The sequence below is a fragment of the Camellia sinensis genome, chromosome 10, assembly GCF_055761805.1.
Source record: "Camellia sinensis isolate YWXY chromosome 10, ASM5576180v1, whole genome shotgun sequence".
NCBI lineage: Eukaryota > Viridiplantae > Streptophyta > Magnoliopsida > Ericales > Theaceae > Camellia > Camellia sinensis.
Genome location: NC_138970.1, coordinates 94,209,688 through 94,353,866, shown reverse-complemented (window position 1 = coordinate 94,353,866; position 144,179 = coordinate 94,209,688). Strand labels below are relative to the sequence as shown.

The 144,179-nt window shown below is 38.4% G+C and overlaps 1 protein-coding gene across 2 annotated transcripts; it reads right to left on the bottom strand.

The window, feature by feature from the left end:
• Window positions 1-50,896: 50,896 nt before the first annotated feature.
• LOC114278508 (pleiotropic drug resistance protein 2) lies at window positions 50,897-74,022 on the bottom strand. Of its 2 annotated transcripts, XM_028220579.2 has the most exons (22): window positions 73,820-74,022; window positions 73,061-73,646; window positions 72,788-72,908; window positions 72,644-72,694; window positions 58,413-58,501; window positions 57,883-57,967; window positions 57,510-57,800; window positions 57,301-57,391; window positions 55,996-56,896; window positions 55,666-55,826; window positions 55,372-55,475; window positions 55,068-55,233; window positions 54,866-54,952; window positions 54,376-54,524; window positions 53,603-53,935; window positions 53,210-53,500; window positions 53,030-53,113; window positions 52,691-52,824; window positions 52,366-52,593; window positions 51,858-52,029; window positions 51,468-51,722; window positions 50,897-51,275 (listed from the first exon to the last, which is right to left on the bottom strand). In XM_028220579.2, the coding sequence occupies exons 2-22, from the start codon at window positions 73,471-73,473 to the stop codon at window positions 51,006-51,008; spliced, it is 4,476 nt and encodes a 1,491-aa protein (XP_028076380.2). In that variant the 5' UTR covers window positions 73,474-73,646; window positions 73,820-74,022; the 3' UTR covers window positions 50,897-51,005. The 2 variants fall into 2 exon arrangements, with proteins under 2 accessions (XP_028076380.2, XP_028076381.2); XM_028220580.2 differs by lacking the exon at window positions 72,644-72,694 and having other exon boundaries at window positions 73,820-74,004.
• Between the last annotated feature and the right edge of the window lie 70,157 nt (window positions 74,023-144,179).

Here is a 144,179-nt window from a genome sequence, read left to right as displayed (position 1 = left end):
AAGAAATATTTTGTAACCTCTTAGAAATATTTCTCAACCTTAATTTTTATTTTAATGGAGTTTTGCATGGTGTATCAGTGAGTGCATCAGTGAAGAAGAAAAGGAAGAAAAAGGTTGAAGATGATGTGAGACCCCTAACTTTTGTAAATCCTAATAAGTCCTTGATTTTTTAGATTTTATAATAAAGCCCTTAGTTCCATATTTATTCGCAAAATTAACCCTAGAACAGAAAACGCATCGCAAACAAACCCACACAAACCCCAATTAACCCCGATAGCTTAGTAACCAATTTTGACACCCTAATATTAACTATAAGGCCCTAGAACTTGGTAATTTTATTCTAGACCCTCACTTTTGAATTCTTTCAATAAAGATCCTTGATTTCCTATTTGATTTCAATTTTAACCCCAGAGTCAAAAACATGCGTCAACCGAGAACCTGCAAGCCTTGATCAATCTCGAGAACTTAGCAATCATTTCCAATATCCTAATAATAAATAAATAACCCCCTAATTATAAATCTACTATTTAAAACCCTAGATTTTCGATTCTCATTACGATTTGCTGTTTAATCCGAAATAAAGGAACTTTAATCGAATTGAATTCTCAAATCCTAATTTAATTAAATACTGCACTTAAATAAATGTTCTAATTCATAAATTATGACCTTAGTCCTCATATTTTTTTAATCACAAATTAACCTCAAGTTAGTAACCATTATATATATATATATACATATACATATACATACTTGTACTAATTTTCAAATTAAAGTTGCACATGAGGGATCTTTTGTACACAAAATGATTAAGAAAATCCCCCCTAAATCTATATGATGGCCGGCCATCTCCCTAGGATACACTATATGTTTTGCTTGGTACAAAAATCCTTTAAATCTTGAAATAATTATGAACCTAGGTACAATATAGATTTGCTATTTATATACACATGTGTACTTGTAACTAGAAATAATTAATTAGTCCTAAACCTAACCAAATCATAATTAAAGATAAAATCATGGTCCTAATCATTCCTCATTCCATTACATTCAAACTAAATTAAGGTACTATTCAACTGAGTTGAAACCAATGGTGAAATAGTCTTTTTACCATTTTTTTTTCTCTATAAGTATACCATCTCTCCTTATTTGTTGGATACACAAATACACTCACACCCTACCCCATGGCTGAGAGAGGAAAAAAAAATAGAGGAAGAGAGAGCTTGGTGGTGAAGAAAAAAAAATGAGAAAGAAGAATTGCGTAAACATCTTATCTAGGCAGCAAGTAAGCCACATTACCACCCTTCCTTCTACTTCCTTTTTCAAATGTTCTTAGAGGTTCTAAATATTATTTTCAGAGGTATTACAATGGTGTTCTTGTGTTGAAAATGAAAAGAATTGAGCCTTGTTCCACCCTTTCTTGTGTTTTCTCTTAATTGGTACAAAACTATCTTTTTCTACACCAATCTCTCATAATTTCCAAAGGCACACCTTCAATCCAAATTTCTAAGTTTAATATGTTTTCATCACAATAAAAGTGAAAAATTATTCATGGTTATCCTTTTTTCATACTTTTCTCTTATTTCAAGCTTTGTGCTTAAAGAATTGGTTTTTCAGCGCACTTGTGAAAATTCTAGAAAAATACAAACAAATCTCCTTAGCCTTGTTTTTATGTAAAATCCTTCCTTTAAGTGTAGCTTTTATGTAAAGAAAATTTTATCAAAAAAGAGTGAGCAATTTGAGAAAACTTGATTTTTGTAACAGTCGATGAATCTGGACAGTGTTGGTGTATTTCTTAAATAACTAAAAATCTAGGAAAGCTATGAAACTTCTAAAAGATATTATGAAAACTAGATAAAATCCTATACAAGCAAATGGAAGGCCAATTTAGGAAAAATCTAAAAGTGTCTCTTAAATTGCAAACTTTAAAGTGCACCAAAGCTGGAAATTTACCTTGTTGATGAACATATGTTCCTGAATTCATGGAAATGCTTATTATTACTTGTTCATGACTTGGTATGATATTTTCATGTATTGTAGTTATGTTTCTTACCATAGTTCTTTAATGATGCTCATATTTATGTGGATATTATTGCCTTGATAAGTTGTTCTAACTTTAATTTAAGACATCTAACTCAACAAAAAACTTAATTGGAGTGGTATTGGATTTTCGATCACTTGAATAATGAAAAAATGATAATGTGTTAAGAATGGATTGATATGATGTGTTCCCTAATTGAAGATTAAGTCTTGAGGAAGTGGTTTTCACATTAACCCTAGGATGGAACGAACATATTTGGACTCTTTGTGATGGCTTGATTTTGTGAGATAAGGTTGGGTCTAGATGGGACATTCAGGACGATAAAACCTTTTTTGAAAGGATAAGTTTGGTTTCAGAATGATAAAACTTTTTTTCTTTCCACTGCCCCTTTTGAGGTCCACCGATGGCACTGCGTTGCAAGCATCCGTGGTAGGTTCTGCAAAATAGCAAAAGAGGGAGTTCCGAATAGTCCGGTGCCCAATTCTTGTAGTTAGGAGGATAAGATCTCTTTAGAGGATTTCTAGATTATTAACATATAACATTTTTTATTGAATTGAATATCATGTTTCATTACTTGCTTGTTGTATTTACAATTGTGTATTGAATTGGGAAAAAGGAACAGCTTGTGCATTTACTAGGCATTCAAAGATCATGGCGTTTGATGCCAGGTATTGAAGACTATTGGACTAGTCAGAGGCAAAGCTAAAGCATTTGAGAACGTACGATTACCCTAGGAGAATTATAAACTAGTTTTGTAAACGCGTTTTGAGATTGTAAGTGATAAATCCCTTATTGTATTTACGACATGATTTTGTAATTATTATATATCTAACCATATCTTTTATATTACCTATTTCTTACTTTCTCATCAACTCATGTAGTCCTTGTGACAATACCTTATTAAGATCTGTCAAAAGGGTAATTTTGTTATCTAACATGATTGGACTTCAAAGGGAGGCTATATTGACTCCTCAGACCTTTCTAGGATCTTAATTGGTTATTAATCAAACAGCTCATTAGTTATGTTTCCTATTCTTGTAATCGTAGATAAACCATGTATTTATTTGTTAATATATTCCTTGATGTTCTCAATTTTTAGGGCATCACATATGAGGTGTTGGTGTAAACAAAAATTTTGTAACCCTTAAAATAAAGTGGAAAGTGGCGTATATGTAGACTTTTGAGGCAAGGAAAAGATTTGAGAAACTTGCAGAGGAAGCTCAAAGGCAAAATATCTAAGATATTTGTGTAAAATTTGGAGAAAATCCCAAATTTCCCAAAACTGCTCTGTTTCCCAAACAAATCATCCGGCCAGACAAAAAATCATTAAGCCAAACAAAAAAGTGTCTGGCCAAACAAAAAATCGTTTGGCCAGACAACTTTTCAAACGAGAAAACATGGTTTTTTCAGAAAATTCCCATTCTTTCCACTCATTTCCACTTTGTCTTTGCTCAATTTACTAAAAAATATATATATAACTTGAATTTTAAAAGTGCAAGCCTCAGAACTTTGTAGAAATGTATGGATCCCCATGAAAAAAACATTTTGAAATAGATTTAAAAAGATTCTAAAATAGTTTGGCCAAAACAGGTTTAAGGTTGGGATTAAAGTTTGAAATCGACTCTCTTGTTGAGGAATTCGTAAGATAGCACATTCCAACTTTCATCATTAGGTGTTTCGAAAAGAGTGCCTAAATCTTGGGGCCGGTCAAAATGGGGTGTCTAGAACTAGCCTACCGGTAAGCGATAGTTTCTCAAAGAGATATTTGATGGGATCTAATCTCGAAACTAGAATTACTGAGTGTGCTATCAGGTAGTGCCTCAACTTCCTAGTGGCCCAAACCAAAGCTAGGCAAGCCTTTTCTAAGGGGGTGTAGCGGGTCTTGTATTCCAACATCTTCTTGTTCAAGTAGTAGATGGTCTTTTCCACCCTTTCCTCCAACTCTTGTGCTAGCATGCACCCCATTGTAGATTTGGTCACTGATAAGTACATGATCAGCAGTTTCCCCAGCTCAAGTATTGATAACACAACATGGATTCTAAAGATATTGCTTGACTTGCTCGAATGCAAACTGAAATCGATCATCTTATCAGAACTTCTTTCCTTTCTTCAACAAGCCAAATAGTGGTTTACAAGTCAACGTTAATTTTGAGATAAATCATCTTATAAATTGCACCTTTCCTAGAAAACCTTGAACCTTCTTTCAGAAATCCCAACATCTTGCCTGCAGTTACCCCAAAAGTATATTTCTACGGATTCATTCTCAGCTTGTACTCCCTGATCCTTTCAAAGAACCTTTTCAGTGGCATAGCAACCTTCTCACTCTTTGGACTGACAATCATGTCATCCACATATACCTCAACCTCTTTGTGGATCATGTCATGCAGTATTATGGTTGCTGCTCTCTAATATGTAGCCCTAGCATTCTTCAACTCAAACGTCATAACCCTATAGCAATAGGTCCTCTACTATGTTGTAAATGTAGTCCTCTCCCTGTCCTCAAGCGCCGTGAAGATTTGGTTATACCCAGAGAAACCATTCATAAATGATAGTAAGGCATGCCCTATAGTGAAGTTCACCAATTTGTCAATGTGTGGCAATGGAAAGTCATCCTTAGGACTAGCCTTGTTCAAATCCTGAAAGTCGGCACAAACTCTGATTCTGTCATCTTTCTTCAGAACCAAAACAATGTTGGCCAACCAAGTTAGATACTCTAATACCATAAAAAAAAAACCCTGCATTGATTTGCTTAGTAACATTCTCCTTGATTTTCAGTGCCTAGTTTGGACGGATTCTGTAGAGTTCATGTTTGACAGGTCGGGCCTCAAGATCAAGAGGAATCCTATGCTGCACAATTTCAAGATCGATTCCAAGCATGTCTTCGTAGGACCATGCAAAAATATCTTTGAAATATTTTATTAAAGCAACTAATTACTTGTGTTCCTCCGAAGACAACATGAAACCAATCTAGACCAAGTGAGGATCCTTCTCAATACCTACATTAATTGAAACAATCGCATAAAGCAAAGGCTTCGCACGCCTTTCTTCCTCTTAGTTAATCAAGTTTTTCAAAACCAAAGGAATTTTTTCCTCTTCGTTTTTATCAAAATTTTGCAAATCCTGGTTAGTGTTGTAACACTTTGTACTTCTTAAACTCATGGAATTGCTTTTGACATTGTTATTATTGTACTTGGAGCCTCTTTGGTTGATGTTAGAGTATTGATTGGGGTGATATCACAAGGGTAAAGTAAGATTGGACCAAAAACATTAATTCAGATAATTGTCCCATGAGTAGTCTTCACTCATTTGTCCTTTTCTCTTTCCACACTTTGAATTTGGATATGAGGCTAGAACCATTGGAAAACTTGTTTCCGGCGCTTCGATTTGGACACAAGAACGACCTAAAATGGAGTTCAGACCAGAGAGTTATGCCCATTTGAAATTTAAGTATTTGCGCTGGAAGCAAGTTCGCTCGAGCGCAGGAAGTTGCGTTCGAGCGGTCTGCATGAATTTTAGAGATTCTGAGAGCTTCTTCTCTATGCTCAAGCCAAGCTTTGTTCGCTCAAGTGGTCAGGTCGATATTAGGCACTATAAAGTGGGTTTTTGGCCCAAATTCTTCATTCTTTCTTCCTCGCTTCTCCTTCTCTCTTCCATACCGAAACCCTAGCCCTCAAAACCTTGATTTCATCCATTTTTCACCAACAATCGACCATGGATCTTTGCAATAAAGATGATGAACAAGTGAAGATCAACATTTTTAACTGATTGGATTTTGGATTTTTGAAGTAATCCTCTTTAGTTAGCTTCTCTACCCTCATTTTGGAGGTAGGATTACTTTTAACTTGGTATCTCTTTACTTTGAGGATGTTTATTGGTATTATTGTGACATTGGTTTCATAATTGATGTTTGAGTTTACAAAGAAGTGGGTTTTGATTTCAAAAAAATGGAATTTCTCATATGTTTCTCAAAATTTATATTAATGTTTATGGATTATTAAAACTTTAGTTGAAAAATAACAATTTACATTATGGAGGGGCAAAAGCCCCAAATTTGATGAAAACCCTAATTCTTGAAATTAAATAATGATGTAGTTAAATGGAATTAACTTTCAATTCTTTAAATTTATAATTGAATTATGAGAATGTGATGTCTTCTTTTTACTTGAGATTCATGAAATTGAAAGCTTTGGAAGCTTTTCTTTGGAAATATGAAGATTATATCTCCATAATAGTTCAATTATTTGAATGATGATATTTACCTTTGTTCTCATGGATGTATACATTCTTGAAATTTGTGAAAATCTTGGGAAGGTTGTTTTAGGGGGTAGTAAATAGCATGGGAGTCGGGGTAGGAGTCAGTTTTTTTTAAAAGAGTTATGTGTTATGTTGGTACCTGTGCGGGGAGTCATTGTGCCCAATTACCCTATCTTGAGCTTATCGCCGGACGAATGTGGGGAAATATTTTTGGGTGTCCACTGGTCCTACCGTAATGTAGTCGGTAAAAGTGAAAAAACGGATGATTTTGGGTGCCCACGTCCTGCCGTATTATAGTCGGTAAATGTGGGGATTGTATTAAATGTTTTTGGATGCCTACGTCTTGTTGTATAATAGTCAATAAATGGGGGGTGGTTTTGAATGAAAGTAACTTGTGTATATGATTTGGGACTCCCTTTAGGGACTTCATGGTGTATTTACCCCCCAGTGTTAAAATGTGATTTTCATGGAAGTTATAAAATCTATGTTTTGTTGCTTAAACTCTTCACATAAGTTGAACAAGAAAATATTTTGGTTGTGGTAATGCCATATGGGTTTTCAAATAATGAGATACTTTGTTAAAAGTATTTCTAATGGGCATCTAGCTCACTCATATCTAACAATTTCAGGAATTGTGATATGTAATCACCCCTATACGAAGGTGGTTGACTTCTTTGTTTTGTTGGAGTATGAAGGCTCACAGAAGTATCATGTGGACGCTTCGAGCATATGTGGTTTGGGACTGTGTGTCCATTTTGTTGTAACAAGGCCTTGCCTTGATGTTTGTATGCCAATAAGGCATTGCTATTATTATTCTCTAGTTTTGTGAATTACATGAACGTTATTATTATTAAGACAAGAATATGAAAATTGTAATATTTTATATGTTGTTCAATGGAAAGGATGACTTTTGAGATTGACGTTATTGTTTGGGTTGGAAATATTTCGAATTAAATGGATTATGAGAATGTTTTAATTTAATGAATTTGGGGGCGTTACAGATTAGTATCAGAGCTAACCAGGTTTGAATACCTTGGGCTCATGGAAAGTGACGTTTGTCACAATAGGTTTACTAGGCAAAAATGGGGCGCTTATTTGCTTTTCATGCTTTGTGTGTTTATGTGGCTATGTGGGTATGGGGTTAAGCTTCTAGGATACAAATTGTGCCTATTGCATTCATCGAAATCCTTTTAGAAAGGCACTTAATCAATTTTTTCCCGCTTGGAGGTCCTTGAGCGTCATGGGGCTAGTTGGTATATTAGGAGAGTAACTCGTATGTGCTCTATGTGACTATGTGCTTACTTGGTTTGCCTTATGTGATGTAGATACATGTATAGGTGTGTGTTTAACTTGTGGGCGACGTATGGAAACTTGTGCGGAGTATTAAATTGTGAGTTAATTTTGTTTCAACCTTGAGGATGTTCCTCCCTAGGAGAATGTGTAGGATAGGCAACTGGGGCCTGACAAATGGGTCAAGATAATTTAGAATTTACATTAGATCGTAAACTAAATGGTTTTGTAGAATTATCTGTGTACTTGTGATCTTTAAATGGTGGAAACTATGATGTACAGTAAATGATTTGCCATTACGGGGAGTAGCTATTTTTGAGGTCATACATCAAATTGTGGAAGTGAGTTATATAAAGGATTTTGGAGGTAGAGCGAGTTAGAAATTGGACTAGTTCAGTAGTACAGTGTTGAGGCTTCAATAATAAGTAGAGTGACCTATAGTAAAATGTCTTAGAGTAATATTGTCAGAATAAGTAAAGTTAGTTCTAAATTTTTATGGGATGGACTAAGTTAATTGTGGTTGGATTGCTCTAATAGTTGAACTGACTATTTATGAGGATTGTATGGGTCTTAGGCTAATTATCTTGGTGTGTATTTTGAAATATGTGTGGTCTTAACATGAAAGAAATTGTAAGAACATTGTAAAAGGAAATATTTTGAAGTGCAAATTTTCTTAGAATGGCTAAAGATACTTATAGTCAGGTTGATTCACTTACTTGATCGACCACTTGTGAGGTTAATGTTGGGCCTTATTTCAATTATTTTGGTACGTATTTGGGGAATAAACGTGGTCTTCTCATGTTAGAAATTGTACAGTGTAGTTAAGGATGTGTATCTTAGAGAGTTTGTTTTATTCCGAATTTTGATGTAAATCCTAAGTGAACAAACTAGGTAAGGAATTTTGGAATAGATTGGGATGAGACCAAATTTGATTGGGATTATGACATTTGATGGAATTTCTAGTAGTGAAAATGGTGGCTTGTGAGTAGACATTTTGGGATGTGTAGCCGAGTTTTGAATGTTTTCAAGTTTAGTGGAGTCAATTCTCTCAGAGTTGGTCGTTGATGTACTCAAGTGCAATGTACAAATGTTTGGGGATATGATGTGATTGGTGTCCTAGGAATTGTATTAGCAAACAAATGTCTTTAGAGAAATTTTTGAAATGATCTTGTGAGAATATTGTGATTTTACAGAGATTATGATTAGATGCCTTGAGATGGTTGACATGACTGTGATTTGAGTATTTTTATGAAAATTTATGCTTGATCCACTATGACAGATTAATGTTAATTTTTGTAGTTACCCTTAGCTATATGTCCAAAAAAAAATTATGTAAATCGGTAACACCCTTGATTGTGTTGGGTTAAGTTTGATGTGTGTTATGATGGTGCGGTTTAGAGAACTAAAATAGAGATTTATTTTGTATCCCTCGTCCTTTAGCTATAAAAATTTGTTTGTATCCTTGATGTGAAATTTGTGAGTTCCTTGTTAGTTCTTAGTTACCCTACAAGGGTGGTGAAAATTTTACCATTAGTGTGGTTAATTTTACCCTACAATGATGATTCCTTATTTCAATCTTATTCCATTATGTTTTGTGGTGAAATTATTTTGGTTGAACTTATTTGACAGACACCATGTCGGGAAATAAATTGATGCAGAGTAACTTTGTTATTTGGTTAGTCATGGAGATTGTTTTGGAATGACCATTGTTGGCAGAGAAAATTTCTTAAAGTGAATAAGTGGTGTTATAGCTTGTCATTATATCTTTAGAGTTTGAGTAAGAGGAAGCTGACTAGAGACTCCGAAAGAAATCTCAAGGTAACTACAACTATGAGCATTTGTCGGTAAACATTGCGTCTCGAGTTGTGTAGACTTTTGTGGTGGGTTTGATATGGTAGTTGGTGTCGTTGTTTTGTGACTTGAGCAATTGTGACAATTATATTTTATTTTCATTTTGAAAAGTTGTGGTGAATTTGAGTTAAATTATTTTTCAAGGGTGGAGCAGCTTTAGTAGTGATTGGATTAAAGTACTAATAATATGATTTTGTTGGAATGCAGTAATAAAGGCATAGTATTATTTTGGTAAAAGATGTAAATTGAATTTCACTCGGAGAGATTTGACTGTTATATGAGATTAGTTTATTTATTAACGATGTGAATGTTTGCCATTGAGTAAGTTCATGTTATAGAAGGTATTAAATTCAGGTTGATTTTGTGGGACATCCTAATCTTAGTATGGTATGGAGTTGTGTTACAACTTTAGAGTTAGTATCATGGTTTTGATTCTAAGGAATGTTAGTGTGTTGTGCGAATATGGGTGGATGATGCAAGTGTAGAAGGTTTTCTTACGTTGTGTGTTAGTTATTGTTGTGGCATCAGGAGAGGTTGACTAGGAGTCATCGCAGAACTTGTCTTAAGTCTAGAAATGAGGCTTGCGAGTGAGAATTACGTGCTTGGTATGTGTGTGTGTGTCACTCACGATAGCGATAAATCATACTAACTGCTTGGTAATTGTTTCTAGTTGGTCGCTTGTGATTCTTAAAACGAGGTAGTTGCGAGAGAATATTTTTGCAAGTTTGGAAATTGTAATGGTAGTTGTGGAGGAATGTGACTTCCCAAGTTATTGAGGAAAACTTGCCCGTCGGTTTTCTTTCATCTTATTGTTATTATTTTGAATTGTTGTTGCTTGTATGATTGTGATAGGGTTGTGACATCGCGGTGGTGGCGATGGAATCCTTGGTTGGGTGATGTTTGGCAGTCACCAGTTGAAATATGTTTGAAAAAAGAGTTGAGAACGGAGTTCTCCCACTGAGCATGACTGTAGACGCGCCCCCGAACACCCCGGGAGGGTGAGGTCCCGTTCTGTTCATTTTGGGGTCACTACAGCTCGGACTCTCGAATCGTCACGGTTCTTAATCTTGAACCAAAGAGTCCAAATCCGGCAAATCGTTTTGAGAAACAGATTTTTTGAAAAGAAGTGCCAAACATGGACTGCTTTGCCAGATACAGAGTTGCGACCTAAATATTTTTTAATGGGGAAATTTAGGAAACCCTGACTCAGTGCCGAAGGCCACAAGTCCGTCATCACCGGAGTTGTCTCGGCTCGGGAGCTAGGGTACGATTGGGGAAGGTCAGCTATGAGCATCCCCTCTCGCCCGATCCGAAGATCGGCCTCTACTAACCGTGATATCCGTTTTTGAAAACGTTATGTGTTCTTATTCCGGTTATTAGCCTAGAATTACTATGTTATGCGCACAGCAAACAAGTATAGACTAGATTGCCTAATTTGGAAACAAGCATTGCATATCCGTTTGTTTTGAAAAGCGCTTTGGAATTTGCTACTCGCAAGTAGGCTAAAAACGAATTTCAACGAGTTTTTTCAACTCAAACAATCCAACCTTCACCCACAGGCATTCAAACAATTTATCTCACATAAGCATCTAGCCACATGGTAAGCATGCTGTCATGGCAACATTCGCACGCATGCAACATGCTAAAGCGAAAATACTTACATCGTACTCCGTGCCAAAACAGTAAACTAGTTAGCAAACATGCGTGATTCTAGTTCATGTCAAATTGACTAATGCAACACATACAGGATGCAATTAGATAGGCTCGGCTAATCCTAAACATGGCATGTGAAATGCGATCGATTGATGCACGTATTCAATTTGGAATTGAAATACAAATACAGTTAGCGTGATGTACCGAGCCTGATGCATGCAATACAAATGCATGAATGCACGCATGCATAGCATAAGGTATGCTAAACTGAACATGTCCTATTACTAACCATCAAAGCAGGTAAGTAAAAGGGAAGAAAGAAGTGGGGATTGGAAGACATACACGCCACTCACACACACTTATTACAGATTTGCCCTCGCTCGGAGGGACCAAATAAATAATACAAATTAATTAACTACGCAAGCTAATTAAATATTACAAATTGCCTAATCAGCTAAGCAAATTAACTAATCTAGGGAAAATAGATAAACCGCCCCGGGAGAAGAGCTCGATGCAATGCATGCTCGATCCTGCTCGGAAATGCACCGCCATGCATAGGCTGCCTCTGTTTTCCTTCCTTTACTCCTCTGGAGGCTGCCAAAACCTCAGGATTGCTTCTCTGGATACTGGGAGACATCACCGGCTGAATAGGATTATCACCGGCAGTGTCATGTGGCCACCGGCCATTGGTGAGGCTATCGGCAGAGAGAGGATTGCCGGTCGGCACTTGGCACTGCCGGTCGGCAGAGTGTTCCTGCAGAATCTGCAATTGACAGCAACAGAGGGCAAGGCAGAGCATGGCAGTACAATTCAAGGCATATATGCACCAATCATGTCCCCTATCATGTTTGTGACTCAAAAGGACATGTGTCTCGATTCTCGGACCACCAATCACGCATTTCCATGCATGATGGCCCAAAGAATCAAGTGTGCAACTTTCATGTCAAATGAAATGCAAACCAAACAAACGAACCAAGGCCCAATTCCTATCACCAAGTCAAGGAACAAGGCATGCATGCAAGATGCAATGCAACCTAGACATACAAGCTAAGGATGCAACATGGCATGGCAAGACACTTATGCAAGCATACAAGCAAACATGAGGCAATGCAAATGGATGAAAAGATGGACTTATACATGATTTAGGCAACTCTAAATAGGCCCAAAACAGTGGCCAAAGTAACCAAAATAAAGGACCAAAACACATACACACATGCACATGCTAAAGGGCCAACACTTAGGCACAAGTGAGGCAACTCTCAAGCACATTTGAATGAGGCAATCATGGACATATGGCATGCAAGGTAAGCATTGAAAACCATGTTAGGATGGTGTCAAACCAAGCAAACAAAATAGACCAAGCATGCAATGAATGGCCCAAGTACTTGAAGCAAGTCAAAGGGGCTTGAACCATAGCTAAGCCAACCAAGCCTCACAAGGCTAAGAGGACTTAAAATAGATTCAAGGCAGACCTAGACCATGCAAAGGGGACTCTTAGATGGCATCTAAGTGGCTCAAATCCAAAATCATACGCAAATGCCAAAACAAGGAGCATGCTACACAAGCCTTCAAAGCATTAAAGATACACCCAAGGCAAGCATATAGGCATGCAAAGGGGACTGAAATGACATGGTGGATGGTTCCAAATCACTAAATCAATGCGAAAATGGCATGCTATACACTCAAATACTTAAGGCCAACAAGCCGGAATACAAGGGGCTATACTAAGCATGCCAAATCCGACCCAAACAACCATGGACAGACCTAAGACATGGCAAAATATGCACAAAACCTTCACAAGACTAAGCCTAAAACATGCTAGAGCAAAGGCTAACAACCTAAGGCATATTAAGGCAATAACAAGGCGTTACATGGTAGGTATGCTAAGCATGCATGGTGTACCAAAACCAACACACAACAAGGTTATATCATGGCATAATAAGCATGGAAAACAGCCAAGACATGATCAATACACGCTCTAATATGGTGCTCTCTCAAGAGGCCGAAAAGGGTCCCTTTCAAGGACAACAAGGGGAGGGGGTGGCCCTCCCCTTTTGGAGACTTCAAGGCACCATCTCTGCCACTGAAATCCCTCAAGATTTCAGTGGTGAAGAGGCCCAAACACCAAAGTCTCGAAACTCACTCAAAATGGCTCAAAATGGGGCCTTTCAAGGCCTAAGAGGGGTCAAACACCCTCAAACCACAAAACACTCTTAATAAACAATCAAGAGGGCTAAAAAATAGAACTTTTTTGTATTATACACTAAGCACAAAAATAGTTCTAAGATAGGTAGAAAAGCAATGTAAAAATGGGGAATAAAGGGACTAGTTTCTTACCCTTGAAGCCCCCTTCAACAATGGTGCTCCAACAGCCCTCCTTGGCTTGAATCCAACTCCAAAACACCAAAACCAGCCCCTTAGAACCTCAGGAGCCAAAGGAAGGTGAAACACTAGGTGTTTGTGTGCAATAGTATGGACTAAAACACCTAGAACACAAAGAGAGAAAAAGAGAGATAGGAGATATGTATGAACCCTAACCCTAAAACCAGAGCTTCTCTCTGTGTTTCTCTCCCCAAAAATGTCTAAAGTCTCTCAAGTGTCTAACCCTAAGCAAGGGAGAGAAGGGCTCCTCTTATAGAGCTTCTTGTCTTGTAAAGCTTACAAGACAAGCCTCTAAAGAGGGAGATCCCTCCATACACGTGTATGGAGGGGAGCCAAATGCAAGACAACTGTGATAAAATATCTGCAAAAGCAGATGCACAGTAGTCGGCCGGCCAAAGATGCCATTGTGGCAAAATTGAGTGCCGACCGGCAACAAATAGTGCCGACCGGCAATGTACATTGCCGATGAAAGCAAAAAGCAGCCGGTGGCCTCTGGCCATGGTCGGTGGTGTGTGGCGATGCCTCACAAGGCATTCCCTGCCCCTCCAAGGCAAAATGCAAGTGTTTGGTGCAAAACCAGACACTAAACAGTCGAATTCGGAGATCCCGAGGCAAGGCACGAAGCCGAGACCTCCGGAAACTCCAAACGAACACAAACATGGATGATCACCGAGTGTTCAAACGGTGACGTCCAAGTCTTGAGGACGGTCAAAAATGGGGTGTCTACAGTTGCCCCTCTTTGACAGAACTCGAAAGTTATAACAATGACGGGAGTGAATGTCAAAGCCCAGAGACGACCCATTTTTGACAAGGCCGAAGACTTAGACAAACATGCAAGACAAACAAGGTATGCGCCCGAAGGCAGGGGCGAAATGCAAGACAATGCACGAAGCCGAGCATAACTTATGATCATGCAAAGAAAGCTGTAATGAAGCATACATGCGACAACTTTAAGCTAACAAACACCAAACTACACTACAATGCAGAAAGGATGTAAGAGAATTATGCAATTCTCGATACTTCTCACTCGGAGGATACAATACCTGTGCGGCTCGTCTGGTTGCACCAGCCTCAAATGAACCGTACATACAATATCATGCCTGAAAAGAAAGCAAACTTAACAGGTACAATATTATTAGCAACATGCATGACAAAGCAAAAATGGATGCAAAATGATATACAATATATACAAAACAATGTATAAACAATTCAAATGAAGATGCAATGTAATTGAAACAATGCAAACTATATGCAAAACAATTGAATCATGACCCAATCACGAGTGGTTCGGAACCACACCTATGTCAAATAGATTGATGGAGGTAACAAGTCCGTCTACCATAGAACGGTCCACTGAACTATGAGTAATGTAGACGGACACAAAAACAAGTATTGGGGGGGGGATTGACATAAGTGGGGAAACGACCCGCTGGGGAAAGGACTACGATCCTAATGCTGGATGCAAAAATTACACTACAATGTAATATATATGGATATGCTAGGAAGATGGCAATGGATATGGCACGCAGGCCAAACCAAATCTCGCCTAGAAAAGGCATGTACGCATACAGGCCATGTTTAACATAGAACGGTCCACTGAACTATGCTTCGACACGAGAAGTATGGGCACATACCAGACCAAGCTCAACATGGAAAGGCGCAAGCCATAGATGGGAGGTGATGCAACGAATGCATGCGATCTACAATGCAATGGATATGGCACGCAGTCCAAACCAAATCTTGCCTAGGAAAGGCATGTACACAAACAAGCCATGTCTAACACAGAAAAGGTGCCGCAACCCTCAAACCAACATACCAACGTGGAATAGGCGCGCACACATGCAGAACTGTGCTTTAACGTGAAAAGTAAGGGCACATACCAGACCAAGCTCAACCTGGAAAGGCGCAAGCCATAGATGGAAGGTGATGCAATGAATGCATGCGATCTATAATGCAATATCTACAAATATGCAATGGAATGGAAATGGATACAATGGATAAGGCCTGCGGGCCAAACCAAATCTTGCCTAGGAAAGGCATGTACGCGTACAAGCTGTGTCTGACATAGAACGGTCCACTGAACTATGCTTTGACATGAAAAGATATGGGCACATACCAGACCAAGCTCGATCATGGAAAGGCGCAAGCCATAGGCGGAAGGTGATGCAATGAATGCATGCAAATAACAATGCAATATGCACTATGTTCCAATGATGCATGACAATGTAACTATTTACGATAATGCATGACAATGCGATTTTTTTTTTTGTTTTTGTTATGTTATGCAAATGATGTATAAAATGCATGTTGCATGGAACGCGCGACAACACGCGGCTTAAGATGACGCAACTTATCAACAGTCGTTCGGGCATGACAAACACCGAAGGACTTGCACCTTTAGAGGATTTTGGGTCTCCTAGGCCGTGCGTATTTAAGGTCTCGCCAGACCATAAAGTGCACAAGACAGTGCGATGTAGAGTAAATGCACAAAACAGTGCTCAAACAGATGCACAAAATAGTGCGATGCGGTAGACAACGCGAGTGCACAAGACAGTGCAATGGAATGCATGCGAAATGCAATGAGATGCGCAAAATAGCGCGATGGAATGCAATGCACAAAACAGTGTGATACGCTAAACAGCATGATCGATATGCAATGCACAAAACAGCGCGATGGATTTTTGAAATGCACAAAACAGCGCGATTGATTTGAAATGCACAAAACAGCGCGATTGATTTGAAATGCACAAAACAGTGCGATACAGATAAGGTACGCAAGATAGCGCGATGCAATGCACTAACAAGTGTAGAGAGGTGCGCGAAATAGCGCGAATGTAAACTGCACAAAACAGTGCGACGCGCAAAATAGCGCGAATGATAAACTGCACAAAACAGTGCGATGCGCAAAATAGCGCGAATGATAAACTGCACAAAACAGTGCGATGCACAAAAATAGCGCGAATGATAAACTGCACAAAACAGTGCGATGTGCAAAATAGCGCGAATGATAAACTGCACAAAACAGTGCAATGCGCAAAATAGCGCGAATGATAAACTGCACAAAATAGTGCGAGTGAATGCATGTTCTATGCAAATGAGGTGCGCATGCTAATGCAAATGACGACACACATGCCAACGAAAATGTGACATGCATGTCGATGAAGAAGATGGGGCACGCCTGCCAATGGAAATGAGACACGCATGCTAATGGAAATGATACAAATGAGACACGCATGCCCCACAGGATGCAAAATAATACAAATGAGACATGCGTGCCTCATAAAATGAAAAATGAAACAAATGTGACACGCATGCCACATGGAATGTAAAATGATGCGAACGGACTTAAATGCGTAACAACGCACGTGTTTCGAAATGCATGACAATGCATGGTAAGGGAATGCACGACAACGCGAACGATGCGCGAGGCGACGTATGCATTGAAATGCATGACAATGCTTGTAATAGAAATGCAATGACAATGCATGAGAGATGTGCATGACAATGCAAGGGGTGCGTGTTACAACGCATGTAGTATGCGCATAACAATGCAACTGTGAGGCGTATAATAGCGCGATGTAATGCACCGAAATAGTGCGATGAACGCGTGTAACGCACACGGGGTAATTTTTGGATCTTGTAAGAGGCAAAAAGGATACCAAAGGATACAACATTGTATGAGTTGGAGTGCTACGCACAGAAGACGCGGTCCGAGGTCAAAACGGAGGCCGGTCGAGCGTCGGAGATACACTTTCTTGCACTTTCTTGAGCTATGAAGACCAAAAACTTCTCATATGGCCTAAACAAGGTTGTGGGAACACCACCGGCCGTGAGGGGAAGCCACCGGCTATCCACCGGCTGAAAAATAATTCCATCGGCATAATATTCTGCCGGCCGGCACAAAATGTTGCCGACCGGCAAAAAGTTCCTGAGTCGGGGCAGATTCGACATTTCACCACGGGTGTTTTAAAATAGGGTTTCTAAACCCTATTTCCCACTTTCCCTTCCGCCGAAATTCTACACCCTCTCTCTCTAGAGTGTTTTCCTCTCCTCTTTTCTCCGTTTCTTCGCGTTCTACGCCTGTTTCGTCGTTGGATTCGCGATTTTCTTCGCGTTTCGGACATTTTCAACCGAACAAATCTTTGTTTCGATGCCTCATTTGCCGTTCCCACCTTCTCGAGGTTTGTTCCCCTCACTTTCCTCTTGATTTTCGTGCCCTTTTCACATCCCGGCCTTTTCGGCCATTTTCGACCTTCTCGGGGGTTGACTTTTCGGTTGACTTTCCATATTCTAGCCCGATTTTCCTTCCTTCGGCTATTTTCTCTTCATTCTTGACATGGCAGACGACATTCCACGCGGCGGGACTCCCCCGGATCACGAGATGGATCCCGGGATCGAGCTCCTACCTTTGAGCGAGCGCCCGTTCGACCCGGCGACCTACCGGCCGGCGATTCATGTTCTGCCCCCCGACGGACTGCGCCAGTTTCGGAGCTTCGAGAGGCATGTGCCACCCGAGCTATTACTGCGTGAGCCTACCTCCCACCTGTCCTTCGGTGCTTCCGAGGTAACTCTCTTTTCTCTGCTTTACTTTCTGCAATGTAGGGCACAAAAACTGTCATAGCTTATTTATGCTCTTTAACTGCTTTAGCTCAGATACCTTATATACTGTAGTTGATTGTAAACATACGTACAACTGATATCTGCTTGAGACTGACACATTCACACACACTGCACTAACCCTGAATCACTCAAACACACTGCACTCACTGTATTGCACTGCATACCCACTGGTACCCAGCATTTACTTGAGTCTGAAAATATGCACGTATGCTATACTGTACTGAACCACCCGAACACGCGGACGCATCACACGCTGTAGTTCACTGTAAGCACACCGGCACCCGATATTTGTTCAAATCTTTCAAACTTGCACACATGCTACATCTGCTCTGAACCACCCAAACACGCTGACGCATCACACGCTATAGTTCACTGTAAGCACACCGGCACCCGGTATTTGCTTGAATCTGTCAAACTTGCACACATGCTACATCTGCTTTGAACCACCCAAACACGCTGACGCATCACACGCTGTAGTTCACTGTAAGCACACCGGCACCCGGTATTTGCTTGAATCTGTCAAACTTGCACACATGCTACATCTGCTCTGAACCACCCAAACACGCTGACGCATCACACGCTGTAGTTCACTGTAAGCACACCAGCACCCGGTATTTGCTTGAATCTGTCAAACTTGCACACATGCTACATCTGTATGCTTCTTAGAACTGTATTTTGAATATTGCCTTGCGATTGTTGTTTTTGATTACAGGGAGATTCCCATACCATCCGCGGGTATGGGAACACCAGCGCTCGGGAGTGGTACGCCGAGCTTCCTGATGCGGTCCGTCGCATAGTGGACCAGGCGGGCTTCGGCGCTTTCTGCAGAGGACTCTCCAGGCTCACTACATGCAGACCTCTCCTCGCCGCTCTGGTGGAGAGGTGGTCGGACACCACCGATTCATTTCATTTCTCCACGGCAGGGGACATGACGATGACCCCTTACGATTTCTCGATGCTCACAGGCATCGGGGTAGGGGATGATCCGATCCCCTTTGATATCGACATGGACAAGTGGACTGCCGCTCAGGTCTATCTGCTGGGTGAGGCGCCACCTCTCGCTCGTCCAGGCTTTGTCCGATATTCCTGGTTCGAGGTGCAGTTCAAGGTCCAGCCCACCCTTGTTGATGCAGCCCCGATGACTCCGGAGGCCGTGGAGAGGTACGCACGCGGCTTCCTCATGTTCTTGTTCGGGACGACCATCTTCGCCGACCGGGCGAACACCGTGCCTCTCTGCCTACTCAGCGCACTGGTGGACGTCAGGGACATCTTGCATTACGACTGGGGTGGCGCCGCTCTGGCCACTCTCTATGGATATATGAGCTCAGCTTCCCGCGGCAGCGGACAGTTGCTCGGGGGCTATTGGCGTGTCTGGGAGGTATGTCTTCTTCCCTTTTTACATTTCTGCTTTCTGCTTTCTGTATTCTGTACACTGCACACTCTGTAGTCTGCTTCATACTTGTTGTATACTGTACACACGGCACACACATACTCTGTTTTACACTGACTGTACACTGCTCACACTGCACACCCTGCACAATACACTGCACAACACATGGCTCTGTCATTTCTGCTTTATTCTCTATATTCTGCTTTATCTGATAAATGCACTGGTATTTACCTTGCAGTTGTGGGTTTATGCCTACTTTCCTAGGCTCGCTCCCGTGCCGACGACGGAGACTCCTCTGGTCGTCCCTTTTTTGCGTCGCTTTGACGGGAGATGCACCCGGAGGCCACGAGAGACATTTGGCTTTTTCCGCCGCTACTTCGACACCATCACTCCTGCCGAGGTATGTTTTACTTGCAGTTCACTTAAGCTTCGTCTTTCCACTGCATATTTTAATAACAGTAGATAACAGACTGTATGTCATTTTCAGATCACTTGGCAGCCGTGGGCTCCGTTGCCGGCGACGATACGGGACCGGTTTGCCGGTGCTGAGGAGACCTCGCGTTTCCGGATCTTACTGGAGGGCCCGGTCTGTCGGGCTTGGTACCTGGATGAGCGTTTCCTACGCCAAACCCTAGGGTTACCGGAGCAGATAGTTCCGGTCCACCCTCCTGAGGACATGAGGGAGACCGAGAGGCTCACCACCGAGCAGATGGCCGATTATACTATCGGCTGGGAGGCGACCCGCTTCAGAGGCATCGGCGACTACAGAGAGTACGTACAGACGTACCTTATGCGGTCTCTGAGCGGCGGCCGTCGAGCGGAGAGAGCCAGGCCCGTGGCGCCAGCAGTTAGGGCAGGAGCGGGAGCTGGCGCAGGAGCATCGAGGAGGGCTCGGGTCCGTGGCAGGGGCGGAGTTCAGGGAGGATGGAGGACCGGTTGGCCTGTTCTGCACACTTCATTGACTTTTCGAGGGCAGGGTGGGGTGACCTATCAGATCCCCTTCGCCCCTCCGCCGGCTGATCACGAGTTTGTTGGTGTCCCCGACTTGCCTCCGGTATGTATTACTGCATTTTTGTATAGTCATTTCATTTCAGTTCATTTGATATCCCACAGAATATTGATGCATCTGATACTTTTGCAGGCTTCTTCTGAGTATACCCGGCAGTCATTGGAGATGAACGCCTCCATGATGGGGATGCTACAGAGGACCTTTGATCTCCTGGTCCTCTACAGCATTCCTGTATGTTCTTCTGATCACGGCCTCAAATCACTCACAAGCTGATTCATATAATTTGATGCATGGCACGACACCTGATACACTGATCTCACAGTATCTGATACACTGCATACACTGCATTCTGCACTGTACTTCGTACTGATAAACTGCTCACGGCATTCATACACTGTACTCTGTATTCTGCACTGATAAACTGTTCACGGCATTCACACACTGTACTCATACACTGCATTCTGCACTGTTAAACTGTCCACAACATTCACACACTGTACTCATACACTGCATTCTGCACTGATAAACTGTCCACAGTATACTGATGCATTTGCCTTTTATGTACTTTTTCAGCCTCCTTTCCAGATTCCTATGGCAGGAGGTGCTCCAGCTGGACCTTCCGTCCCCACCCGAGGGAGAGATGAGGAGGGCAGAGCATTCCCCCGCACCAAGGCGGGGCGCACTCATGTCAGGAGTAGCTCGCGAGCTCCAGTCCCTGATGATGACGACGATGAGGATGACGAGTCGGAGGCGGAGGCAGAGTCGGAGGCGGAGTCATCGGAGGAGGAGACCGGAGGCGGCACTAGCTCGGGCTCTGACGACGATGCTGATGATGCTCCTGGACCTTCGTCCAGGAAGAGGACTAGGGCAGACCGATAGCCCTCGGGGTGCTTGACATGGATACAGATTTTTGTTATTTTTCTTCTTTCTTGTACTTTTCTCTTTTGTTGGTAGTCAGGATGCTCTGTACTGCCGCAGGCTGATTTTTGTTTTCCAAAACTTGTGTATTTGAAAAAGATAGATAATGAACAAACTTTTTATCTTAAAAAGTGTTACATCCGTATATCTTTACATTTCATACTTTGCATCGCATCACACCATATTACACCTCAATGTAAATGAAATTGATTGGTTGTCTGAAAATTGAACACTTGCACTGTAATAATCAGATAACTAAACAGCCAACAGCAAAATAACCCAAGCAACCCACTGCCTGATTCTGGACTCACAGCCCTTACCCTGCTGGGGATTAATCTGCATACAGCCCGTAACACAGCATTTGGTTCATTCTGCACACGGCAAACTTTAAACAAACAGCCCAATCTGACAAGACGGCTTTCAAAGGTGAAAACTGCTAGGGTTAAAACATGCTCGGATGCCCCAACTTTTCTGGGTTCGATCCCCAGATGTAGAGAACGGCACAGCATTCTGAGCACAAACAATTTTTGAACTTAAATAAGGGTTTTCAACCGGGGTATCGAGCCTACAACTGAATACAGCAGAAAAGGGCTCAACAAAGGGGTACACAACCTAAAACACAACGAGACACGCTCGGGAGAAACCTAAAACAAAGGTTGAGGTAAATAAAACAAGAGACACGACACACAGACGCGTCAACAAAAACGGGGGACCTCAGATCACGAGGGGCCAGTTTCTCTGGGCATTGTTCCCCACCCTTTCTGATTTTGTGATTCTCACATCACTCGGCCCTTAGGCTTGGTTTTTCTCTCAAAACCCTTTGGCTCGCTTTTTCTCTCAACTTACACCTCTCTATTCTTTATTCTCTCATTTTTCGTCCCTCCCCAAGGTGATTAATGAATGAATAGGAAGTTGCGGGTTCATGCCCGATGCCGTTAGCTCACAGCTATTTCTTCTGGCGGGTAGAGTGCCCTCCTGGCAAGTACGTTGACGACTGGGGAAAGACAGAACACCTGACTCAACTGTGCCCTTAGTTCATCACTTTGACCATTTTTTCGTTTTGGTTTTCTACTAAAACAGTTTTGATCAAAATGAGAGTCGGATTAACGTACTTGTTCAATTTTTGATTTGAAAGCCATGCAAGTCAGGCTGCAAGCACTGAAAATTTTCCTTTTTGGGTCCAAGAAAATGGTCCAGTTTTGGAAAATGGAATAGTTTTCGAGAAAATAGTCAACCTTAGTAAAAACTATTTTGCAAACAGTCAATGCTCAATGAGCATGGAACTTACTCTTTGAGATGCGCGACCTCGGATCGGAGACAATGGAAAATTGCCCCTGGCTTAAAGGGGGTGGATGGCAACGGAAAGTTGCCACTGGTTTGAATGGCGGCTCGCGACGACTCGTGGCAACGGAAAGTTGCCCCTTGTTTGGATGGTGCCGCAGCAGTCCGCAGACAGTCTTCATTGATGCTGGTCGAACTCTTGGGCACAGAGATGACGAGGACGGTCATAACAAATATATGGACACAGTCGCCTTGGAGGGTGTTGGCGAGTAGACTTTGGGATGAAATCAAAACCATTGCATGGATCGAGATGCTATGAAAGCGTTGGGGGCTGGACTTCATGATGAAGTTGCCTACGTATCCCAAACATGGGAATCAAGCCTTACGTAGTTCCGGTTAAGGTACACTCGGGTATTTTAACCTTCACTTTTCAGGCTCTAACTTTTGCCAAGGTGCCCGATGCGGGTTTTCGACCTTGCGAGCTTCTTTTCATTTTTCTTTTGTTCATTTCTTTTTCTTTTCTTTTTCGCATTTTTTGTTTTTTTCTTTTCTTTTCTTTTCTTTTTTTTTTGTATTTTTTTCTTTTTTGTATTTTTCTCTTGCTCTAACTTTTGCCTAGGTCGCCCTTCCGGGTTTTCGGCCCAGCGAGCCTCTCAAAGGGTAAAAGTGTAACAAGTCCATGCCAAATGGTTTATGAAGTTAAAGCCTCTCTGTATCTAGGAGAACGGCTATTGCAATGATTTGTAGAAGAATCCATCCTGGTTGCTCCACAAGCTCCTTCCAGCGAGATCTAGTCCTTCTGATTCGGCTTTAGTGCCTCTTGCTCGAGGGCTGCTTCAGAACTGGCCATACAGACCTTGCATGACGTTTGACCGCCGAACTTGCTGAATGGGTTCAAGGTTCGAAATGGACGAGTTGAATCTTGAGGCTGAGAGCGATCCTAGGCTACACAATCTCAAGAGCGGTTTCACACAGGTTTCCACAGGGCCGCGTAAGATATTTTTTGAAAGTTTTTTAAGAAGGCGACGAATCGCTCATGCCGAAGATAGTGTGGAACCAATCTGGATCAAGCCAGGGTCCTTCCTAGTACTCACGCTGACAAGCATGGTTTCATTCATTAAGGGCTTAGCACGCCTCTCTTTCTCTCAAAATGATCAAAATTTTGCAAAACCCGAGGAATTCCTTCCTCTTCGTTTTTATCACCGCAGTGTTAAAAGGGGTTTTTAAAAAACTTAGGCTAATGCAATGAGTTCGGCGCACAGGAGAGCAGGCGAGATGTACTGTCAGCCCGTTCAAATCCTCTGGCACTTATACTGAAAGCAAGCACGAAAGTGAGATAGCAACAGCTTTTTCATTCAGATTTGTTCGTATAACTGGCCCCTCGGCAGAAACAGACTAAAAACAAAAACAGGTAATTACAAGACAAAACGGTGTTTGGGACAGCAACCCCAGAATCACCTGGTATTCTATACAAAGGGGACTGACTCGATACAACAAGACAGACCCTTAAGCAAAAAGACTGACTCAAAACAAAGAGACAGACTCAAAACAAAAGACTGACTCATACCCAAGCCAGAATTTACAAAACTCGATTTCACCGATGCTAAAAAATGCGTGCCAGACGCTACATCCAAAATATACCGAATGCCGCCCGCAGGTGGTTCACTTTACATACTTGCAGCATCTGTGTCCTCAAAATCCAATAACTGGGTGGTAACGGACTTGGCTGAGGTGGGCGGGAGGATAACCTCATTGTCAATCAAATCTTGCACCTCATGACAGAGGCGGAAACAATTGTCAGTAGGATGGCCTGTCTGCTGGTGGTACGCGCAGTACTGAGCAGCATCATGCGTGGCAGGGAGATTCTTCGGGAGTGGCCGAGGCTCCAAGGGTTTAAGATGTCCCCTCTCTGCAAGGATCTGAAGTGCCTTGGACAGAGGCATGTAGAGAGCATGAAAGGTCCTGCGCCGCCGGGGCAGGTACTTTGGAGTCTGAGCGCTCTTACTAGCCGCACAAGCGAAAGGGTCGGCAGGCGCCACCTTAGCTTTCTGATCTTTCCCGGGTGCAGGGGCGGGAATAGGAGGAGCTATTCTGGAATGACGGGGCCCATCCCGATTTTCCGACTGACTTGAACTACCCTCAGGTGGAGTGGGGAAAGCATCCTCCATAGTTTTTGCCACAACTGCGGATATCTGTTGCTTATTCATCCCCCCGGCTTTCAAAGCCTCGACTGCCCACAACAGCTGTTCAATAGGATCGGCATCTGCCTTCATTTTGTCTTTTCCTCTAGCCTCAGCCTGATCGAGGGTTTGGGTTGATGTTGATATGTCATTACCATAGCTGGAGGCCATCTCCGGTTGGCTAAGTTCAATCACAATTTGCCCCAACAACGGGGGCTCCTGGGGTACAAAACTCCCAGCATGTGGTGCGGCTAGAGGTGAAGCTGACATTTCGTAGGCGAGATCCGCCACAGACCTCTGGAGATCACCTATCATCCCCATTAGTTCAAAGGTGGTGGGCTCACGAGCCTGATACAACTGGGGGACCCAGACCGGGTGCACAACAGGCGACCTGGGTGGATGTGGCATATCAATGTTGGTCTCACTTTGCAGAGTGATCCCTTGATCTAATGCAATTGTCATAACCACGAACTCTTCTGAATTCTGCGTCATCATAAGTCCTGCCTCAGCAAGAGGGAGCACTAGCTATTCTGTACCAGCTGTTCGAACTGAAAGAGACAACAAACAGAATTTCAGCCCAAACAGATCAAACACGGTCATAGCCGAACAACTGCACTCTACTACTGATCACTGTTTCCCAGAAATCACTGTCCCCAAAAACTGAGCCTGATACCCGCAGATAACTGATTCTCAACAACAATGATACTGGTGCCCTCGGGCCTAATACTCAGTCTTGCAAACTGATATGTACGTTACTGTAGAGATACACTCTAAAAGCACATAGCAAGTAAAGAGAGCCAAAACACCCCTATGTTGGGGTAGGGTTTCTCTGTCCTATTTTGTCAGGAGCTAGGGTTCCACTATGCACGCAGCAGTTTTAAACAACCTATAAACGGGTGAGCAACCTATCCTAGTTTGGAATGGTCACTATGGATCCGAATATGCACTAGGTCGAATGGTCGAAAAGGGTGCCCCGGTAAAACCGGGGTTTGTGTTCCCATACTGTCAAAGCCCATAACCGGTCAGCCTTATGGTCATGCCTTGACAAGACAAGCCTCCGGCAAACCGTTCAGGAATGGCAGATGGCAAACACGGTGTCCTAGGCGCACCAATGCACATGCAATGCAAAGAGACACATAAATGAAATCAAAACAGGATATCACGAGTTCGAGTCAAGCCCTCTAAGTCCCCAGCAGAGACGCCAGAAACTGTAGACGCGCCCCCGAACGCCCCGGGAGGGTGAAGTCCTGTTCTGTTCATTTTGGGGTCACTACAGCTCGGACTCTCGAATCGTCACGGTTCTTAATCTTGAACCAAAGAGTCCAAATCCGGCAAATCGTTTTGAGAAACAGATTTTTTGAAAAGAAGTGCCAAACATGGACTGCTTTACCAGATACAGAGTCGCCACCTAAATATTTTTTAATGGGGAAATTTAGGAAACCCTGACTCAGTGCCGAAGGCCACATGTCCGTCATCACCGGAGTTGTCTCGGCTCGGGAGCTAGGGTACGATTGGGGAAGGTCAGCTATGAGCACCCCCTCTCGCCCGATCCGAAGATCGGCCTCTACTAACCGTGATATCCATTTTTGAAAACGTTATGTGTTCTTATTCCGGTTATTAGCCTAGAATTACTATGTTATGCGCACAGCAAACAAGTATAGACTAGATTGCCTAATTTGGAAACAAGCATTGCATATCCGTTTGTTTTGAAAAGCGCTTTGGAATTTGCTACTCGCAAGTAGGCTAAAAACGAATTTCAACGAGTTTTTTCAACTCAAACAATCCAACCTTCACCCACAGGCATTCAAACAATTTATCTCACATAAGCATCTAGCCACATGGTAAGCATGCTGTCATGGCAACATTCGCACGCATGCAACATGCTAAAGCGAAAATACTTACATCGTACTCCGTGCCAAAACAGTAAACTAGTTAGCAAACATGCGTGATTCTAGTTCATGTCAAATTGACTAATGCAACACATACAGGATGCAATTAGATAGGCTCGGCTAATCCTAAACATGGCATGTGAAATGCGATCGATTGATGCACGTATTCAATTTGGAATTGAAATACAAATACAGTTAGCGTGATGTACCGAGCCTGATGCATGCAATACAAATGCATGAATGCACGCATGCATAGCATAAGGTATGCTAAACTGAACATGTCCTATTACTAACCATCAAAGCAGGTAAGTAAAAGGGAAGAAAGAAGTGGGGATTGGAAGACATACACGCCACTCACACACACTTATTACAGATTTGCCCTCGCTCGGAGGGACCAAATAAATAATACAAATTAATTAACTACGCAAGCTAATTAAATATTACAAATTGCCTAATCAGCTAAGCAAATTAACTAATCTAGGGAAAATAGATAAACCGCCCCGGGAGAAGAGCTCGATGCAATGCATGCTCGATCCTGCTCGGAAATGCACCGCCATGCATAGGCTGCCTCTGTTTTCCTTCCTTTACTCCTCTGGAGGCTGCCAAAACCTCAGGATTGCTTCTCTGGATACTGGGAGACATCACCGGCTGAATAGGATTATCACCGGCAGTGTCATGTGGCCACCGGCCATTGGTGAGGCTATCGGCAGAGAGAGGATTGCCGGTCGGCACTTGGCACTGCCGGTCGACAGAGTGTTCCTGCAGAATCTGCAATTGACAGCAACAGAGGGCAAGGCAGAGCATGGCAGTACAATTCAAGGCATATATGCACCAATCATGTCCCCTATCATGTTTGTGACTCAAAAGGACATGTGTCTCGATTCTCGGACCACCAATCACGCATTTCCATGCATGATGGCCCAAAGAATCAAGTGTGCAACTTTCATGTCAAATGAAATGCAAACCAAACAAACGAACCAAGGCCCAATTCCTATCACCAAGTCAAGGAACAAGGCATGCATGCAAGATGCAATGCAACCTAGACATACAAGCTAAGGATGCAACATGGCATGGCAAGACACTTATGCAAGCATACAAGCAAACATGAGGCAATGCAAATGGATGAAAAGATGGACTTATACATGATTTAGGCAACTCTAAATAGGCCCAAAACAGTGGCCAAAGTAACCAAAATAAAGGACCAAAACACATACACACATGCACATGCTAAAGGGCCAACACTTAGGCACAAGTGAGGCAACTCTCAAGCACATTTGAATGAGGCAATCATGGACATATGGCATGCAAGGTAAGCATTGAAAACCATGTTAGGATGGTGTCAAACCAAGCAAACAAAATAGACCAAGCATGCAATGAATGGCCCAAGTACTTGAAGCAAGTCAAAGGGGCTTGAACCATAGCTAAGCCAACCAAGCCTCACAAGGCTAAGAGGACTTAAAATAGATTCAAGGCAGACCTAGACCATGCAAAGGGGACTCTTAGATGGCATCTAAGTGGCTCAAATCCAAAATCATACGCAAATGCCAAAACAAGGAGCATGCTACACAAGCCTTCAAAGCATTAAAGATACACCCAAGGCAAGCATATAGGCATGCAAAGGGGACTGAAATGACATGGTGGATGGTTCCAAATCACTAAATCAATGCGAAAATGGCATGCTATACACTCAAATACTTAAGGCCAACAAGCCGGAATACAAGGGGCTATACTAAGCATGCCAAATCCGACCCAAACAACCATGGACAGACCTAAGACATGGCAAAATATGCACAAAACCTTCACAAGACTAAGCCTAAAACATGCTAGAGCAAAGGCTAACAACCTAAGGCATATTAAGGCAATAACAAGGCGTTACATGGTAGGTATGCTAAGCATGCATGGTGTACCAAAACCAACACACAACAAGGTTATATCATGGCATAATAAGCATGGAAAACAGCCAAGACATGATCAATACACGCTCTAATATGGTGCTCTCTCAAGAGGCCGAAAAGGGTCCCTTTCAAGGACAACAAGGGGAGGGGGTGGCCCTCCCCTTTTGGAGACTTCAAGGCACCATCTCTGCCACTAAAATCCCTCAAGATTTCAGTGGTGAAGAGGCCCAAACACCAAAGTCTCGAAACTCACTCAAAATGGCTCAAAATGGGGCCTTTCAAGGCCTAAGAGGGGTCAAACACCCTCAAACCACAAAACACTCTTAATAAACAATCAAGAGGGCTAAAAAATAGAACTTTTTTGTATTATACACTAAGCACAAAAACAGTTCTAAGATAGGTAGAAAAGCAATGCAAAAATGGGGAATAAAGGGACTAGTTTCTTACCCTTGAAGCCCCCTTCAACAATGGTGCTCCAACAGCCCTCCTTGGCTTGAATCCAACTCCAAAACACCAAAACCAGCCCCTTAGAACCTCAGGAGCCAAAGGAAGGTGAAACACTAGGTGTTTGTGTGCAATAGTATGGACTAAAACACCTAGAACACAAAGAGAGAAAAAGAGAGATAGGAGATATGTTTGAACCCTAACCCTAAAACCAGAGCTTCTCTCTGTGTTTCTCTCCCCAAAAATGTCTAAAGTCTCTCAAGTGTCTAACCCTAAGCAAGGGAGAGAAGGGCTCCTCTTATAGAGCTTCTTGTCTTGTAAAGCTTACAAGACAAGCCTCTAAAGAGGGAGATCCCTCCATACACGTGTATGGAGGGGAGCCAAATGCAAGACAGCTGTGATAAAATATCTGCAAAAGCAGATGCACAGTAGTCGGCTGGCCAAAGATTCCATTGTGGCAAAATTGAGTGCCGACCGGCAACAAATAGTGCCGATCGGCAATGTACATTGCCGGTGGAAGCAAAAACCAGCCGGTGGTGTGTGGGGATGCCTCACAAGGCATTCCCTGCCCCTCCAAGGCAAAATGCAAGTGTTTGGTGCAAAACCAGACACTAAACGGTCGAATTCAGAGATCCCGAGGCAAGGCACAAAGCCGAGACCTCCGGGAACTCCAAACGAACACAAACATGGATGATCACCGAGTGTTCAAATGGTGACGTCCAAGTCTTGAGGACGGTCAAAAATGGGGTGTCTACAATGACCTTATTTTTGCTGAAATTGAGAATTTATCGTTATGGATGAACTTGTGAGTAAAGGAGAAATAGTCATAAAAAGGGTATATAGAGTTTTATGATGTGTATAATCCTTAACTACTTCAATGAAAATACATAAATAAATAAATTTCCTTTTCAAACTTTTCACTTTTACAATTCACTTGTACGTGTCTAAAACATATAGATATATATATATATATAAAGTCTTCTACTAAGAATAATCTCTTTTAATTTCAAAGGTCGGGAAATATTATTTTCAAGTGTTTTTGGTTCTTTAGTATTTCAAAAATGCAATTGAATAAATGTGTGGGCATGAAATACTAGCTGTGGTAAGAATGTAGTTCGTGGTACTTTGGTTTTATTAGGTTTTGTTTGTCGAAAGCCATGATTGGTGGATGGAACTCTTATTAGAATCTTTTTTTCTTATGAAAAGGGAATGAGGACTTGTGCAGTAGTGTGAGGTAATTGTTTGAAAATTTTGGTTGCCGAGCGATCGGTAGTTGTTTCTTGGGGTGTGAATGTGATGTGAAAACTATTTTTCCTAAAGTTCTATGTCATTAGACAACAAAGAGTCATTCTCTGAAAGTTGAGTCTGCTTAAAGCAGGAGCACTGTAGGGGATGTTAGTGATACTTTTACCCTTGACTTTTAGTTTCGTGGAATCAATGGGTTCTTGTGGCTTGTTAGAGGCATTCGTGACCATTTTGCTTAATCCTGCTAAATAAGGACCCGTATGTAATGGGAGTCACCTGTTTGGGCTGAAGGGGCCTTGGTATCCTTGTGGATAAATTAAAGGAACAACACACCGCTTGAGTGTTGTTATTCGTATCATATGGGGTGGTCTAAATGTAATGTGGAACTTTAAAATATGAGAGTTAACCTTAGATTTTGAACCAGATTCTACAGTGGTGATTGTAATTTTATTGGGAATTGTTCTACCTTTTATACTTTTGGGTTGCCTTATCTCATTTCATAGGACTTGTTTCTTGTTCATCACGCGAAATCTTTTACGTTGAGGGAATCTTTTAGGAACTTGCTGTTGAGTAGAAGACATTTGTGATTAGTTGGTGGGAGTGTTAGTTCCAATCTCTATTTTATTGAATTTACCTAAGCTTTAGATCTTGAACAGTCTAATTTCGGGGACGAAATTTCCTAAGGTGGGGAGATTGTAACACTTTGTACTTCTTAAACTCATGCGATTGCTTTTGACACTATTATTATTGTAGGTGGAGCCTCTTTGGTTGATGTTAGAGTATTGATTGGGCTGATATCACAAGGGTAAAGTAAGATTGGACCAAAAACATTGATTCGGATAATTGTCCAATGAGTAGTCTTCACTCCTTTGCCCTTTTATCTTTCCACACTTTGAATTTGGATGTGAGGATAGAACCATTGGAAAACTTGTTTCTGGGGCTTCGATTTGGACACAAGAACAACCTAAAACAGAGTTCGGACAAGTGAGTTATGCCCGTTTGAAATTTGAGTATTTGTGTTGGAAGCAAGTTCGCTCGAGCGCAGGACGTTGCACTCGAGTGGTCTACGCGAATTTCAGAGATTTTGGGAGCTTCTTTTCTACGCTAGAGCCAAGCTTTGTTCACTCAAGCGGTCAAGTTGATATTAGGCACTATAAACTAGGTTTTTGGCCCAAATTCTTCATTCTTTCTTCTTCTCTTCTCCCTCTCTCTTCCATACCCAAAACCCTAGCCCTCAAAACCTTGATTTCATTCATTTTTCACCAACAATCCACCATGGATCTTGCAATAAAGATGATGAACAAGTGAAGATCAACACTTTTAACTGATTGGATTTTGGATTTTTGAAGGAATCCTCTTGAGTTACCTTCTCTACTCTCATTTTGGAGGTAGGATTACTTTTAACTTGGCATCTCTTTACTTTGAGGATGTTTATTGGTATTATTGTGACACTGGTTTCATAATTGATGTTTGAGTTTACAAAGAAGTGGGTTTTGATTTCAAAAAAATGGAATTTCTCATATATTTCTCAAAATTTATATTAATATTTATGGACTATGAAAACTTTAGTTGAAAAATAGCATTTTACATTATGGAGGGCAAAAGCCCCAAATTTGAATAATGATGTAATTAAATGGAATTAACTTTCAATTCTTTAAATTTATGATTGAACTATGAGAATGAGATGTGTTTTTACTTGAGATTCATGAAATTGAAAGATTTTGAAGTTTTTCTTTGGAAATATGATTATGTCTCCGTAATAGTTTAATTATTTGAATGATGATATTTACTTTTGTTCTCACGGATGTATAAATTCTTGGAATTTGTGGAAATCTTGGAAAGGTTGTTTTAGGGGGTGGTAAATAGCTTGGGAGTCCGGGTAGGGAGGCGATTTTTTTTAAAAGAGTTATGTGCTGTGTTGGTACCTGTGCGGAGAGTCAAGGTGCCCAATTGCCCTGTCTTGAGCTTATCGCCGAACGAATGTGGGAATATATTTTTGGGTGTCTACTGGTCTTGCTGTATTGTAGTCGGTAAAAGTGAAAAAACAGATGATTTTGGGTGCCCACGTCCTGCCATATAATAGTCAGTAAATGTAGGGATTGTATTATATATTTTTGGATGCCCATGTCCTACTGCATAATAGTTGGTAAATGTGGGGGTGGTTTTAACAAAATTACCTTGTGTATGTGATTTGGGACTCTCTTTAGGGACTTAATGGTGTATTTACCCCTTGATGTTAAAATGTGATTTTCATGGAAGTCATAATATCTAAGTTTTGTTGCTTAAACTCTTCACATGAGTTGAACATGAAAATATTTTGGTTGTGATAATGTCATATGGGTTTTCAAATAATTAGATACTTTGTTAAAAGTATTTCTAATGGGCATCTAGCTCACTCATATCTAACAATTTTAGGAATTGTGATGTGCAATCACCCCTATGAGAAGGTAGTGGACTTCTTTGTTTTGTTTGACCACGAAGGCTCACGGATGTATCATGTGGATGCTTCGAGCATATGTGGTTTGGGACCGTGTGTCCATTTTATTGTAACAAGGCATTGCCTTGATGTTTGTACACCAATAAGGCATTGTTATTTTTATTCTCCAGTTTTGTCAATTACGTTAAAATTATTATTGTTAAGACAAAAATATGAAAATTGTAATATTTGATATGTTGTTCAATGAAAAGGAGGACCTTTGAGATTGATGTTATTGTTTAGGTTGGAAATATTTTTGATTAAATGGGTTATGAGAAATGTTTTTATTTAATGAATTTGGGGGTGTTACAATGCAATGAATCAACGACGGAGAGAAGTAAGTAGAATCTACAACATTTTCATTCAGTACGTCTGGCTCAACTGTTACAGTAGACTCAAAGGAAAATGAGAAAGATGGCCTAGATGTGAAAGTGGCATCCTAGTTACCACTTTTGAAAGCACCATACTCTAACTCACTTGACTAACTTGAGTTTGATTCCAACTCCACAGACTCAGTGGAATCAGACTCGAACTCATCATCTAATTCAGAACTTGCAATAAAACCCTTCACAAACTACTAAGTCAAGTACAGAGCATATGGTGTGTCTAAGATGAAATCGCTATAATCTACTGGCAGTCCATCCCCGATCACAGAAATGGTTATGCTATCCCCTAAATTCTCCAACTCAGTGCTGGCTCCAAAGTCTTCTAAAAAGTCAATCAGCGTTAGTTCTAAAGCTTCTTTTCCGCTATCGTCTGAACTGTTGTCTTTGCCTTGACTAATGTCGATGCTAGAATCGACATCACTTTCAGAAAGCTGGTGGCTGAAGAAAATCTCAAACTTGAGAAAGTGCTTCTTTGTCATATGATCAACCCAAGGCTCGGGAAAACCACAGAAATGGAAGTCATCTCCCTGTCTAACAAAACGCCCATTTAGAGTTTCCCGGATTGGCTTATGAACCAGCTCATATTGTCTTCCAGCCCTCTTTGCCTTGACCCTTTTCTCTTACTTTATCTTTTTCTTCTTCCAATGTTCCTCCATAGGTACATACTCTAGTCCAAACGCATGCGGATTATGGATCACTTCAATTGCTATAGCAATGCCTTTCCTGTCACTTCTTCCTAATCCCATTCTAGGAATGTGCCTCAATTTACTTATAAAGTAGATCAACTGGGTGCTTATAAACATCCCATCATCTTCAACAATGATCGTTTAAACTAGTTGAGCTTTTATTAGAGTGAACTATGAGAAAAAAACATCTTCTTCCCCATGGCTACTCTCTAGTATAGGTGCTGTGATTTTTTGGCGGAGGATGAATGGATGAATTCCCAAAAATAGTAGCAATCCCTCTCTTATACAGATACTTCACCAATTAATGCACTGTAGATGATACTGCGTTCATCTGATGCAACCACAGCCTTCTTAAAAGCAAGTTAAATGTTGCAGGAACGTCTATGACATGGAATTCAGTCTCATATTCAGATGGCCCCACCATTATCTATAATTCCCATGACCTCCCTACTACTGTTGTCATAAGCTCAGATCAATTAACTTGTGGGTGCAAAACTTGCTGGTTTCAGCCCTATCGCATAAGCAGTGCGTGAAAGGCATACATTGATAGTTGATCTGGTGTCTATCAAAACAATTGGAACCCACTTCTTTCTACATTCGAGTGATATATACAAAGGTTTATTATACCCTGATCCTTCTGGTGGTAACTTTTTATCTAAAAAGGACACTGCTGATACTGTATCCCTTGGTGTGATCAGCGATACAAGTTGATTTGGCGTAGTGTCAATTGATAACTTCGCCTTGCTCCAAGCTACTAGTATTGCTTGACAATGTTCTTGGGAAGCCATGAGAAGCCCCCAGATTGAGATGTATGCTTGAATATTTTTTAGTTGCTTTAACACCAAGTCTTCCCCTGCCTCTTTCTCATTCTTTCTCTCAACATCCTTATCCTTGCCCGAAGGCTCCCTTTAATCTAGGTGTGGGGGCTCAAAGTAATGCATGCTCCTAGTTAGGTGATCTATCTCCTCTGAATACCATGTGTCATCAAGAGCATTGTTCCCCTATCCTTCATCAGTATGAGCGAAATGCAGGTCATTATCCTCCCACCATTCACCCTCATTTATTGACAAACACTTAATGAGTTCAACTTGAATCATTACAATGATATGATCATCATTCTTTGGTAATAAGGTAACATTGATCGGATTTCAGAGGAGACCCCCTCTTCTGATATGTTTCCATGCTCAACCTATTCTCTATATGTCCTCATTTCTTTCCTGTTGGTATCGCTCTTTCGATCTCTTCTCCCTCAAATTTCTTTTCCTTGCTACTTTCTTCAATTTTGTTGCTCTCACCAATTTTCCTTTTCCCCTTAGCCTTTTTTGATTACTTGAGCCTTTTTCTTCACCTCTTCTTTATCCCCGTCTATTTCAAATTCCTCTTTACTACTCATCCACCCATGGTTGGGTTCCAGATTGCTTAGGTCCTACCATGTAATTCGCACATTCCCCAAATCTTTCTCCTCAAAGAAGTGGGGATTGTCCAGGTCGTCTTCCAAATCTACCAAATCATTAAAACCTTGTTCAGGTCCATCTTCTTTGATAACATTGATAATGAATGAATCATGCAACACAACATTTGGCTTTGGTTGAGTGACAAGCACAATGTATTTGCTTGGACCACACCCCTTCTTAGGTGACTTCCCTTTCTCTATCACCGGTACTTTGGATTCCTCTTTTTTGGGTTTTATCTTATCTTTCTCCATGATCAATTTATCTCCCACTTTTACCACTGCCTTTCCCTTCTTAGATTGTAGTACCACTACTACCATAGGGTTTTCAAGTTTTAGTTGGGGTTCAGATACATCTATCATGCATAAGCTAGTGCTTTTTGGAATAAACACCTCTGGCTTAGGTAGATAGGAGAGTGTGATATATATGCTGGGGTTAAAGGTAAATGGTAGTGTATGGATGAAGTTGAAAAGGGAAGGCGGTGGTACTCGATCATGGGATGGCAGCGGGTTGGTGATGACATTTGATTTTTGTGGTGAAGCTATAACCTTATTGTCAATAAGATCTTGAATCTCATGACGAAGGCGAATGCAATGACAAGTCTCATGACCATGCTGTTAGTAGAAGACAAAATACTTGGTAGGGTCATGTCTGGGTGGAAGAGGATCAAGAAGGGGTCGAGGGTCAAGGAGCTTAAGGTGTCCTTTATCTATCAGAACCTCCATGGCTTAGAATAGGGATAGGGTGAAAGTTTTGATTTTTGGGTCGGGTTGAATTGGTTACTTGCAAACTGATATTGGCAAAAGGGTCAACTGTTTTGGTGGAGGTGGTTGTGACAGCATTAATCTAAAGCATTGGAGCTGTGAAAAAATGTCTTCCCTATGGGCTCCTTTTCATCTACTATGATTCCTTGTTTTATAGCATAATCAATTTGGACCTCCATCTCGTGTGACTCTTTGAAAGTGAAGAATGAAAGGACTATCATTTCTACACATCTTTCCATACAAATTCCTCATAACCATACGGATCTGGTCCTTCTCAGGGGGCCTATTTGTCATCATGGTAGCCTTTACTCTCCATCTGGTTATCAACTCCACAAAAATTCCATTAGGCTCCTGGCGGCTGGCTTCTAACTCTTGGGTAGTTACCTCAATCTACATGTTGTAAGAGTACTAAGTGATGAATTTCTCAGCTAACTCCCCCCAACTCTACTTTACTGAATTATCCAGCTTAGCATACCAAATAATAGTATCACCTTATAGTATCCTCCCAAATAAAGAGAGCTTCTAGGCATGAGTTAAACCCATAGCTTTTAGGACATCCGAAAAGAGACGGATATGAACCATAGGGTCCCTAGGCCATCAAACCTATCTACGTATGGCATCTTGATCCTTTCCAGTAACCACAGTAGCCTCTGTATTTTCATCCTCAATGTCCGAAATAAAGTTGATGCCCTATGATTTCTTAAATAGCTTCTCCAGCTTAGCTATTTTCAGCAGAGCTGGGGTCAAACATAGTAAGATCAAAGGGGAAAAGTCTTTCGACGGGATATGCCGGAGCTTTAAAGGTTTGAGTCTAGACTGGCTCTTCTTGTTGGCTAGGACCCTGAAAGTTCTCGACAAGTGGAGCTGGATCCATAATTGGATGGTTGACCAGAAGCATATGAGTAGTTGACGCCCCAGACGGTTGTTGAAATCCAACAATAGTCTCATCCTAAATGGCAACTGTGTGGTTAAGAGCATCCACAGTCCACTGAAGAGTTGTGAGCATGTCCACTAAATCTGTTGGATTTTGGGTCATCATGGAATCTAATGAATTGGTAATTTGGGAGCTAGGTGGGTGTAGTCTGAGAGGTGATTGATGTAGACTTTAAACCTGTCGTACTTGTCTGACTTTCCTTCTTCTGACCTTGAACTAAATCTATAGTTTTATAGAGTCTACTAGCGCAAGTCCACAGAACTTGAGGGATATCAGATCTTTTTAAAGCTATGGTGATACAAGCTAGCAAAAGAAAAACAAAACAAAACAAAACCTTGATCAGACAGAATTTTGGCAGCACTTCGGTTCAATCTCAATACTTGTACAACTGATTACTGTTGAAAATCCCTATATTGCCCATTGAAAATACTGAACTTAGCCCCACAAAACTAATATACTTGAACTATTGATTTGAATTTGAAAAGCCCTGTATGTATCCAACAAATAGCACATAGCAGATAAAGCGAACAAACACCCTTATGGAGGGTCAGGGTTACCTTGTCCTAACTTTTGAATGATCTAGAGCTTCATTATTCAAATAAGCAATATCACAACATCCTAAAAATGGGGGAGCTTCCTATCCTAAGTTGGAAAGTCACTACAACTCAGTATATGCATTAGGTCAGATTGGTCAAAAAGGGTACCCTAGCAAGACACCTATATACCTACCCTACCCAACACCTATAAGTGAAGAGGGGATTAAGCAGTATGTTGGTAATCCAAATCCGAGGCTCGTATTCCCACCATGACTGAGCCTATATTTGGCAAGCTATCAAAGATATCATATGGCAAATTTAGTGACTTACGCACACCATGCATGTTAATGCAATGAACATATAGATGAAAATAAATCTCATATCATGAAATTCAATTCAAGTTCTCTCAGTCCCCAATAAAGTCACCAAAAACTGTAGATGTTCCGGGGATACCCAAGTGCACCCAACAATTCAGACTCTCGATTTTGATCTAGTCTCACTAGTGTAGTGTGAATTAGGAAAATGAGAGTCTAGATCTTACAAATTTTATAAAAAATCCATTTTATTGCAAAACATTTTCCAGAAATGGACTACATCACCAAATCTCAAAGTCGCCGCCTAATTTTTTGGGAAAACTAGGAAACTCGTGACCCATGCCAAAGGCCACTGTCTGTCATAACCAAATTGTCTCAATTCGGGAACTTATGTATGAAGGGGAAAAGTTATGAATTGAGCACCTCTGCTCACCCGATCAAATGATCAAACTCTATTAAATCATGAGATGAGTTTTATAGACAATATATGCTTATTTTCTAGTTATTTAATAATGCTAACATTACTCTGTGGAGCAAATAAGGATAGATCATGTCACTCATTTTAGTATGCTTTGATTTCATGCATTTTGAAAGACCTTTTAGACAAATGTACAACTCAAAGAAAACTGAGCTCACATGCATAACAATCAACATCATTCCAACTTTAAGCAACACAACCTTCATCCACTGGCAGTCATGGAGATATTGCAGATAAGCAAGTAACCACACAGTATAATGCCATACATAGTAAGAATGACATACAGAACTAGGATGCTAAAACTAGAAATGCTCACTTAGTACTCATTCATAATAAGTCAAAAGAATATGCTAGAAATATATGCATGATCCTATATGCAAATAGCTAATGCAACACATACACAAAAATGCAACTAAAAGATTTGGCTACTAACACATGTCATGTGAATGATCTCAATGCATGAGGTAGCACACAAAATTACTTTTTAAATGATAAATCCCACAGATGCAGAGGAGTCAAATCTCAATGCATGAAAAACGAATATGAAGCATGGATATGATAAATAAAACATGATGCAATACATAGGTATGGAAAGCATGTAAATAAAAAGGATAGAAAGAAATTGAGATTGGAAGTTATTACAACAATGAATGAATAAAAAGACGTGGGGTTGGAAATTATTACAACAATAAATTGAATAGAAAGACATAGGATTAGAAGTTATTACAACAATGAATCAATTCAGCCAAATAGAAGCTAAATCTAACAAATCATGAGAAAATAGAAAGCAAAGTTTAAATAACAGGCGCAAATGCCCATGAGATCACTCTCCAAAAATTGCCCTTTTCTACTCTGTTCTGCCTAGAAAAATCATTTGGCCGGCCAAATAAATGATCTAGCCAAATGAAAAAGCATGCTGATGACCGTATGGTTATCTGGTCGGCCGTACATAAAATCCAAAAGAATTCTGTTTTTGTGCAACAGAACCAAAACAGAACAAACAATACATTTTCCAAAGGATGTTCATCTTTGCTACCCCTTCCTATTACAAGGATGTTTCAAGAAAGAGGCAGAGACTCCTCACCCATTATTCAATAACACAAGAAGCTATGTACAACATGACATTTACAACAATTTATCAAATGAAAAGATGGATGAGTATAAAAATTGAGGTTAGAAGAAATCAAGCCCAAAAATAAATGGAAACCTATATTCATCTCTTTATGAATAAGGGTAATTTAATACCCAACTATGCTATCAATTCGAGAAGTAGATTGACACCATTTCTTGATGGAAGCCTTGCTTTGAAAGTAAAAGATTCATCAAAGGTTATTGAAGACTCCTCTTCCTACTTATGGAATAGGGATGTTACATCCTGTAGGCGTCCCCGAACGTCTCGGGAGGGAGAACCCCCGTTCTGTTCGCTTTGGGCTCACTACAGTTCGGACTCTCAAATTGTCGCGGTTCTTAATCTGAACCAAAGAGTCCAAATCCGGCAAATCATTTTGGAAAACAGATTTTTAAAAAAGAAGTGCCAAACATGGACTGCTTTGCCAGATACAGAGTCGCCACCTAAATATTTTATTTTGGGAAATTTAGGAAACCCTGACTCGGTGCCAAAGGCCACGCATCCGTCATCACCAAAGTTGCCTCGGCTCGGGAACTTGGGTACGATTGGGAAAGGTCAGCTATGAGCACCCCCGCTCGCCCGATCAAAGATCGGCCTCTACTAACCATGATATCTTATTTTGAAAGCATTATGTGTTCTTATTCCGGTTATTAGCCTAGAATTATTATGTTATGCACACAGCAAACAAGTATAGACCAAATCGCCTAAATTGGAACAAAACATCGCATGTTTGTTTTGAAAATGGTTTACTACTCGTAAGTAGGCTAAAATGCAGGTTTTGCCACCCTCAAGTGGGCTTTAGAAAAGATGGTTTTGCCACTATCAAGTGGGCTTAAAACTCACAGTGTTAATGCATTATTCCAATTTAGATAATTCAACCTCCACCCACAGGCATTCAAGCAGTTATATCGCATAAGCAAGTAGCCTCATGGTAAACATGCTGTCATGGCAACACTCACACGCATGCAAGGATGCTAAAACATAAATGCTTACCGAGTACTCCAAGCCAAAACAGAAACTAGTTAGTAATCATATGCATGATCCTAGTTCATGTTAAGATGACTAATGCAACACATGCAAGATGCAGCTACAATAGGCTCGGCTAATCTATGGATGGCATATGATGATGCTACAACTAGCACGTATTCAACTTGGAATTGAAATACAATGCAGTTAGTATGATGCGTCGAGCCCGGTGCGTGCAAGACAAATGTATAGATGCACGCATGCATAGCATAAGGTATGCTAATTTAAATATGACCTAATACTAATCATCAAAAGCAGGTAAGTAAAAGGGAGAAAGAAGTGGGGGTTGGAAAATATGCACACACGCACCCACACTTATTATAAATTTGTCCTCGCTCGGAGGGACCAAAAGAATAATACAATTAACTAACCTACAAGCTAATTAATTATTACAGACAAATTAAACTAGTTAAACTAGTTAAGAAAATTAACTAATCTAAGAAAGCAGTAAACAGCCTCGGGAAGAGGGCCCAATGCAATGCGTGTTCGGGTTTGCTCGGAAATCCAATGCCATGCACAAGTTTGCCTCTATTTTCCCTGCTCTGCTCCTCTGAAAATTGCACAAGTCCCAGGGAGCACTCTATGCACACTGTGGAACACCACCGGCTAAGACAGAACACCACCGGCCATGTTCGGATGGTCATCGACCATCTGTAAAGCCATCGGCCAACAATGGATGGCCGGTCGGCAGTATAGATGGCCGGCCGGCCAAAGCTTCCTGCAGAACCTGTTTTGACAGCAGCAGAGGGCAAAACATGGCATGGCAATGCATTTCAAGCAAATGTGTGCACCACCACATCCCTTATCATGTTTGTGACTCAAAGGCGTATGGTGCTCGATTCTCGGACCACCAATCACGCATTTTAATGCGTGATGGCCCAAAAGTCAAGTGTGCAACTTCAATATCAAATGAAATGCACACACAAAACACATCAAAGGCCCCAACCTCTATCATGCTTAATCAAGAGGCAAGGGATGCATGCACAATGCAATGCAACCTAAGCATACAAGCAAGGCTAATGCAACATGATTATGCAATGCATTTAATATGCAATAAGCACACAACCTAAACATGTAAACAAATATGGCATGCAACAACATGCGATGATGGACTTAAACTAACATGGATAGCTCACAAGCATGCCAAAATCAGTGGCCATAATGATGCAAGTGAGGCAACAAAATACTTGGAATGCATGCACAATGCATTAACCAAGCTTAAGGCACAAAAATGCAACTCTACCAAAGCATGGCAAGGAGGGAATATGGCATACAATGGTGCATGTTCCAAATGTGAAATGGCATGCCAAATGACTCCAAAATGACTCAAAAGCATGCAAACACTCATGTAACGCATTGTTAAGGACTCAAGCACTAAAGCTAGTGAAATGCAATACACTATAAACATGCAAAGCGATGCTCGAATGATGAAACCAGCCCTAAATAGTCCCTATGCAGCCCAAAATAATGCTAAAACATGCATGGAATGTAGCCAAAATAAGCTAGCATGCTTGGCCAAAACAACATGCAACATAGGCTAGTAAGCATGGTTTACACTACACCTATATGAAGCATGTAAGAGCTCATCAAACCAGCTAAAAACAGTAACATGGTATGTCAAATAAGCCCCAAAAACCCATGGAAACAAGGTCCATGCATGCAAGAAAGATGTGTTCCTTTGAAAGGCCAATAAGAGGGTTACTCTACACATGCAACAAGGACACTTAACATGGCAAAACCAGATCTGGAAATGACTTATGGGGGTCCTAAAACCCACCGAAAAATGCTGGAAATAAAGCTTGGAAGCTTGCAAATAGGAGCTCCTTTGTAAGGCCAAAAATGCAAGTAATCAAGACAATAAGGAGAGGGGATGGCCCTCTCCTTCTTAGGACCTCAAACTACCATCCTCACCACTGAAATCCCTCAAGATTTCAGTGGTGAGGAGGCCCAAACAAGGTGGTCCTGAAGCTCACTAAAAACACACAAAAATGAGGCCAAACAAGGCCTAAGAGGGGGTAAACGACCCCAAACACAAAAGTGACCTTAATGAAGTATCTTAAACAAAAAAAAACAGAACTTTTTTATGTTATACACGAAGCTCAAAATAGCAAGAAAGATAGGCTAAAAGTGTGTGCAAAAACAGGGAATAAAGAGGGAAAATGAGTTACCTTTGTAGCCAAAAGGGGACAGCAGCCTCTTGGTTCAAAAAAACAGTCCCTTAGCCTCTGAAAATGGCCTCCAAGCTCCTTAGGTTGATGATAGAGGTGTTAGGCCAAGAGTTGTAGTGTAAATGTGCAAGAACTAGACCCTTTTGAACCCTCTAACCCACACAAATGTAGAGAGAGAGGGAGATATAGAGAGGGAGTGATATATATCCTATATATCAGATTTTTCTAACCCTTTAAAGGGGAGGAGAGGCCCTCTTTTTATAGAGAAACCAAGGGGGCAAAGCTTCTCTTAGAAGCTTTGAGCAAAGAGGCCAAGTTTCTCTTAGAAGCTTGGAACAAAAGGGCCAAGCTTCTTGGAGAAGCTAGGCAAAGGGGTCAAGAGGTTCAAGCTTCTTCAAGAAGCTAAAAAAGGATCAAGCTTCTTGAAGAAGCTAAAAAAGGGTCAAATTTCTTGGAGAAGCTAAAAAGGGTCAAAAGGTTCAAGCTTCTTGGAGAAGCTAAAAAAGGGTCAAGCTTCTTGGCGAAGCTACAAAGGGTCAAAAGGTTCAAGCTTCTTGGAGAAGCTAAAAAACAAGAGTTCAAAAGGTTCAAGCTTCTTCAAGAAGCTAAAACAAGGGGTTCAAAAGGTTCAAACCCCCCCTCAAGAAAAGGTCTCGGCTAGAAAAAGTGGCTAATCGGCCAACAAAGTTGGCCGACCGACCACAAAATGTGCCGACCGACCATCAACAGTGCCAACCGGCCATCACCAGTGGCCGGTGGCAAGGAAACAAGGCTGGTGGCCTCAAGCCATGGCCGGTGAGGTGTGGGGATGGCCTACAAGCTATTTCCCACCCTCAGAAGCAAAACAATAAGTGTTTGATGTAAAATCAAACACAAAACAAACAAGTCGAGAGGTCTTGAGGCAAGGCGCGTAGCCGAAACCTCTGAGAACTCAAGACGAACACGAACAGGGATGATCATCGAGTGTTCAAATGATGACGTCCAAGTCTTGAGGACGGTCAAAAATGGGGTGTCTACACATCCCTTTCCATGCTCAAAATGGATTGAGATGAGAGTCTTCAACACTTTTGACCAAGAAGCTCTTACTTGGCTTCCAAGAAAATACAAGCAAGATGAAAGCTAACCACCTTCTCAATACCAAACCTCTAGAATTGTCCAACTAGCTCTACGCAACAATCACACCACTTATTAGAATTGAGTATAGATTGAAACATATGAACCACCATCTTTGAATGATGAGAGAAAGTGATGAGAAAGTGTATCGAAAAAGAAAAAAAAAATTGCGTTACATAATCAAACTTGTGGATGGGTGGCTAATTTCTAACTCCCTCCACATCTACAAGGTTCTAATTCTCACATCTACATACAACAATAATAAAATAAAAGGCTTGATAATGAAGAAAGAGGGAGAGCAAGTTAAAGAAAGTGCAAAATTTCACTTCTTGAAGAGATGATAAGCTTCCTTGTTGTCAAACTCTACCCTATCACCCTTAAAGTTCTTGATTGTGTCCTAGAATCCTCAACCAAGAGCTTCAATTCAAGGTTTGATTTTGTTAGATGTGTAAGCAAGAAGAATAGAGGTTGAAGGAGAAGTAGGAGTATATGGCTCTTCAACAAGTCTCTTGCCCTTGGAAAATATTGTAACCCTTGAAAATGAATTATATAGACTTTTGGATGAAAATTTATAAGATATTTATGTAGAAGTTGCAGAGAAAATCGAATTTTCCTAAAATGCTTTGTACCCGAACAATTAATTTGGTTGCACATTTATAAATTTGGCCAGCATCATTTTTTATCCAGCCATAAGATGTTATACGGCCAGTTAGAAAAAAATGTACCATTAGTACAATAGTGTAAGGCTAGCATAACTTGAAAGGGAAAACATGTATTTCTAGAGAATTGCACCCCCTTCATTCACTCTCACTCTATCTCTTGCTCGGACTATTAAAAAGACAATATTTGGAGTTTGAAAACGCAAGCTTTGGAACATTGTAGAAATGTTTGGAACTACGCAACCAAATTGTTTTGAAAAAGGGCTTTAAGAGTGTCAAAAATGGTTTAGCCAAAACGGGTATGCTACTTTGTCACTCCATCATCTTTATGCGTAACCCATATTTGTATTTGTTTTTGTTTCTCTTTTCTCTTTTCTTTGTTCTTTTTCATTCAATTCTTCATCTATATCTATCTTCTCTTCTTCATCTATCTGTTAAAAAATATATAAAATAGAAGTCACAATACAAAATTTCACCGTCATTGTGAAATTTCTTTGAAGGGAATTTCACTTGTCTAAAGCTTATACAATGTAAAGCATTGAGGGAAATTTTATTGGTGAAACTTATTTAGTTGAATTTCACTAAAATAGGCATTGAAATTTCTAATTGCATAGTGAAATTTGATTTTTTTAGACCTAATGAAATTTCACTATGTTTAAAGTTAGACAAGATTCATGACATTAAAGTTAGAGAAGATTTAGAGAAATTTCTCTATCTCACTGACTGAAGATAACCAATTCAGTAAAATTTTGACCATTCTTTTTTTCTTTGAAATTTCATATTCATCATGGATCTTGTTTGATAGATCTCGACAAGAGAATTCAAAAAATATAAATTTTACAGCAAATGAAGATCTTGATCAAAACATATCGAATTTTAGAGTTTTTGAAACCATTCCAATTTTGAAAACAACATGACTGCTGCATTTGTTATGTTTTTTCAATTGTCGAAATTCGATAAGGGTGTTTTCTTCCAAATAAAATAAAACATACTCTTGGAGGACTTTTACTAATAGGTAATACTTTTGTGTCCTTACACTAGTAAAGACTTATAATGGATTAGCTAAAAAAAATCCCCATTAAAATAGACATAAATCATAATTATATATTGAGATAACTTTTGAACATTTTTTATGGGTAATTGTATGGAGAAAAACTTACCATACTTGCGCAACAACATTGAAAAATCTTTGAACTCTCACCATTTGCCTTAAAACACACAAAGAAGGGAAAACTTTGCCTGGTGGTTGATTATCACAAATCAATCTTCCCATAAAGGTGTTAAAATTTGTGAAGCGGTTGAGTATGGACATCATATCCGCAACGACAATTGTGTAATTATAACTATTTCAACCACTAATTCTCAAATTAGATTGTTGATGGATTGTTTGATTGCTTGTGGTGACAAATAATAAAACCCTAATTAAATAAGCAAGCGAAATAGAATTAAATAATTGGAAATGGTAACTTAGGGATCCGAATCCACCACTAGTTTCGTACCCAAAATTCTCATCTTAGATTAAACAAATGATTGATTGGAACAAGCCAATTTCTCAACTACAAATTGGAAATTGGGAAAAACAAGTAAAGTTGTATTCGAAGCACAAGTATTACCCATCTTAACTAGCACAAATTGTTCACTCTAAACTAGGGTTCGTGGCATAATTCGTCTAGTAAGAGCCTATCTCAAGTTCCAAACACAACAACAATGAAAACTAGAGTAAAACATTTATTCGCAATCACAAACAATGAATGAAAAGAAAAGATAGAAACAAGTTTATTCAAAAACTGAAAAGTTTTACAAATGATTCTAATAAAAAATTACAATAAAAACTCTAACAATGAAAATATAATTACTTGGCTAGGGTTTCATGAAACCCTAGGTATGGTGTTTTGCCACCCATGGAGAGTGACAAATAAATAGAGAAGATAATGAACGCCATTTGTAGACACCTTATTTTGACCGACCCTAAAATGAGCGTTCTCCAAAAGCTCTCGATGATGAAAACAAGAATGTGTCGCTTTAATCCCTTCAAGAACAAGTTATGTGTAACGCCCCCAAAATACTGAACCTGACTCAACAGATAAAATTCACATTCATTAAATAATTCCAATGACGATATAAAGAATAAGTAGAAGCGATAGATAATCCCAACATTCATCCATCAACAATAATAAGTTGTCTCCATTCTTGTATTTCAAATCTATATTTCCATGATATAGTCACATGCATTGATAAATTCATAACGTTACAAGCTTGAATCTATAGCATGTAATTAGATGGTTCCAAAGATACATAACATCCAAATATATGCCCTATAAGCTTACACATTTCAAGGGCTTGCCTTATTAAAACAAAAGTGGGTTTCAACTGTAACAACCTTAAAATAATAGAACTCGATTTATCTAAATTAACTCATATTCATAGTCCAATTCTCATTATTACTATAACTAACATGCAGAAGCAATAGATGTTAATGATAATTCATTAATCAACATCAACACTAAATCTCCATATTTCATTCACGAGTTATATATGAGATTTACAAAAAAGGATCACATGCAGTTATACATTCATATTCCCTATGAATTGAATCTATAGCATGTGATTGCACAACTTAAAACAACATAAATAAAAGTTTTTGTCCTATTGGCTACAATTCCTTAAGAATTGAAGGATATTCCATATGCATCAACGATAGGGAGTTTGATGTATACCCAAACCTGTACCAAACCAGATATTAGTTCTGCAGTTAGAAAGATTCCGAACTAATTCTGGAGTGGAACATTGGAAAGCAATGAAGAAGGTTATGAGGTATCTTCATGGAACAAAGGATCATATGCTCACTTATAAGAGATCAAAACAATAGCAAGTGACTGGATACTTAGACTTAGATTTTGTTGGTTACCTTGATGTAGAAAATCTACATCAGGTTATGTTAGTGAAGGTTATCAATGGTGTAGTGCTTAGCATTGGTGTCATATAACTGCTATGACTCACATTGGTAATTTGACGTAATCACAATATTATAGTTTCTAATAAGTTTGAACTTATTGACTTTTTAAAAAAATCGTAATCACATGTCAAAGTTTTTAGTGTGAAATCCAACTGAGTCAAAAAAATTTATTTTTGAAAACCATGGTTGCATCATAATTGCCTTAAATAAGCCAAGTGGGAGAATGTTAGTTTTCTATTTTGGTGTGACCTACTAGCCTACATATCTTTTACATGTTTTCTTATATTTGGACTCCACAATTAGATAAAGCCAATATTGAGATAAAGTTCATAAATTCAAATTTTAAATTTGGGATAATTACTCTTATAAGATAAGAAGAAAATGTTGATGGGTAGGGATTTTTTTGATAGAGTTTATTTGATCATCCCTTCACCTCTATAAAAGGATGGGTGACTCCACTTATGCTTTTTTTGTTCCATCATTTAAAGTATTGTAGTCATCCTAGTTAAGAGAGAGAAAGAGAAGAAGGTGAGATAAAAAAAGTTCAACTAAAGGGGTATTTTCTCAACTTTTCTAATTCAATGGCCAACAAAAGCTACTTATTTTCTTTTTACAAGAAATAATTTTGATATTTATGCAGAAGTGATTCAATAATATGGATAAAATTTGAAGTGTTTTTCTTGAAGAATAGAGTGCTAATAGACCACCCAAAAGAAAACAAAAGTAGAAAACATTCCAAGCAAAATAATGAAGGTTGTTACTTGATTCTGGAAAAGACATTAGTGGGCTAAGATCAAATGGATGGGTGCTAATTCATCAGGATTGAAAAATGCAATGGCAAAGAAACATAACTTTTTTCAAGTTTCAACTTATTCATTTATATTTTCTAACCCCCACTTTTCCCAAATTCTCTGACCATTGATTGGCAGAAGAGCAATTGAATAATAACCCAACAATATGTGAAGCCAAACACCTCCTAAGTTAAACCCAATCTAAAATATATAAAACCCAACTCCAAACTTGCTTGTGGGTGTTCCCAAACACCACCCTTCAGCTCAAAACAAAAATAAGAAATGGACATTTTTTTTTTTTTTTCATTTTCTTTTCTCTCTCATTTTCCTTTACTTTCTTGATGGCTAAACACTCCACCATTGCTACCATCATCACCACCGCCGGCCATCTTACCTGGCCGAAAAAAGCTCTGGTTGGCCACTTTTTTTCTCTCTACGAAAATAGCACAAAACAGTTTCAACTCTAGATTTTTTTTTTTTTTTAATCTCTTCAAGAATCAAAGCTTGGGGTTCCTTTTCTTCAAGGATTAGAGGGTTTTAATTGTTAAGAATATCTCTCTAAAAGGTTTTAGTTTAATGTTTTACATTTTTAGAGTTAGAGATGGTGATTCCTAGATTTATGATGATTTAGTTTTAGTTATTGAGTTTTATACTTGGATTTAGTTTCAATGGATATTTATGCATGTAGAAAAATTATTAATTTGATAATTGATTTGGAGATTGAGATTTGGGTTATTCTAGGGTTTGAATGTGATGTGTAAATCAGGGATTTGGTGCTAAGAAATTTATATGTTGAAATTGATATGATAAATGGTGGATTGGGTATCTCTATGAACTATAAATGATTTTAGATGAATTTTATATATTATTGAAATGGTTTTACCAGTTGTTGGGTTTATGAAAATGTTGATTTTTGACCTTTGTGGTTTAATTGGTGGTGGCATCGTGCATATAAATTAATTGGATATTAAAATAATTGATAACTTAAAATATTTTAAGGTTGGGTGTTGTGAAATTTGGATAAATTATTGCTTGGGTGACTTAAGGAGTTTGGAGGAGTTCTTTAGCTTGTCTTTAGTGCTCATCCCATTACAAGTCTTGTTTAGGTTCAACTTTCTAGATGTTGCATTTTCTTGAAAGCATTTCCCTAATTTTAGTCTCTTTTACAAATTTTTAGGATTGGAGGAAGGCGTCCCTACTCCTCGTGAAAGTTAGTTCGCACTCCTCGTGAAAGTTAGTTCGCAGAGTTGTGATTTACACTTTTTGCTCTTTGAAGGCGAGTATATTTTACCATAGAAATTCACATTACCTCTGTTTGAAAAACAAGATTTGAGAATATTTTCAATTAGAGGAAATGAATGAACTAAATTGCATGTTTTATCATGTTATTAGTACATATTGAAAACCTATAAATTAATTTGGGGTCAAAATTTAAAGTTTAAATAAATTATTTTTATGTGTATAAAGAGGCAACTAGTTTTTCAAGAGAATGTATTCAAGTTGAGTCTTTCAAATTTTATAATGATGATATTGGGATGACAACGTCACGTTATGTGAAAGTATTTATTTTCATTGATCATACGACCAAATATAACTTATGGGGCCACAAGAACCAAAATGCTTTGGGGTTTTGGGGATCGAAATATTTTAAGGACCATAAAGGTCGTTGTACATAAGGTGTCTTGTGGACCGAAATATTGAAATGAGAATTGAAGTGTTATGATGACATGAGATATGTTCTTATGGATATATTTTGAGTAACGGTGTCGTTACCATCTAAGTCATGAGGTAACACGACCCTGAGACTATTTAGTAGATTGTATGATGGATACGAGATTTTAATGCATTGAAAAGTTGTATTTTTGCTTTGAATCTCCTTGTTTCAAATGTATTTTACTGCATTATGATATTCTTTGAAAAATCTTGATAATGGTTTATGCAGATTTTCACTATATATATGTATTAATTTCATTCCAATCAAATTCTTGTATTTATTATCCTTATTTTTGGACCCCGAACAAGTTTAATAACTCCATGAGATTGGTATACTCATTGGGCTCTAACTCATTCTTTTTAAATAAATTTTTTTTTATATTCCTAGACTATAGCGTGGTCTTAACTTGGAAGCTTAGATTTCTAGAGGATCAAAGATAGGCGTTTTGTAGTTGAGGTTTTGCACAGGGTCACTCTAGGATGCAATTCTATCTTTTATATTTATGAAGGCAGTAAATTGTAAATATTTTTTATTATGAAATTTGTTATAAAGATGAATTCATGTTAGTGTTTTTGGGAAATGGTGCTTGGGAACTAACTTGGTGTGGATGGATGATGTTTTTGTACTTGAATGGATCAATTAGTATATAATGGCTGATTGAAAGATTTTATGTACTATTGGTGATGTAAATGGAGAGATTGTACATGAGGTGTTATAGTGCTTAAGGTTTTCCCTCTTGACGGGGCTTGCTTTCCTGGATTGGGTTGTGACAATACCAAAGCATACAAATAGATAAATAAATAAATAAACAAATTACTATAATGTTTTATTTTGTTTACATCCAAACATTTTGTATAACTTCTATTTTGGTGCAGTACAAAAGCAATCCAAGTCACAAAAAAAATATATATATAATAACACAACATTGAGCAAACAAAAAAAAGATAGAAAAATGACAACAACAAAAAAAAAATAGTTGAGTAATGACTACATATTTCATTTTCTCACTCCTGAGTAATTACATAATCTAATTTCGAGTTTCGTACATAATTTAGAAAAGCACCATTTTTTGGAACCAAAGCTTGTTATCTTCTTTGGAAGTTAAGGAACTTGATGCCGTAGGCAAAGACGAAGAAGAAGCAGATGACCCAACCCAAATGGACCATTGCAACTACTGGTAGGAAGCTATACTTAAAACCAAAGTAATCTTCAAGAAATTTCTTTAGAAGCACATTACCCTCTCCCGGTATCTCAAGGGAAGCATTTTTGTCACCCACTTGAGAGGTCACAAGTCCGTATAGTGTCCAAGAGACTGGAGAAGCCCAGTAGTACCACCTCCACCAGACTGGGATTTGCTGCAATAATTGAAATATGTCAATTTATAAAGCAAAAGAACAATTTTGTGGTTAGAAACTGTAGTAATACTATAAACACAAAATATTTCATAGAAAAAGTGCACAATATGCAGTGTTGATCCTATATAAAAAATTTGTGCTGTATTATTTTCCTCAGAATTAGAGCCTGAAGCAGGCAAAAAATTGACGTACTGGCCTGGGAATAAGGAAACCGGAGAATAAGTTCCAGAAGCTCATGAAGAAGGACATCACAATGGCAGCAATTTGGTGGCCCGGTGTCAATGCAACAACCATCATGCCGTACAATGTGAAGTAGACGAAACACATCAATATGAAGTAGTAGAACCACAAGACTTTGCCAACCTTCCACTCAAACCCGATCATGGAGTACAAAAGAAGGCTGTATATCATTGTTTGAATTATAACATATAATGTCTCTATAGCCACCTGCAGAATTTAAAAATATCAGAAAATTTAGGACATTGCTTTAGTTGAAACAGTAAGCTTATTATCACTATATTAAGAAAATATTTGCATTTTCTCTCTCGAAAATACTAAGAAAAATTTTCTTGTTGTTGTTACCTGAGCAAATGCATAAGGCAATTCTGAATACATCCCAGCTGCTCTTTCACGATAAAACACTGTTCTCTCAATAGCAACAATAGATTGCACTGTATTAGCATTAGTGGCTCCTAGGAAGACAACAGCAGCATACATAGCTCCCAAAAGATTCAATAGATCTTGTTGTTTAATTCTGTCAGCAAAATTTTTTTGTCAATATTAGTTACAAAAATATCCAATTTTCATCAAACAACAAAATAAAAATACATTTAATAATGCAAGCTATGAAGTGTTGGATATTTCAAATTTTATTTTGATAAAATACCAAAACTCGAATGAATGGTATGCTACTCTATTAGTCTCCCAATTGCAACTTATAATCTAGAATGCCAGTATTCACATACATCTATTTTTTTGTGGGGTCTTACAAAACACACCTCCTTTCAGGTCCTAGAAATTTGGGGCATAGGCTACATTTTTGTGAAACAGAGAAAATTCAAACAAAAAAATGAAAAAATTAAAGACTTACGTATGTTGTCCTTTGTTCCAGAAAGTAAAACCGAATATACACCCAACGACAATTGTCATGAAGAATCTAATGGCATTATACTGGGGGTTCCTCCAATAAGACCAGTGTTGTTTCCAGAAACAAGCTGAGCATTGAGTAATGAATGGTTGGGAGTACTTGGTCGGGAAGTATAGGTCCTTGGAACCTGGAGGTGGAGTACTGAGTTCTTCAATAAGCTCTTGATTTCTCCTAAAAGAGTTTTTTTTTATAGATATTAAGAACAGTTTTGTAACAAAGTATTCAGTATATGGATGGTACAATTAAAAAAAATAACTAATTTGCTTACTGATGAAGAGAGGAATCGGCATAAATATCAGCAAAATCCACATCCATTTGAGCCTCAACTGAAGGAGCACTAATCTCTAACATCCATGTTGCAGGATTGTAACCATCTTTAATCTTGGGGACACCGGGGATAGCCTGTGCCAGGTTATAAATATATTAATCCATACTAAAATATTCAGAGTAGTACGAAATTAACACCATTGCTTGGTGAATAGTTTTCAAAATTTTCTTTTGAAAACAATCTCACTATTTAAGTAACATCAAAAAGTTGTTTTTCAATTTTTAAAAATTGCTTTCATACAAAAATGAATAAAAAAACACACAAAACAAATATACTCACTTCAAAATATTCTACAAGCTTGTGAGAGTTGCGACCTAGAGGTCCTGCATAAATGACTTGACCTCCTCTTTTCATCAAAAGTAACTATAACAAGCTCAATAATTAGTCTATGCATAATATGATGAAAAATCACAAAACAAACAAACTTCAAGAACACAATTTAGAAAAATTGAGTCACACCTCATCAAAAGATTCAAAAATGTCTATGCTTGGTTGGTGAATTGTGCACACCACAGTTCTACCTGTGTCTACTGTATTTCTCACAGTTCGCATAACAATGGCTGCAGCTCTAGCATCAAGGCCAGATGTTGGTTCATCCATGAAAATGATAGATGGGTTAGCAACCAATTCTACAGCTATTGTCAACCTTTTTCTTTGTTCCGTTGAAAGGCCATTAATTCCTGGAAGGCCAACTAAAGAATTCCTTATCGCATTAAGCTCAACCAAGTCTGTCACTTCTTCAACAAACATCTAAGTAACAAAAAGAAGGGAAGAAAAAAAAAGTAAAATAAATTTTTAAAAATTAAATTTTAAACTTCATAAGATTCTAGGGACGTTTACTAAGTGACATACCTTGCATGTTTTTTTGTTTACATCTGAAGAAAGACGAAGCCAAGCTGAGTATAGAAGAGATTCATAAACAGTGACATATGGTGAATGAATGTCATTCTGTTCACAGTAACCGCTAACACGAGCAAATGTTGATTGGTTCTTTGGGTAACCCGAAATGCTAATAGTTCCTTCAATGTATCCGCCGGTCTTCCTTCCAGCTAACACATCCATCAAGGTGGTCTTTCCAGCACCACTAACACCTACAAGCGCTGTCAATATTCCTGGTCTGAAAGCACCACTAACATCTCGTAGGAGTTGAAGGCGATCCTCCTTGATTCCTTGATTTTTCATTTCCTAGTACAAAAAAAAAAAAAAAAAACAAGACAAAACAAAACAAAACAAAATACAAAATACAAAAAAACAAACACAAAAACAAAAACAAAAAAAAACAAAATTTCAACTCATTCAAGTAAATTGGTAAAAAAAGGTTAACATCAAATTGTATTTTTGTGTTGATTTTAAAGCTACTCAATGTACAAACAAAAGTGCCATATGTTTATTTAAGTATGCAAAATATAGGGTTTTTTAATCAAGAGAATAAAGAAGTGAGGTCATTCACTAGATATTAAGTTGCTCAGATTAGAAAAGAATGGTGTTTCACTAACCTAAATACCTTGATTCTCAAATCAAGAATAAAAGAAAAAGAATAATAATAAAAAAAAACTATAAAAAGAGAAACAAAAAAGTGTTCATGTAAGCACATGACAATAATCTTCTTATTATGACTGACTTACAGCAGGCATATCTACATAGTAGTTGATGTGGCTAAATGCAAGTGAAAGGGGTTGGAAGGGCAAAACCATTCCTTTTCTTGTTGAATGACCAGAGGCACCAATATTTGAGTAACTACCCTGTGAAGCATTTCTCACTGCCATATCAATACCTGTAAATCATTCACAAGATTTCAAAATTCAGACCAGTAGAACATTTTTGACACAACTGGAATGTATTAGATGTCATTCCATAGTCTAGGACATTTGGTATCCCAGCTTCATTTCCATCATTACACACACAATGCAACTCTACTCACCATGAACTTTAAAAATGATCAAAGAGATGGACTCATGAGACTCGTTGAACAACTTAAACAAATGGATTTTAACTCCTCCAAGCTTGTACAATTAGTAACTAGTAACCTAAATGTTAACTTAATTAGCAGTATAAGGAATGGAAGAAGAGGTAACCAAGTAAAGATCAACAAGAGGCAAAGGTACAGACTCGAACCTTCAGATGTCATTTGTCCAAAGGATGATTTCTTATTCTTATTTTCATTATCTTCATCTAAGACTACAACTTTCGAACCACCTAGAGCTGAAACAGAGAATCCACAAACAGGGTTGTCAATCCAAGAGTTCTACTTTCAACAAAGAATTTCCATTTTTCTAGTAAAAAAACCCAAACCAAATTACTAGATGAGATGACTTACGATTCAAAAAAGTCAACGCTACAATAAACAAAATGTTGAAGAGAAGAGAAAACCCAATAAGTGCTACAATGCAAACCCAAAACATGTAATCATCCTTATAGAAGCTTCTTGTGGTAAGAAGGGCTTTCCCAATTGTAGGAGCATTAATTCGGGGGTCTGTGTTGTTCTGCATTAAAAAAAAAAATGTAAAATTTTTTATGAGGCTACAACGTGAACTACAATGACAAACCAGAAAATAAAAGCAACATTTGAACTAAAAATAAAAAAGGTAAAGATCACAAGCCAACCATAAAAGAGAACTTACGGCACTCCATCTTTTATCAAGAAATTCGTTCATAACTATTGCATTCTGTCCATACATCATTGGAGAAATATAATAACCCCATATCATAAATGGTTGAATGTCATCTGCGATCACAAATATAAATAAATTATTGTAATGTTCTGATCATCTAACATAAGCAATCTCATAAAAAAATCCATGACTTTTGACCAAATGTCAAGCAATATTCAACATGTGATGTAGCCAATTAATTAATTTAAAGCTCATTCTAATTACAAGAAAGGCTCAAAGTGAACGTATATATCAACAGCTTACTTTTGGCAACTATAAATCCTCCAAGCACAAAAACCATTAGCAAGGTAAAGGTGCCTAAAGTGCTTGCAACAACCTGCGTTCTCCCCAATGCAGCAATAAAACGAAACAGAGACAAAGCCATTTGATGTACACTGAAGAATGCCAGGAACTGTCGGAAAAACCTGAAAGAGATGAAGGATTTGTCAATGAAATAAACTCTAATTACAAGAAATAATTAGTTACCAGCAATCACTAAATGCAGAGCGGGAAGAATAAATTTCTAATGCAGAATAATGACATTGACAAGAACACTACCACTGGAAGAGCCAAGAACATGTGAACCACTCTTACCTGCTCGCAGCTGGAGCAAAACCAATTGTATAATACGTAAGAATGACCCATATCCCTGATTCCACGAATGAAATAGGTATCCTAAGGACCCAAATTGGCAAGCCAAAAGCCCATGGAGGATAGAAAAAAAAATCCCTTTGTTTATAGAAGACAGGTAGCACAACAACAGTCATCGCAAGCTCTGCCATCCCATTAAACATCACATTCATAAGACTAAAGAAAAGAGCTCCAAAAAACTTTCCTCCATCTACCAAGGTGCCAGATGGCATTGTTGTCCGGAAGAACACAGTCATGGCTATCAATGATATGATTGTTATCTGGGTAGTCTTGAACACATATACAAAATTGTTACGCTTCATTAGTAGCCACTCTCTGTCAAAGCATGCCTTGAAGAGTTCCCTTTTGGAGATACCATACTTTTCTGTCACCAATGCAGCAGGGTGGGCTCTTGATTTATTGTAAGGAACACTAAGATTTGCTGCTAGTTGTTGACCAATATGGAATGAGTTGAAGGCCTCAGCAAATTCGGAAACTGAGACATATATGTAAGGTTGGTTCTTCTTGCACCAATATTGTTCTTGATCCTTCTTTGAAGTTACTTCTTGGAGAAAGTCTGCAACTCCTTTCCTTTCTGGACATTTGAAACCCATTACTTCAAAGAACTCGAGGATATCTTCACGTGGACCTTGATAAACAATTTGACCTTCTGCAAGTAATATGATGTCATCGAATAGATTATAAGTCTCGGGAGCTGGCTGCAAGAGAGAGATGATCATGGTCACATCCATTATATGAACCATTTGCCTCATGAACTTGATAATTTGAAAAGTGGTAGAACTGTCCAACCCGGTTGATATCTCATCCATAAAAAGAGCTTTTGCTGGTCCAACCAACATCTCTCCTGAATTTAGTTAAACCAAAAAGGTATTAGACAGGTGAATTAGCACAAAAGCAAACTAACAAGCAATGAAAACTATTGAAAAACAAATAAAAGATTGTGATGAAATGAAGCTAGACTGATTTTGAAAATAGCAGCACATATAACACAGGTCACCATAATCACCAGCATGTAGCAAAATTGAAGTGGACAATAGATATTTTCGACACAAGATGTGGAAAAGTATTTGCAGCAACTAAAAACTATTAGGAATCTATCAATTAAATAGATGTCTAATGCCATTAAAACTGAAGACAAATGGCATTGCTTCTACAAATGAAGAATAAATCATGCTTGAACCATTTCTAGAAATCATATGAAAACAAGAAGAATAATAAATATATCCCTTCTTAGATTTGAAAGCATACCGGTGGTCACACGTTTCTTTTGTCCACCAGATATGCCCCTTCTCATGTCATTGCCAACCATAATATCCACACAAATATCCAATCCGAGTATCTGTTATAAGTTCATTAATAGTAAGTTTGTTAATAGTAAGTTTTTGCTTTTTGTTTTTTAAAAATGAACTCCTAAAATAGAAAAATAAATGTAACAGCTTGAAATTTAATCATTGAACCTTGAGAACATAATCTGTAACCAAACTGGTTTCTTGGCCCGACATTGCTGTGGCCTTCATAAATGCATCAATATCAGGATCTGGTTTAATTCCTGCTTCTTTCTCTCGTCTAGAGAGCTCCACGAGCATTTCATATCTTGTGCCAACCCCCAAACAGCGTCCTGAGAAATCCAATGTCTCTCTTACTGTCAGCTCTCCATAGTGAAGATCATGCTGACTAATGTAAGCACAAGTCCTTTGAGGAACAAATTCATTCAACTCATGACCACAATATGTAACTTTTCCAGATACCTGTTCAAAGCTCCAAGTCATCAATATCCAAACACACTAATTATTAACAAAGAAAATTATTAACCGAAAATAAGAAACACACCCTTAGATCCTTATCAAGCTTCCCTGCAAGTGCTAGCAATAATGTTGTTTTCCCCGCGCCTGGTGGACCCAAAAGCAGTGTCATCCTGAAAATGATGATATCAGTAATTACAAACATGAAAGGAGTGATAGAACATAGATTAACATTACCTACTTCAACAAAACAACTAATCGTGGTAATCAATAAAAACAACGAAAAATATGTGTGGAATAATGGTTTCAGTAATATTTGGAATACAAACAACCAAAAGGTAAATTAGTTTGCATTATTTATTAAAAAGAAAACTAAAATTGAAAGGCAAATTTCACCATATAAGTTTGTAAAATAACAGAATTCAAAATACTTTTTCATGCTACCTTCTTATCAATGTCAAAATGCATAGGAAACTCGTATTTTACGCCAGCAAATATTGCTTCCGCAATTTTGTAAACGTTTGAAAATTTTTGCATAGGCAATATTACTTCTCCTACTCTAACATGAAAAATAAATAAATAAATAAAAAAATACACACACTTAACACTAAAATTTACCTTGAAGGTTTCACAATGCCACTAACATCTTTAAGTATTTGAATTTTTCTCTTTTTAGAAGGGACAAGCCGAATTAGTCCAAGAAGACTCTGTTGTTCACAACAGGCAAAAACAATGTTAGTAAGTCACCAAAGTAAAGCACAAAACTTATGGAAATGTAAAATCTTCTTTTTATAGTAACATTATTCATGGAGCATCAAACAACATGAAACTGATAAATATATATATATATATAAGGTAATAAATTTTGCTTGACAATTAAAGCAAAGATTTAGTAATATCGTTTTCTTGTTTACTTCAATCTAAATGAAGATACGTAAATTTACTGATTCATTTTTATTTTTTCTGAATGGTTTAAATTTTACCCATTCAAAATTTCTTAAGAAAAATGAAATACAAGTGGTTAATTACACCAAGACCCCTTCTAGAGGGGTGGAAGTTCTGCATTTTTATAGTTGAGGTGGTGGAAATATACAAATTCATAATTAAGAGGATAAACTGAAATTGGCTAATAGTTAAGGGTTATTGGTATATTTAACCCAAAATAAATCATAATAAAAAATTTCTAAAGGCCTTTATAGTTTTTGTTTTCATTTTCTTCGTTTTTGTTATTCTTATTCTTATTCTTATGCTTAGAAACAAAATAATAAGAAGTTAAAAAATATCCATTGTTTTTACTTTTTTATGAAAATAATTTTTAAAAATCCAAAAAGAACTTCTTGCAATTTCCAAAATGAAAAATCATAAGAGTTGTTTTCAAAAATAAATTGTATAACAAGTTTTTTTTTTATGCTTTTAAAATATAACGTAAAACACATAAAATAAAAACAAGCCCAAGTGTCCATTTCTAAATAATAATGGTAAATTGTATATTACATATCTCATACTTATGACATATGTGATTTTTTATTATAAATTATTATGGTGTTATTTATGATGTAATTATGACTTATTGCGGTATTAGTTATACCTCATTGTGCTATTGGTCATAAGTTATAGTGATTATTATCTTGATTATAATCAAAATGTCTTTAATTATACGTGTTTAATTATAACTCATTGTCATTTTTAATTATTACTTAAAAGAATTATAGTTATGACAACTTACACATGGTTCATACCTTTTTAGAGATGTGTATTCTAAAATGACTCATAAATAAATCATATCAACAAAATTGAGTCTCTTGATACAAAGTACAACTGCTTATTCTCTTATTAACACAAACTTTTTTATAATTATTCAAATGAGAAAAAAAAAAATTAATTCTCACAAACGTTTAATAAAAAAGGATTCAAGTTCTTTTTAAGTTCAAATTTGAACTTAACCATTATGTTAGGGTCTGTAGGAGGTCATCATGAGTTCTATTTTGATGGTTTAAATCATTTATTTTGTAAAGTCTTTCGTGTGTATCATTCATAAAAAAAAATAAGGTATATCCGATAATCGTAACATTTTCATTTAATCGCATTTGTCTCCCAAAAAATAAACAAGTTTTTTGTATTTTTTTTTCTTTTTATAGATGTGAATAAGTATTTTTTCGAAAATAAACCGTTCATTTTTTTTTTTGAAACAAATGCAATAAAATAAAAAAATTACAATTATTGGATAGATCTAATTTTTTTCAAAGATGATATGTACAAAAAAATTTATAAAATAAAGGTTAAATTACAAATATACTCCTGAAATTTATTTAAAATATGAATTGTCCCATATAATTTTAAACATTACATTCCACCCTCTTCAAGATTCTCATTTCATAGCAAATAGCCTCTTTTATCAATAAATCATCAAATCAATTAATAGTTTTTAATAATGTTAGAAATATATTTCAATTAATAATTATGGTAATTTTATTATTACATAAGAAAGCAGTTAGAAATTTTATCTTTCAGTTAATTCTATTAATAAAAATTCTTACAAAAGAGTATTTATAATTTTTCAAAATATATGAGATAATCTATGACATGGATAGGCCCACTAGGCTTACGGCCCACAGCAAACAACCCCAAACCCATCGCTTGGGACCCATAGCATAACCCGGTTGGCAAAGCCCAAGACAGCTGGAGGTCATCTGGACATGGAGGGCCAATGACATTCGGGCACATGGCAGGTGAAACACAGGCCACATCAACAGACAAAGATCTGCAGAGTTATTGCCACAACACATCACCATTAATGCGGCCCATCACAGCATTTATTACGACAACACCTCTCCGTCGGAACAGAGCCCCCTCACCCTGAACAAGGTAAGCTACGGCACAGGCTTTCGACGGAACGGGGCACGTCACAAGGGACAGTGAAATGATTATCAAAGGATATAAGCAAGAATGGAAGACAAGAGGAAGGTTAAGCTTTTCTATCTCTCCCTCTCTCTCTCTCTATATATTTCCTTCTTCCTCTACTGATTCGCTCGCCGGAGGGTTCACTGGGGGACTACCCCATTCCCCTTTGGACTTGCGTGCAGGTCATCTGGTGGAACCATCCGCCTGAATCGGAGCTTGAAGAGCTTGGACCAGCCCGACTCATCCACCCAGGACGAACAGCATTATCAGTTGGCGCCGTCTGTGGGAACTTGTGGTTTATTCGTGCGCTAGTTGTGTTCACTATCGCCGGAGCCCTCTTTTCTCACCGTTACCTTTTCCTCTCACCCGTCCAGGTGTATGGTCACGACTAGGTCCATGACTTCTCACCATAATACCGCCGATCATCAAACAGACCCTTCCCATCCAAACAACCCACCACAATACATTATCGAACTCACTAACAGCATTAACCGCATGGCCGAGCAAAACCAGGCCCTGATCAGTGCTTTACTCCAAAGAAACCTCCCCGTTCCACCTCCAGATATTCCACCCAACCAAGAAAAAACTCCGGGCCACACTGCTCCACAACCCCCTCCGCTTAACCCAGAAGGTTTACAACCCCCTCCTCCTCCACATATGAGCCTACCACCCCCACCTCCACGCCCGTCAGTCGTAGCACTAGCCCCCGAGGGAGAAGCCAGTAGTGTCCAGCCTCCATTGACCGACCATGGCGACAACATTCCCCTCTGGGACGCTGAACTCCGAGCTATGAAGCTCCAACTACAAGGGGTCATGCAGAACATTCAGCACAAGCCCTCAGTCACCGCCAACTCGCCTTTTGTTGCCTGCATCCGCGACAAACCATTGCCCGCCAAGTTCAAAATGCCTACCATTGACTCCTTCGATGGCACGACGGACCCAGTCGACCATCTGGAAACCTACCGCACCCTCATGATCCTCCATGCTTTCCCTGACGAGATCATGTGCCGAGCTTTTCCAGTGACACTGAAGGGATCAGCTCGGTTGTGGTTTAGCCAGTTACCGGCGGACTCCGTCTCCACCTTTCAACACCTCAGTGACTCTTTCCTGAGCCATTTTATCGGAGCCCAGCGTCAGAGACGCCCAGCCACCCAACTCCTTAACATTCGTCAGACCGAAGGGGAGTCGCTCCGCAGCTTCGTCACCCGCTTCAACACCGAAGCCCTTCAAGTAGCAGAGAATGACGACAAGGTCATCCTCACGGTTTTCATGGCCGGCATGCGGTCGTCCGATTTTCTTTTCTCCTTCTCCAAAAACCCTCCAACCACCATGGCAGCCCTACTATCCAAAGCCCAGAAATACATGAATGCTGAAGATTCCCTGGCCGCTCGGCAAGAGCCGACCCCTAAAAATCCGACCCCCAGAGACAAGAGGAAAGACTCAGAACCCAAGACCGCCCAGTATAATAGCCAAACACCCCACTATAATGACCGACCGGTCGGCTCCGACCTGACCGCCCGGTCGGTTCGAGCGGTACACACCACTCAACTCCCCCATGGAACACGTCCTCAATCAGATCTAGCGGGACTACCCCCTCAAGTGGCCCCTGCCTTCACGAAACCCCTCCAGTCGCAAAGATCAGTCCAAGTACTGCCATTTCCACCAAGACCATGGCCATACCACCGACGAGTGTATCAACCTCAAAGATCAGATCGAGACCTTCATACGTCAGGGCCGCCTCAACCGATTCACAGACACCCGCCCTTAATAGAGGCAAAGAACCGACCTTCCCAGGAACAATCGCCGACATACACCACCCTGCAATCAAGCCCCACCTAACCAAAGCCACGATCGCCCACCACCACAGCCTCGGCCTCCAGGTAATGCCCCTCCACCAGTCGGAGAAATCAGAGTCATTTCAGGCGGCCTTGCTTGCGGGGGACCATCCCGCTCGGCTCAGAAGGCAGAGCTCAGAAAAATCAGGCAGGGCTCAGACAAAGCAGTGGCGACGGTGGACCGACCTCCCAAACAGTCAAAACAGTGGATCGAACCCATCACCTTCACAGACACCGACTGTGCAGGAGTCCGTTACCCACTTGATGACCCCCTTGTCATTTCCTCCATCCTCTCCAACTACAAGGTCAGACGAGTCCTCATAGACAACGGCAGCTCTTCAGACATCATCTTCCTCAATTGCTTCCGCCAGCTCAAGATTGGGGAAGAAAGCTTGTCTCCTCTCCAAACCCCTCTGGTCGGTTTCACCGGCGACCGTGTGACCTCCATCGGCTCCATCGATCTACCTATCACCATTGGCGAACACCCGAGGCAGACCACTAAGTTACTCACCTTCCTTGTGGTCGACTGCCCCTCTGCTTACAACATCATCCTTGGCCGCACAGCCCTAAACGCCTTCCAAGCCATCACATCCACCTATCACCTTGCCATCAAATTTCCTACCGATCTCGGTGTCAGAACTGTCGAAGGAGAACAGACCGTGGCAAGGGAGTGTTATGTCGCCTCACTCAAAGAAGTCAAGCTAAAAGAGGCCATGATCATCGAAGGGCTTGATGTCCGAGACAAGGACGAGCTGGTCAGAGGTGAACCCATGGAGGAACTTGTTGAAGTTAACATTTATCCCACCAATCCAATCAAAATCGCCAAAATTGGCAGCCAACTACCTTCCCAAGCCAAGGCCGACCTCACCGCTCTCCTGATCGAGCACAGAGATGTATTCGCCTGGACCCATTCTGACATGCCAGGCCTTGACCCCTCCTTCATAACCCATCGCCTCAGCATCGAACCCCACTTTCGACCCCACCGCCAGAAGCAACGCATTTTCCACCCGGAGCGCAACACTCTTATAGCCGCAGAAGTTGACAAGCTCCTCGAGGCCCAATTCATTAAGAATGTGGACTACCCTAGATGGTTGTCCAACGTGGTCCTCGTCCGCAAACACAATGGCAAATGGCGACTCTGTGTCGATTACTCTGACCTGAACCGAGCTTGCCCCAAAGACAGCTACCCCCTTCCCCGCATAGATCTGCTGGTCGACGCCACGGCCGGTCATCAAATGCTTAGCTTCATGGACGCCTTCTCTGGGTACAACCAAATCCTGATGCACACATCTGATCGGGAACACACATCATTTATTACCGACCGAGGTACCTACCACTATTGTGTAATGCTGTTCGGGTTGAAGAATGCCGGGGCCACCTATCAACGGCTGGTTAATGCCGTCTTCCATCACCAAATAGGCCGGAATATGGAAGTCTACGTCGATGACATGCTAGTCAAAAGCAAATACTCCTCCAATCACCTCACTGACTTACGAGAGACCTTCGCCACCTTGCGCAAGTACCAAATGAAGCTCAACCTAGAGAAGTGCGCCTTCGGCGTAGGATCTGGAAATTTTTTGGGTTTTATGGTCAGTCAGCGCGGCATTGAAGCTAACCCTGAGAAGATCAAGACCTTGGTTAAGATGCCTAGGACGTTCAAAGAAGTTCAAAGACTCACTGGCCGAGTGGCGGCCCTCAACCGCTTCATTTCCCGTGCAACAGATAAGTGCTTACCCTTCTTCAAAGTTCTTCGGCAGACTTTTGAATGGACAGCTGAATCCGAAGAGGCTTTCCAACAGTTAAAGCAATGCATGGCCAACCCTCCCCTTCTTTCCCAAGCAATCACGGGCGAGCCCCTCTTCCTCTACTTAGCAGTATCGAGCAACGCAGTCAGTGCAGCTCTCCTCAGAGAAGATGGCTCAATCCAACGGCCGGTCTATTACATCAGTCGGGCTCTCAGGGGAGCGGAGCAGAACTACCCCTTATTAGAAAAACTGTCCCTGGCCTTGGTCATTGCCTCCAGACGACTCCGCCCATACTTCCAAGCCCACTCCATAGTGGTCCTCACCGACCAGCCCCTGAAAAAGGTCATGCAGCAACCAGAACTCTCAGGTAGACTGATGTAGTGGTCAGTAGAACTCAGCCAGTTCGACATCTCCTACCGCTCTCGGACAGCAATCAAGGGGTAGGCTGTAGCTGACTTCATCCTGGAGTTCACCAATCCGACCCCGACCACTACCCCTTCGCTCCCACCAACTCCAACAGAGCCAGAAGATCCTCATTCTTGGACTCTCAATGTCGACGGTTCGTCTCGAAGAGAAGGAAGTGGTGCCGGCCTCATCCTCACCTCCCCCGAGGGCGACTATTTCAAATATGCCCTCCGTTTCTTGTTTGAAGCAAGCAACAATGAGGCCGAGTATGAGGCATTGATAGCAGACTCCACCTTGCCACGGACATTGGGGTCAGCCACCTTCGAGTATTCAGCGACTCCCAGCTCGTCGTCGGTCAGATGACGGGGGATTTCGATGCCAAGGAAGACACAATGCGAGCTTACAGGGACATGGCACTCCCCCTTGCTCGCCTCTTCAATACCTTCCACATCAGGCACATTCCTCAGGTGGAAAACTCCAAATTAGATGAGATGGCTCAGTTGGCCTCTGCTGACCATCCTAATCTCAGCCATGATGTCCGCCTCGAATATCTACACCACCCGGCCATTTCACCCGACCTGCAAGCTGTACAGTTCATCCAAAACGAACCCATCCCTTGGGCATCCGACATTCTCCTATTCTTGACCACAAGGACACTCCCAGATGACCAACAGCAGGCAGCCAAAGTCCGATCCCGAGCATCCAATTACATCATTGTCGACAGTATATTGTACAAGCGCAGCTTTTCCCGACCATATCTACGGTGCCTCAATCCAGCTCAAGCAACCTATGTAATGCAGGAGATCCATGAGGGAATTTGTGTTAATCATTCAGGCGGCAGGTCCCTTGCCCAAAAGATACTCCGTACTGGGTATTTTTGGCCAACTCTTAATCAGGATGCGACCGATTTCGTGCTCAAATGCGATAAATGTCAACGTTTCGCCAACATCCCCCATGCTTCTCCTACAGAGTTAATCACACTCTGCAGCCCTTATCCGTTTGCCAAATGGGGGATCGACTTGGTTGGTCCACTTCCCACTGGTCACGGCCAGACCAAGTTCGCGATTGTCGCCATTGATTACTTCACCAAGTGGGTCGAGGCTGAACCCCTTGCCACAATCACCGAGCGGAACACCACCAGGTTTATCTGGCAATCGATCATTTGCCGATTTGGCATCCCTCAAGCCATCATCTCTGACAACGGCAAACAATTCGATAACGCGAAGTACAGAAAATTTTGTGCAGATCTCCAGATTCAACCATGCTTCTCTTCCCCCGGTCACCCCCAAGCAAACGGCCAAGTTGAGGTCACCAACCGTTCCCTTCTGAAAATCATCAAAACTAAGCTCGAAGCTGCTAAAGGCCTTTGGGCTGAGGAACTACCAAATGTACTCTAGGCTTACCGAACCACTGCTCGCACTCCCACTGGGGAAACCCCTTTTTGCCTAACATATGGCGCTGAGGCGGTTATTCCAGTCGAAGTCGGTCTGCCCACCCCCAGGATCTTACATCCGGATATCGCCTCAACCGAAGAGCTCCGTCGAGCAGACCTGGACCTCATCGAAGAGCTCAGAGAGACTGCTGCTGTTAGATTGGCTTCGTACCAGCAGAAAATGAGAACACACTACAACCGCAGAGTTCGACCACGAGAGTTCTCTGTAGGGGACCTTGTCTTGAGAGAAGCGACTCTTGCCACAAAGAATCCAACTGAGGGCAAACTGGCAGCCAAATGGGAGGGGCCCTACGTTGTGAAAGCCCGACCACGACCAGGCACTTACCGACTTCAAGACATGGAAGGCCGAGACCTCCCTCATCCCTGGAATGCGGAACATTTGAAGCGTTACTATCAATAAGTTCATACTTTTGTATTGTCAATATTGTTGTATTTTCCTCTTTAATACGTAATGCAAATTCTGACTGAAGTTCTCAGCTTTCATAATTCAATTGTCTATATGTCACTCCCATGACACTTTCACTCGCAGCACTTCAAAGCCTCAACCAGACCAAGCACTCAAAGCCTCAAGCACTCAAAGCCTCCGCCAGGCTGAGCACTTCCAAGCCTCAGCCAGACTGAGCACTTTCAAAGCCTCGGCCAGACTGAGCACTCAAAGCCTCAGCCAGACCGAGCACTCAAAGCCTCCGCCAGGCTGAACACTTCCAAGCCTCCGCCAGACTGAGCACTTCCAAGCCTTGGCCAGACCGAGCACTCAAAGCCTCGGCCAGACCGAGCACTCAAAGCCTCAGCCAAGCTGAGCACTTTAAAGCCTCGGCCAGACCGAGCACCCAACGCCTCGGCTAGACCGAGCACTCAAAGCCTCGGCCAGACCGAGCACTCAAAGCCTTAGCTAGACTGAGCACTTCAAAGCCTCGGCCAGCCCGAGCACTCAGCCTCAGCCAGGCTGAGCACTTCAAAGCCCCGGCCAGACCGAAAATTCAAAACCTTGGCCAGACTGAGCACTTCAAAGCCTCGGCCAGACCGAGCACTCAAAGCCTCAACCAAGCTGAGCACTTTAAAGCCTCGGCCAGACCGAGCACTCAAAGCCTCAGCCAGACTGAGCACTTCAAAGGCTCGCCCAGACCGAGCACTCAAAGCCTCAGCCAGATTGAGCACTTCAAAGCCAAGCAGGACCACATTTTTAACACTTTGTCACATTTTGAAGCTTATTCACAATTCCAGGACCACGTTTTTACCTAGTTAAATTCCAAACATGCTCTCACGTATTTCATTTACTAATCAGATTATCTACCACCCTACCCAGTTTGTTTCTACAATCTCTCCTCTACAAGTTTAAAATTAACTGTTTAGTTATATCCGTGGATTCTTCATCCGTACTTATTAAATTGGAAGTACTAACCCCACTTGAATATTATGTTCTACAATTTCCTAATCCAATTTTTCAATCACCCACTATCATCCTTTTCAATTTTCATACAACTCCAATCTCACTCTGCAGGGAGGAACTTCAAACTTAACTTTGCACGAAATTTTTATTGCACAATGTTTATGACCAGTTTTTCTAACAAGACTTCATTCATTTTAGACAATACAGGCCCACACAGTCAACTGACAACATAAACGAAATAACATTTGTACACAAGTTCATTACAATAAAATTCTTCATTCATTCATTCATTCATTCATTCATTCATTTACAATGTGTACACTAGTTCATTACAAAAAAAAAAAAAACAAAAACAAAAACAAAAACAAAAACAAAAACAAAAAACAAAAAACAAAAACAAACACAAAGATTGAACAGCTCTTCTTCTTCTTGGTTATTCCTCCTCGTTGGACACAAGCTCTTCTTCTTCAATGCCCTCGTCCAGGGGGGTCTGGGCCACATCATCTTCACCTATCGTTACACTACTCAGGTCCAAGTGTGGGAACAGCTCTTCAGCTCTGCGTTTGAACATCTTCCAACCGCTGTCCCAGAACTCGGCCATTTCGTGCTTGTAGAAGTCTGACTGCTGGAAGCTCTCAATCACCTCTACCTCTGTCCTACCTCCAACAGTCGTCCTTGATGGGCCCACCCCCCCAGATTCTTGCCCAGCCAGACTCCTGGCGACTGCGGCATCTACCGCCATCTGAAATTCGGGAGACCCTTTGTATTGCTCCACCGCTGCGACGCACAGATCAGGGTAGGTCGCCCTCTCAGAAGCCGCCTTCGCCCTCTCTTCGTCCAGCTCTCTTTGCAGGGTCCCCCTTTCAGCAGCCGTCATCGCCCTCTCCTCTTCCACCCCCTTCTTCAGACTCTCCATCTCCGCCATCGCCTTCGCCTTCTCTGTTTTCAACTCCCTCATCCGCCTCCCCTTCTCCTCATCTGCTTTGACGCGCTCATCCTCCAACCCCTTCAACAGATCTCCAATTCTGGCATCTGCCTCATCTTTTTGCCTGACCAGCTCTTCGTTGCTACTCATGGCCTCTTCATGCCGCTCAATCGCAACAGCGCAGTCTCTTTCAGACTCCCCCAACTTCTTCTGTTCGCCAGCCAATTGGAACTCGAGCGACACGACCTTACGGTGTGTGTCCTCCAGCTCCAACTTGACTGCTTGCAGTTCAGCATGGGCAGTCTTCCAGTCGGCGCTCTCCTTCTTTAACTTGGCCAACTAGGCCTTGGCCTCTTCAGCCTTTAACTTGGCAGCCCCTACCTTCCTTAGAAGGGCCCCTGCCAAGGTAGTTACCTCCATTTGGGCGGAGCATAACCCCCTCAGCAGGTCAGCCTCATTATATCCTGATGCCGAGCGCAGAGCTGTCTCCTCCACAATCTTCACTAAGCGGTCTGCCCCCGCCCTGGCTGGGCCTCCTTCTCCCTCCAACCTTCCAGCTACCGCGCGAGCGTGATAGATTGCCGTAGCCAGACGGACCCCTCCTTCCTGGGAGGCAGGGCCCTTTTGGGTCTGCTCCCCCCGCTCGGCACACCCTCGGTCAACCCAACTCCTACTTGCTCTGTTGGGGCAGTCTCCACAACCTCCGGTGTTGGAGTGACCCCCACCACCTCTGGGGTATCCTTGGCTACAGGGACCTCCACCTCAGCTGGGGCCACCTTAGCCCTCTTGGCCCCAGTCTCATCTGCAGGTTCCTCTGGGGCACTCCTCTTTTTTTTCTTCTTCTTCAGAGCCTCCCCCTCCCTTCTGGCCTGTTCTTTTACAGGATCTACTGGGGGCGGTCGTGGCTCAAAACTACTTAAGTCCTTCCCCCCGAGCGGCCTTGGGCGCGGTCAGATCCTCTCCCGCGCGATCGGTTGAGGTGGTCGGTCTCCTCGCACCTCCTTCAACTTCGTGGCTTTGGCAAGTATAGCCTGATCCTCTGCCTCCTGAACTTCTCTTCTCGCCTCCAACTTTGCTCGGTCGAGATCCCCTCCCCTCGGCTGCGGTCCCAACCCTGCCTCAAACAGCGCGGACGGCTGAACAAGCTCGTCCCATTTGCCATTCTCTCTCTCCCTCCACTCCTTCACCCTCTTCATCCTCTCTTCCGCCACCGCCCCCAGTCTTGACTCCACCGACCTAATGGGCACCTTCCAGATGGTGCGCACCCCCAGTCCCCCATTAGCAGACACGTAGAACCACCGTGGCCGCCACCCCTTGATCGATGTCGGCAGCCCCGCTACCAATCCCCTCCCCATCACTGCCTGTAGGGTGACCCACGTCTCTTGCTGCCCCAAAGCCTTGTAACAGGAAAAGAACTCGTCTACCGCCATGGCCTCCCCTCCATTCGCCTTGGGCCACGCGCTCGCGCAGGCCAGCAGAATCTTCCATGCATTGGGCATCAATTGCCCCGGCACTACCTCTAGACGGTTCAGTACGTCAACCACCACTTGGAGCAGTGACAACCTCAACCCACCTTTTAGCGCCTCCTCGTAAAGGGAAAACTCCCCTGGCCTCGCATCAAACGGCCTTTTCCTTGATGTTGGCAGCAATAACTCCACCTCTGCCGAAATCTGGTATCTTTCCCTGATAGCCTCCAAATCCGCCGCAGTAATTGTGGATTTGTCAGCCTTAGTGTGCCACTGATCCGGCTCTACCTGGCTTATTGGCCTTGGGGCCAATATCAGGACCGACGCCTGCGATTGTCCCACCGGTTCCCCCACCCCCACCACTCGTGTCTCCGCTCTGTATCGCGCCACTAGCTCTTCTACATCATCGTCTCCCAAAGGATCCACCCTCACATTCACCACTTCTTCTTGTGCCATTTCTAGGGTTCGCTTACGAATCACTTCTGACGCAGGAGCAAGGAAGTTGAGAAAATGTTGCACAAGTGTGTCGTGCGCAATGACGGAGTTAACACTTGGGTATTTTTATTTTTTGTTAAAAGGTAGGTGAAACGAATCATACCAAAAACCCACGGTTTACCCGTATTCCATGGATCCACATTAATTTTCGCCCGTTTCAAAACCTTTCAAATCAACCGCCAAAACCGCCTTTTCAAAACCCTCTCTTGTGACCTATCATTTCATTTCTGCTCCAACGCTTCACTTCCCCCACGATTTTACCACGTGTATGGCCACGATGCACTGTCCCCTCCCCTTACCCCTGTCCTTTCCATTTCGCATCATCACATGGCACCACCACCCCTCATCTCTCTTTTTGAGCCCCGCGCCGTCCTGGTCAGCACGCCTAACGGTTGACCCCTCCCGCTCGGCCACCCTCGCGGTCGGCACGCCTAACGGTCGACCCCTCCCGCTCGGCCACCCTCACGGTCGACCCCTCCCGCTCGGCCACCTCGCGGTCGGCACGCCTCACGGTCGCCCCCTCCCGCTCGGCCACCCTCACGGTCAGCCCCTCCCGCTCGGCCACCCTCACGGTCAGCTTCTTCCGCTCGGTCACCCTTGCGGTCGGCACAGCCAACGGTCGGCCTCTCCACTCGGTTCGCATTTCTCTTCCTTATTACTATTCCCTTCGTTGGGCTAAAGCTGCACTCGGAAATGGGGGACTACTGACATGGATAGGCCCACTAGGCTTACGGCCCACAGCAAACAACCCCAAACCCATCGCTTGGGACCCATAGCATATCCCGGTTGGCAAAGCCCAGGACAGCTAGAGGCCATCTGGACATGGAGGGCCAATGACATTCGGGCACATGGCAGGTGAAACACAGGCCACATCAGCAGACAAAGATCTGCAGAGTTATTGCCACAACACATCACCATTAATGCGGCCCATCACAGCATTTATTACGACAACACCTCCCCGTCGGAACAGAGCCCCCTCACCCTGAACAAGGTAAGCTACGGCACAGGCTTTCGGCGGAACGGGGCACGTCACAAGGGACAGTGAAATGATTACCAAAGGATATAAGCAAGAATGGAAGACAAGAGGAAGGTTAAGCTTTTCTATCTCTCCCTCTCTCTCTCTATATATATTTCCTTCTTCCTCTACTGATTCGCTCGCCGGAGGGTTCACTGGGGGACTATCCCGTTCCCCTTTGGACTTGCGTGCAGGTCATCTGGTGGAACCATCTGCCTGAATCGGAGCTTGAAGAGCTTGGACCAGCTCGACTCATCCACCCAGGACGAACAACATTATCAATCTATATTTTAAATAAATTTTAAAAAATATGTTTATAATTTATCCTAAAATAAATTATTGAATTATCTGCCCGTAAACCTTAGCATAAGGGTCAAATTAAGATTTTTAATTTTTTTTTTTTAAATTAGAACAAAAAGAAGTTTCACAGGGACATCATAGCTTCCACAGCTCTTGATCCTGGTATAGTCGACTGATTGTCATATTTAACACAACCCAAATAAAGGAATCCCACTGGAGTCAAAGTGAGCTGTACACTCATTCCACAGGAATCCCACTCGAGTCAAAGTGAGCTCTACACTCAGCATGTGTTTGATTACATGGATTGAATAATAGAGATTAAAATTTATTGGACTTAAATTTTAGGACTATAAATCCTCCGGATTATTTAGTTGGATTAAATATATAACTTGTTTTTTCCACCTATTTCTTTCAAATTACAATCACATCAATAAATAGTCCTCTTTTTCCACCTAATCAAACACGAATTGGATCCTCCCTTTCATTTCGATCCTTTATTCCCTCCTTGTAGAGCCTTCGGGCCCACTTTGAGACCTAATTTTGATAATTCGAACCGTTTATATTTTTAGATTTATTCAGTATATCATACCTGTAAAAAATCAAGTTGATTGAATATCATAAAGTATGTGTTCGAAAAACTATTTATTAAAAAATAGTTTGTAGTCCCAATTTTCTAAACGTATACTTTCTGATATCCGATCAACTTGATTTCTTACAGGTATAATATACTGAATAAATCTAAAAATATGAACGGTTCGAATTATCAAAACTGGGTCTCAAAGTAGACCCGAAGGCCCTTGCAAGGAGGGAATAAAGGAGGGGCTCAAGGAGGGGATCTGGACTCAATCAAACGCACCCTCATTCCACACACGAAAAACTATTCAATGATACTCATAGAGCCATGGTTCATACTACTCACAGGCAATTTTCCGAGAAAAATCAAGATTCTAAAAATGTCGAACCCAGACATCTGCGTGTGTGGAAGGAGGACCACAAAAAAAATTAAAAAAAGAAAAAATCAGATTTTTAAATTGAGATAATCTCATCCAAAAGGAAAGCATACCTCGATTGCGTTCAAGGTGGCATTAAACAGAGTAGGAAGTGCTCTGCTCCCAACATATACATCTCCCTCAATTGACAAATTTTCATACCGCACTTCGATCTTCGGAATCTCAATTCCCACTCTGTTGTGTCAATCATAACAAAATTCAACTACATCAAACCAAGATTTTTCTTAACCAAAATCTCACAATTCAATAACTCCTATATACATGTATATATATATATATATATATAGAGAGAGAGAGAGAGAGAGAGAGAGAGAGAGAGAGTTAACCTATCTGTCCTGTCCCTGAGTCTCTGAAGAAACTTATCGTTATCATCTTCAACAACCTTGAGTATACTCTCCATCAACAGTTGTTTATCTTGCATTCCGAGATTGGTGACATCTATTTCATCACTCACAACTTTACCGTTATCGAGTACTTTGGATAGCATCCCTTTCCTCATTCGGTCGTACGTCGGGAGCCTCTCGATCGCCGCCCACATCAGCTCCGCCTCGTCGTCCTCCTGTCGAGCGCTCCGGCGGAATACATCCGGCGGCGCTTGCCATACCTCTCTCAAACTCGCCGACGCCCAACTCCTCCGGCTTCCCGATCCCCCCAAACTCCTCCGGCTTCCCGACCCTCCCAAACTCCTCCGGCTGCTCCCCAATCTCGCCAGATCGTCTCCGGCCAACGCAGCCGCCATTACGACCCGCCGGAAACCTCCTTCAGATTGAAATTTATGTCAACACCAAATCAACAACGACAGATAATTTCACCGGAGAATTCTGATTTTTTTGAACATTCCGGCAGCCGGAAGATTTAGAAATCTCATAGGATAGGAATGACTTCAACGTACCGCGGTCTCAACTCAACCACCTTCAAAACAAAATAACAAAAATGTGAAATATAGTATATACGATATATATTTCCTCTATATACTATACATATGAGATTATATATGTTTGTGTGTGTGTGTGTGAGTGTGTGTGTAGAAATGATGAGGAGAATAGAGAGCAGATCGAATATGTGTGAGTGAATGGTCGGCTGACCTTAGATGATTTGGTTTCATGGTGGTAAGATGGTCATGCGGAAGATGGGAAGTCTTTGGTGGAGAGATAAAGATGAGGGAGAGTGGGAAGACAGAGAGGGAGAGAGTGGAAAAAGAGTGCGCTGCGTGTTTTGCATGTGTGGAACATTATGGTGTTAGTGAAAATGCGAACATCTTGAAGTGCTTGTGAGTTTGTATTAGATTGATGTTATTTTAACAGTAGTAGTCTTATATGTATTAATTATTGTATATATTAGTGTATTAATTAATATTATGATATTATTATTGATTATATTTATTATATAAGTTATAAATATTTAAAATCATATAAATAATGACATATCATCTTTTAATATATTAATGTGTATATTAATTGATACATATAATATTATTCTTATTTTAATTATAAAAGAATAAGATAGATTTTTTAGTTTTATGTTAAATCTATATATATATATATATTAAAGAAAATAGGGTTTCTAACTCCCAAGCCTTGTGGAAGCTCCAATATCTCAATCTAAATTTCTTAATTTTTTTTATTTTTTATTTTTTTTAAAAAAACAAACTTAGCATTTATTAATTTCTCTCAACCCCCAAGTTTTATCCTCATAATAACACTTTAATGCATTAAGAACAAATATAAAAAAATTTCTTGAAAAGTCCAACACATGAATTCCTTGAAAAGTCCCAACAAATATGATTATTATCCCTCATAATAACACTTTAATGCATTAAGAACAAGCATAAAACAAATTCCTTAAAAAGTCCAACACATATGAATTCCTTGAAAAGTTCAACACATATGATTATTATCAAAATATTAAACTTTAATATAATATAAAATAAAATAAAAAACACATTTAATTCCTTGAAAAATCCAACATATATGATTATTATCTATACTATATATTAAGCAAAAGGGGATTTTTAACCCCCAGAGCCTGTGGGAGCTTCAATATCCCAATATGAATTTTCTAAATTTTTTATTTAAAAAAAAAAAATTAACATTTATTGATTTGGTCAAAATTTCCTGATCAACATTTATTAACTTTTTCCAATCCACACGTCTTTCCACATGCTTGCATTTATTGATTTTGACAAAATCATCGGATCAGCATTTAAAATCCTCTCATACAAATAATTATAGATACAATCCGTGTATAGTTACTACAGTACCCTTTTCAACTTCTCCCATGCACTATGGTTAGTGATAAGATTATTAAATTATTTTTATAAAAAATCTTTAAAGACATAATTTATATATTTAAAAAAAATCTAAAATAAATATAAATATCTACAATTATCCCGTGCATAGCACGGGTGATGGGCTAGCCTATACCATATATTAAGCAAAATGGGGTTTTTAACCCCAAGCCTTGTGGGAGCTCCAATCTCCCAATCTAAATTTCTTGATTTTTTGATTTTAAAAAAAAATCTTAGCATTTATTAACTTCTCCCAACTCCCATATCTTACCCTCATAACAACACTTTAATGAATTAAGAACAAGTATAAAAAAAAAATTCTTTGAAATCCAACACATATGAATTCCTTGAAAGTCCCAAAACATATGATTATTATCCCTCATAATAACACTTTAATACATTAAGAACAAGCATAAAAAAAAATCTTAAAAAGTCCAACACATATGATTATTATCAAAATATTAAACTTTAATACAATATAATAAAAAAAGGACATTTAATTCCTTAAAAATTTCAACACATATGATTATTATCAAAATATTAAACTTTAATATAATATAAAAAAAGAAAAAAATAAGACATTTAAAAAAAATTAAAAATCCCTATTCACATATATAGATAATTGTAAACACAATCCTTGCATAGCACGGGTGATATGCTAGTCTATACTATATATTAAGCAAAAGGGGGTTTTTGACCCCCAAGGCTTGTGGGGGCTCCAATATGCTAATCATAATTTTCTAATTTTTTGTTTTAAAAAAAAAAATTAACCTCAGCATTTATTAACTTCTCGCAACCCACAAGACTTTTTGACTTCTCTCATAATTGCTGCAGTACCTTTTCCAAAACAAATAATTTGTATATTAAAAAAAATTTAAAACAAATATGAATATCTATATCTATATCTATTTATTTATTTATATATATCCCTAACCTACAAATTTTGTAGGAGTTCTAATATTTGAACCTTAATTTCTTAATTTTTTTGATTTTTTTTATAAAAAAAACTTAGCAATTATTAAATTCTTTCAAATCTTTTTAACTTCTCCAACACACACTCTTTTTAACTTTTCACATACCTATTGCAAACAGTGAGTCTCCTTTTTGTTTTCTCCTTCTTGACTTCTCACTTCTACACTTTCAATTTCAGTGACCACGTATGCAAACAGTAAGTCTTCTTTTTATTTTCTCTTTCTTGACTTTTCCTTTTGTTTACTATTTTAATATTGTAGTTAGACAGAGCATAAAAATATTTGTGATTTTTCTAGCGAATAAAAAATTATAATTTGATTTTTTAATATGATTGAAGTTAGATAAATATAAACTCTCACAAAGAGAAAAATGTGATTATAATTAGTTGAATGATTATATTTTTTTTAAATGTGATTGTAACTAGTTTAATAGTTCTTTTTTTTCATTTATTTATTTTATTATGGGAAAAATATGATGTGATTGTACTTTGTTCAATAACTTTTTTTTTAATATGATTGTTGTAGTTAGTTCAAAGATTTTTTTTTAATGTTATTTAATCTTTTTATTTACTATTTTAATTTTATTTTTAATATAACTGAAGTTAAATAAACATAAACACTCACAAAGAAAGAAATGTGATTGTAATGTGATGTGATTGTAGTTTGTTCAATGACTCTTTTTTTTAATATGATTGTTATAGTTAGTTCAATGTTTTTTTTTTATGTTATTTAATCTTTTTATTTACTATTTTAATTTTATTTTTAATATGATTGAAGTTAGATAAACATAAACACTTACGAAGAAAAAAAAGTGATTGTACTTAGTTCAGTGGTTCTATTTTTTTAATGTGATTGTTGTTAGTCAATGGTTCTTTTTTTCATTTATTTATTTTTTTATTATGGGAAAAATATGATGTGATTGTAGTTTGTTCAATGGTTCTTTTTTTTTAATGTGATTTAATCTTTTATTTACTGCTTTAATGATTTTTCATTACAATTATATATAAAAAAAATATTTGTGATTTGATTTGATTTTTTTCTGATTTGATTTTTAAAGTACCAATTATTGATAATGATTAGATTGTATTTTGAAAAAAAAAAATTACAATTGATTTTTTTAACTCACTGTGTTTTTTGAAAAAAAAATTATTGTGTTTTTTTAACTATCAATTCACTTAATTTGTGATTTGATTTTTAACTCACTGTGTTTTTTGAAAAACAAAATGGATTGTACTCATTAGAGTCACATAATATACCAAATATTAATGATGATTAGATTGTATTTTGACCCAAAAAAATTGTAATTGATATTTTTAACCCACTATGTTTTTTGAAAAATAAATTATTATGTTTTTTAATTATCAATTGACTTAATTTGTGATTGATTTTTTTAATTATTGATGATGATTAAATAGCATTAAAAATATTGTGATTTGTATTATTGAAGTTATCTCATTTTGTTTATAATTTTATTTTTTAATATGATTGAAGTTAACTCACAAAAAGAAAAATGTGATTGTAGTTTGTCCAATGGCTATAAATAATATTTTTATTTACTATTTTAATGGTTCTTTTTTTCAATTATTATTTTTTTATTATGAGAAAAATATGATTGTAGTTAGATAGCATTAAAAAAATTGTGATTTGTATGATTGAAGTTATCTCCTTTTATTTATAATTTGATTTGTTAAATATGATTGAAATTAGATAAACATAAACACTCACAAAAAGAAAAATGTGATTGTCGTTTGTTCAATGCTACTAAATAATCTTTTTATTTACTATTTTAATGGTCCTTTTTTTGAATTATTTTTTTTATTATGAAAAAAATGTGATTGTAGTTAGATAGCATTAAAAAAAATGTGATTTGTATGATTGAAATTATCTCCTTTTGTTTATGATTTAATTTTTTAATATGATTGAAATTAGATAAACATAAACATTCAAGGGGGTTTTTAAGGAAAATTGGATTTTTAACCCCAAGACCTGTGGGAGATTCAATATCTCAATCTAAATTTTCTAAATTTTTTATTAAAAAAAAAACTCAGCATTTATTGATTTGGTTAAAATCTCCTGATCAGCATTTATTAACTTTTTTCAATCCACACACCTACATTTATTGATTTGGTCAAACTCCCCTGATCAACATTTAAAATCCCCTCATACAAATAATTATAGATACAATCTGTGTATAGTTACTGCAGTACCCTTTTCAACTTTTCACATATACTATGGTTAGTGATAAGATTGTTAAATTATTTTTATAAAAAATCTTAAAAAACATAATTTATATATTAAAAAAAATCTACAACAAATATAAATATCTATAATTATCTCGTGCATAGTACGGGTGATAGGCTAGTATATATTAGGGAAAATGGGGTTTCTAACCCCAAGTCTTGTGGGAGCTCCAATATTTCAATCTAAATTTTTTGATTTTTTGATTTTTTTTTTTTAAAAAAAACCTTAGCATTTATTAACTTCTCCCAACCCCAAGTCTTACCCTTATAATAATACTATAATGCATTAAGAATAAGAATAAAAAAATTCCTTGAAAAATCCAGTACACATGAATTTTTTGAAAAATCCCAACACATATGATTATTATCCCTCATAATAACACTTTAATACATTAAGAACAATCATAAAAAAAAAATTCCTTGAAAAGTCCAACGCATATGAATTTCTTAAAAAGTCTAACATATATGATTATTATCAAAATATTACACTTTAAAATAATATAAAAAAAAGATGACATTTAAAAAAGAAAAAAAATATTTAAAAATCACAATTCACATATATAGAAACAATTGTGAAGTATATATGAATTTCTTGAAAAATTCAACACATATGATTATTATCCCTTATAATAATATTTTAGTGCATTAAGAACAAGCATAAAAAAATTTATTGAAATGTCCAACACATATGAAATCCTTGAAAAGTCGAACACATATGATTATTATCAAAATATTAAATTTTAATATAACAAAAAATAAAAAAAAAACATTTAAAAAAAAAAAGAAGACAAAGTGGTGAAACACAACCCGTGTAAAACAAAAAAGCAAAGAGAAGCTCTCATCTATATCTATATTATATATTAAGCAAAAGGGGATTTCTAAGCCACAAGCTTTGTAGAAGCTCCAATATGCCACTCCTAATTTTCTAATTTTTCATTTTTTTAAAAAAAAAATTAACCTTAGCATTTATTAACTTTTTTCAACCTACAAGACTTTTCACTTCTCTCATAATTACTGTAGTACCTTTTCCAAAAAAAATTATTTGTATATTAAAAAAAATTAAAACAAATATAAATATCTATATCTATATTTATCTATTTATTTATATCTATCTCTAACCCACAAGTTTTGTAGGAGTTTCAATATCTGAACCTTAATTTCATAAATTTTTTGATTTTTTTTGAAAAAAAAATTTAGCACTTATTAAATTCTTCCAAGTCTTTTTAACGTCTCCAATACACACACTCTTTTTAACTTTTCACATACCTATTGCAAACAGTGAGTCTCCTTTTTGTTTTCTCCCTCTTGACTTCTCACTTCTACACTTATAACTTCAGTAACCACGTATGCAAACAGTAAGTCTTCTTTTTGTTTTCTCCTTCTTGACTTTTCCTTTTGTTTACTGTTTTAATATTGCAGTTAGATAGCGCATAAAAATATTTGTGATTTGTTTAGCGAATAAAAAATTATAATTTAGTTTTTTAATATAATTGAAGTTAGATAAATATAAACCCTCACAAAGACAAAAATCTGATTATAATTAGTTGAATGATTCTTTTTTTTTTTAATATGATTGTAATTAGTTTAATAGTTCTTCTTTTTCATTTATTTATTTTATTATGGAAAAAATGTGATGTGATTGTAGTTTGTTCAATGATTTATTTTTTTTAAATATGATTGTTGTAGTTAGTTCAAAGGTTTTTTTTAATATTATTTAATCTTTTTATTTACTATTTTAATTTTATTTTTAATATGATTGAAGTTAAATAAACATAAACACTCACAAAGAAAAAAATGTGATTGCAATGTGATGTGATTGTAGTTTGTTCTTGACTTTTCCTTTTGTTTACTATTTTAATATTGTAGTTAGATAGTACATAAAAATATTTGTGATTTGTCTAGCGAATAAAAAATTATAATTTGATTTTTTAATATGATTAAAGTTAGATAAATATAAACTCTCACAAAGAGAAAAATGTGATTATAATTAGTTGAATGATTCTTTTTTTTTTAATATGATTGTAGTTATTTTAATGGTTCTTTTTTTTTTCATTTATTTATTTTATTATGGAAAAAATGTGATGTGATTATAATTTGTTTAATTGCTCTTTTTTTTAATATGATTGTCGTAGTTAGTTCAATAATTTTTTTAATGTTATTTAATCTTTTTATTTACTATTTTAATTTTATTTTTAATATGATTGACGTTAGATAAACATAAATACTCACAAAGAAAAAAATGTGATTGTAATGTGATGTGATTGTAGTTTGTTCAATAGTTTTTTTTTTTTAATATGATTGTTGTAGTTAATTCAATGGTTTTTTTTAATATTATTTAATCTTTTTATTTACTATTTTTATTTTATTTTTAATATGATTAAAGTTAGATAAACATAAACACTCACAAAGAAAAAAATGTGATTGTAATTAGTTCAATGGTTTTTTTTTTTTTAAATGTGATTGTAGTTAGTCAATGGTTCTTTTTTTCATTTATTTATTTTTTTATTACGGAAAAAATGTGATGTGATTGTAATTTGTTCAATGGTTCTTTTTTTAATATGATTTAATATTTTATTTACTATTTTAATGGTTTTTCTTTACAATTATTTATGAAAAAAATATGATTGTGGTTAGATAGCATAAAAATATTTGTGATTTGATTTGATTTTTAAAGTACCAATTATTGATAATGATTAGATTGTATTTTGAAAAAAAAAATTGTAATTGATTTTTTTAACTCACTGTGCGTTTTGAAAAAAAATTATTGTGTTTTTTTAACTATCAATTCCCTTAATTTGTGATTTGATTTTTAACTCACTGTGTTTTTTGAAAAACAAAATGAATTGTACTCATTAGGGTCACATAATGTACCAATTATGTTTTTTGAAATACAAAATGTTTTTTGTTTAATACTATATATTAAGCAAAAGAGAGTTTTTAACTCCCAAGGCCTGTGGGAGTTTCAATATCCCAATCTGAATTTTCTATATTTTTTATTTTTTATTTTTTATTGAAAAAAAAAACTCAGCATTTATTGATTTGGTCAAAATCTCCTGATTAGCATTTATTAACTTTTGTCAATCCACATGTTTTTCTACATGTCTGCATTTATTGATTTGGTCAAAATTCCCTGATCAACATTTAAAATCCCCCCATACAAATAATTATAGATACAATCCGTGCATAGTTACTGCAATACCCTTTTCAACTTTTCCCATATACTATGGTTAGTGATAGGATTGTTAAATTATTTTTATAAAAAATCTTAAAAAACATAATTTATATATTAAAAAAAATCTAAAACAAATATAAATATCTATAATTATTCCGTGCATAGTACGAGTGATAGGCTAGTATATGTTAAGGAAATGGAGTTTCTAACCCCCAAACCTTGTGGAAGTTTCAGGGTTCGTTTGGTTTGAATTTCCCAAAAATTTTTGGGAAAATTTCTCTACAAATGAGTTTTCAGAAAAACTCAAACCAAACAAATTTTTCTAAAAAAATTTTCCAAAACTTGTAAACCAAACAAGTTTTTCAAACAAATCTTTCTCTCATACACATCAAATCAATCACTTTTTCCAAAACTCTCTTAAAATAATTTTCCAAAACATCTTTCCAAAAAAACCAAACCAAACAACTTTTCGTACTTTTTATCTCCCAAACTCATCTCCCAAAATCAAACCAAACAAGCCGTCAATCTCTCAATCTTAATTTTCTAAATTTTTTATTTAAAAAAAAACCTCAGCATTTATTGATTTGGTCAAAATTTCCTAATCAACATTTATTAACTTTTTTCAATCTACATATCTTTCCACATGCCTACATTTATTGATTTGATCAAAATCTCTGATCAGCATTTAAAATCCCCTCATACAAATAATTATAGATACAGCTCGTGCATAGTTACTGTAGAAGCCTTTTTAATTTCTCTTATACACTATGGTTAGTAATAAGATTGTTAAATTATTTTTATAAGAAATCTTAAAAAACATAATTTATATACTAAAAAATTTTAAAACAAATATAAATATCTATAATTATCCCGTGCATAGCACGAGTGATAGGCTAATATTATCATATTTAAATTATAATTATTTTATTTTTATTTTCATAAAGATTTTAAAAAATCAAAAAAAATCATTTTAAGCGAAATTATTTTAATTACAAATTAAAAAAAATTAAAAAATCAACTCAAATGAAAAATAAAATAATTTACATGCGAATGAACAATACGGATACGATGAAAAATAGAATAGTTAACATGTGAATGAACAATATGGATACGGAATACGGAGGAGCTACGTCCCACTTATCAACTCGCCCATTTATTCACCCAAAAAAAAAAAAAAACTCGCCCATTGGGTGGCACAAACGTGGCTGCATGGTTATCTCCCACAGGATTGGGTCTCAAGCCTACTAGTTGCCCTTGTTGCTTTGTTGGGTATTTTTTAGCCTCTGTTTGGGAAGTGAGTTAGCTTTTTAATTTTTTGATTTTTTTAGTTATTTTAGCCTGGGTTAAAAAGTTTTGTTTGGGAAGGACTTTTTGGCATTTTGATTTTTTTGACTTTTTTTGTGAGAGAAAAGTATAATGTTTATGGGTTGGATGTGATATTTTGTTTATTATGACTAAAATAACTTATTTTATTTTTTGTGACTAAAATAACAAAAAAAACCTAAAAACCTTCTTCCTAACCAAACGGACCTTAGTTTGCTATGTTTTTCTTTGCCCTGTTTTGTTTGCTTGGTTGCATGGTTTTAAAAATCAGACCGGACCGGCCGGTTCAACCGGATGGGGTTCCGGTCCGGTCGACCCTCTTAAACCGGCCATTTGAAAAAATCGGCCTATTTTTTGAAAATCGGTGAACCCACCGGTTAAACCGGTGAACCGGTCGACCCGGCCACGGGTTGATTGAACCGGTCCAGCCTTCTTTTTTTTTTCCTGTTTTTTTATTTTCTTTCTTTCTTTTCTTTCTTTCTTATTTTATATATATATATATATATATATTATATATTATATATAATAAAAATTTAATTGGAAACTCTCTTTTAAGGGTCTCCTCTTGTGAGGAATCCCATTGAGAGCTTGAAATTATTGTGAAAGCTTCTATCTATTTATAAGAAAAAAATTCTTCCAAAAAACTCAAGAAATCTATGTGGGATTCAATCAAATTCATTGGAGGGAAACTTAAAATTTGATATTCCTCCAAAAATTTTGCTCTTCTTTCAATCAAAGTGTTTGAATTAAAATCACATGGAAGAAATATTAAATATTTACATTCTTCTTCCAAAATGAAAATTAATAATATTTTTAAATATATTTTTATATTTTTTAATAAAAAAAGTATTAAGAGAAATATTTAAGATTATTAAAATTTTTAATTTATAATTTTATTACTTATATTTTTATTTAAATATAATTTTAATATATTTATGACGTCACGGTTCGATTCCGGTTCAACCCGACGGTTGAACCGGTGACCCGTCCACCCGATCATTTTTCCGGTTCATTCACCGGTCCGATTTTTAAAACATTGCTTGGTTGTTAATTTCCCTGTTCCAAAAAAAAAAAAAAAACTCACATTTCTGTGTCAAATTCTGCTAATTTGCTTTTCACACTCTCAAATCCCTTTTCTTTGTCTTTAGGTAAGTCCCCTGCCCCAGGAAAATTCTATGGTACACATTTTTTTTTATAAATTCTATGGTACACATTTGGTTTATAATTTTTTATACTATTTGGTTATAATTTATTATTATATTAATTATGATATTATTTTAATTATTATTTAAGAATTATTTAGTTATAATTTATGTTAGAAAAATAGTTTAATATAGGTATATTGTTGAGCTCAAAATTTGGTGGGTCCTAAATGTCTTTTGGGGTGGGTCCGAAGAGGTAAAGTGTTCCTTGCTGCGTGACAAGTCACACGGTGAAGACGGAACATCAAAACCATTTATGAGTGAATGGGAAGTTGACGTCGTTTTCAGGTCTAATATTAATTTTTTAGATAAAATTCTTTTGAATTTTTTTAATAAAAAATTATTGTAGAAATTTTAATTTAATTCTAAATTCAAATTTTGGGTTCCTGAGTGGTTTCCTAAAATTTGTAATTATGAAAATTTAATTTAATTCTAAATTCAAATTTTAGGTTTCTAAGTAGTTTCTTAAAATTTGTGCATGTTCTTTTATTTATTAAACTATTCAATTAATTTAATATATATATATATATATATATATATATATATATATATATATATATTTCAATAGTTTAAAAATAAAGTTGCAACAGGTAATGACTTGCTCCACCAACGGTTCACTTTTCATTGTTTGAATATTTTTGTTCAAAGCTAACGGTCATAATTGTTTTCATAACAGTTGCATCTGTTGATTCAATTTTTGAAACCTGTTGGGACAAGGTTTGGTTGCCTATTTATAAAGCCATAAATCCAGCATTCTAGCAGCCTCGAAAATTATATGTCTTTGTAATCCAATTTCCTATCCGAAAATATGAGTCTGCAAAATACCTTGTTGCTGTCCAATTCTTTTATTTAGTGCATTTTCCTACATTCTAGTTTTAGGAAAATAATAAAGAGAGTATAGAATACAGGTTTTGTTCGCTGAACAAATTTGTTTGAAGTGCTTCTACAAGTTTGTGAAGATCATTGTATCCTAAGAGATAGATGCCACTCAACCGTAAGCACTGTAGCGGGGCGAATCTGTCTTAAGGACAGAGTGTCACACTCTCGACTTGGTCTTAATTTTAATTCGGTTCGATAAATAAATCTGGTATGTTATTTATTTATTTTGTTTGAATTTATTTCAAGTTATTTTATATACACAGAAGATTGTTCTAACAATCTTAAGACAGATTCGAATTATTCTGTTTATAGAATTTTTCGTTTGTTTTCTTTTTCTTCTTTTTAGAAAATTATTTTCTGTGGATTTACAAAATAATATTCTGGTTGGAAAAACAAATAGTGATTATATGCTAGTTGACAGATAGTAGTAATATACTGTCTTTTTTCTTTGACAACTAGTAGTACGATACTGGTGTCATTAACAATTCAAAATATATTTTTGTGAAATTTTGTCAGAAAATTAATTTTAGTTTTTAGAATTTATTTTCTAAGTTTTCATTAATTAAAATTCTATTTCAGTATTTTAATTATTGGAGTGTAACAAGAGATTTAAATTTCTATGTGAAATTAATTTGGTTAAATAAAATTTTATTTTATTTCCAAATTAATTGAAAAATAAAAGTTATATTTTTATTTCTTTTATTTTACAGAATTTAATTTCTTGTGTGAAATTAATTTGGTTACATAAAATTTTATTTTATTTCCAAATTAATTGAAAAATAAAAGTTATATTCTTATTTCTTTTATTTTACAGAATTTAATTTTTTGTGTGAAATTATTTTGGTTAAATAAAATTTTATTTTATTTCTAAATTAATTGAAAAATAAAAGTTATAGTTTTTACTTCTTTTATTTTCTGTGTAGAATTAATTTGTTTAAATAAAATTTTATTTTATTTTCAAATTAATTGGAGAATAAAAGTTACATTCTTGTTTCTTTTATTTTTACAAAATTTAATTCTGTGAATTTGGTTTAATTTTTTGTGTAGTGTAAATTCTAATTATAATTTTGTTTTATCTATTAGAATTAATGGCTACTGAAACTAATGCCCAAACAAGTACTACTGTGGTGGCTGCGATTGCACCAACTCCCTCTCCCGTGATACAGTACCAATAAATCATGGAGAGAAACCAGAGAAGTTCTTAGGAACTGACTTTAAAAGATGTCAACAGAAAATATTGTTTTATCTTACAACTCTGAACCTGGCTCGTTTCCTCCGTGAAGATGCTTCTATCCTGAAAGAGGATGAAACCGACTGGCAAGTGGTTGCTACGGTTGAAGCTTGGAAACATGCCGATTTCTTTTGCCGGAATTACGTCTTGAACGGACTTGAAAACACATTATACAACGTCTACAGTCCAATCAAGACAGCAAAGGAACTTTGGGAATCGTTGGAGAAAAAATACAAAACGGAAGATGCCGGCTCAAAGAAATTTGTGGTTGGCAGATTCTTGGATTTTGTAATGGTTGATTCAAAAACTGTGATCAGCCAAGCTTAAGATTTCCAACTCATTCTACATGACATTCACGCAGAAGACATGTTTCTCAGTGAATCCTTCCAAGTTGCAGCCTTAATTGAAAAATTACCAAAAGGCTGGAAGGAGTTCAAGAACTACCTTAAACACAAGCGCAAAGAAATTTCTATAGACGAATTAATTGTGCGTTTGAGAATTGAGGAGGACAACCGCAATTCTGAAAAGCGGGCTAGTAAGCATCCTGTACGGGGAGCAAATATTCCGGCAAGCCCGTATTCCTTTCTTCCGAGCTCCGTTTATGTCCGATCACCTACGCTCAAAGAATGGTGAGCTACCCGGCGGTGTGTGGCCGGAAAAACCCTACGACGATCAAGTCAGCACACACCTTAGGATAGAGAGAAAGAGAGAGGGAGGTGTTTGAGTGTAAGAAAATCCTTACAAAGTGTTCATCCGTCGCGTATGGAGGGCGCATACATGCTTATATACCCTCTGTGCCCCATATCTACTCCCAGTCATCTCCTGACACGTGGCTCCGCTTATCTCATCTGTCAGCATAGACCTTGCTGAACATCACCTAATCTCAACTGCCCGCCATCACAGCTGGAGCTCGGCAGCCGAACTGCTCTATGCGTTGCTGCGCCGTGCCGTGTTTCATACCCAAGCACTTCCCTGGCAAAGACCAAGGAGGACCGGGCTAGGCGGCATCTCGGCAAAGCCTAGCCCGAAGCACCCCCTGTGGTCAGCTTTCCTGCCGGTCAAACGGTAACCTCGGCTGACCGCGCCTTTCCGGGCGCCGGTCACTCGGCTTGTCTGGCTTCGGCTATCCTCGGACCGAGCATCCCGGTCCGACCAAACACTGCCTTGCCGAGCCGCTTCTTTACGGTCTGGGGCGGGATGCACTCGGCCCAAGTTCTGCCCGGCCCAAGTTCTGGCAGCCCATCTCTGGGCGAATAGTCGATCATCTCGGCCCAATGCGCTGCTGGGCTCTCAACCTGCTCGGTCGCTACCTCGGGCCAACTCCAGATCATAAATCAAGACTGCTCGGCTGTACGGTTTCATGTTCTATGCTAACCGGTTCTACTTCAATCTCCCTTGGTGATTCGGCACCGGACTCAGCAAGTTCAGTAATGCTCAAGTCCGCGGGCGAATCATCAGCTCGTGGTGTTAAGCCGGCCGCAGGTTCTGAGCTGTGTGGATCCATTCCTTCCCCCCTTGATGATTCGACACCGGACACGGCAAGTTGATCTGTAATGCTCAAGTCCGTAGGCGAATCATCAGGTTGTGGTGTTACTCCGGCCGCAGGGCCTGAGCTATATGGTTCAATTGCTTCCCCTCTTGGTGATACGGGACCGGACAGAGTGGATGGGTCGATAATACTCAACTCCGTCATCGCATCACCAGGTGGTATAACCGTGCAGACTGAGGGTGCTTCAATGATGCGCGCAAACGCCGCGTCATTGCCCCTAACTGGTTGTACCTCGGTTGGCCTTGCGTGCATCTCATCATCTGCCTCAGTAATATCGACCGGGCATACCGGATGAATGCCAGGCGAGAACTCGGCGACGAAGTCGGCGACGAAGTCGGCCAAAGTCTGAGCTTTGATAGCAGTGCGCGGCTGGAACTTCACCTCAAACTGCCCCAACTCCACCGCCCACTTAAGAATTCGGCCTGAGAAGTCCGTCCGTTCAAACAAGGCCTTGAGGGGGAACTCGGTCAGTACGACGATGGTATGGGCGTGAAAATAATACGCCAACTTCCTTGAAGCCATCATCAATGCCAAGGAAAGCTTTTCCAGCGGCAGATATCTCGTCTCAGCTGGCAGCAAGGTCTTGCTGACATAAAAAATTGGGAAGTGCTTGATTCCTTCAGCGCGGACTAGCACCGCACTGACCGCGTGCTGGGATACGGCAAGGTAAAGATAAAGTTCCTCTCCCGGCTTTGGTGTAACCAACAGTGGCGGAGTAGACAGATATTCCTTGAGCTCGGCCAAAGCTCGGTCACACTCTGCGTCCCACGAGAACTTTGACTTCAATGCTTGAAAGAAAGGGCGGCAGCGATCTGATGATCGGCTTATAAACCGATTAAGCGCGGCGGCCATCCCGGCCAGATGCTGCACGTCCTTAGCCGAGCTGGGCTGCTTCAATTCTTGCACGGCTCTGATCTGAGTAGGGTCTGCTTCGATGCCTCGGTTTGTGACTAAGAATCCCAGAAATTTCCCGGATCCCACGCCAAAAGCACACTTTGATGCGTTCAAACGCAGCTTGTGCTTCTTTAGAATGGTAAACATCTCGGCTAAGTCGGACAAATGGTTTGCTTCCAGTCGGCTCTTTACCACCATATCATCGATGTAAGCCTCCGTTGTCCGGCCAAGCAAAGGAGCGAACATTTTGGTCACCATCCTCTGAAAAGTTGCCCCGGTGTTCTTCAAACCAAAAGGCATGACTCGGTAGCAGAAGAGTCCCCTTGGAGTCGTGAAAGAGGTGATCTCTCGGTCAGGCCCATGCATGGCGATCTGGTGGTAGCCGCGGTAGGCATCCAGGAAACTAAGCCTATCATGTCCAGCCGTCAAGTCCACAAGCTGGTCAATTCGCGGCAAAGGGAAACTATCTTTGGGACAAGCTCGGTTGACCGTCTTATAGTCGACACAAACTCGCCACTTTCCATTCTTCTTCGACACCACAACTGTGTTGGAAATCCACCGAGGGTAATGTACTTCCTGGATTGCTCGTGCCTCAAGCAGGTTCTTCACCTCCTCCGCAACTACCTCGGCGTGATGCAGCGCCGATCTCCTTGTTCGCTGGATGACTGGCTTTGCTCCAGGGAAGACGTTGAGGTGATGACAGATAAAACTTGGATCGAGGCCAGGCATGTCGTAAGGCGACCATGCAAAGACTTCGATGTTGGCCACCAAAAACTTAACCATCTCGGTTCTCTCTATGGCCGTAAGACTTGAGCCGAGCAAGAAGAACTTGTCCGGCTGTTCTGTATCAATTCGCACCTCAATCAACTCCTCAACTGCCTTGTCTTCGGCCTCGGTGCCCACATCATCCAAGACACCCAGGTCCTCCGGTCCCTCAATCATTTGAACGAATCCTTTGGCAGCCCGGCTCCCGTTGACCGCCACGAAGCACTGCTTGGACATGACCTGATCGCCCCAAATCTCCTCGATTACCCCCATAGCCGAGGGGAATCTCATTACTTGGTGAAAAGTTGATGCCACGGCTTGCATGGCGTGTAGCCATCCCCTTCCTGGGATAAGGTTGTACGTCGAAGGCACTTGCAACACCCAAAATTCAACTTGTTTGACCACAGATCCCGCTTTGACCGGCAGGATAATCTTTCCCAAAGGCCACTCTGGTTGCGAGTTGAATCCCACTAGTGGCGAAGTCGCCGGAGCCAAGTCTGTCTCCCGGAGTCTAAGTTGCTTGAACGCATCATAGTACATGATCTCAACCGAGCTTCCCTGATCGATCAAGATCCGCTTAACATCAAAGTCCTTGACGCGTAGTGTTACTACTAGGGCATCGTTGTGCGGCGTCTGGATACGCTCTAGATCCCTTGAGGTGAAACTAATCACGTCTTTTTCCTCAGTCTTCCCCCTCTTGATGGCAGGCTGTACCGACAAAACTTCCCTCATATGCTCTGCCTTTTTTATCATGCCTCGGAGTTCGCAGACACGCTCCGGTTCTACGATGCCGTGGATGACATTAATAACTCCTTGTGGTGGTGCGTCTCGGTCATCCTGTCCCCTGGGATCGATCGGAGCCTGATTCGGCTTCACGTCGCCATCAATGTAAAGATCTAGATGCCCGGCCGCTACCAGCTCTTCCAAGTGTTGTCGTAAAGGCAAACAATCCTCAGTCCGGTGGCCTCTTTCCCGGTGGAACGTGCAACGATACCGCGGATTATAGCCCTTTTGTCCATCGCCCAACTTAGCAGGAAACCGGACATACTCCTCGTCTCGGATCTCACTAAGTATGCGATAGATTGGAATCTTGAAGACCGTGGTAGCGCCAGTCCTTGCCTTCATCCTTTTGTTTGCGTCCGCTACATCATCTCAGGGGTAGTCATCCCGGTCATTACGACGTCCTCTACCCCAGTTCTTACGATTCGAACCACGGTCCGATTCCTCTACTCGGTCACCTGAGCGACTGGACTCTTGCCCAACTGCGTGCACTTTGCCTGCTGTCTTCTTGTCTGTTGCTACCGGAGTGGCCTTCACGGTAGAGGCTGACGCGTCATCCTCTACTCGGATGTGCTCATTGATGCGCTGCATGAGCTGGCCCATGGAGGTCGGCTGGTGCATGGTAAGCGAGTCCCGCAGTCTATGTCCGACCGGGAGACCACGCTTGTATTGCGTGATTGCAAGGTTGACCGGGCAGTCCAAGATCTCGTTGAAGGTTTCCCAGTACCTTGAGTTGTATACCTTCAGTGTGTCGCTCGATTCCATCTTGACACTTAGCAAATGATCGACTTCCTTTGGTGTCTTTGTGTTGGTTTTGAAGCGTATAACAAACGCCTCGGCCAACTGATGCCACCGTTGTATGCTCCCTTCCGGCAACCTCTCGAACCACTTTAAGCCCAGCTCGCCTAAACTTGACGGGAAGATTAGGCACATAAGTCCGTCATTGCGCCTATGTCCGGCCATAACCTGTCGGAAGTGGCTCACATGCATGTACGGATCGGTTTTTCCGTCATAAAGTGTGAACTTAGGCTGGTGGAAGCCTGCCGGAAGCGGTGTTGTTTCTATTTCCGGGGAAAAAGGGGTGGCACTCAGCCTAGCCAAGTCCATATCTTCAAAGAATGGCACTGCTTGGCGGGGTGGAGGCATTCCGACCTCCTCGCTGGCGTGAACCCCGTATGAAAGCCGCTGGAAAGCAGGTATTCTCTGGGCCTCGCGCCGACGAGCCCGCTCCTTTAAGACCGCCCATAAATCCTCTGACTGAGCGGAGTAAGAATACCTCGACGTCGTCGCCGGACGTGAGGGTTTGTAGGTGTTGTCTTGCGCGCTAGAATTTTCTGCATGCGCGTCGGAGTCACCAACCTGGTAACTTCTGGTAATAGAGATGGACTGAGTACGCCGCTGACTCTGACCGCCTGAACGACAGGATGGGGTGCGCTCACTGTGGTCTCCCGCTCCATCTACACCCTTCCCTTTGACATGCCGCTTCAGGTCCTCCATCTCCGCCGCCATTCGCCGGATGACAGCATCTTGGTCCCTCAACTTGCTCTCCAGTCGCCTGGCGTGTGAATCTCTCCTCCGCTGGTGACCATCTGGACTCCGCGAATGTCCATGACTTCTTCCGCGTTTATCCCGCGCGTCTCCTGACTGTCCTCCGGTGGGCGTCCCCAAGTCCGCCATTGGATGGATGGCGAGAGGGCCTTCTCTCCTTCGGGTGAACTCCGGGGTAGCTCCATCTATGGCAGACAACGGAAACTCATCGTTGTTCGCCATGGACGGCGATCAGACGAGCCTGGAAGACAAGGTTTTGTCTGTCAAGTTTCCCACAGACGGCGCCAATTGTACGGGGAGCAAATATTCCGGCAAGCCCGTATTCCTTTCTTCCGAGCTCCGTTTATGTCCGATCACCTGCGCTCAAAGAATGGTGAGCTACCCGGCGGTGTGTGGCCGGAAAAATCCTCCGACGATCAAGTCAGCACACACCTTAGGATAGAGAGAAAGAGAGAGGGAGGTGTTTGAGTGTAAGAAAATCCTTACAAAGTGTTCATCCGTCGCATATGGGGGGCACAGACATGCTTATATACCCTCTGTGCCCCATATCTACTCCCAGTCATCTCCTGACACGTGGCTCCGCTTATCCCATCTGTCAGCATAGACCTTGCTGAACATCACCTAATCTCAATTGCCCGCCATCACAGCTGGAGCTCGGCAGCCGAACTGCTCTATGAGTTACTGCGCTGTGCCGTGCTTCATACCCAAGCACTTCCCTGGCAAAGACCAAGGAGGACCGGGCTAGGCGGCATCTCGGCAAAGCCTAGCCCGAAGCACCCCCTGTGGTCAGCTTTCCTGCCGGTCAAACGGTAACCTCGGCTGACCGCGCCTTTCCGGGCGCCGGTCACTCGGCTTGTCTGGCTTCGGCTATCCTCGGACCGAGCATCCCGGTCCGACCAAGCACTGCCTTGCCGAGCCGCTTCTTTACGGTCTGGGGCGGGACGCACTCGGCCCAAGTTCTGCCCGGCCCAAGTTCTGGCAGCCCATCTCTGGGCGAATAGTCGATCATCTCGGCCCAATGCGTTGCTGGGCTCTCAACCTGCTCGGTCGCTACCTCGGCCCAACTCCAGATCATAAATCACCCTCTCAATTGCCCCTTAATTCCGTCCGCGAAAGCGTGACTGGGATTACTCACTTCGACCGAGATAACATTTCTCCGGTTTTCAAGACGCCAAACCTCGACCGGGCTAGTTAACATAATTGTCTGCAAACTTGCCCGGTTATATTCCTTGGCTGACATCCTCAAGATGACATCTGGAAAGGAACTCACTCTCAACAATGTGCTGCATGTACCGGACATTCGCAAGAATTTAGTTTCCGGATCTTTGTTGAGTAAGAATGGGTTTAGGCTAGTTTTTGAAAGTGACAAGTTTGTACTTACCAAAAACGGGATGTATGTAGGAAAAGGTTACATGTCTGATGGCCTTTTCAAGTTAAATGTAATGACCGTTGTACCCTCAGCTATTAATAAAACTACATCTTCTTCTTACTTGTTTGAGTCTTCAAACTTATGGCATGGTAGACTAGGACATGTTAATTATGGATCTTTGCGTAGATTAATTAATATGGAATGTTTACCTAAATTTAACATTGATTCAAATCATAAATGTGAAGTTTGCGTTGAGACAAAATTATCTAAAACTCCTTTTTATTCAATTGAAAGAAGTACGGAACCACTTGAATTAATTCATAGTGACATTTGTGATTTTAAATCAATTCAAACTAGAGGTGAGAAAAAGTATTTTATCTCTTTTATAGATGACTATACTAGATATAGTTATGTTTATTTAATTCGAACCAAGGATGAAGCTTTGGAAACTTTCATTCAATATAAGAATGAAGTTGAAAATCAACTTGGTAAGAAAATCAAGAAATTTAGAAGTGATAGAGGTGGTGAATATGAATCACCTTTTGGTGAATTTTGTAAAGAACATGGAATAATTCATCAAACCACCGCTCCTTACTCACCTTAGCAAAATGGAATTGTTGAAAGGAAAAATAGGATTTTAAAAGAAATGATGAATGCCTTGTTAATAAGTTCTGGATTACCTCAGAATTTGTGGGGGAAAGCAATACTTTCTGCTAATTATATACTTAATAAAGTACTCCGAAAGAAAGTAAATCAAACACCTTATTAATTGTGCCATGGAAGAGTACCATCCTACAAATACTTAAAAGTGTGGGGGTGTTTGGCTAAAGTGGCTATTCTTAGTCCTACAAAGACTAAGATAGGTTCTAAGACCATTGATTGCATTTTTATTGGTTATGCCAAGAATAGTAGTGCATATCGGTTTTTGATTCATAAATCAGAACATTCCGAAATGCATGTAAATACTATTATTGAATCTCGGAATGCATCTTTCTTTGAACATGTATTTCCAAATAAGACTGGACAAGAGACTAGTAACAATAAAAGATCTCATAATGCTATTACTAGTTAGGATCAAGAACATGATCAAGAACAAGAGTTAGATCAAAATGAGGAAGAGGAACCTAGGCGTAGTAAACGTGCTAGAACCTCAAAATCTTTTGGTCTAGATTTTCTAACATATTTGTTAGAAAATGAGCCTTTAACTTTTAAAGAGGCTATGTCCAGTCCTGAAACTCCTTTATGGAAAGAAGCTATCAATAGTGAAGTTGAATCCACCTTGCAAAATCACACTTGGGAATTGGTGGATTTGCCACCAGGTTGTAAACCTCTTGGGTACAAGTGGATTTTCAAAAGAAAATTGAAAGCGGATGGATCAATAGACAAATACAAGGCAAGACTTGTAGTAAAAGGTTTTAGACAGAAAGAAGGTCTAGATTACTTTGACACATACTCACCGGTTACTAGAATAACATCCATTAGAATGCTAATTGCCATTGCATCTCTATACAATCTAAAAATTCATCAAATGGATGTTAAAACTGCTTTCTTAAATGGTAAGTTAAATGAAGAAATTTACATGGAACAACCAGAAGGTTTTTCTATTCCAGGAAAAGAAAAGAAAGTGTGTAAATTGGTTAAATCATTATATGGTTTAAAACAAGCGTCAAAGCAATGGCATGAGAAATTTGACAAGGCAATGATGTCAAATGGATTTAAAATTAATGAGTATGACAAATGTGTTTATATTAAAAACACGGACAAAGGTTATGTCATTGTATGTCTTTATGTAGATGATATGCTCATCATAGGTAGTAATAACGACATGATTAAAACTATCAAGAAAATGTTGAATAAACATTTTTGACATGAAGGACATGGGCATTGCTGATATAATTCTTGGTATGAAAATTATCAAAACTTCAGAAGGATATGCTTTGTCACAATCTCATTACATTGAGAAAATACTTGACAAATTCAGCAAAGATGATGATCATCTTGCTAGAACACCTATAGATGTGAATTTGTGTCTTTCTGAGAATGTACAGGAAAGTATTTCTCAATTAGAGTATACCCAAATTATTAGAAGCTTAATGTACTTGATGAACTGCATTCGCCTGGATATAGCTTATGCAGTAAGTAAATTAAGTAGATATACGAGTAATCCGGGAGTAGAACACTGGAAAGCTATTATTAGGGTTTTTAGATATCTCCGATTTACTCGTAATATTAGGCTGAATTATACTAGATATCCAGTAGTACTTGAAGGATATTGTGATGCAAATTGGATATCGGATATAAGAGACTCAAAGTCCACCAGTGGGTATGTCTTTACTCTTGGTGGGGCGGTTGTATCTTGGAAATCTTCTAAACAGACTTGCATTGCTAGGTCTACTATGGAATCAGAATTCATAACTTTAGACAAAGCAGGGGAAGAAGCAGAATGGCTTCGCCACTTCCTTGAAGATATTCCAATGTGGCCAAAACCGGTGCTTGCTATATGCATACATTGCGATAGTCAATCAGCAATAGGTAAAGCACAGAGTCATATGTATAACAGTAAGTCACAACACATTCGTCGTCGACATAACACCGTGAGACAACTATTCTCTAATGGAATTATTTCCATAGAATATGTTAAGTCTAAAGACAACATAGCGGATCCACTAACTAAAGGGTTAGCAAGAGAGTTAGTTGAAAATTCATCGAGGGGAATGAGACTTAAGCCTATTTAAATAAGAGTTACCACAACGGCAACCCAACCTAGTTGACTGGAGATCCCAAGATCTAGGTTCAAAGGGACAAACGAGTTGTGAATGACTCAGAAGGAACACTAGGGAGTCTACCTCCTACCAATTTCTTTGATGAAATAGTGATGTCTGTAGCGTTTGAGGTTAGGTAAAATTTTAATGATTCTTATATCTAAGTAAACCTAGTGGAGTATGGCAGGATACTCTTCATAAGAATCACCTATGTGAGTGTGAACTGGGCCGGTTCTATAAGATTTGTGAAGGGCTACAAGTCTTTAGAGCACTCATGAAAGACCAGGTTGTTCAGGGCCAAAATGAACACAATAGTGAGAACTAAACTGTGTCTGAGAATATACTGTGTGAGTTATATTGTCTTGGTTTACACAAACGGCTGAACAGTTCAAGACATCGTGTTCACTGGTTAGCTAGTAAATTCGATAGTGTCTCACAAGGAAAGGTTCAAAGCCAAAAGCTACCTATCCTTTACAGAATATTACCAATTTCTGTACTCTCTGTAATTAGATCATGTTGTTGCATCTTCTCTCCATCAAATTCCATTCATGTAGGGATTGTTGGAAAAATGGTTTAATATAGCCATATTGTTGAGCCCAAAATTTGGTGGGCCCCAAACGTCTTTTGGGGTGGGTCCGAAGAGGTGAAGTGTTCCTTGCTGCGTGGCAAGTCACACGGTGAAGACGGAACGTCAAAACCATTTATGAGTGAATGGGAAGTTGACGTCGTTTTGCGGGTCTAACATTAATTTTTTAGATAAAATTCTTTTGAATTTTTTCAATAAAAAATTATTGTGGGAATTTAATTTAATTTTAAATTCAAATTTTGGGTTCCTGAGTGGTTTTCTAAAATTTATAATTATGAGAATTTAATTTAATTATAAATTCAAATTTTAGGTTTCTAAGTAGTTTCCTAAAATTTGTGCATGTTCTTTTATTTATTAAACTATTCAATTAGTTATATATATATATATATATATATTTCAATAGTTTAAAAATAAAGTTGCAACAGGTAATGACTTGGTCCACCAACGGTTCACTTTTCATTGTTTGAATATTTGTGTTGAAAGCTAACGGTCATAATTGTTTTCATAACAGTTGCATCTGTTAATTCAATTTTTGGAACCTGTTGGGACAAGGTTTGGTTGCCTATTTATACAGCCATAAATCCAGCATTCTAGCAGCCCCGAAAATTGTGTCTTTGTGATCCAGTTTCTTATTCGAAAATATGAGTCTGCAAAATACCTTGTTGCTGTCCAATTCTTTTATTTAGTGCATTTTCCTACATTCTAGTTTTAGGAAAGTAATAAAGAGAATATAGAACATAGGTTTGGTTCGCCGAACAAATTTGTTTGAAGTGCTTCTACAAGTTTGTGAAGATCATTATATCCTGGGAGATAGACGCCACTCAACCGTAAGCACTGTAGCGGGGCGAATCTGTCTTAAGGACAGAGTGTCACACACTCGACTTGGTCTTAATTTTAATTCGGTTCCATAAATAAATCTGGTATGTTATTTATTTATTTTGTTTGAATTTATTTCAAGTTATTTTATATACACAGAAGATTGTTTCACAATTTAATCATTTTTTTCTTTTAATTATGACTCATAAAATTAAATTATGACATTTATAATTATTTATTTCATAAATATCATAACGTGTATATGGTACATAGCATAGCCCATTATAATATATATATTTATGCAAATAAAAAATTCGTACAAAATTTTTCATAAAAAATAATGTCATTTAACATGTACCTTTCATTTGAAAACAAAAAACGTATGAGGATGACTTTTATTCATAAAAATGACATTACCATCTTATTTTTGTGGTTTTTTTTTTCTATGCATGGAATTTTTTTTGAGAAAATTAGTAATAAATCCAATCTAAAATTTAAGAAGTGTATAAAACATTAGATCCAGTGAATTTTTTTTGTTAGTGAGAGATCCACCCATTGTGAAATAATTTGTTGAAAAGTCATTTTGTTTGTTTTAATATTTTGTTTCTAATTTTACCGCTAAATTTATTTGTTGACTTCTTTTGACTATATGTTCAAATCAATTTCTATCCATTCAAAATTTTTGTCTATCTGTTCAAATTTTTTTCTTATTTGTTGAATTATCTTTTTATCTGTTCAAATATTTTTTTTATCTATTTAATTTTTTTTTACTATGTGTTCAAATATTTACTTTTCTTATCTATTCAGATCTACTTTTTTATCTGATGAAACTTTAGCTATGTGAAATTATATCTAATGAAATTTTTTTCTATTTGTTTATCTGTACAAATGTTTCAAACTCTCTCTCTCTCTCTCTCTCTCCCTTTTCTCTTTCTCTTTCTATCTGTTCAAATTTGAAACCCCTAACGTTGATAAACGTAGCCCCAGACTTCTTCGCAATGGCCTTGGCAATGATGGTCTTGCTAGACCCCAGAGAACCATACAACAACAACTAAAAGCAAAAAAATAACTTAGTTGGTGTCTATCTCTCTCTCTCTCTTCAAAACTAAGCAAATAAAAGCTATACACCAAACCAAACCAAACCAAAAATCCCTTATTTGAGCGCCCAAATTCTCCTGCATTGACTCACTTTTTCGGCCAATTTCATGAGCTCTCGCCAGTGATGTCTTAGGCGACTATGGATTTCCAAGCTCCCCTCATTTCTCCGCCTCAAATGCAATCAAAACAACAACAATCGTTCACTCTGCAAAACCCTAACCTTATGTGTATGTATATCGACAACAAATACTATAACACTCCAAAAACTGGGAACATCAGAGAATATACTAACAAATAAATATATGGTTTATCTAAGATTACGAGTTAGAGAATGTCACCAAAGAGTGCTTTGGTCAATAACCAAGTAAGATCCCAAGAAATATTGGAGGAGTCAAATTAGCCTCCTGTAGACACCCCATTTTTGACCGTCCTCAAGACTTGGACGTCACCGTTTGAACACTCGGTGATCATCCATGTTTGTGTTCGTTTGGAGTTCCCGGAGGTCTCGGCTACGCATCTTGCCTCAGGATCTCCGAACTCGACCGTTTAGTGTCTGGTTTTACACCAAACACTTGCATCTTGCCTTTGAGAGGAAGGGTAGGGCTTGTGGACCATCCCCACCCACCACCGGCAGTAGCTAGAGGCCACCGGCTGGTTTTTGCTGCCACCGGCAATGTATATTGCCGGTCGGCACTGTTTAGTGCCGGTCGGCACTCTTTTTGGCCAAAATGGCATTTTTTGCCGGCCGACTATTGTGCATCTGCTTTTGCAGATATTTTAAGACAACTGCCTTGCTTTTGCTCCCCTCCATACACGTGTATGGAGGGATCTCCCTCTTATGAAGCTTGTCTTGTAAGCTTTACAAGACAAAAGGATCTATAAGAGAGAGTCTTCTCTCTTGGCCTTAAGGTTAGACACTTGAGACACTTGAGAGAGCTTAGACATCCATTGTTAGGGTTTGAGTTCTGGGGTTAGGGTTTGATACACATTATCTCTCTCTTTTTCTCTTTTGTGTGTGTTTTAGTGTGTTTAGTCCATACTATTGCACACAAACACATAGTGTTTCACCTTCACTTAGCTACTGAGGTTCTAAGGGACTGATTTTAAAGTTTTGGTGTTGGATTCAAGCCAAGGAGGGCCATTGGAGCACCATTGTTGAAGAGGTCTTCTAGGGTAAGAATCTTACCCCTTTTTACCCCAATCTTGCATTGTATTTCTACCTATCTTAAAATCGTTTTTGAGCTTAGTGTATAATACAAAAAAGTTCTATTTTTAGACCCTCTTGACTGTTTATTAAGAGTATTTTGTAGTTTGGAGGTGTTTGACCGCTCCTAGGCCTTGAAAGGCCTCATTTTGTGCTATTTTGTGCTAGTTTCGAGACTTTGGTGTTTGGGCCTCTTCACCACTGAAATCTTGAGGGATTTCAGTGGTGAAGATGGTGCCTTGAAGTCTCCAAAAGGAGAGGGCCACCCCCTCCCTTTGTTGTCCTTGAAATGGACCGTTTTTGGCCTCTTGAGGGAACATCATGTTAAAGTGTGTATTGACCATGTCTTGGCTGCTTTCCATGCTGTTTATTGTTGGTTTTGGTACACCATGCATGTTTAGCATACCTACCTTGTAATGCCATGTTTATGCCTTAACATGCCTTAGGTTGTTAGCCTTTGTTCAAGCATGTTTTAGGCTTAGCCTTGTGAAGGTTTTGTGCTCATTTTGCCATGTTTTAGCTCTGTCCATAATCGTTTGGGTTGATCTCGGCATGCTTAGTATAGCTCCTTTGTATTCGGGCTTGTTGGCCTCAAGTATATGGATGTGTAGAATGTGTTTCTTGCATCATTTCGGTGGTTTGAAACCACCCACCTTGTCATTTCAGACCCTTTTAGCATGTCTAAATGTTTGCATTTTGTGGCCCCTTTGTTGCTTCAAGAGTTGATGCTCCATGCTTCATATTTGTGCTATGATGTATACCTCTAGGATTAGGTTACTTGGATGCCATCTAAGTGATTCTTGAGGCTTGTTTTTGCATGATTTGGGACTGTTTTGGTTCAATTTGGTCATTTGCTTCATGAGTCATATGATCATGCTTTAGGTCCTTGGGCCTCGTTGCATGTATAGCTTGCATGAGTAGGTTAATTTGGTATCATTTCCTACATGATTTTCAAGGCTTATAATGCATGCTAATTAGTCCATGATTGCCCCTTTTAAGTGTGCTTGAGGATTGTCTAATTTGTGCCTAAGTGTTGGCCCTTAATCATATGTATGTGTGCATGTGTTTTTGGTCCCTCATTATAGCATTTTGGCCACTGTTTTAGGCCTATTTGGAGTTGCCTAAATCATGTATAAGTCCATCTTTCCATCTACTTGCATTGCCATATGTATGCTTGTATGCTTGCATAAGTGCCTTGTCATTCCATGTTGCATCCTTAGCTTGTATGCCTAGGTTGCATTGCATCTTACATGCATGCCTTGTTCCTTGACTTGATGATGGGAATTGGGCTTTGTTTTACTTAATTGGTTTGCATTTCATTTGACATGAAAATTGCATACTCGATTCTTTGGGCCATCATGCATGGAAATGCGTGATTGGTGGTTCGAGAATCGAGGCACATGCCCCTTTGAGTCATTACCATGATGAGGGACATGGTTGGTGCATACATGCCTTGAATTGTGCTGCCATGCTTTGCCTTGCCCTCTGTTGCTGTCATTTGCAGATTCTGCAGGAACACTCTGCCGACCGGCAGTGTAAAGTGCCGACCGGCAATCATTTCTATGCCGACAGCTTCATCTTGTGCCGGTGGCCACATCCCACTGCCGGTGGCAATTCCATGCAGCCGGTGATATCTCCCAGAATCCAAGGAAGCAGTCCTGAGGTTTTGGCAGCCTCCAGAGGAGTGAAAGAAGGAAAACAGAGGCAGCCTATGCATGGCGGTGCATTTCCGAGCAGGACCGAGCGAGCATTGCATCTGGCTCTCCTCCCGAGGCGGTTTACTGTTTTTCTAGCTTAGAATAATTTGCTTAGTTGATTAGGCAATTTGTAATATTTAATTAGCTTGCGTAGTTAATTATTTGTAATATTTATTTGGTCCCTCCGAGTGAGGGCAAATCTGTAATAAGCGTGCGTGAGTGGTGTGTATGTCTTCCAATCCCTACTTCTTTCTTCCCTTTTACTTACCTGCTTTATTGGTTAGTATTAGGGCACGTTTAATTTAGCATACCTTATGCTATGCATGCGTGCATCCATGCATTTGTATTGCATGCATTAGGCTCGGTACATCACGCTAACTGCATTTGTACTTCAATTCAAAAATTGAATATGTGATAGTTGATCGCATTTCATATGCCATGCTTAGGTTAGCCGAGCCTATCTAATCGCATCCTGTATGTGTTGCATTAGGCAAATTAACATTAACTAGGACACGCATGTTTGCTAACTAGCTTATTGTTTTGGCACGGAATACGATGTAAGTATTTATGCTTTAGCATCTCGCATGCGTGTGAATGTTAACATGACAGTATGCTTGCCATGCGGCTAAATGCTTATGTGAGATAAACTGTTTGAATGCCTGTGGGTGAAGGCTGGATTGTTTGAGTTGGGAAAACTCGTTGAAATCCGTGTTTTAGCCTACTTGCGAGTAGCAAATCCCAAAATGCTTTTCAAAACAAACGGATATGCAATGCTTACTCCCAAATTAGGCAATTTAGTCTATACTTGTTTGCTGCGCGCATAACATAGTAATTCTAGGCTAATAATTGGTATAAGAACACATAACGTTTTTTTAAAAACGGATATCATGGTTAGTAGAGGCCGGTCTTCGGACCGGGCGAAAGGGGGTGCTCATAGCTGACCTTCCCCGATCGTACCCAAGCTCCCGAGCCGAGACAACTCCGGTGATGACGGACATGTGGCCTTCGGCACCGAGTCAGGGTTTCCTAAATTCTCCCATTTTAAAACATTTAGGTGGCGACTCTGTATCTGGCAAAGCAGTCCATGTTTGGTACTACTTTTCAAAAAATCTATTTCTCAAAACGATTTGCCAGATTTGGACTCTTTGGTTCAGATTTAGAACCGTGACACAAATCGAGTCCGAACTGTAGTGACCCCAAATGAACAGAACGGGACCTCACCCTCCCGGGGTGTTCGGGGGACGTCTACACCTCCCTTCAAAGTCTAATCTCCTTGGATAGCAAAGCTACCCCTTTTGACAGATCTTAATAACATATTAACACAAGGTCTACATGAGTCGATGAAACATAAGGGACGGGTAATATAAAAGATATATATATATATATATATATATATATAATAAAAATAATAATAATTACAATATCAAGTCTTAAATATAACACGAGACCTATCACTTACAATCTCAAAACACATTTACAAACTAATTTCTAATCCTCCTAGGGAAGCCGTACGTCTCCAAATGCTTCAGTTTTGCCTTCGACCAGTCTAATAGTCTTCAATACCTAACATGAAATGCCATGAGGTTTGAATGCCCAGTAAACACATACACACCCCGTCCCTTTTTCCCAATCTAATACACCATCATATTTACAGCAAGCAAGTAGTGAAGTATGATATTCAAGTCAATAACAACAATTTTAATAATAGAGAAAATGAACATGTCATTCAAATAGATAACAAAGGTTATAATGTTAGTGGTTAGTATTCTAGAAATCCCTCAAGGAGATTTCATCCTCCCAACCACAAAAATTGGACACCGGAATATTCAGAACTCCCTTTTTTGCTGTTTTGTTACAAAACTGACATCGGATGCCTACCAACGGTTATATACCGCGTAGTGCCAACCACAGGGTCTCAAAAGGGAAGGCGAAAAGAAAAAGGTTTTATCATCCTGAATCCAATCTTATCCTTCCAAAAGAAAGTTTTATCCTCCTAAGTGTCCCATTTGGACCCAACCTCATCTCACCAAATCAAATCATCGCAAAGAGTCCGAATATGTCCGTTTCATTCTAGGGTTTACGTGACAACTGCTTGCGCAAGACTTTACTTTCAATTATAAAGCACATCTCCTCAATCCACACTTAACACATTATCATATCTTTCTAATCCAAGTGATTGAAAACCCAATATTACCCCAATTAAGGTTTCCGTTGAGTTAGATGTCTTAAAATAAAGTTAGAACAACTTATCAAGATAGTAATATCCACATAAGCATGAACATCATCAATTGAAGAAGATAAAGAACATAACCATAATACATGCAATATCATACCAAGACATGATCATGTACTAATAAGCATATTCTTGAACACAAGAGCATAAAACACCTATGCAAAACTAAATTTCCAGATTAGTACCAATTAAAGATTAAAATCAAAAGGGTTATTTCAGATTTTTTCCGAACTCGGCTTTCCTATGGTTCGTAGAGAATTTAATCTAGTTTTCAGAACATGTTTCAGAAATGGAATAGATTTTCTAGATTTTTAGTTATTTAAGAAACACTCCAGCGCTGTCCAGATTTGTTTACCGTTATGAAAATCGAATTTTCTTTGAAACCGATCACTCTTTTTCAATGAAACTAATTTTACTTGAAAGATAACTCTTTAAGGAAGATGTTGACGTAAAACTGAGGTCCAGAAGATTTTTCTACATTTTCTTAGAATTTTTGAAAGTTGGCTGTAAAATAGATTTTTCATGTACAATACTCAAAATAAAAAGATTTGTGAGAAAAGAAGCCAACTAAGAGAAATTTTTCACTTATTTTGTGATGAAAATATACTAAATAATGTATCAATAACTCAAATTTTTAGAGTGATGGTATGCTTTTAAAAAAATGTGAGACATGAGAAGAAAATGTAGTTTTGCATTTATTAAGAGGAAATATGAGTAGAAGAATGATTGAAACCCAATTCATCCACTTTGAACACATGAACACCATTACAACACATCTGAAATATTATATAAAACCTCCAATAACATGTATTTGAAAAAAAAATATAAAAGAGAGTTGTGTTGTGGCTTACTTAAATGCTTATGGAACTAATTTTGCAAGACTTGCTCTCTCTCTTCTTCTCCCTCCCATAAGCTCACTCTCCACTCCTCTCCCTCTCTCTATGCCGTGTGGGTGTGTGGATGTGTGGTGTTTGATGTTTATATAGATGGAGGATGGTGGTGTATTTATAGGAAAAATGGTATGAATTGTCTAAAATGTCCTTTGGTTGAAATGTAATGGAATTGAGTTGTGTTTAGTTCAAATGAAATGGAATAGTAGATAATTAGGACCTTAATTATGTATTTAATTGTAATCTAGTTAGGCTTAAGTCTAATTTAAACCATTCTACTTACAAGTACATTAGATATATACGTGTATATATATAGAATTGGTACCATAATTATTTCCATGATTCAAGGGATTTGTCTCTAAAGTACAATAATTATAGCCTAGGAGGTATGATGACTGGCTATGTGCTCAAGATTTGGGAGATTTTCCTATTTATTTTATGTACAAATTCCATAGAAATAAAGGGTACAAATATATGTTTAATGGTACTAACTTGGGGTCAACTTGTGATTTAATACGAATATGAGGGCCAAAATCTTAATTTATGAATTTGAACGTTTAATTAAGTGTAGTATTTAATTTATTTAAGGTTCGAAAATTTAATTCGGATAAAGTTTCTCTGTTTTGAATTAAACAGCGAATTATACTGAGAACTGGAAACTTAGGGTTGTTTGTATAGAAAATATACTTAGAAATTTAATTTAATTATTATTTGGGTTTTAGAAATAGTTCTTGAGTTCCAGGGTTCAATCAGGGTTTTCGAGTTTTCGATTGGCATGCATGTTCAATTCTATAACTAGAATTGAAGACAAATAAGGATTGGAGAGTCTTTATTGAAATAATTCAAAAGTCAAGGATTTAATAGGTTTTACAAAGGTTAGGGGCCTCACAAATACATTGTTTTTCTCTCTCTTGCCTTGAAGCTCTAGATCTGACCATCGGGTGAAATGCCTGGAATGTATCTTTTCGCGTATCAAATGAGATAGCTCTCGATGATCTCTAGACTGAGATCTCAAGCTTTTATGGAAGAAATCAAGCATTTGAATAGAATTAGACCAAGATGTGCTAGTCTGTCGAACCAAGAGTTTGCTCCGATAACTTTGTCGGTAGTTTTTCAACAACCATTTCTGGAGGATTTTTCGTTCACCGGCCATCCAAATAAAGATGGATCTGTGGAGAAAGCCCTAGTAGCAATGGAATCAATGCATTTATGAACAATGTTGTGAGAGCCGAATAATGGCAAAATCAGAAGGTGCGTACCTTAGAAGACTGATATTAATCGGCTGTATCCTACGAGAATGGGAAGCCGAATACAATACATGTGCCAAATAAGTGTAGATCCTTAGAGCCGAATAAGAGAAAGGACAATGATTAAAAAGTAGGCCCTGGCCCCGAGGATCAAAAGGAACATGTATAAATACAGGAACAATGGATTGAGAAAGGTATGTAAGAATCACTTCACTTAACTCAGTAAAGAAGCTATCCTGAGTGTCTGAACTGACTTGTCCGTCGGAGTGCTAATTCTGGCACCCCCGACCGGAGTGTTTGTATCTTTTCAGGTGACTAGCTGAGGATCACTAGCGTCTCCCAGGATCTGAAGAGTATTTCCAAACTACTTCCCCACAAATGTCAAGAGTCTTCGTCGTCGAAAATTGTGGCAGCGATGTTGAGAACATCGAGACTTCCAACTCTATAAGCGACGAAGATTCAAAGTAGTATTTTTCTTATGCTTAGGTTGCACATTATAAGGGTTTATTTATTTTTTCTAAGAGAGTCACATTAACATGTATTTTCTTAATTATATATAGAGTTCTACACAAATCCACCTAATTTAAATTATACTAACTTTACATATTTTATATAGACTCTATGTGACAAATATTTCATTTTCACATATTTTTCATCATAAATTGAGATAATTCACAAATTTTGTATTTCACGTGTTTTTTCTTAATTCTTTCAAGGGTACTAGGATTTTTTTTAATACTAAATTACCTTCTTCTTTTTTTCTTTTTTTTTCCGCATGTATTATTCTCTACCCAATACCAATTTTATATTATTCTATATTATGAATTTGTCGTTTAAATTTTATAGTGATTCTATAGATGGAATTATTATTCATTTCCTATATTATTTTATATAACCACAGCTCACAGGAGGAAAAACTTGCATAATAATGATACTCTCAAGGAACCTCTAAAGTTTAGATTTACTACTTAAGTTACTTTTTTAACTGTTCAACAATAAGTTTTTTTTTTTTGACATCATATTGTGCAGATTTTGGATTTATTGTATTTATCGTTTGGATGTTTTCATTATTTTTTCTTATTAAGTTTAGATATTGTTATGTGATTCTTTCTTAGTTAGTCACTGTTGAATTTCTTTTATATAGTTGATATTTTAATTTAATTAAGAGTGCTTATTTTACAATCTTATAATTTAATATATATGTGTGTGTGTGTGTCATATAACATTATTATATGACAATCCAATTACAACATATTTATATTTAATTTTTATTTCTACATATTTTTATTTTCCAAATGAATATAAAAGCAAATTAAATAGTTAGAATTACTTTTAATTTTATGTTACTAATTCTTCTTCTAATTTAATTATAATTTTTAATATCAAAATGAGTATTTATTTTACTATTTTATAATTTAATATATATCATACAAAATTATTATATGATAATTACATTTTTATAATACGATAAAACTAAAATTATCAAAATACACAATTAATTTAACTAAAATTACACAATTAATTTAACTAAAATTAATATATATATACACACAAGTATTCGAGTAACAATTTTATAGAACGATAGCACTAATATTATCAAAATACATAATTAAAGTCATACTTTAATTTTAATTTTAAGTTAAAGTTAAAATTATTCTTTTATAACACATATTGTACCATCAAATTTTGTTTAAAAAAAAAAAAATTAACATGTGCATTGTGCGGGTCAACTACTAGTTAACTATTAAATGTATTATTCATGTTGTGTTTGGTAGAGTTTTAGAATTATGATTTGATAATAGAGTTATATTTTGAGTTTGTGAGTTTTGGAATTATGATTTGAGCGTGGAATATTTGTTTGGTTATGAGTTTTGAAAAGAGTTTTGAATTGAGTGATGTGACATATGATATTTGATTCAAAAATTTACAACTCATAACTAAATACACAACCCAAAATTCTATTCAAAACTCATAAAAAATTCCTAAAATATTTTTGTATTTAAAATATAAAAATAACAGGTGCAAAAAAAAAAAAAAAAAAAAAAAAACGAACATTGTTCCGATCAATCGGCCGGACGTCGAGAGAACGTCCGGGAGAATGACCAAGTAAACGTGTTTTGAAAAGTGGTTGTGGAATCAATTTTTGAAAATTGTAAAAAAACAGAGCACTCAAATCATGTTGTGGAATCATGTTTGGAAAGTTCCAGCAAACATAGCCTCAATTTCTCTAACTATTCACCATGAGTAGATGGGATTATAAAATAAAAATTAAATAGAACTTAACCAATGTGAATTTTCTTAATTATTTAACATTAAGAAAGCAACAATGATTCATCCCACTAAAAATATCACCACTAATATCACTAATGCATTAAAAAAGTAAAAAAAAAAAAAAAATATAACTCCAAGACCAAAACATCACATCATTAATGACGGGACCCACTGCCACCTAATTAGTTGGGAGCACTAATTAGTGCTCCCAAGCATTTTTCTTAAGAAAATTCAATAATTTATATAAATTGAAGTATAAAATTCACTTTATATAAATGAAACAATTCACCTTTTTTTTCGGGATTTGGGATTGTCAAATAAAAGGTTATTGAAAGATAACTAATGAGAATTTTCTTAATTGTTTAAAATTAAGAAAATTCAATAATTTTAGAATGAGAATTTAGAGCTTCTAGAATGTTTCTCCTCTCAAAACCTCACTTATAAGATTCACTTTATACAAGTGAAACAACTCACTTTTTTTTTTTTTTTTTTTCCCGATGTGGGATTGTAAAACTTTATATAAGTGAAACAACTCACTCTTTTTTTTTTTATATATAAGATTGTAATTATTTTAAAATTAAATATTATGAGAGTTTCAAAATCTTATACAAGCTTATTTTTAAAATCAAAATATCTATGTGGGATTGTAAAATAAAAGTTAAATGGAAGTTAGTCAATACGAATTTTCTTAATTGTTTAAAATTAAAAAAATTCAATAATTTTAGAATAAGAGTTTGAAACTTTTAAAAGGCTTCTCTTTAAAAATCTCATTTTCTTTAAATAACATATAAGAATAATGCTTGGGACCCCCTTTTGGGGGTCACCCCCTCACCCCCCCTTTGCCACGTGGCAGGGGGTGATTGGAGGAGCAGGAAAAAAAAGAAAAAGGAAAAGAAAAGGTAACCAATGAGAGAGAGAGGGGGTCAAAGGGGGTGGGTGGAAAAGGGGGGATGAATCATTACTCAACATATAAATAGATAGATAGATGTTAAGACATTATCAATTCAAAACTATGACCCCACATATTATACAAACTATGAAAATTTAAAATCTTTAAAATTATATCATATCATCTATTAATATACTAATTAATATACCAATTACATATAACATTATTCTTAACCAAATTATATATTTTTTACAGTATCATCCGTGCGGATACACAACTGATTAATTAAAGCTATTGATTTGCTTTTTATAAAAAAAAAGATTTAATAAAACACAAAAATACATGAATTATAACAAATTATTGCTTCTGAATATAACCAATTAAGCAAATCAGTAAATATTTTTGTTTTGTGTGATTTTACCATTATGTTATCAATTTGAACAATTACCTAATAAATTAGAAAAAATTAGTGAAATATCTCTCTCTAACTTTTAGTAGTAAGAGAAGTCCAATGTGTTTTTTCTTATTAGTTAAGGTCCTTCAATAATATTATTAGAGAAATTGTACTTATCACAAAAAAAAATCACAAATTTTTTTGTGACGAATTTCCCTATGAAATGTCTTTGTGAATGTAAAGTTTCTCTTTCAACAGCTGAAATTTCTCTATGAAGACAAATTCCTCTATGGTGAAATTTTTCTATGTCGTTGAGGGATTGCAACTACTATGAAAATATTATATATCTTTTATCTAATAAAATCTTAATATTAGAGACCTTAAGCTAAAATTTCAATAAATCATTACCCTAAACCATTAACAAGTTTAATATTAGTGACACAATAAACATTTGTTGACATGCAAGTGATTGATTGAGGGTATTGATTCACTATATTAGATAAATATATATATATATATATATATATATATCACGATATTATGTAATGAAAAAAAAAATAATTATTTTTAAAATATTGAATAAAATATAAAATTGAACGAATTGTAATAAATTGCTGCTTCTGAATATAACAATTAAACAAATCAGATTCACAAATATTTTTGTTTGTCAATAGTTATAATAATTTATCAAAAATATTAGGAAAATTATAAAAAATTCTTAGAGTTTAACCATTTTAACAAAATAAATTATGAATTTTTAATTTTAACAGTTTAGACTCTAATATTTTGATTTGTTTTTAATTTAAGTCATTTACTTAGTTTCGTTAACAAAAAAAGAGTATTTTAGCCATTAAATGCAATGTAAGTGTAAATAAAATACCTAAAATATCGGGTTTGTTTGGTTTGTTTTTGGGAGAGTTGTTTTTGAAAAAAATTTGGGAGAGTTGTTTTAGAAATTTTTTTGGTTTGTTTGGTTGTATATTTTGAAAGTAGTTTTGGAGTTTGGGAGTTTGGGAGTTTGGGATGATTTGATATTTTGTTATAATTAAGTAGATGTGTGTGAGAAAAAAAAGTGATTGAGAAGGAGAGAGGAGAGAGAAAAAGTGATTGATTGATGTGTAAGAGAGAGAAAGTGATTTTGAAAATTTTTTGAGAAAAATCTCATACCAAACAATTTTTTGGAAATTTTTTTCTAAAACTCATCTCTAAAACTCAAATCAAACATACCCTTCGAAAGTTTAATAACTAAAATAATATTTTTCATTAATTTTACTTAACAAAATTAGATAGATAGTTTAGATTGAAAATAAATCAAAAAATTATAATTTAAATTGATAAAATTAAAAACTCAAAATTTATTTTCTTACAGTGATGAAACCTTGGGATTTTTTTTATTTATTTTTTATTTTTTATATTTCTCTAAAATATTAATTCGTTGATGATTTGAAATAAAATAAATTACTGTCAATAATTTAAGAGGATAATTGTTCAGAATAATAATTTAAGGATAAAGAAATAGTATAAAGTAAATTTTCCTTATAATTTTAGGATTAAGTTTTTAGACCCCGAAAATTAAAAAAAACGCTCACAATTCTACTCCTAATAATATATTAAGATATGTGTCAATTTTTAATTTGTTACGCAATTGATAATTAATGATCTAATTTCTTTACCACATTATTGCAAATAAATTTATGAGTCACATAATCTCTAGCATTATTCTACTAATTCTTCAATGAAAACATACTATGGCTAATTATTTGTTTATTGGTCAGACCAGAAGCTAAGGGCGCTTCAATGACAGCTGGGGTCGTCAATAACGACGTCGTGTGGGCAGTGATACAGTAATCTTCGGTGGGCCGTGTAGTAAGGCCAAGTTTGACATATTGTAAAAAAGTTAAAAAGTTAAAAAGTTACTCAAAAAGTTAAAAAGTTAATACTATTCATCAAAAGTCAACAATTACGACTGCACAACTCTCAATCGTAATTTTTCCCTACAAATCAATTTTTATAATATTTTATTACACATTTTTTCAGTCAAAAATTTAACCCAAACATCCATATTTTCTTCCTCAATTTTTTAATTTAAAAAGATAAAAAATACACTTATTTAAGACACCCTAAACAACTCCTTAAGTCATGGTCTGGTTAACTACAGCGAATCTCTATCCCTTGCCTTCTAGAAGCCCAAAAGGACAACGATCACGTTCTAAAGATTTGACTAATTATTTCGTAGATATTATCATAATAGTTTTTATCAAACGACAATGCTAGGTAGCTCAAATTTTTGTGGCTCAAATGGTTCAAATCTGTCAAAACGATGTCGTTTTGACAGATTTTGAGTGTAAAACGACGTCGTTTTAACAGATTTGAGCCATTTGAGCCACAAAAATTTGAGCTACCGAACATTTTCCTTTATCAAAAATGTTTCATGTCCTTTTTTCTCCCATTCTCTTTGACCCCCCTCTCTCTCTCATTGATTATATTTTTTTTTTCTACTCTTTCAATCACCATCCGCCACGTGTCTGTGAAGGTTATGAGGGTGGTGAATAAAAAGGGTCTCTATCATGGCTCTAATTTTTACATTGTAAAGATGAACAAGATTTGGAACGCGACCATCATGTGAAAAAATTTAGATTAAATTATACTTTTAATTCATTTAAATTGGTCAAAATTTTATTTTAATTTGTTGCATAATTTGGTGCATACATTTTAAATTTAATTTTAATTTGATCAATGATGAAATCAGAAATTATTAACAATGGGTTCATTTAATAGTCAGTACATAATACGAGTATTCACTTACTTTAATTTAAAAAAAAAAAATACAGAAAGCTAAAAACTTTCTATTTTATTTTGAATTTTGAATTAAATTTCTTTAAGAATCACATTTTAGAAAACTATTTCGTTACTTTTTCATGTTAAAACTTGGCATTCTCTTCAACAATATAATTTAGTTTGTAAAAAGAATTTTCTTCCACTTTAACCCTTAATAAAAAATTTTATTTTGTGCTTCTATTCTTAATTTATTTGTCATAGTTCACTTTGATAAATTTTTAGTTACTCTTCTTATCGTGTGAGAAAAAAATATACTAATTCCTACTACATTATTGATTTAAACGCTGACATTCACTTGATCCTAAATTCTCTACATTAATTTTTTATCACTCAACTAGAGCTGCAAATAAGTTGAGTTGAACTGAGTTTTAGTGTATTTGCATTTGTTTATTAAAATTTTAATGAGGTCGAATTCGAGCCTAAACTCAATAAAAATTTAACAAACTAAGTTTGAGTCGAGTTGACTTAGGCTTGACTTAAGTTTGAGCCTATTCACAAACTTTAACAAGCCAAGTAAATTATAAATTCATACTTACGTATGAGACTAAAATTACAATTAAAACTTTGATTATACAATTATATATAGAATATATATAAATATACTGAAAAAATTCAATATCTTACTAAAATAATAATATCATCTGCTACTATTATATAAATGTATTATCTATAGTTAGCTATTATTTATATATAAATAAATTTAGCTATTATTTACATCTATATTATTTAAATATATAAATAATATATTTATTCTATTAGTTAAATAAATGTTAAACGAGCTAATTAACAAACCAAATTAACAAGTCGAGCTTGTTTTGGTTTATTTATTAAGATTTTAATGAGTTCAAGTTCGAACTCGAACACAATAAAAATTTAATAAATCGAGTTCAAACGAGCCTTACAGAATTGAGCTTGAATCTGTTCATGAACGATTTTGTTCATTTGCAACCCTACACCCAATAAAAAAACTAATCAACACTACCATTCTCTTCCCTCACTCCGCAACCCCTCCCGCTACCCCACCCTCACAATATTTTATACAACTCCATTTATTTGAATAAAAAATATATGTAAAATAAGAATTCAAAACTATCATATTAATGTAAGATGCGTGTTTTTTTTGTTAATTATTATAGAGTCAATTTAATAAAAAAAATAAAATAATAGGGTATACTTTTTTTTTTTCCTGTAAATTAAGGAAATGCAATTGAGTAGAAATTAAACATTTTATGAATAATTTCATTTAGTAAATAATGTTTTATAAATTTAATTTATACGAAAGTTGTTAATCCCACCACATACTTGATATTTTCATTAAAAATAAATTTTTATCGTGACTTATTAACACAATACGATAACATAAATGGATTGAACAAGTTTTTTATTTTCAGAGAACAATGACACTCATGAGAGTAACTTTCAACCCGAGAGAGCTTCATGAAATCAAGATGACATATATGGCACCTTCCAGTCAAGATTAGAGATTATAGTTGAGAAATGTATTAGAAATCAAATAGGTAGTTCTTGTTTTTATTCATTTATTTAAATCTAGTCATATATTTAACATTGGGTAAATTACACTAACAGTCCCTATAGTTTGGGGCTTGTGTCACTTTGGTTCATGACTTTTTAATTGTGACACATTTGATCATGAATTTGAATCTTGTTCCAAATAAGGATAATTGAAGATACCATTGCTCAATTTCAAGGCAAAGTCGTCAATTTGATAAAGTATAAACTAATTTGATAAAAATAAATGTCCAAAAAAATATTTTTGAATTTTTAAAAATTATTTCTACTCACCAAAGATAAAATTATATAAAATTGATTTTACACATTTATTTATTTTTTTTATCAAATTAATTTTTATTATGTGTTTGGATGATGATCGTGTAATGGGTGGTTGCTAGGCTTTTAATGTGTAATCGATATATTTAATAGGGAAAATTAGTCTACCATCCCTCTCCAATTTTTAGTAATGAAATAAGTCCACAATATTTTCTTTTGTAATCTAAAGTCCCTCACCCCATACTCTTATAACCACCCATTATATGATCTTCATCCAAACATATAATAAAAATTAATTTGGTAAAAAAAAAAAAAGATGTGTAAAAGATTTATCAATTTTACACAATTTTATCATTGGTGGATACAAAAAAATATTTTTTGATATTTATTTTTATTAAATTGATTTATATTTTATTAAATTGACGACTTTGCCCTTAAAATTGAGTAATGATATATTCAATTGCCCTTATTTAGAACAAAATTTAAAATTCAAAATCAAATGTATCACAATTAAAAAGTCAGGAATTAAAGTGACACAAATCTTAAACTATAAGACCTTTACTGTAATACTATATGACCTTTACGGTAATTCGCCCTTCAATATTGATGTAACTAGGGTGCTGGTTATAGCTTTTTGGTGACTTAAGCTAGTGACGAAATCATAAATTTATTTTAAAAGGGGCTTAAATGAGTGCTGTAAAAAAATAAAAAATAAAAAATAAAAAAAATTCTAATGAAAGAATTTAAGTATTATATTAAATAATTTGAGATAATCTTATATGCACTATAAGAATACTTATGCAATATAAAGAATTAGTGGAAGAATTTTTAAAAAAACTACGAGTTCTTCTATATACAATATGAAAATTGTTATGAAACATAGGATTACTTCAAGAGTTTGAAAAGCTTAAGAGGGGCCATTGCCACTCTTGGCCATACAATGCTTTCGTCTCTGCCTCAAAGTAAACTCAAAAAATTGAGACTTTCATACATATTTAAAAATATATATATTTGTTGATCAAAGTAAGTATTATTATTTATTTTTATTGTTATTTGTATCCACACAAATTTTGCTTATGTAAATGTGAGGACATAAATTTTGAATGACAATACGTGGTCGAGGTGTCACTGAAGTGTCAGCCGAGGTATCACGTGTCCTGATCATGACGCCGAGATTATCTCGGCTAGGCCGAGGTTATCTGCGAGAATACCGAAATCCGAGATAAGCGGATAAGGGACAAGAGTCCTAGAATGGGAAAAGACTTCAGTTTGGATTAAGATAAAACTCTTAGAGAGTTTATCCCAATCCTACTGGGAGTCCAAGATTAGCAGTAATCCTGAGTCCATTGAAGTTAGGCTTCTATTGGGACTAGGATTGTGTTGGCTATAAAAGAGAGGCACCCTCATGGGTCTAAGGTATGTCTTTTATACTCAGTCTAGTGAGTTAAGCACTATTGGTTATTTTTGAGAGATATTTTACTGACTTGATCGTCGGAGTGCCCCTGGGTGGACGAGTCACCGTCGGAATCTCTTTTTTTTGTGACAGGTCATTCGGGCTTAATCTATTCTGCCAGTGTTCTCCAGCTGAGTGCTTGATTGGCAGTGTGGTCGGAAATTGACCCACACAATTTGGCGTCGTCTATGGGAACGAAAGAAGAATAGATGGCCAACGACGGACAGAAAGAGAAGGTTGGGGACGACACTCCTAATGGGAGTGGGAAACTTGTAGACCTTGACATTGAAGAAGACAACTACAACAAAGAGACTCACGATAAGAATCACGAAGGAAAGGATGTCGGCCAGGAGAGCGACGTACCAAAGAAAACGGACCGGAGCGGGTATTACAACGAGGACAACCTCTAGGTATGGAAAGAAAGATGTCTACGGAGGGACGATGAGGTAAAGGCCATGGTGAACGAATTGGCAGACCTACAAACAGTGGCCAATTTCATGATGCAGAATAACGTCATGCAGCCACCGTTCCCACTACAAGATACGCCGATTCCAGCGGCAAAGGAGGATGCCCGAAAAGAGGGGCAGAAAACAGTCCTTACAGTCCCCTAGCATACCAGGACTGAAAAACACTGTCACCGGCCTTCAAGGGAGGTCGAGTGAGGAGAGTCAAGATGGAAAGAATCGAGGAGGACGCATCGCACCAAGGAAGCCGACCCTAAAGAACATCGGCATGTTTAAGGATAGGAGTTGTACTTCGACACAACCAATGGAGGGAAGTCCAAAATGACCCATAACGAAACTGGGAGTAGTGCACCGAAAAGGCTGAAGTCAGGAGATAGCCGAGCTCCTGGACGGACCAAAGAAGATATGGGGGATCACCTACAGAAGAAGCAACAAGATGTCGAGGTAATCTCCCCGGTCAAGCCGAGAACGCCGTTCTCGGTAGAATTGGACAAATTCGAAGCCCCGAAGAGGTTTAGCATGCCGAGATTCTAGATCTAAGAGGGTAAATCGGACCCCAACTTTCACGTCGGCTTGTACCTGAACTCGATGGCGTTGTACACCGGGAACGAGCCGTTGCTCTGCAAGGTGTTCCCCTCATTCGTCGGAGAAATTACATCGGACTGGTTTCACCAGTTGTCGAAAAGAACTACGAAAACCTGGAAAGACCTGGCCGAGATGTTTGTGGCCAGGTTCGTGACAAACAAGCTACAACCATTGAGGGTGGACGCCCTAATGGCCGTGAAGATCGGCGAGGATGAAACCCTTAGGGCCTATGCCAAAAGGTATTATGAGGTATTCAATCGAATACCAGGATGCAACACAGAGGTAGCAGTCGTGTTGTTTAAAAACGGCTTGAAGGATGACTGCTTGCTTCGAAAATCACTGGCAAAGACATTGTCGAAAAACATGGAGGAGCTGATGGCCAGGATAGAAAAGTATGCCAGAGCCGAGGAGGACACGCCGGGGACAAAGGCGTCCAAACAAGAGAAGAGAAATGGTTCGCCGAAGCGAAGCCGATATAACACTGGATACGAGAAGACAAGAGCTCAGCCCAAGTGAGCAGATCCCAGATCCCAGAAGACAAGATCTCGGCCTAGATGATTAAGTCTGAGGAGAGAAGAGCTTGGCCTAAGTTAAAGAATTTTTATATAAGGTCCACAAAGGAGTATGTGGAAGCCATGTAAGGGGCAGATCCCTTGCCCATAGAGCAATATCGTAGGGATTCTTTTGGCTTTACATGTAAAAGGAAGCTGAAGCCTATGTAAAAGAGCATGAAAATGCTTTGAAATCCACCTGCAACGTGCGATAGAACAACAATTCGGCGGGGGGCATACCAGCAACAACTTGTTAGGGCTTACAAAAAGACGGTCAGCCCAAGAGAGTTGAAAGTTAGGGACCTCAGCCTGAGAAAGGTTGCCGGCAATGGGGCATAATGGCTGAAGCAATAATAAAGTGCTAGTTTGATTTTTGAAATCTGTGCAATAGGATCGACCAGTCCTATGACCATGTTTCTGATTGAAACATGACGAATAACTTAGACTTATTATATGGCAGAGTAGAAACTTTACTTGCATATAATAGAGTTGAACTAAGTTGGGTTAACCTGGACTTGTCATATCGGCAAAATCAGACACAGATTGGAGCTAAGTGCCTTAGTAAAGAGACCAAGGTTAATAACCTCAGCAGTCTTTGTTCAAATCTTACATCGGCGACGAGGTCAAAGCCACGTGCCTAATGAGAACCCAAGTGGAACTTAAGTTCACATTAGGGGGCAAAGGGTTAAAGAATGATGCTTGGGAGTTGGAATTTTCAAGCCGAGGTCATGTTTAACACTTGTTGAAATTGAAATTTACAAGTTGAAGTTAAACCGAGGATGCGTTTAACACTTGTTGAAATTGAAATTTACAAGTTGAAGTTAAACCGATGTCATGTTTAACACTTGTTGAAATTTGAAATTTACAAGTTGAAGTTAAACCGATGACATGTTTAACACTTGTTGAAATTGAAATTTACAAGTTGAAGTTAAACCGAGGATGTGTTTAACACTTGTTGAAATTGAAATTTACAAGTTGAAGTTAAACCGAGGATGTATTTAACACTTGTTGAAATTAAAATTTACAAGTTGAAGTTAAACCGATGTCATGTCTAACACTTGTTGAAATTGAAATTTACAAGTTGAAGTTAAACCGATGACGCGTTTAACACTTGTTGAAATTGAAATTTACAAGTTGAAGTTAAACCGAGGACGTATTTAACACTTGTTGAAATTGAAATTTACAAGTTGAAGTTAAATCGAGGTCATGTTTAACACTTGTTGAAATTTAAATTTACAAGTTGAAGTTAAACCGATGTCACGTTTAACGCTTGTTGAAATTTAAGTTTACAGGTTGAAGTAAGCCGAGGTCATGTTAAAAGAAGATTGGTTTAACACTTGTTGAAATTTTGAGAAAAATTTACAAGTTAAGCCAAGGTTATGTTGAAAGAAATATCTACATACTTGCCGAGATTACCATATTGCCAAGACTTGGAAGAAATTTGAAGACAGAAGTCTTGCTAAAAGTGAAGTATCGAGTTGTAAATAACACTTGTGAAAATATTGTAAATAATATTTTCAAGTGTTAAGCCAATGCTGAGATAAACTGATTAGTGGGTACAACCGAGGTGTTACACCCCGAGGAGATTGCACAGTTAAGGTATATTTTGAAGACATGCAAATTATTTTAAGTATAGAATCATACAAGTGTAAAAAGAAGACACATACAACCACGTTGAAAGAAGAAATTAAAGAATGCATTCAGAAAAGGAAAGAAGGCACTTCGGCCTAACATTGAAGAAAGATTGTTTAGATTACAAAAAGGCGGTGTGAAGTACATCAGTTTCAGACGGTGGTAGTAAGCAAAGACGTGCAACGAAAGCCTCATCGGAGGGAGAGAGTGAAACTGGTTACAGAAAGCTTCGCAAAAGCAGCAATGAAGGATTTGAGAGAGAAAGTTTGAACAAGAACGAAGATGCAGAAGCAAAAAGATGAAGAGAAAGTTGATTTTGATCAAAAGCATGAAATGACAGCAAAATGGCAATTATGGTGCCTTGGACGACGTGCTTGTCAGACAACGCACGCAAAAGTGATGTGACTTGATAGCGAGTATCAGGTACGGTCCAGTAGGGAAAAGACGCGTGGTAAGAATGGTTAAAATACTGTGCGTGCCAGCTCATACGCGTGCTGAAACTCTTGGAGTTCTTGATTCAATGAAGCAAATACCTCGGCTAGGAGGACGGTTTCGGCTGAGAAACTTGAACGAACTTGGTCGTTGGTTCTAAGGCATTTATGAAAGCAGACTATAGGTCTTGGTCATATTGAGCCGATAAGTTCTGACTTCGGCAATAGATGATGAAGCGAGCTTATCCGACGTACTAAATGGAAGAAATGATATAGGTTCCATCACCTCAAGACGCCGAGGTAATAGAACCTAGGGGCAGTTGTGAGGACATAAATTTTGAATGACAACACGTGGCCGAGGTGTCACCGAAGTGCCAGTCGAGGTGCCACATGTCCTGGTCATGACGCCGAGATCATCTCTGCTAGGCCGAGGTTATCTGCGAGAATACCGAAATCCGAGATAAGCGGATAACGGACAAGAGTCCTAGAATGGGAGAAGACTTCAGTTTGGATTAAGATAAAACTCTTAGAGAGTTTATCCCAATCCTACTGGGAGTCCAAGATTAGCAGTAATCTTGAGTTCATTGAAGTTAGGCTTCTATTGGGACTAGGATTGTGTTGGCTATAAAAGAGAGGCACCCCCATGGGTCTAAGGTATGTCTTTTATGCTCTGTCTAGTGAGTTAAGCACTATTGGTTATCTTTGAGAGATAATTTACTGACTTGATCGTTGGAGTGCCCCCGGATGGACAAGCCACCGTCGGAATCTCTTTTTTTTGTGACAAGTCGTTCGGGCTTAATCTATTCTGCCAGTGTTCTTCTACTGAGTGCTTGATTGGCAATGTGGTCGGAAATTGACCCACACAGTAAACACTAAAATTACTAATTTCTACCCACTTAAAATATTACGTGACAAATCTAATTTGAAAATATTATATTAGTGAGTGAATCAATTGTAATTTGTTTTATCGCATTTTCTAAGCAATTTTATAAAATTTTAATAATTGATAGACATAAATCATAATTATTAAGATAACTTTTGAATAATTTTTATAGGTAATTGTGTGGCGAAAAACTTTCTATTCTTGCGCAACAAAGTCAAAAAATCTTTAAACTCTCATTGTTTGCCTGAAAACACTCAAAGAAAGAACAACTTTGACTCGTCGTCAAGAGACTTTTCGATGCGTAAGTTAGTAGTGGAAATAAGCACAAAAAAGTATAGCTTGAGTATAGAGATCTGATTGAGACCCCCACTCCCCCCTCCCCTCCCACTACCCCACATACACGTGGGGTTGGTGATTGGAGAAGGAAAAAAAAAAATTCTGGCCAATCACAACCCACTGGGGGTCCTGGGGGTCACCCCTTGTGGGGTTTGGAACATTTTTCCCTAAGTATGAATCGTTGTGTGTACCTTCTAGGTTTGGATGACTTGCTTGTATAGGCCTTATTCCTAATTATTTGGGTGGTTAAGAGATCTCTGTCACTCCTCCCTTATTGTTTTACTCTGTATGGTATCATGTTCCATGATCGTGACTTTCTAGGATTGGATGAGTCCATAATGAGTGGCCTATGCATTGACCTAGACACCTAATGTTTGGATTATTTGTTTGAACACTTGGATAGCTCGATGTCCTAGCTGACTCGTGGTCCTACTCAACTTTTCGAGGCATTCTAGCTCAATTGGTTGGCCTTGCCCCATATTCTAGCTCGACTGGCCACTTTCCTAGCCTTGTCCATCCTAGGTCAGTGGGTCTCGGCCTGGAACTTAGATTTTACCTCCCACAGTAATATTATTAATTGATTTAAAAAAAATTAACATAACTAATTAATTGTAAAATTTGATCAACTTCAGCTTACCTAGTCCCCCAATGTTCGGACTCTCTGTTTGAACAATTGGGTAGCTCTGTGTCCAAGCTAAGTCGCGGGCGTCTAGATCCTCTAGAGTGATCCCTTATGGTGTGACACGTGTCCCATTAATAGAACCAATGGCTGAGATGATTCCTCGCTAAAACGACGTCGTTTTGGTGAGCCAGACCCTAATTTTTATTTTTATTTTTTTTAATTTTTTTACAGAGTTTGCAGATCGGAAGAGGAAGAAGAAAATGGACTTGAGAGGGAGGAGGAGGAAGAAGAAAATGGAAGAAAACTGGAAGAAGAAAATGGATTTGAGAGAAACTAGAGGAAAACTAGAAGAAAATGGATTTGGGGAAGAAGAAAAGTTTTTTTGCTGTGCTGGGTTAATGGGTTTGGTCTCTCAAGAAGTTCATCGCCATGGATGAACTTCCATTTTCTTCTTTATCTCTCAAACCCTCTTTCTTCTTCATCTCTCAAACCCATTTTCTCTGCAAATCCACACATTTTCTCTCAAACCCAGTTTCTTTCAAATCCATTTTCTTCTTCCTCTGATTTGCAAACTCTGTAATTATTTATTTATTTATTTATTTTTTAGGTCTGGCTCACCAAAATGACGTCATTTTGGCAAGGGATTATCTCAGCTATTGGTTCCATAAATGAGACACGTGTCTGCCATAAAGGATAACTCTAGAGGATCACTTCACAGGATCACTCTAGAGGATCCGGACGCAACTCGTGGTCATGCACGACTTGCTAAGATAATTCTAGCTCGACTGATTGGTCTTGGCCTGTTTTCTAGCTTGACTAGCCACTTTCATACCCTTAATCGGCCTAGGTTGGTGGGTTGCGACCTAGAGCTTGGATTTTCCCTCCCATAGTACATTATTAATTTATTTATAAAAAAATTTGACATAATTGATTGAATGAAAAATTTGATCAATTTCAACTTATTAATTTTTTTTCTCCCAAAAACAATGGCAACTAGCATAGTCCACAATATTCTATTATGAATTCATAAATTTTTCAAACAATCGTTCATTACTTTTGAATAATTCATTTAAAATCTTTTAGATAAAACTTCATTTTAAGCTACTAATAGTGTAATAACGACCCCAAAGTGCGTATAGAAAGTTATCCTTATTTAATTAGGGGTTAATGTGTTTGCTATTGGAATTAAAGAACTATCCGTTGAGTTATGTCTTTGAAACTGGAATTGGTGACCTTTACCAAACAATCTGAAATTTTTCCCTCCGCTCGAGCGAAGTAGTTGGCGCTCGAGCGTACTTTTGGGGTTTCCAGTAATTTTGCAGGCAGACTGAAATTCTGGGAGAGGTGATTTTTCGCTTGAGCGTATAAGTGGGCGCTCGAGCGGGTCGCCTGGTTAAGTTTGATTCTGAGACACGTGGACTCATTTTTTATGTTCTTCTTAGTGTGTTTGGAATGTTTTTACCTTATTTTGGGTTATTGATTGAGATGTTAATATGATGGTAAAGTAAGATTGGATCAAAAACTTTAATTTGAATAATTCATTTTCAACCAACCGTCACTCTTTTGCCCTTTTCTTTTTCCACACTTGGAATTTGGATGTGAGGTTAGAACCATTGGAAAGTTTATTTTCTGGGCTTCAATTTGGACACAAGAACAACCTAAAACGGAGTCCGGATGGGAGAGTTACACCTATTTGAAGTTTTGGAATCTGTGCTGAGAGCAGGTCCGCTCGAGCGGGAATAGGGATGCTCAAGCGGGTTTTTCGGGACAGCTGCTTTAAAAACGGGATTTTAGATAATTTCTTATATCTTTCTTCCTCCCTCTTCCTTCCTCTTTGCCTAAGTCCGAAACCCTAACTCTCAAACCTTTGATTTCATCTATTTTTACCAACAATCCACCATGGATCGTGCATCAAGGGTGAAGAAGAAGTGAAGATCAACTTTTCCAACCGATTAGATTTTGGGATTTCGAGAGGATGCATTCAACCTAGCTTCTTTGCTTCCAATTTCGAGGTAGGGGGTTCTCTTAGCCTTGAATATTTATGATTCAAAGTGATTTTGTTGGTACTTTGGGATTTTATTGACATTTTAGAATCTTGAGTTGATTATGGGATAGGGACACTTATGGCTTTATGTTTATGCACAATTGGGGCTTCCATTCTACTTCACAAAGGATGTTGAATGTTTTTAGCATATTGGCATATAGTAATTGTTGATTCGACGATTTCACTAAGAAAAGAGGAAAACCCCCAATTTTCTTGGAAACCCTAGGTTGATTAATGATGACAACCAATGAATTGGCTCAAGTTGAAAGTAGAGTAATGAAATTAAAGTATTGAAGTATATGTGTTCAAGTTGAATTGGAATTTGGGAATGTTGAAACTTATGTTTAGAATTTGCGAATGAACCTTTTTATAAATGTTGAAATTCATGCTATCGTGTAAAGGAAAATTAGAGAAATAATCTATTAAGGATATAGATGATATGAACTTGGTTTTAGAATGTTGAAATAGGATTCAAGGATTTATTGTGAATTATGTGAAGTTGTAAATGGTATTGATGAACCAAGTGGTGCTGACTTTGTTGGATTGTGTTGCATTGAATAATATTGGAAATTGAATGGTGTTGTACTGTGATGAATTGTGTAGGGTCAACTACAGGGGTGGACAAGCATCTGAACACTGTGAGTAATAGTACTACAAATGCACTGTAATTACCGTTAAGAAATATTATGAACAATATTCTATTCTCCGTGACCTAATATGTTGACCTGTGTGTTGATTGAGAACTGACGTGGACATTGAAAGAGTTAGCGCACATCGGTATGATTCTGAACCTACTCTGTATTCTGAGTTATGGCTAATGATTACTGTCAATGTGCTGTCCTAAGAATTACCTATACTTCTGTATAAAAATTGCATACAACTATTAACACTGTGAAGTTGGTTTATGAATTGGTCTGATTTACCTTCGGAGTATTGGTAATGTCAAGGTTCTATTAATTACAAAACAAGTATGTCTATGTACAAAGAACCATGAGGAAATCTAAGCCCATCATTGTACCATATGTTGAGTTTGCTGTTGATAATTAATGTTACGACTTTGTTATCGGCAACGTTCTGTTAAGCTTATGTATCTATGTTTATTGATGTGATCAATGGGAAGAATGTGCTTATCTGTATTAATCTGTTCTGATGTTTTTTGGTATGGAACAAAGTGCTGTACGGAACTAAGTGCTACACCTTGGTGGGAGCCACCTCTAGAATTCGTACGAGCCACCTCTTGAGTCCATACATCTGTTATTTCTGTTACCCACGCTTATGCGTTCTGTTACCCACGTTTTATGCGTTCTGTTACCACGCTTATGCGTTCTGTTACCACGCTTTATGCGTTCTGTTACCTACGCTTTATGCGTTCTGTTACCATGCTTATGCGTTCTGTTACCCACGCTTTATGTGTTCCGTTACTACGCTTTATGCGTTCTGTTACCCACGCTTTATGCGTTCTGTTACTACGCTTTATGCGTTCTGTTACCCCACGCTTATGCGTTCTGTTATTTCTGTTATTTTTGTTAGTTCTGTTATTTCTGTTATTTCTGTTAGTCCTGTTATTTCTGTTATTTCTATTATTTCTGTTAGTTCTATTATTTCTGTTGTTTATGTTATTTCTGTTATTTTTGCTATTTCTGTTATTTCTGTTATTTCTGTCATTTCCGGACCCATGGTCGTTCGGCATCTGTAGGCCTATGGTTGTTCTGTATATACTGGGCTTAAAGCCATTCTGTTACGGAAATTGAACCCATGGCTGTTTTGGACATAATTACGGCATGTAGTTAATCATATGTATCTGCTGTTATATGTTTGATTATTCAGGTTGAATATTACATTATTTATGTACTATTATTCACTGAGTTCGCTCATTCTGTATTTTGTCTATTTATTTCTGTAGGTAACCAACCGGGAGTTCAGTCCTAACCTTAAGGCTTGTGTTTCTCTTGTCAACTTTGATGCGTCCAGGCACCACCTGAAGCCGTGCATTATGTATAGTTGCTGAGTTTTGATTTATGCTTTGAACGTCTATTTATGGTTGATTGTATATAATTCCTTCTTCATTAATATTTTTGTTATCAACCAATTTGTGGGGTTGAGTCGAGGCATATGTGTGTAAACTTTCTGTATAATATTTACTTAGTGTGAAGTTGAGATCCTGGCATGTTAGGAATAGCTCAATGGATGTTATTCTATGTATTTTATATTATTGAATGCTTCCGTTCAGGCCCCGTAGGATATGTATAACAGGATTAGTGTCTGTTTTCGAATGGGTCATGCCCAAACTTTTAGGGGCGGGTTTAGGGTGTGACAGGTGGTATCAGAGCACAAGTTGCCATCTCACACACGAATCCATTAAGCTTTAGGATGTCTAGCAAGACTTAGGCGTCATGCACAACATTCTGAGAGTAGATCAATGGCAACGTTAAATGTATGTATTTTGTTGCTATTTCTGATGATTATAATCTATGTCTGTTGCATATTCTTTTATATAGATTGGTGAATAAAGCAAGATACACAGATGGGATCAAGTTAACAATGTTACACTGCAGAGGTGTGGTAAGAATTTGAACTGATCGGTAAGTCAGTTTATATATATAAATGGTTAGATACAATGTGTGTTATCGGTTGATCATTATCTGTGGGAAGTGATGGCGATATAATTGTGCTGTTTTACACCTATTTGAATAAATTGATTAAATTTTAAGTATATCTAAGATTAAAGGAAATGTTATATGTGTGTTACTTTATGGCCTGTTATGTCTCGCTTGCTATAACAATGATTAGATCAGTAATTCTAAGAAGCTACTGTATTGGAATATTTTGATAAGATATGTTTTATGTAATAATTAAGGTTGTGTTAAGTATGACCGGCCATAAGAAGGAATTCTGCATATAGTGATCCTTTTAAAATTGTGAATTTGCTTCTGGCTGACGATTTCAATAAGCCGAAAGGCTGTTCTGGGCCGAAAGGCTATTCTGGGCCGAAAACCTATCCTGGACCGAAGGGCCGTTCTGATTATTCCGGGCCAATAGGCTGTTCTGTAATAGTTGTAATACTAGACCAAAGGCCGTTCTGAAAGTAAACTAATATCAGACTCACTATTGGATCTCATGTTTTTGTGAACGCACTGTTGTGCATTGTGAGCTATGTTGGGGAAATTGGTTATTGACCTTGAGACAGTATGTAAGTAATATGATTTTGTGAACTAAGGAAATTACTGACGACTGTTGGTAGGGAATTACTGATAGTGTCTAATGAGTATTGTTTATGTGTACTTGGGATGTGATTGCGAGAGTCTGTATTCTGTACTCTGTACTCTGTACTCTCACTTCTGTAATCTGCAATCTGCAATCTGAAATCCGTAAATTATAATCTGTTCTGTTTATGTGTAACCTATAAACTATAATTGAGACTTCTTATAAGTAACAGTCAAATGACATGCGAAACCCCGCTTATGATATGTGTTTGTCCATGTAGCACTCGCAAAACAATAGAGAATCATTAACGAATTTGATATCACATCTAAATGATTGATATTCTGATCAGTTACTGCAAGAATTAGAATCCTGCTTCTGTGTAGTGATAATTTATGATTGAGGAACCATTTCTGTGATATAATTCTGTATAGATATCGCAAATTGTCAAATTAATCCCTATTTCGTATTTAAAAACTCTAATGCAAACTATTCTGCATGACGCTGCGAAATATTTGTATGAAAATTAATTTAAGGCCTGTTCCTTTAATGTGATCTGCAAACAAGTGATTATCGGCGTGAAACTTATGTGATCCGTGTTAGTTTTAGATGTCATACCATCAATTACATTCGGTATTTCTAGCAAGTATGACCTTGTATAAGTTGACCATGGACCAAAGGAATTAACATCTTTGTAAAAGATACTTTTGTGTAAATGATGTTGAAAATAATTATGCTATGCAATGTTGCATGAAATCCATACTTTGGGTTATGAAATATTTAATATGATAAGTCTTTTCTGAAATGATAAAAATGCTACGAACCTCTGACGAGTTTATGATATAATAAGTTTTCTGGATAAGTTTCCCAAACTGCACGAAATTTCGAATGTTCAAGATATGACAAGTTTTCTGAAAAGGATATTTCATTATGCATGAATGAATTCTTCATTTGATAATTTATTGTGGCATGCTTGATAAAGGCTCTATGTTGAGCTTCAAGTTATTCTGTCTTATCTGTTATAAGTTGAATTGGAGATTGTTCTGTCAAAGTTTAAATAAGTTTAATGCTACTGGGAACTTTCCCATCATCTGATATCTTTAAAAGGTCTGATAAGTTTCTGAATAATATCCCTGAACAACGAATTGTATGTAATTATGAAGGGTTTGAAGAACTTTATGTATTACATATTGTTGGAAAATATTTTTGTCCATGATAGGAACATTTACTACATATGGAACAAGAATATAAGAACTTTATGGTAAATGTATTATGTATGTCATAATGTTAACTTTGAGATCTTCTAAGCCAGTATGGATCTTAACTGATTATTATCTTACTGTAAATTTGGGAAATATGACCATTAAGGTTCGATCTGTATTTGATTTTCCTAACACTCTACCCTGAACATGTAATTCGTTGATATGAGATTTAAGTTGGTATTTGAAGCCTGTTAGAGACTTGATTTACACTGATAAGTCTAATACAGATAACGAGCAAAGGACCCCGAAGTCGTTGATTTGGCACTTAATCGCTATTATGGGTCTAATTGTTGTAAGAAGCATATACCTTTGCGGAATTGTGATAATGGGGGTTACTTATGAACTTAAAAAGTTTGAATTATGTTTGATAGTTGATGAAATGATTAAGAAATGTTATATGTCCAGGACGGAACTAAACTTATAACAAGGTGAATCAAGTTTGGAGGACCAAACTTCTTAAGGTGGGGAGAATGTAACGACCCCAAAGTGCGTATAGAAAGTTATCCTTATTTAATTAGGGGTTAATGTGTTTGCTATTGGAATTAAAGAACTATCCGTTGAGTTATGTCTTTGAAACTGGAATTGGTGACCTTTACCAAACAATCTGAAATTTTTCCCTCCGCTTGAGCGAAGTAGTTGGCGCTCGAGCGTACTTTTGGGGTTTCCAGTAATTTTGCAGGCAGACTGAAATTCTGGGAGAGGTGATTTTCCGCTCGAGCGTATAAGTGGGCGCTCGAGCGGGTCGCCTGGTTAAGTTTGATTCTGAGACACGTGGACTCATTTTTTATGTTCTTCTTAGTGTGTTTGGAATGTTTTTACCTTATTTTGGGTTATTGATTGAGATGTTAATATGATGGTAAAGTAAGATTGGATCAAAAACTTTAATTTGAATAATTCGTTTACAACTAACCGTCACTCTTTTGCCCTTTTCTTTTTCCACACTTGGAATTTGGATGTGAGGTTAGAACCATTGGAAAGTTTATTTTCCGGGCTTCAATTTGGACACAAGAACGACCTAAAACGGAGTCCGGATGGGAGAGTTACACATGTTTGAAGTTTTGGAATCTGTGCTGAGAGCAGGTCCGCTCGAGCGGGAATAGGGACGCTCGAGCGGGTTTTTCGGGACAGCTGCTTTAAAAACGGGATTTTAGATAATTTCTTATATCTTTCTTCCTCCCTCTTCCTTCCTCTTTGCCTAAGTCCGAAACCCTAACTCTCAAACCTTTGATTTCATCTATTTTTACCAACAATCCACCATGGATCGTGCATCAAGGGTGAAGAAGAAGTGAAGATCAACTTTTCCAACCGATTAGATTTTGGGATTTCGAGAGGATGCATTCAACCTAGCTTCTTTGCTTCCAATTTCGAGGTAGGGGTTTCTCTTAGCCTTGAATGTTTATGATTCAAAGTGATTTTGTTGGTACTTTGGGATTTTATTGACATTTTGGAATCTTGAGTTGATTATGGGATAGGGACGCTTATGGCTTTATGTTTATGCACAATTGGGGCTTCCACTCTACTTCACAAAGGATGTTGAATGTTTTTAGCATATTGGCATATAGTAATTGTTGATTCGACGATTTCACTAAGAAAAGAGGAAAACCCCCAATTTTCTTGGAAACCCTAGGTTGATTAATGATGACAACCAATGAATTGGCTCAAGTTGAAAGTAGAGTAATGAAATTAAAGTATTGAAGTATATGTGTTCAAGTTGAATTGGAATTTGGGAATGTTGAAACTTATGTTTAGAATTTGCGAATGAACCTTTTTATAAATGTTGAAATTCATGCTATCATGTAAAGGAAAATTAGAGAAATAATCTATTAAGGATATAGATGATATGAACTTGGTTTTAGAATGTTGAAATAGGATTCAAGGATTTATTGTGAATTATGTGAAGTTGCAAATGGTATTGATGAACCAAGTGGTGCTGACTTTGTTGGATCGTGTTGCATTGAATAATATTGGAAATTGAATGGTGTTGTACTATGATGAATTGTGTAGGGTCAACTACAGGGGTGGACAAGCATTTGAACATTGTGAGTAATAGTACTGCAAATGCACCGTAATTACCATTAAGAAATATTATGAACAATATTCTATTCTCCGTGACCTAATATGTTGACCTGTGTGTTGATTGAGAACTAACGTGGACATTGAAAGAGTTAGCGCACATCGGTATGATTCTGAACCTACTCCGTATTCTGAGTTATGGCTAATGATTACTGTCAAAGTGCCGTCCTAAGAATTACCTATACTTCTGTATAAAAATTGCATACAACTATTAACACTGTGAAGTTGGTTTATGAATTGGTCTGATTTACCTTCGGAGTATTGGTAATGTCAAGGTTCTGTTAATTACAAAACAAGTATGTCTATGTACAAAGAACCATGAGGAAATCTAAGCCCATCATTGTACCATATGTTGAGTTTGCTGTTGATAATTAATGTTACGACTCTGTTATCGGCAACGTTCTGTTAAGCTTATGTATCTATGTTTATTGATGTGATCAATGGGAAGAATGTGCTTATCTGTATTAATCTGTTCTGATGTTTTCTGGTATGGAACAAAGTGCTGTACGGAACTAAGTGCTACACCTTGGTGGGAGCCACCTCTAGAATTCGTACGAGCCACCTCTTGAGTCCATACATCTGTTATTTCTGTTACCCACGCTTATGCGTTCTGTTACCATGCTTTATGCGTTCTGTTACCCACGTTTTATGCGTTCTGTTACCACGCTTATGCGTTCTGTTACCCACGCTTTATGCATTCCGTTACTACGCTTTATGCGTTCTGTTACCCACGCTTTATGCGTTCTGTTACCCCACGCTTATGCATTCTGTTATTTCTGTTATTTTTGTTAGTTCTGTTATTTCTGTTATTTCTGTTAGTCCTGTTATTTCTGTTATTTTTATTATTTCTGTTAGTTCTATTATTTCTGTTGTTTATGTTATTTCTGTTATTTCTGTTATTTTTGCTATTTCTGTTATTTCTGTTATTTCTGTCATTTCCGGACCCATGGTCGTTCGGCATCTGTAGGCCCATGGTTGTTCTGTATATACTGGGCTTAAAGCCATTCTGTTACGGAAATTGAACCCATGGCTGTTTTGGACATAATTACGGCATGTAGTTAATCATATGTATCTGCTATTATATGTTTGATTATTCAGGTTGAATATTACATTATTTATGTACTGTTATTCACTGAGTTCGCTCATTCTGTATTTTGTCTGTTTATTTCTGTAGGTAACCAACCGGGAGTTCAGTCCTAACCTTAAGGCTTGTGTTTCTCTTGTCAACTTTGATGCGTCCAGGCACCACCTGAAGCCGTGCATTATGTATAGTTGCTGAGTTTTGATTTATGCTTTGAACGTCTATTTATGGTTGATTGTATATAATTCCTTCTTCATTAATATTTTTGTTATCAACCAATTTGTGGGGTTGAGTCGAGGCATATGTGTGTAAACTTTCTGTATAATATTTACTTAGTGTGAAGTTGAGATCCTGGCATGTTAGGAATAGCTCAATGGATGTTATTCTATGTATTTTATATTATTGAATGCTTCCATTCAGGCCCCGTAGGATATGTATAACAGGATTAGTGTCTGTTTTCGAATGGGTAATGCCCAAACTTTTAGGGGCGGGTTTAGGGTGTGACAAATAGTGTTTGGTTCACTATAATAAAACTAAATGAATGGAATGGTCATTCATTGACCTTTCTATAGAATGATTATTTTCTCACAATGGTGAATGAGTTTTTATTTGTAATATATTTTTTGTTATCACTTTTTTAGTTAAACAAATGTGAAAATGAGTATTATGATGGAATGATTTATTTGATTCCATTTAATTTCAATGAATCAAAATAACATAAGAGTTATAACTATTTGCGAAATTCTAATATACACCCCTTTAAAAATGGCATATCATATGCACTTCTAGCTATGCTATTTTCTTTTTAGTTATGACAAATTTCTTTTTTAGTTATGACATTTTTTTAGTTATGATTTATGAGTTCTTTATTTATACCTCAAATAAATTGCACCAAACAACTCCAAATAACTAGTAGTTGCTGAGCTTTGGCTTGGGCTTGGTGATTGTTGACTTTCTAGTTATTGTTAAGCTAGTGATCTAGTTGATGTAATATTTCTAATTATTCTTCTACTGAATGACCCAAAAAAAAAAAAAAAACTAAAAGTAAAAATTGTATGAATCAATCTAACACAAAGTACTATAAAAATAAATAAATTGCACCAAACAACTCCAAAAAGTTAGTAGTTGTTAGGCTTGGGTTTAGTGATTATTGACTTTCTAATTATTGTTAGACTAGTGGTCCATTTGATGTAATATTTCTAATATTTGTAATTACTCTCCTACTGATTCAACCAAATATATATATATATATATATATGTAGAAATTGTATGAAACAATCTAACACAAATTACTAAAAAAATTACAAATAGCTCAAATAAATTGCAACAAACAACTCTAAATAGCTAGTAGTTATTGGAATTGGGCTTTATATCGATTCTGGTTTGGACCCTAACTATTTGATGTTTTGGATCTAGGTTTCAATGACTTGTATAGTCATTTATGTCTTGTTTCTCTTGTACCTCTTTGATTTTGCCTTTTGGGTTGTGTTGGTTGCATTTGGAACAGGTTGATACCTTGTTTTTCAAAGACCTTGTTGTCCAGAATTTTGCCTCCACGCTCGAGCATCACTTCTTGCACTCGAGCGGCCTTTGTGAACTCTCAGTACTTTTACAAGTCTGCAAAACTACTGAGAGAGTGTATTCTACACAAGCGGTGCTTCCTATGCTCAAGCACTCTTCTTGAGCTCGAGCGGTAGGCATCTGTTGGTAACACTACTGAAAGAGTGTATTCTATGCTCGAACGACATTTCCTGCACTCGATCGGTAACTATTTTTGTGTCTGGAGCGTCATTTCTTGCGCTCGAGCAGACTGTGTGTATGTCAGTTCGTAAAAATCACTTTTTACATCACTTTTTCATATCTCTCTCTCTAAACTTTCTAAAAATCCTAAGTTGAAACTCTTTCTCTCTTTAAAACTCACATTCTCTCTTCTAAAACACTTGGATCCAGTGATTTCTCTACCTTACTTCTTTTGAGAAAAAGGTAGAGCTCACTTAGAGTTTCATTTTCATCCGAGCAAAGTTGGATTTCGGCTTCATTGAGGTTTCTCCATTCCCTCCTTGGTCTTCTAGCTTTGAGATAGGGTTTCTTTACGCTCTTTTTTAATTTTTAACTTAGCTATTTGTTTTTATAAAACAATCTTGTGATTTTGGAAGATTTTGAACAAACCTAGGGCTTTGGTTTAAAATAAAAAAAAGGGGTTTTTAAATGGATGTATTGAAAATAGTTGTGGGATTGGAAATGAGGTTGGGTTGTGATAAAATTGTTGGTTTGGTACTTAGGTTAGATTTTGGAAGAAAAATGGATTTTGCCCTACATGTCTCAAATACTTATTTTGTATAAATAAATGAAATTAATGTTGGAAAAGTGAAATTGGATGGATATTGATATGGATGATGGAGTTGGACATGTATTATCGCTCACATCTTAAATTTTGGAAAGTTTGTTTGTATTGGAGATTTTATATTTGTTTAGAAATATCTATTTTGGGTTATCGGTGGATGATAGTTATGATTGTTGTAGAAATTGCATGAGGATTAGGTGAATTGAAACTAATTTATCATCCATGTGCATTGAACGTTGTTGCTCATTTAATACATTGCAAATGTATATGATTTTGAGAAAAATTGGTGAACGTGGGAAAGAGGTGTGTATCACCAAATTAAGTTGGCCTGTGTGTCCAAGGTGAAAGTCTCGAAAAATGCGCATATACATAGGTTCCAATTCCTGCGGACGAGATATATGTAAAATGGCAATAGTAGCGCTTATATAGGCTACGTTTACATGGATGCCGTTTGACAGTTTTCGTCGGACGAAATATCCGTAAAAGGTTATACTAGATTGAAAATTCCCTATTATTTTCTATTGTAAAGGACATGATTTGAGAATTATGATATAAACTGAATATGGAATAGTTTTTGGAAAAGAAAATGTAAAACGTTTTGACATGGGCATTGCATATGCATTTCACCCTTATATCTTTGTTAAGATTCATATATTGCATTGGATTATTTCTTTTGGGCTTTGGCTCACCCTATATAGGAAAACCATTTTCAGGTGTTGGTGAGATGCCTTCGCCAAGACAGTAGCTTGAGAGGATTGGAGCAAGAGCTTCATTTTGTTTACTTATGGTTATTATTTTGTACAAGCCTAGGGCTTTATCTGTATTGGATTTAAATCCAGTTTGATGTAACCAAGTATAGTCTTGGAAAGTTGTAGCCTTCAGGACATTTCAATTATTTGTTGAACTTCTATTTAATATCTTTGTTGTTGGCACATGCTATAGATTTAGGTTTAGGGCTTATGAATGTATATCCGCATGTGTCACCATTTTGTACAACTGAGTCTTATGTTATGGAAGAATGTTATACTCTGATTTAGATTGTTATTTACTTATCGTCGTGGATGGTTTATTATAATTATTTCATGGTGTCATAGGCTTGGTAATTGTTATTGTTGGGCTAGTGTCTATTTGATGTAATATTTCTAGGGCAAATTACCTAGAAGTCCTATTTAAAAGAGGAGAAGTCTATTTAGTCCCACAACCTTTTGGATACTCTCAAAAGTCCACTATGAATTTTTCTTTTTCGTTCTTCTCTGCCTTTTTGTCTTCCTGATTTTCAGCGACCAACGGTCACACCTTACTTCTTTTCTTTCTCTTTCTAATATATGACTGGTGACCGACGACTACCATTGATTGGGATTCACTAGTAACCATCGACTATTGACTCTTTACTTCACCCTCACCAAAAGCGAATGAGACAAGTTTTTGGCAAAGAAGATGAGTAGATCTTCTCAAATTTGATATAGATCTACTTAGATAGTAGATCTACATCAGATCTGCGTAAATCTACATGAGATCCGACTAGATCTAAACAAAAAATAGTTTCCGTAGTACAATCTTTTCTCTATATCTATTTCTCTCTTTTAATCTCTTAATTTTTTCTACTTTTCCCGACTACACACATCTATTTTCTTATTTTAATGGAGAAAATTTTCAAGTCCTGAATAAAATGTTTTCGAGTTTTAATTATAGGCTTTGAAAACTGTAAAATTTTACTGTTTTAGTTTTGTTGGTGCTGAAATGAATCATGCTTTAAAACTGTAAAATTTTGCAGTTTCATAACATTTTTTAGAACTGTAAAATATTGTAATTTTATAACATGCTTTCCAATTTGATTAATAAGGAAAAATGCTTAATAGGATCATGCTTTGAAACTATAACATTTTATAGTTTCAAGGTTTGCTTTTTAGTTTGATCAAAATTCAAGATTATTTGCTTAAACCTTACAAAAATTGAAAAATAATAATTTTTTTTCCCATTATTGCTGTTTGTTGTTATATATATATATATATATATAGTTTTTCCTTCATTTTGTCAATATTTATCACATTTTGCTATATTTTTTCACTATAATTTCTCCATTTATTATTATTTTTGGACAATATTCTGGACATTCTGGTGAGTCTTCGACAATATTCTTGATATCTAGCAAACATTCTGAACATTCTGGCGACTTCTAGTGACATTCAGAACACTCCGACAATACTCCAACGACTTCTCGGTGATGTTGAACATTCCAGCGAGTATTCGATGACCGCTTGATGGAAGTCCGATGGTAGTGTCGACGTCCCCCAACGTCCCGGGAGGATGAGTCTCATTCTGTTTGCTTTGGGCTCACTACAATTAGGACTCTCAAATTGTCGCGGTTCTTAATCTGAACCAAAGAGTCCAAATCCAGCAAATCGTTTTGGAAAACAGATTTTTAGAAAGAAGTGCCAAACATGGACTGCTTTGCCAGATACAGAGTCGCCACATAAATATTTTATTTTGGGAAATTTAGGAAACCCTAACTCGGTGCCAAAGGCCACGTGTCCGTCATCACCAAAGTTGCCTCGGCTCAGGAACTTGGGTACGATTGGGGAAGGTCAGCTATGAGCACCCCCTCTCGCCCGATCAAAGATCGACATCTACTAACCGTGATATCCAATTTTGAAAACGTTATGTGTTCTTATTCCGGTTATTAGCCTAGAATTACTATGTGATGCGCACAGCAAAACACGTATAGACTAATTGCCTAATTTGGAACAAAGCATCGCATATCCGTTTGTTTGGAAAATGTTTTGAAATTTGCTACTCGCGAGTAGGCTAAAACACGGATTTTGATGAGTTGTTCCAACTCAAGCAATCCAACCTTCATCCACAGGCATTCAGGCAGTTCATATCACATAAGAATCTAACCACATGGTAAGCATGCTGTCATGTTAACATTCACACTCGTGTGAGATGCTAAAGCACAAAATACTTACAGTGTACTCCAAGCCAAAACAAAGAACTCATTAGTAATCAATGTATGATCTAAGTCCATGTTAAGTGCCTAATGCAACGCATACAGAATGCAATTAGGATAGGCTCAGCTAATCCTAGGATGGCATGTGAAATGCAACCATTTGATGCACATACTCAAGTTAGATTTGAAACACTTATGCAGTTAGCATGATACGCCGAGCCCGGTACATGTAATGCTGATGAATGATGCACGCATGCATAACATAAGGTATGCTAAATTAAATATGTCCTAATACTAACCATCAAACCAGAAAAGTAAAAAGGAGAAAGAAGTGGGGGTTGGAAGACATGCACACACATACCCACACTTATTACAAATTTGCCCTCGCTCGAAGGGACCGAAAGAATAATACAATTTAACTAACTATCAAGCTAATTAAATATTACAGACAATTAACTAGTTAAGCAAATTAACTAAGCTAATTAAGCATTAAAAGCAGCCTCGGGAAGAGGGCCCAATGCATGCGCGCTCGGTTCCGCTCGGAAGTCCACTGCCATGCACAAGTTGCCTCTGTTTCCCCTGCTCTACTCCTCTGAAAATTGCACAAATCCCAAGGTATGCTCCATGGACACTGTGGATCACCACCGACCAAGTGGAAACCCCACCGACCATGTCCGGATGATCATCGACCATTTGTTGAGCTCTCGACCATCAATAATTGGTCGGTCGGCAGTATAGATGACCGGCCGGCCAAAGCTTCCTGCAGCAACCTGTTTTGACAGCAGCAGAGGGCAAAACATGGCATGGCAATGTATTTCAAGCAATGTTTGCACCAACTATACTCCTTATCATGTTTATGACTCAAAGAAGGATGGTCCTCGATTCTCGAACCGTCAATTGCGCATTTCAATGCATGATGACCCAAGAAACCAAGTGTGCCATTTCAATGTCGAATGAAATGCAATTAAACAAACAAATGGCCCAACCCCTATCATACTCAATTCAAGAGGCAAAGCATGCATGCCAATGCCATGCAACTTAGGCATGTGAGCTAGTATGCAACATGAGCATGCAAATGAAAATGCAAGGATGCAACTAACAAGCATGCAAAGTTTAATGTCAACATGCACACATGCAAGGCATATAACATGTTAGACAACTTAGCAAAAAATGCATGCCAAATGCAACACCATTCAAGCATGCAACAAAATGTCCTGAACCAAGTATCTAAACATACAATCATGCATGCAAACACGGTTCATCACTTAGGCATAAAGAAGCAACTTCTGAGCACACTTGAAAGAGGCTAAACATGGGCATATGGCAAGCAATATAAGCTGTGAAAATCATAAAAAAGAGGTGCCAAACCAACTAATCAAAACAAGCAAAGCATGCATAAAAGCTTGGAATCAGCCCAATGACTTAAACCATGATCATGTGACACATGAAACAAATGATCAAAGTGAATCAAAATAGTCTCAAATCATGCAAAAGTAGGCCCCAAAAATCACTTAGATGGCATCTAAATGATCTAATCCTAGAGGCATACACAATAGCACAAACATGGAGCATGAAACACCAAACCTCTAACACATTAAAAGGGCATCAAATGCAAGCATACAAGCACACCACAAGGACTGAAATGGCATGGCAAGTGGTTCCAAACCACTGAAATGGCATGGCAAGTGGTTCCAAACCACTGAAATGATGCAAGGATGGCATACTAGATGGGCCAATGCTTAAGACATACAAGAGATGTTACACGGTAGCTATACAAAGCAAGGCATGGACAACCTAAATAACCAAAAATAGACCTTTAACATGCTAAAACAAGCATAAAAAGCTTCACAATGCTAAACCAAAAACATGCTAGAAACAAGGCTCAAAGCACAAGGCATGTTAAGGCAATTCATGGCATTACAAGACATGTATGCTAAGCAAGCATGGTGTGTCTAAACCAAGTAAAAACAGAGGTAAAGCATGGCAAAATACTATCAAATACCTACTGAAACATAGCCAACATGAGTTCAAAAATGGTGCTCACACATGAGGCTTAAATGACACATTTTGAAGACAACAAGGAGAGGGGGTGGCCCTCTCCTTCTTAGGACCTTAAACCACCATCCTCACCACTGAAATCCCTCAAGATTTCAGTGGTGAGGAGGCCCAAACAAGGTGGTCCCGGAGCTCACCAAAATAGCACAAAAATGGGGCCAAACAAGCCCTAAGAGGGGTCAAACAACCCCAAAGCTTAAAATGCTCTTAGACAACTATTTAGAGTAGGTAAAAACAAGACTTTTATATGTTATACACAAAGTCTAAACATAGTTACAACATAGGTTAAAAAGCTATGCAAAAATGGAGAATAAAGGGTGAAGTTCTTACCCTTGTAGACCTTCTTCACAAACAATGCTCCAGCTGGTTCTTTGAGCTCAAAACCAGTCAAGAACTTCAAGAACAGCTCCCTAGCACCTCAGTAGCCAAGGTAAGGTGTAATGGTGGGTGTTTGTGAGCAATAATAAGACCAAACACACACTTATACACAAAAGAGAGAGAGAGATATAGAGATGGGAGATATGCAAATCTTAACCCTAATATCAGAGCACTCTGGAAAAATGTTGTAACCCTAATGGAGAGAGAAGGGGCTCCCTCTTATAGAGCTCACTCTTGCAAAGCTTCTCAAGTAAGCTAGTCAAGAAGGAGATCCCTTCATACACGTGTATGGAGGGGAGCAAAGTGGGTGCCAGCTGTCACAGCTGGCACAAAATATCTGCCAAAAGCAGATGCACAGTGGTCGGCCGGCCAAATATGTAATTTGACCAAAATAGATGGCCGGTTGACCATTCAAAGTGTCGGTCGGCCAAACATTTGGCCGATGGCAACAAAACACGGCCGGTGGCCTCAAGCCATGATCGGTGGAGTGTGGGGATGGCCAACAAGCCATTCCCTGCCCTCCAAAGCAAAAAACACAAGTGTTTGGTGCAAAACCAAACACAAAACAGTCGAGTCGAGAGATCCTGAGGCAAGGCGCGTAGCCGAGACCTCCGAGAACTCAAGACGAACACGAACATGGATGATCACTGAGTGTTCAAACGGTGACGCCCAAGTCTTGAGGACGGTCAAAAATGGGGTGTCTACAGTTGCCCCTCTTTGACAGAACTCGAAAGTCATAAGAATGACGGGAGTGTGTGTCAAAGCCCAGAGACGGCCCATTTTTGACAAGGCCGAAGACTTGGACAATGCATACAAGTTAATAAAGATATGTGCCCGAAGGCAGGGGCAAAATGCAATTGACAATGCAAGAAGCCGAACATAACTTATGATCATGCAAAGAAAGCTGTAACGAAGCATAACATGTAACTGTTTTAAGCTAGCATACATCAATCCAACTACACTACAATGCAGAAAGGATGTAAGAGAATTATGCAATTCTCGATACATCTCACTCGGAGAATACAATACCTGTGCGGTTCGTCTGGTTGCACCAGCTTCAAATGAACCGTACATACAATATCGTGCCTGAAAGAAAACGAAAACTCAACAGGTACAACATTATTAGCAACATGCATAACATGCAAAATGAATGCAAAATGATATGTGATATATACAAAACTATGTATAATAATGCAAGTGAGAATGCAATGCAATTGAATCATGATCAAATCATGAGCGGTTCAAAACCACACAAATGTCAAAAGGATGATGGAGATGCAAAGTCCGTCTACCATAGAAAAGGTGCCGCAACCCTCAAACCAACATACCAGTGTGGAATAGGCGCGTACACATGCCGAACTATGAGTGATGTAGACAGACACAAGAACAGGTAATTAGGTGGAATGACATAAGTGGGGAAGTGACCCGCTGAGGAAAGACCATGAGCTTAATGCGGGATGCAAAAATTACGCTACAATGTAATATATACAATGGATATGGCGCGCAGGCCAAACCAAATCTTACCTAGAAAGGCATGTACACATACAAGCCATGTCTAACACAGAAAAGGTGCCGCAACCCTCAAACCAACATACCAGCGTGGAATAGGCGCGTACACATGCAGAACTGTGCTTCAACGCGAAAAGTATGGACACATACCAGACCAAGCTCAACATGGAAAGGCGCAAGCCATAGATGGATGTGATGCAGTGGATGCATGCAAGCTACAATGCAATATATACAATATGCATTGGATGGAATGGATGTACAACGCATTATATACAATGAATGCTATGTACAATACGATCTGCCGGGGAGAATGCAATAGATGCAAATATAGTATTCACAGCGGATAAGGCGCGCGACCAATCCTTGTTTTGCCTAGGAAAGGCATGCACACATACAAACCAACGTTTAACACAGAAACGGTGCCGCAACCCTCAAACCAACATACCAGCGTGGAATAGGCGCGTACACAAAAGTCTCAGATCTATGTTTCAACACGAAAAGTACGGGCACATACCAGACCAAGCTCAACCTAGAAAGGCGCAAGCCATAGGTGGGGGTGATGCAGTGAATGCATGCAAGCTATAATGCAATATATACAATATGCACTGGATGGAATGGATGTACAATGCATTATATACAATGATGCATGACATATGCACTATTTATAATTGAATGCATGACACATGCAATATATACAATGATGCATGACATATGCAATATATACAATAAAATGCATGATATATGCAATATTTATGATGAAATGCATGACAAATGCATGAAAATGCATAATAATACATGCTATTTACAGTGCATGACATATGCATATATTTTTTTGTTGTTTGTTTTTGTTGTTTATTTTTTGAAATGCAAATGATGCATGTTGTCTGGAATGCGTGACAACGCAAGTTGCTTGAAATGCATGGCAATGCATGTGAGGAAGATACATAACAACGCATGTAAGGTGCGTATAGCAACGCGTGACGAGGATTATGCATGACAATGCAGACGCCAAAGGTTTCGCACCTTTGAAGGATTTAAGGTCTCCTAGATCGAGTGTATTTAAGGTCTCGTGCGTGCTGTATGACGATGCAAGCATAATGACGCACGACTCAGCGCGCGTTCACATCAAAGCGTTGTAAAGCAACGCGTGTGGGGCAACTTTTTAAATCTTGAAAGGGACAAAATGATACAAAGAGGATACACCCTGCACATATTCAAGTGCTGCGCGCAGAAGACATAGTCTGAGGTCAAAACGGAGGTCGGTTAAGCTTCGAAAATGCACTGTCTTGCACTGTCTTGAGCAATGAAGGCCCCAAACCACATATCTGACCCAAACAAGGTTGTAGGAGGCTCACCGGCCGTCAGAGGAGGTCACCGGCTGCTCACCAGCCAAATATTTGCCGACCGGCCAACAATGTGGCGGACCGGCCAAAAGTGCCTGAATCGGGGCAGTTTGGTCTTTTGGTCTCAGGTCTTTTAAAATAGGGCCTCTAGCCCTATTCTTTTCATTTCCTCTTGGTCGAAAATTGCTCCCCCACCTCTCTAGGTTATTTTCCTTCCCTTCCATTCACCGTTTTTTTCGGTTTTCGTGCCCGTTTCGTCGTTTGATTCGCGAATACCTTCGCGTTTCGGACGTTTTGAACCGAACAAAACTTTGTTTCGGTGTCTCTTTCTTGATTTCTGCCTCTTGGGGTTTGTTTCCCCCGAGTTCCTCTTGATCTTCGTGCCTCTTCCGTATTCTGACTTTTTTGGCCATTTTCCGCCCTCTCGGGGTTGACTTTTCGTTGACTTTTCATATTCTAGCCCAGTTTCCACATTTCCGGCCATTTTCACACTCTCTCTTAGATGGCAGACGATCTTCCACAGGGCGGGACTCCCTCGGAGCATGAGATGGATCCCGAGGCTGAGCTTTTGCCTCTGAGCGTCCGCCTGTTCGACCCGGTGACCTACAGGCCGACGATTCACGTGTTACCTCCCGATGGTCTCTGCCAGTTCCGGAGTTTCGACAGGAGGGTGCCACCAGAGCTGCTTCTGCGCGAGCCAGAGTCTCATCTGTCTTTCGGCGCTTCTGAGGTACAGTCTTCCCTCTTTATTTTCTACAATGTAGAACATTACTGCCATAGTTGACTCTGTTCTCTAACTGCTTAGCCCGGATACATCGATACATTGCACCCTGTAGTTGACTGTGAACATACTTGCACACTTGAGGTCTATTTGAATCTGAACACGTGCACACACGCTGTATTGTCACTGAACCGCCCAAACACACTGGCACATCGCATGTTGTAGTTCACTATAAGCACATCGGCACCCGATGTTTGTTTGAACTTGAAAACGTGCACACACATTGTATCTGCACTGGACCACTCGGAAACACTGACACATCATATACCGTAGTTCACTTCGAGCACACCGACACCCGATATTTGTTTGAACTTAAAACGTGCACACACGCTGTATTGTCACCAATTCTGAATGCTCTTCAAAACTGTACATTTTATATTGCTTCGCAATTGTTTTGCTTGAACACAGGGAGATTCCCATGCCTTCCGGGGGTATGGGAATGTTGCCGCTCGGGACTGGTACATGGAGCTGCCAGGTACAGTCCGTCACATCGTAGACCAGGCCGGCTTCGGCACCTTCTGCAGAGGACTCTCCCGGCTTACTGCGAGCAGGCCTCTTCTCGCCGCTCTGGTGGAGAGGTGGTGAGACACCACCGACTCATTCCACTTCTCAGTCACGGGAGACATAACGATGACTTCCTATGACTTCTCGATGCTTACCGGCATCAGGGTAGGGGGTGATCCGATCCCCTTCGACACCGACATGGACGAGTGGGGGGCCACTCAGATTTACTTGCTGGGTGAGATGCCGCCTCTCGCATGCCCCGACTTCGTCAGATATTCATGGTTCGAGGTCCAGTTCAGGGTTCAGCCAGCCTTGGCTGAGGAGGCACCGATGACCCAAGAGGAGGTGGAGCGGTACGCCCGCGGCTTCTTAATGTTTCTGCTGAGGACGACCATTTTCGCCGATCGGGCAAACACCGTGCCTCTCTGTTTGTTGAGTACGCTAGTGGACGTCACGCGGATCCTGCGCTACGACTGGGGTGGCGCTGCCTTGGCCACTTTGTATGGATACATGAGCTCAGCCTCCCGTTGCAGCGAGTAGTTGCTTGGAGGCTACTGGCGGGCTTGGGAGGTACATCTTCTTTTCCTCTTTACATTTCTACTTTACATTTTTTGTACTCTGTACACTGCACACACTGTGGTCTGCTTCACGCTGACTGTATGCTGCACACATGGCACACATATACTCTGTTTTACACTGACTGTACACTACACACACTGTACACTCTGCACAATACACTGCACCATACACGGTTATACTATTTCTGCTTTATTCTATATTCTGCTTTATCTGATAAGCATACTGACACTTACTTTGCAGTTGTGGGTCTATGCCTACTTTTCGAGACTTGCGCCAGTGCCTGATGTGGAGACCCCTCTCGGTGTTCCATTCTCCCGACGCTTCGACGTGAGATGCGTGCGGAGACCGCGGGAGACATTTATCTTCTTCCGCTGCTACTTTGACACCATCACCCCCGCAGAGGTATGTTTAGAACTTGCAGTTCATTTAAACTTCGCTTTACATTGTATTTTCAATAACAGTAGATAACAAACTGCATGCCATTTACAGATCACCTGGCAGTCTTGGGCTCCATTGCCAGCTGCGATGAGGGAGCGATTTGCCAGTGCCGAGGAGACTGTACGCTTCAGGATCTTGCTGGAGGGGCCGGTCTATCGGGCTTGGTACCTGGGTGAGCGTTTTCTACGCCAGACCCTGGGTTTGCCAGAGCAGATAGTCCCGGTTCACCCTCCTGAGCATATGAGGGATACCGAGAGGTTCACCCCTGAGCAGATAGCCGACTATACGATCGGCTGGGATGCGACACGCTTCAGAGACATAGGTGACTACTCAGAGTACGTTCAGACGTATATCATGCGGCCTTTGAGCAGCGGCCGTCGAGCCGAGAGAGAGAGGTCTGCGGCGTCAGCGGCTGGAGTAGGGGCGTGAGCGGGGACGGGAGCGCCGAGGGTGGCTCGGGCCCGTGGCAGGAGCGGAGCTCAGAGAGGGCGGGGGGCTAGTTGGCCAGCACTGCCCGTGACGATGACATGCCGAGGGCGTGGTGGGGCGACTGACCAGATCCCCATTGCTCCCCCTCCGGCTGATCACGAGCTAGTCGGGTTCTACGGCTTGCCTCCGGTATGTACTACTGCATTTTGCATTCTGCACAGTTAGTTCATTTCAATTCATTTGATATTCCGCAGAATACTGATGCTTCTAACACTTTTACAGGCTTTCTTCGAGTACACTCGCCAGTCCCTGGAGTTAACCGCCTCGGTGATGGGGATGCTTCAGCAGAGCCTTGACCTTCTGGCCATTTACAGTATTCCGGTATGTTCTTTTGACCACGGTCTCAAACCATACATAAACTGTTTCACACAATCTGATGCACAACACAACACTTGATACACAACCCTTACGGTATCTGACACACTGTAGCCCACAGACTGTTCACAGCACTACTCACGGCATTCATACACTGTACTCATACACTGCATTCTGTATTGATACATTGCTCACGGTATTCACACACTGTACTCATACACT

Excerpts from the sequence above, each read along its gene's own strand:
- LOC114278508 (XM_028220579.2), bottom strand. The coding sequence starts at position 73,473 with ATGGCGGCTGCGTTGGCCGGAGACGATCTGGCGAGATTGGGGAGCAGC. Across the intron at positions 58,502-72,643 it reads TTTTTCTCGGAAAATTGCCT|AGTCTTCTTGGACTAATTCG; the intron begins GTGAGTAGTATG and ends TGTGAACAACAG. Across the intron at positions 55,827-55,995 it reads TTTGCTCCAGCTGCGAGCAG|GTTTTTCCGACAGTTCCTGG; the intron begins GTAAGAGTGGTT and ends CATCTCTTTCAG.